Source organism: Bufo bufo, chromosome 4 (genome assembly GCF_905171765.1).
Source record: "Bufo bufo chromosome 4, aBufBuf1.1, whole genome shotgun sequence".
Taxonomy (NCBI): Eukaryota; Metazoa; Chordata; class Amphibia; order Anura; family Bufonidae; genus Bufo; species Bufo bufo.
Window position 1 is genome coordinate 496,658,267 of NC_053392.1, and position 144,179 is coordinate 496,802,445.

Sequence of the window (144,179 nt, forward strand, 5' to 3'; positions counted from 1 at the left end):
TTTTTATGTGAAATATCTCTGTAATTAAATGAGATCTAACGTTGAAACCACTTGATCTTACCGGATCTAACGAAGGCCTATAAGCCTGCATCAAATCTTACCTGAAAATTGCATTATGGGGGGCTAGCCCCCCCTAACGTAATACCAAATATCCATAATATCTCTGTATTTATATGAGATCTAACGTTGAAACCACTTAATCTTACCGGATCTAATGAAGGCCTATTAGCCTGCGTTAAATTTTACCAGAAAATTGCATGTGGGGGGGCTAGCCCTCCCTGACGTAATACCAAATATCCATAATATCTCTGTAATTATATGAGATCTAACGTTGTAACCACTTGATCTTACCGGATCTAACAAAGGCCTATTAGTCTGCATCAAATTTTACCAGAAAATGCTTTTTGTGGGAGGCTAGCCCCCCTATTTAATACTACCTAATATCTGTGTTTTTATGTGAATTATCTCTGTAATTAAATGAGATCTAACGTTGAAACCACTTGATCTTACCGGATCTAACGAAGGCCTATTAGTCTGCATCAAATTTTACCAGAAAATTGCATGTGGGGGGGCTAGCCCCCCTGACGTAATACCAAATATCCATAATATCTCTGTAATTATATGAGATCTAACGTTGAAACCACTTGATCTTACCGGATCTAACGAAGGCCTATTAGCCTGAATCAAATTTTACCAGAAAATTGCATGTGGGGGGGCTAACCCCCCTATTTAATACTACCTAATATCTGTGTTTTTATGTGAAATATCTCTGTAATTAAATGAGATCTAACGTTGAAACCACTTGATCTTACCGGATCTAACGAAGGCCTATTACTCTGCATCAAATTTTACCTGAAAATTGCATGTGGGGGGGCTAGCCCCCCCTCATTAATCACTTAATAAGTCTGTAATTATGTGAGCTCTAACAAAACAACTAGTTGATCATACCTGATCTAACAAATATCTTCCAAAATAGCTAATTTTTTGGTAAATTTTTTGATAAGGGGGGGCTGATGACGGGTTAGCCCCCCCTGCAAATAACTGTTAATATCTCTACTTCTGTATGAGATCTAACGCAAACAACAATTGATCTAACCTGATCTAACAAAGATCTAACCAATTGCATATGTTTTGTTGAAAAATTTTGATATGGGGGGGCTAACACGGCTGAGGTGTATTGTTTCACTACCACAGCAGACTCCCTATGCGTGTTACTGCAAGGCACAATATTCTACACCACTATAAAGGCTCTCTGAAGCCAGGAAATAGACGTTTTTTAACGCGATTCACCACAAATAAATTCGGATCAAACCGAATTTTTTCTGAAAATTCGGCAAACCGTCCGAAACAAATTTTTGGGAAATTCGCTCATATCTAATATCAAACATAAAAAAGCTTTAAAAACAGTGAATCAGAGAACTAAGGTCCAAGGAGAGTATTGAAAGTGCGTGTTTCAGGAACAGATTGCGGTGAAAGGTTAGTTGCGCCGCAATCTGCAACTTCACTCCGCTCACACCAGGTCTAAAAAAGTGGACGTGGCGTTGGCAGGGAAGTGGATGGGCCAGCATGCCCATCTCATTTACCATTTTCTATGCCTGTTTCAGGTGTAGAAAAAGGTCTAAATGTAAGACAGCCGTCTTACATTTAGGGCTCATTCAGACGGCCGTATGCTGTCCACAAAAATGCGGATTAGATGCTGTCCCATTCACTTCTATGGGGCCTTTTTCTTCCATTGCACGGCTCAGCAAAAAAAGTAACATGTCCTATACTTGTCAGTAAAAATCAGGACATGGCCCTATTGAAGTCTATGGATCAGCAAAAAAATGGATCTGCAAAAAAACGTATCCGCATTTTTGCGGACAGCATACGGGCCGTCTGAAAGAGCCCTTAGAAGCGGCGCTGGATATGCCAAAGTTATAAAGAGGCTGGGGCTTTATTAAGACCAGCCCCATTGTTTTTATTTTTCTTCTTTTTGTATATATTAATTACCTGGTTTATTATACACTACTCACAAAAAGTTAGGGATATTTGTCGTGTGGGTGAAATTTCAGGATGAACCTAAAATGCACTCTAACCTTTACAGATGAACTTAATGTGACCTTCTCTAAACTTTTGAATGTACATGTCCAACTGTTCAATGCTTCAGTACTTTTTGCACAACTTGCTATTCTCTAACAAGGAGAGGGCAAAATTCACAACAGGTGTTTGATCCATGGATCGCCCAATAAATTTCCTGATTCAATTAGAATTGGTATTTAAACAACCCTCCTCATGATGCTGTTCACATGTTGACATCATGAGACCAAGATGACATCTAACAATTGATCAGCGTGGTTTGCATACTAGACGACCTGCAAGGGTACCTGACCACACCACCAGACACAGGCTGGACGAGGGACCCGTGGGCCGCAGTGCTGTTCACTGATGAAAGTCAATTTACGCTGAGCAGAAATGATGGCCGCCAACAATGTTGGAGACATCAAGGAGAAAGCTATGCATCAGCCACTGTTGTCACTAGACGAGCCTTTGATGGTGGTGGTGTTACAGTGTCGGCAGGTGTGTCTAGTCAATACAGAACTGCCCTATATTTTGTGAATGGTACAGTGACAAGCCCATACTACTTGAATAACATAATTAATCCAGTCGTTGTGCCTCTGCATGAACAACACAGGACGACAATGTACCAGCACTTTGAGGTCGCATCATTAGAGAATGGCTGCCGGAGACAGGGGTACCTCAAATGGAGTGGCCTGCACTTTCTCCAGACCTGAATCTCATTGAAAACCTATGGGATCAGCTGAGTCGCCGTGTAGAGATGGATGCCACGCCTCAGCAGACAATAAGTCGACTTGTGAACAGCATGAAACATCATTGTCAAGTTGTAAGTGATGCTCAAGGCTACATGACAAGTTTTTGAGACATTGACATTTTTTGTGGGTATACCCACCACTGTTGTTGGCTTTTGTTTCAATAAAAATGTTTGAGATGAGGAAATCACCATTGCATGCTTTTACTTAAATGCCCTACTTTCATGATATAATATCACTGTAGCGTGAACTTTTTACATTTTGTATAAATTTCACCAAATATCCCTAACTTTTTATGAGTAGTGTATATCTATGGTACATTAATATATGTCTTAAACACTTTCCTTTCCTTTTCGAGAATAGGGCTACATGGCAACATGTGTTGCGCCAATGCTGAGTGACATTTTTTGTAATGATAGTCAATGGTGTCGCACTGCGACATTCGACATGCTGCGCCTGCAACGTTACAGTCGCCCAGAAATCCAACTTGGATGTATTTTTTGTGACTGTCGCATCGCAGTCGCAGCATATCACATGTCGCACTACGACACCATTGACTATCATTATAAAAAATGTTGCGCGACATTGGTGCGACATGAATGTCGTACGACACATGTGGCTGTGTAGACCTAGCCTAAATAAAGTACGAGAGTCAATGTAGTCATGCAGCTCTCTTAGAAGTCAAACATCCACCTATCATAAATGTTATCTGTCATAAATGTTGATTATCATGTATTTTTTGTATGTTTTGCTAATAGTGGGTTCCCCAAATTAGATTGTGCACTATTAACAAAGGCTTAGAATTAGTCTTTTAGTACTGGAGATTCAGATGACTATTTCCTTCCCCAAAAAAATAAAAAATCCCAAGGATCAAAGAACATATTGCTGAGCTTGCCTACAGGATTTAAAATCTGAACTAGGGTCTTCCCACATTCGATGTGATACATTTGTAAGTTTGTACGAAGACTGCTTTTCTATGTTTCTTATCTACAGAGAAAAAAATGGACATAAGTAAAGAATATGTAAATTAGACAACATTTTTAATTTAAAAAAATCAACATAAACTAAGTAAAACTCAGTTACATGAAGAAAATAGTCATTTAACCTTACTTTGCATTGGTATTTGTAAGCCAAAACCAGGATCGGCTCCAAAACATGCACAAGGAGCAGTATGGTTTTAACTGTTTAGGTTCCACTGCTTGGCTTTGGCTTAGAAATAATGATGCACAATACTGATACACAGGTGTGAAAAGTGGTTTTCCTTAAAGTCATTAGGCCTCTTTCACACTTGCGTTGTCCGGATCCGGCGTGTACTCCACTTGCCGGAATTACACTCCGGATCCGGAAAAACGCAAGTGTACTGAAAGCATTTGAAGACGGAACCGTCTTCCAAATGCTTTCAGTGTTACTATGGCACCCAGGACGCTATTAAAGTCCTGGTTGCCATAGTAGGAGCGGGGAGCGGGGGAGCGGTATACTTACAGTCCGTGCGGCTCCCGGGGCGCTCCAGAATGACGTCAGAGCGCCCCATGCGCATGGATGACGTGATCCATGCGATCACGTGATCCATGCGCTTGGGGCGCCCTGACGTCACTCTGGAGCGCCCGGGGAGCCGCACGGACGGTAAGTACACTGCTCCCCCGCTCCCCGCTACACTTACCATGGCTGTCAGGACTTTAGCGTCCCGGCAGCCATGGTAACCACTCTGAAAAAGCTAAATGTCGGCTCCGGCAATGCGCCGAAACGACGTTTAGCTTAAGGCCGGATCCGGATCAATGCCTTCCAATGGGCATTAATTCCGGATCCGGCCTTGCGGCAAGTGTTCCGGATTTTTGGCCGGAGCAAAAAGCGCAGCATGCTGCGGTATTTTCTCCGGCCAACAAACGTTCCGTACCGGAACTGAAGACATCCTGATGCATCCTGAACGGATTACTCTCCATTCAGAATGCATTAGGATAATCCTGATCAGGATTCTTCCGGCATAGAGCCCCGACGACGGAACTCTATGCCGGAAGACAATAACGCAGGTGTGAAAGAGCCCTTAATGTATTTAGAAAAAAGAAAAAAAGGACTGTACACAGATGTACCTATAGTCCACCAAAACCAGGCCAAGACCCAACTAAGCACACCCATATTCCGATTAAGACATGACCAAAGGCCATGTACTTTTGTGGTCTGTAATTCAGAAGAACATCTTGAACATCTTAAAGTGGCTTTCCAGGAGTTCACTACTAATGACCTATCCTCAGGATGGGTAATCAGTATCTGATTGGTGAGGTTTCAACTCCTGGCACCCCAGACAATCAGCTGTTTGAAGAGGCTTGGCACTCCAGTATGATCTGCAGCCTGTTCTAGGCTAGTGACATCACGTTCTTTGTTCACATGGCCTACTTGCAGCTCAGTCCCATTCAAATCAACAGAACTGGGCTGCAATACCAAGAACAGCCTTTATACAATGTACAGCGCTGTGCTTGGTATTCTTTGCGGAGGCTGTAGTGCTCATAGGAGCACCTCAACCTCTTCAAACAACTAATTGGCAGAGTGCCAGGAGTCAGACCCTCTATCGATCAAATATTGATGATCTATCCTGATGATAGGCCATCAATATTAAACTCCCGGGAAACCACTTTTAATATTATTAGCCTCTTGACTTACTACTACTATGTGATGAGCAAGACACGGGGCAACAGATTTGATCAGTTAAATGGGTTTTCTGAGATTTTTATACTGATAACCTATCCTCTGGGTAGGCCATCAGTATCTGATCGTGGGGATCTAATACTTGGGACCCCTGCCGATCAGCTGTTTGAGGAGGCAGGGGCCCTCCTGTGATTGTCACAGCCTTCTCTCTGTTTTCCCTAAGCTGAGTGACGACCCGTTCACTGTGACAACCATCACGTGGCCTAGAAGCAGCTCAGCCCCATTCATGTGAATGGGTCTGAGTGCGATACCAAGCACAACAGATATACAATGTAGGCAGATAGGATACGTCATCAGTTTAAAAAAATCTCAGAAAAACCTTTTAAGTCAGACATTTATCACAAGTGTTACTAGAGTTGGTATTCCTGTCTATAAGAATAAAAAAAAATTTGGTTTACAAAAACACTTTGAATATCAAAATGTCTGGGATTAGAAAACTGGCTCTTCTCTCTTTTCTCAGAAACAGTACCACTCTTTTCCATCGGATGCATCTGGCATAGCAGTCTCATTCCAGTGATCGGTGATGATGAGCTGCAATAGCAGTGACATCCCAGAAACAGTTTTCTAATTCCTGAAAACCCCTTAGGAAATGTATTTTCCCAAATCAAGTATTATTTTTAAAGGGCATACAAAAACAGAAATTTCACACCAAAGTACTGTATATTTACAAAAGTAATAGAAAAAAAACTTTCTAAAAGTAAGTACCATAATTATAAGTACTATAACAAGATGCCTCCAGTGAATCAAATGGCAGATGCAATTTTTAAAGTTAAAAGGGAGGCACATGCAAGCATTATTTTACCATTACTATACAGATATACATTCATTGACACACAAAAAAATAGCGCACCCAAATAGAAATGTTAGATTGCTGCAAAACTTTGCATGTTGTTATGTCTCAGACAGGCATGTAAATGATTACAGGTTTGGTGTGATCAGACACTGAGTCTTACCACAAAAGGGCAAAAAGGTGTTTCCCCTGCTGCTCTACAAAAGGCTCTCAGACGCTATTTTGGGGTAGCGTACTTCTTAGTGAGAGAATGTTGGCAGCTAGACATTCCTCTGGGATGCAGTCGAAGACATTTTGCCCAGTTGAAAAGCTTTGACAAGGGGAGCATCACTGGACTAAAAGAATCAAGTTGGTTGTTTCGACGAATTGCCCGCCATCTAGGGGGTTCTGAGCTAGTTGTTAGGAGCTGTTGGGAGCAGTGGTTATGTGAGGCATGTAAACTGGCTCCAGACAGCCCAGACAAACCACCACCAGAATTATTTGATCTCCCAACAAATATGGGCAGCTCCCACAGTTTTGTTATCCACCATCCAGACACAAGTGGCTCATTACACCCACATCCCCCCCCACCCCCCATCTCTGCCCAGGCTATTTCCAGGTGCTTACCAGAAGGAAATTTGGTGTCACGATGCCTATTACGTGTCCTGCCATTGATAGCCAGCAACCGCCATCCTCATTTACAGTGGTGATGAGAATGAAAAAACCTGGACTGGAACTATATCATCTTTGGCAATGAATCCAGGTTCTGTTTGGAAACCCGAAACGGTCAGGTTTGAGTATGGAGGTCCCGTGGTGAGTGCTTCAATCCACCTTCGCTCTGAAGTGACACACTGCCTCAACTGCTGGTGTGATGATCTGGGAAGCCATCGCATACCGCAGTTGGGCTCCTCTAGTAGTAATATGAAGGTCGATAACAATTTAGCGGTATTTGAAGAACATTCTGCAGCCACATGTGTTGCCCTCATGCCAGAGCTTCCAACTGGAATTGTTCAGCAGGATAATGCTCACCCACACAAAGCAGCAGCTTCCCAGGAATGTCTCGTCAGATTGTAACATTTCCTTGGATTACCAGATTTATTGCCAATTAAGCATTTACAGGACCAGCTAGGATGTGTGCAGGATCTACAGGCCCAACTGTAATCTGTGTGCAGAATTTATGAGTGTGCAGGATCTACAGGCTCAACTGTAATCTGTGTGCAGAATTTATGAGTGTGCAGGATCTACAGGCTCAAATATAACATCTGTGTGCAGAACCTATGAGTGTGCAGGATCTACAGGACCAACTGTAATCTGTGTGCAGAACCTATGAGTGTGCAGGATCTACAGGACCAACTGTAATCTGTGTGCAGAACCTATGAGTGTGCAGGATCTACAGGCCCAACTGTAATCTGTGTGCAGAACCTATTAGTGTGCAGGATCTACAGGCCCAACTGTAATCTGTGTGCAGAACCTACAAATGTGCAGGATCTACAGGCCCAGCTGTAACATCTGTGGGGAATCGTGCTGCAGGATACCACACAGAACCTGTATGCCTCCATGCCCAACCGCATCTCATCTTGTATCCAGGCTAGAGGCGGTCTAATAAACTTATCCTTTCACTCTAATATTGTATTTACTTACATATATCATCATTATCATCATTACATTCACATATATAAACTTTCATTTGATAACTTTTTGGTGCATTATTTTTTTTGTCAGTGAGTGTACAATTTGATTTTCTTTCTGTATACATTGTATTTGTTATCTTGTGCAGTTGTATTAGCACTGATAAGAATTAATGTAGTTTTTATTTTATTATTTAAGTATACTGTATATATCTTAACTGTAAAATGACAAACATGTTTTTATGTTACACCACTTTTTCATCTACACACCCTTAATCGGCATTTTACTTTGCTGCCCAAAGTATAGTTGTATATTGTTTTTGAAATTACAAAATTTCCTTCATGACTTTTCCTCTTAAAGGGATTCTGTCACCAGGTTTCACCCCCTCCAGATAAAGATATGGTTATGTTCAGGGAGCTTTCACGATTCCTAATGTGGTCTTATAAATGTAATCTGTAGGCTCATTTTGCTAAAAAAACGCTATTACTAACCTGTCATTCAACAAAATAAGGTGCCCAAGGGGATGTAAATGGATCCAAGCTGCCGCCCGCACACGCCGCCGTTCGTGCCCAGCTCCGCCTTTCCCGACCTCAGCGCCGCCTCATAATCCTGTGTGACGCCTCCGGCTCTCCCTCCCTCCCCCCTCCTTCTGCTCTAACATCTCGCGCGTGTGCACAGGGCTCTGCCTGATGCGCCCGTGCAGACTTCTCCGTTCGGCTTCATAGAGCGAAGTGCGCATGCGCCGGCACTTCGCTCAACCTCTCGATGACCTGCACACTGGCAGAGCCCTGTGCGCACGCGCGAGATGTTAGAGCAGAAGGAGGGGGAGGGAGAACCGGAGGCGTCACACAGGATTATGAGGCGGCGCTGAGGTGACAGAATCCCTTTAAGTATAATCATACATACAGAGCCAATAATTGTGCTGTGCAGAGGATGATAATGCGCTCTTCTGGTCATCACTGGTATTGCTTAGTAGTAATGTGTAACTCTACTGGTGATGTAAATGGTCCCCCAGAACCCTGTATCACAACTAGGTTCAAGTATATGGATGTGATCCCACTGAGTCTCTAGGGTGCGATTCGCTTATAGGTGTCCATCCTGGGAGCATGGTGCAGTCAGGTTCACCAATCCCTGTAGTCAGATTTCCCCTTTTAGAGCAGCAGATCTTATATTCCAAGGTACAGGAATGCTTGGGCAGCAGCCTAGACTATAACCAGAGCACTTGTACCTTTTTATTTTTATTTTTTTATAACGCTTATTGGCATAAAAAACATGCTTTTAGAAAAAAAAAACTCACATGCATATATTTATGGGTTTGGCATATGACAGTCATACATATAATTTTCAATGTAACATCTACACAACTATAAGCCTACTTTAGAGTCATCTAAAATGAAACTCCCACCTTAGCCCACAGGAAAAATAAGGACGGAGTTAAAACATTCAGTTTTGCACAGTTTTTTTTCTCATCTATAAATTGTTTTAATTCCTTTTATAGAACTGCCAAAGCTTCCCTGGCCAACAGAAACTACAATCAGGTCATGAATGATTTAGACATTCTGCAATGCAAAATTATGTCTCCAGTTCACAGCACTCGTCATCACACGCTGCTCCTGTATGTTTTATGGACCCTCATCGGCCAATCAACATTGACCCATTTTAGCAAGACTTTCTGAACATCAACTCTTTTATAGAGTTTACACAAGTCGATCAGCTGTTCCACAGTCCTCTCACTGTTCCGTAACAAGAAACCAATGGTTGGACTTTGCTGCCTCTGCTCCAGGAAACATAATTCATCGTAGCTCATTCCCCACTTACTGGCGAAGTTTCTCCAGTTTTTCACTGTAGGGTGACACGGATCCAATTTTATCTTCAGAGTGTACAGCAGATCCTCATCATCCAACAAGTCACTAATAGTTGGTGGCAAGCTGGTTTCACTGCTTTCTTTATAAGAATTAGTTAAATCTGTGAAGAACAATAACGAAAAAAAATAAGATATCTTGGCCAACTGTCTATGAGCATAACCATACTCTTCATATTCTAAAATCAATGAAGGTCATTTATCAAAGACCACTGTTTTATGTTGGTCTTTGATATCCTCTACTCCGTCAGAGAATGTGCTAAATTTATGCCGAGGTGCAGACCTCGTCATAAATTAGGCGCAATCTCCAGCTTTTAATGTGCCTAGACTGAAATCTACCCCAGCCCCTAGCTGGATTAGATTTCATGCGTCATTTACATCAGTAAACTACACGCCATGCCCCTGCTTCTCTTCTTTTTCAAAAAGTTGCAAGGGGAACATAGAAACGCCACTTGTGCCTAAATTTGCAACTTTTTTTACACCATTTTCTGGCATAGGGCCCCCCATATTCCCCCCCAATATGATTGGAGAGTTGGGCCCCCAGTGTGAGCAGGTGGTCAACAAATCCTTCAAACTTTATAGGGTCTACCACTCAGTGTTTCCTTCTGGTCAACATGGCAGCTCTTGCTGTTTTTACAACAAAGCAAATTCATCATGACAACTGCATCAGTTTGGAGACCACCTCCTTTTCTCCAAACCTATTGATCAAAATAATCTGTTAAAAAATAGCTTTTATGTCCCTCAAAGTTTAAGGGGATCCATAGAAGTCAAATTTAAAAGGCCCAGAGGATCTTCAGTAGTGATGAAGACTACAGGTCCTGGGTCACATGCCACCTGAGGGACACGTCACTGATGGGTGCCCTTGCAGTCAATGAATGGCCGCAAGACTCCCATCCACTCCAAAAGTTGACGTGCAGGGAACCGGAACTCAGCAATCCAAAGGACATAGAACCTAGTGATGGGGAGAAGTTAAGTATCCCTTCCACCACAGGTCCAGCAGGGAGAGGGGGTTGTGTGGAAAAAAAATGTTTTAAAGCTTGTAGTAACAAACAAGTAACAAACTGTTGATATATTATTTACATTACTTGTAATGTATTTTACACAATAAGACACTTTTCATTAGCCTGGACACACAATTAAATATAATGGGAAATACTTTTTCATTTCTTTTAGATAAAGAATGACACATACTATAGTACAAATTACCACAACTACATGCAGACAGGTAACATTTTCCTATATATATTTTTAAAATGCACATATCTACAAATTTAGGTCCAGGCAATATCCAGAATCCGCATATTACTTTAATGTATCTTTTGTCTACAAAATAACTTTTTTTCCCTAGAAAAAGCCCCACTCATTTAATTCATTTCATCTAACACATGCACCTGAAATGAATGTACTCCAGCAAATGGGCACAGAATGCAGTGGTGATTAATTTAATAAAATACACAGTCGAGTCTTATTATTATGACCACTTCCTACTTTCAACATTGGCAGTGCATAGCTCATGAGGGAAGTAACGTATCGTGAGCTGGTTTGGTGGGTATAAAAGATGTGTGATAGGCTGTCTGCACACATATCCCTTGTTGCTAACGGAAGTAAAAGGGGCCATTTACCAGAGTTGCAAAAAGGGATGATTACTGACTTTAATCTGAAACTTCGCAGTTTGTGCTGCTGTAGTGAAAGTGTGAGTGGATTAATGGCTCCAATGCAAATACATCAGCATAGAAACTGCGGAGCACCATGTACTGTTGATGTGAGAGGTGAACATTGGCTATGAAGGTGCCTAAGGGTGCGGTTTGAAACACCACAGTGAAGCAGTTCACTGCCAAAATGAAGCAGGAGGCTACCAGAACACTACTGCGTATTAAGCTCCAAAGAAGAGGCATGGTTACCTCACCTCTGCTAACAAAGAAAAGGCTTCAGTTTTTTCAGCAGTATTGGAAGTGGACCTCCACTCATTGTCAAAGAGTTGTCTTCTCCGATGAGTCATGTTTTCTGCTTCATTGAACCATTGCTGGAAGAATACAAGCTAGTGCTGGCAGCATTATGGTCTGAGGATTGTTTTTATGGCATTCTCTGGGCCCATTAATCCATGTGGAAGGCACTCTCAATCGATTTGGCTGAGATCTTTCAGCAAGACAATGCGACATGTCACACATCTAGAAATGTCCGACATTGGTTGGAAGAGCATGAAGACTTCCAAGTACTAACCTGACCCCTTAATTCCCAAGACTTGAACCCAATTCAGCATATGTGGGAGCACCTTGATTATCATGTTCCCTCTATGGATCCTCCCCAAAGCACCCTCCAGTAGCTGTGGGATGCACTACAGTCAGCATAGCTCCAGATACCTGTAACAACCTACCAGGACCTTATTGAATCACTCCCAACCTGTGTAGCTGCTCTGCGCGCTGCACACAGTGGCTAATCTGGATATTAGCTGGTGGTCATAATAATCTGACTTGAGTGTGTATCTTTATAGTGTCCTGCATTTAGATTAAAAGGCTTGTTGGTTTATATAATTTTTTAATAGGCTTGGAATAAGTTAGAAATTCTTACACACCTATACCACTTCCATTCCGACAATTCCCAGGCCCTTCCTCAGGTCCCTTTTTCTGGGTCCTTTTCGACAAATAGAAAATGACCATTCAGCAAATGAGTGACGCAGTGGTGAATTGCCCCAATGATTGGCTAAGTGGTCATTTCTCGTGGGTCAAGAGGAACCAAGACCCAGAGATCAGGAGGGAACCGGGAATCATCAGAACAGGCGAAGTGGGGAATTTGATGATGCCCACAATTTTAGACCTAGCATGATCAGGGCGAAATAGCAGATAGTGGCACAACAAACCGTTGCACCGCCATCTGCACCTGAAATACACCTAATTTAGGAGGTATTTCAACATAGTAAATGACCCCCAAAATGTTACTTCTATGTTGGTCTGTTTCGTTAAGTGATAATGGTTACTTCTCTAATAGTCTAGAATGTTTAAGGATTTAATGCTAACAACCTTGGTGGTCTAGGGCAGTGAAGGGGTTATTGTCACTATGCCTGGTAGTCTAGAGCTAAAAAGGGGTTACAAGTCATATTTAATGTGCAGTTGGTTACGTTCTACTGTAAGTTATTACATTGTTCCTGTGATGTAATGTTGATCAAGCTCAGCTTTCCCTTTGTGTCCTTCACTGATGATAGAGATCATGACAGAACACGGAATACAGCGTTATGTTATGGCTGAACCCCAGGGGCCTTTTGGGCAGACTCTCACAGCGTGGTCAGACCTGTGGAGGGAATCATATTTACCTGATCCCCACTGCTGGTCTCTGGCTCCTTCATTGCTTTACCACCTTCTTCAATCCCCCACCCTACCGTCAACATCTGGTTTGATGTGGGTCATATGGCCACTAAAGCCCAAAACTGGCCTCAGTAGTGATGTGTACCCCATCATGCATCATGTCACACATGGTGTACACAACCCTGCTGCAGCCAGTCATTGGCTACAGCGGGCAGGTGATCAGAGTCAAAATGGATGTTTATGGGGGAAGACTCAAGATCTGCAGTGGCAGCTGGGGCTTGAAGGACCCGGAACCCAGTGGCGGGGATCAGTTAAGCCTAATTACTTCTGAAGGGTTGAGCCACACTGGAGGGTCCGTCTGAAAAGCCCCAGGGAGTGAACAAACCCTTTAATTGGTATAGTGATTTTGAGTTCTGTAACAGAAAATGAGAGTGCCTTTATAAAGATATATTATCCAATGAATGGAAGCTATATACCATTATATTGCATATAGTATGACTACATAGATAAACATGTTGCTCTTATTTTGGATTTATTATTCACTAATATCTGCAAAGTTCTGCAAAGATAGAGAACTCATTTATCTTACCTGACAGAGCATTGATGGTTGTCACTGGACAGTCATTTTCTTCTGGCTGAAAATTAAAAGAAAAAAACTATTATATAGCGAATTTTGCCACAAAATGTACTTGTTTAATATGGTACATTAAATTGGACATCACATGTGCAGTGGCCCTCAGGAGAGGCAAGAGGATGTGACTGGTGGCGGCTAGGATGGTGGTTAGGGTCCTCTTGGGCACCCCCTGGGCCAAGGACAGAGTAAAGGCAGGGCACACAGTTTCTTCTCCCTGGGACACACCCTGGTTCAGGGTTTCCTGCTTGATGGTGTGGTTGGGGTGCTCTTGGTGTCGGTGAGACAGGGAGATGGAATCGGCGGAGGATGTAATGAGGTGAAACAAGTAACTAGTTCTATACTGAAAACGTTACAGGTGGCACATATACATACCAGCAGGAGTAGGCAGACTTCTACATGAGGGTCCTATTAGACTAATGAGTAGTCATACGAACACTAGTTAGCAATGATCTGCAGGATTATCTTCAGGTGTAATAGGGCCTTTATTGAACAGCTCCTGCGGCTGCGTATATGGGCTTTGAGGTCAAGGAGGCGGTCCTATCAGTGATTGACAGCCTTCCCTCTATGACTGTGTATACAGAGATAGCTGTCAGTCACTGATAGGACCGCCTCCTCGACTTCAAATGAGAATGAGATACAAGATTTACTTAATATTTTCCCATAAAACTATATATCAATCTGCTCAGCTCCTCCTGCTCTATAACGTGCTGCCTGAAGAGTACATTGCATTTTCATGGTGAAAGGTTCCCTTTAAAAGTTCATTATCTCTTTAGACTTATATAATGCACTGTCCCTCTATATAGCTTAACCAGAATACATGCAGTTCTCTTTTTCTCAGGGATTGGCACCTGGTCCCAGGGATCTAACTATAATTCATAGGGCCCCATAGCAAAATAAGATGAGTCCCTCAACACCTAGTGTAAGAAAATTAAAAACAGCAGCATAAGTGTCAATAACTAAAGGTATGTTTAATAGCACAATATATCAGAAAACTCTAATTATAGCAAAAAGCCGCCATTTTGTTATTCCCCACAAAAAGGTACAACATTCTCGCACCTGATTGGGCCGCCTCAACCTCTGGTCCCCATAGAAAGTGCTATGGCTATAGTTATGCCCATGCCTGGTCCTGTTGTTTGTTCCTTCTGCTGGCTGCTTGTATCCCACTCACTGACAAGCTAGAGCGGCAGCCCCCTCTAAAGAGGAGCAGCACCACCTAGCAACTGTTTCTATAGGGTGGTTATTAATCCTATATTCACAGCTCTAAGTGTGGAAAACATAAAAATACATAATCTTAGAGTTTTACCCCTTTCTGCAGTGACCACACATGGTTGGAACATCTTGAGAATAAATGCAACAGGATTCTTACCTGCTTTATTCTGTCAGAGTCAGGTATTGTGGCAGGAATGGGATGGGCTGGATTCTCCATTATGATATCTGTCAAAAAACAGTCCTCTGTAGGAGAATTGGTTGTAGCAGTCACTGTAATAAAGATACCAATCTATTAACAAAAATTGTTAAAGAATATTTTTAGATTATTATTCAAGATTACTTAAAGGGTTTCTGTCACCAGAATCAACCCTATTAAACTGGCTGAAATTAGCGATGTGCTAATGTCAGCAGCCCCTAACTCTCCTATTCTTATGCTTATGGATGTGCCCCTTACTGCACAATTTTAACTTTGATGATATGCAAATTAGCCTCTAGGAGCAGGAAGGGGGAGGGGGGGCGTTGCTCTTGCTCCTAGAGGCTCCGTTCTCCCACCACAAGTCACGCCATGCCGCCCTTGATTGACAGGGCCAGCGTTTGTCTTCCCCTGCCGGCCCTGTGTGTTGAATAAATCTCGCGCCAGCGCAGTGCCGTTTACCCAACACACAGGGCCGGCAGGACGAGATGAACGCTGCCTGGCCTGTCAATCAAGGATGGCAGGGCGTGACATGAGGTGGGAGAATGGAGCCTCTAGGAGCAGGAGCAACGCCCCTCCTGCTCCTAGAGGCTAATTTGCATATCATCAAAGTTAACATTGTGCAGTAAGGGGCGCATCCATAAGCCTAAGAATAGGAGAGTTAGGGTCTGCTGACATTAGCACATCGTTAATGTCAGCCAGTTTAATAGGGTTAATTCTGGTGACAGATAGCCTTTAAAAAAATGTGCCTCCAAGTGCGGTATTGATTCAATATAATACAATTTTACTGTTGTTTTATGCCCACTTTGCTTCTATTTAATTTATGAGAACCCTAAGATGACCTATGTGTAAGGCTAGTTTCACACTGCTGGCAGGAGTTTCAGGAGAGAACACCCTGCCTGAGCTCTCTGGATCCAGCATTGCCAGACGGTACCCGAATGCCAGACAGCCCCATTAACTATAAAGGGATCCGTCCGCGATCCGACTGGCACCCGGCAAATATGCCAGGATTTGGCTGGAAAATACTGCTGCATGAATAGGAAAGCGATTGTGGTGCATCAGAACTAACAGAGTACCCCTTCAACCAGTCTGAAAACCAGACCCAGTCCGACCCTTATATAGATCTGTTATGAATTTACAGTGATCATTTAAGATTAAAAATGTATATACTTGTCAGAGCTTTTAGTGGGGTGGGCACACTAAATTTTGTTGTGAGGGTCAATTATATCTCCTTCAGTTTCTTATGACTTGATTGTCAATTAGCCTATTTGACCTCATTTATATGTATAAGTTTAATAGGGTTGTGCAGACCTGCGAAGGGAAACCTACTTACCTGCTTCCAGCGCTGACTCTCTACAATTTTCTCCCCGGCCTTGGCTTCTCATCTGTGCTCCCAGGATGTCCACTTCCATTTTGATGCCGCAGCAGTAGATTACTGGCTGCAGTGGTGACCTGCTTCCCTTGCGTCACGAGACCAAGTCACTGTTGCACCAGCAATTAGCTGCAGTGACGGCAAAACAGACATCCCGGAAGTGCAGCGGAGCTGCTGAAGCTGCCAAGAGGCGTGGGGAACCATCTCCAGAAAGCAGGCACGTAGGCTTCCCTCCGCAGGTCTGCCCAAGAGGGGTTGTAGTGCCCTGGAGCAAGGGTACTTTGAAGTATAGACCATGTGGACAATTGCCCCTATTGCTACGTAAAGCCATCAACTCATTTCTATAGTGCACTTGGAAGGGTTAACTGGTACTATGATTTATGCTGCTGTTTTAAATTGTTGGACTGCATTTTACATGTTTATTGTAATATAGCCTGTTCTCTGCAGTGACCCCCTGAGGAGCTGGTGTAGAGGATAGGAGTGGTAGTGACCCTGATGAAGTGTTTTGTCATGGTGTACTCCCTCAGGCCGTTGCTCCCTGGGGATCGGTGCAGTGGAATTATAGTATAGTATACTTGGCACCATCAAGGATATACAGTCAGGTCCATAAATATTGGGATATCGGCACAATTTTATTTTTTTTGGCTCTATACACCACCACAATGGATTTGAAATGAAACGAACAAGATGTGCTTTAACTGCAGACTGTCAGCTTTAATTTGAGGGTATTTACATCCAAATCAGGTGAACGGTGTAGGAATTACAACAGTTTGCATATGTGCCTCCCACTTGTTAAGGGACCAAAAGTAATGGGACAGAATAATAATCATAAATCAAACGTTAACTTTTTAATACTTGGTTGCAAATCCTTTTCAGTCAATTACAACCTGAAGTCTGGAATGCATAGACATCACCAGACGCTGGGTTTCATCCCTGGTGATGCTCTGCCAGGTCTCTAGTGCAGCTGTCTTCAGTTCCTGCTTGTTCTTGGGGCATTTTCCCTTCAGTTTTGTCTTTAGCAAGTGAAATGCGTGCTCATCCAGATTCAGGTCAGGTGATTGACTTGGCCATTGCATAACATTCCACTTCTTTCCCTTAAAAAACTCTTTGGTTGCTTTTGCACTGTGAAGTGCCGTCCAATGAGTTCTGAAGCTTTTGGCTGAATATGAGCAGATAATATTGCCCGAAACACTTCAGAATTCATCCTGCTGCTTTTGTCAGCAGTCACATCATCAATAAATACAAGAGAACCAGTTCCATTGGCAGCCATACATGCCCACCCCATGACACTACCACCACCATGCTTCACTGATGAGGTGGTATGCTTAGGATCATGAGCAGTTCCTTTCTTTCTCCATACTCTTCTCTTCCCATCACTCTGGCACAAGTTGATCTTGGTCTCATCTGTCCATATGATGTTGTTCCAGAACTGTGAAGGCTTTTTTAGATGTCGTTTGGCAAACTCTAATCTGGCCTTCCTGTTTGTGAGGCTCCCCAATGGTTTACATCTTGTGGTGAACCCTCTGTATTCACTCTGGTGAAGTCTTCTCTTGATTGTTGACTTTGACACACATACATCTACCTCCTGGAGAGTGTTCTTGATCTGGCCAACTGTTGTGAAGGGTGTTTCCTTCACCAGGAAAGAATTCTTCGGTCATCCACCACAGTTGTTTTCCGTGGTCTTCCAGGTCTTTTCGTGTTGCTGAGATCACTGATGCGTTCCTTCTTTTTAGGAATGTTCCAAACAGTTGTTTTGGCCACGCCTAATATTTTTGCTATCTCTCTGATGGGTTTGTTTTGTTTTTTCAGCCTATTGATGGCTTGCTTCACTGATAGTGACAGCTCTTTGGATCTCATCTTTAGAGTTGACAGCAACAGATTCCAAATGCAAATATCACACTTGAAATGAACTCTGGACCTTTTATCTGCTCATTGTAATTGGGATAATGAGGGAATAACACACACCTGGCCATGGAACAGCTGAGAAGCCAATTGTCCCATTACTTTTGGTCCCTTAACAAGTGGGAGGCACATATGCAAACTGTTGTAATTCCTACACCGTTCACCTGATTTGGATGTAAATATCCTCAAATTAAAGCTGACAGTCTGCAGGTAAAGCACATCTTGTTCGTTTCATTTCAGATCCATTGTGGTGGTGTATAGAGCAAAAAATGTTAGAGTTTTGTCGATGTCCCAATATTTATGGACCTGACTGTAGATGCAGGTTGGTTGGTGGCAATTCAGCATTTAGGTGATACTGGCATAGTGGTTGTTTGGTGATGGGTGGCTTGGCTTTAGTCCCTCACCTTAGAGCAGTGTCTGTAGATGCAGATATTCACTCTGCTGTCTAGAATCTCAAGGTTTCACTTGAGGACAAAATAGAGTCGTAATCTCTGGAGAATTTGTTAACGGGAGCAGAAGCTTAGTGGGTTGCTTCCTCTCCACTCGGTGTCCACACAGGAATGCCCACTCCTGGCAGGAAGCAAGACCAGCCTACCAAGTGGGGAGGAAGAGAATGGTTAACCCTGTTCCTGCCAACCTTTCATTGCGGGTAGCTGCAGTCAGAAGCAAACAGTAAAATACATAATGCGTACTACACTTTCCTCTGTCTGTTGGGGGCTGGACTGGCCAATTATTATTTAACAGGGCTAGCAGAGTCTGCTGCTGCTGATTGACTAGCCTAGTGCAGCAGACAGACTGAACTGAGCAGGCAGGACTTCATTCCTGCTGCTGGCATGTATTGCCACTGGCTTTGACTTGACCGAGAATGAGGAGGGGACCACCCGGATCAGCCCTTTGGCTAGGGAGCCATCCTTCTGAGGGAAAGAGAAGGACAGCTAGCTCAGGCCTTTCCTCAACAGAAAACCTTCTTCTGCCAGGGAGGAGACTGGAGAAGTCAGCTCAGTGCCTTGCCTGTACTGTTTTGCACTTTAGTTCCTCCAGTAAAAAAGCACACTGGTTTACTGCAGACCCTGAATGTCTGAAGTTATTTCCCTTTGAAGTCATCTCCTCCAGAGAGCACCAATGCCCGGTGACACCTCAAAGGTATCTGGGGGACCCAGTGAAGACTTAGGATCAAACCAATCCAGGCCACTACTTTAAAAAAATTAAAAGTAGATGTATTCTGTATACATAGAAAGTGAGTCTTCATACTGGAGGCCAATTCCAGCATGGCATATCATCTTTCATTTTACAATAGCTGAAGGTTTTCTGATAAGTCTTGTCAATAAGGATGCCTGGTCTCCATGCATTGCTACAGGGAAAATGCATCTAATAGCCAGGAGTTAGAGAATCCAGAACTGAAGCAGTAAACTAATTGCTGCCCTCAATAACTCTGAAGCATTTTGTTCTTAGAATTCCAGATCTTACCAATCTTCTTTTATTCCACTAGGAAATTAACAAATGTGGAAATGTGCCCTTATTGAGGCTGATACTTTCAGCATTGATTGGACAGTATGATAGTATTTAAGAATATACCTCACTAACAAGAGGAATGATAACACCTAGCTGTCAATTTGTTTGTACATTTTTAGGAGGAATAACAGGGAGACAACACTATGAAGTGTTCTGTAAAGGCGTTGTCCCACAAAAAATATTCGACATTTTTCAAGCCAGCACCTGGACTTTTGTCATCGCAACTAATTAAAAACTTTGTATAGCCACTAAGTTATTCAATAAAATGCCTCTTGCTCTTTGTTCTTTTTCTTATTTCTTTGTCCTGCTCACTAAGATGGCCGCACATGCTCAGTTTCATCCTTCAACTGCCTCCTGAGCTGTGATAGGTAGAGCTGAGACACGCCCCCCCCCTGAGCTGCAGCAGAAAAGACACTCCTATTGAGCTGTCAGCTTGATATAAATCTAGCAGAGCAATGAATGGGGAGATCTCTGGATCCATGCGAGGTACAGGGCTGGTGCTAGCTTTGTTAGAAAGAGATTGTTATGTACTATATGATGTCTGATTTTTATTTTTTAAAGGAATCATGGGATAACCCCTTTAAAAAGTCGCTCCAACGTTGCTATTTCACAGGTATTTGCAAAAATAAATATGTGCTATCATAAACTGTAATACCCCTTTAAGTATATTATTTTAGACAACTAAGTACCAGAAGTACCTTCCCAAGAGTAGAGGAAAGTGATTCTACATTGACAGCTAACTATGTAACCACATTTTAACGTTAATATGTAAAAGTTCATGTAAGTCGAACTAACAGATGAAAGAACCCAGCTGTGTCTCTACAGGTCTCTGGCAGCTCCTCCCATCCATCCCTTGGGCGTAAAGCACAAAAATATGGCTTACCTCCAGACAGATGAAAGGGTTACAAGGTATTATCAAGCGCTATTACGAATTAAATTAGTTTATTCCAACTTGTCCCATTAGAACCTATGTGCAGGTAAAAATCCTTTAATCTTCCATGATATTAAGCTATTTGTACACAGTTCTAGGAGATCAGCTTAAATCAAATCTGACATTTTTAATGAAGAAAACTATTATAACTGGATTTCCTGCCAACATTAATAATTTCCAACTACCAGTAATTTATTAGAAATTTTTCATGGTATCAGATAACTGCAGATCTGCTGGCGTTTCCTAGAACTCTGTACGCACCTCCATAGCAGATGTCTTTACAGTATATATCATATTTTGGGGAAGGTTAATTTATCAAGTAATATATGTATAGGTACTGCGCGACTTGTACTCCCTATTACTTTCTCAATCAGGATGGCACCATGAAGATACGCAGTGGATATAACAGGAACTTACAGTTCAGTTGTGATGTCTTAATCCTAGATGTTCCTCTGTGGGCACTGTTCTTCTGCGTCTTTCCGGTTCTCTTCTTTTTTCTTTTTTCTTTTTTCTTTTGTTTTTGGTGCCGTCCGGGATGAGGGAAGGTTGAGGGAGCTGGGCCCTAATAGTAACAAATGTTTTAAATAGAATTGTTTCTTGAGCTTGCCCCGGCCGGTGGCACAGCTCGTGGTTTTAAAAAAGCCGCTTATTCGCGCTCGCTCGGAGCGCTGCGTGACGTCACGGCAGTGGCTACGGTGGACCAGGAGGACCAAAGTTTTCTCCAACGCGTTTCGATTAGTTCGCTAATCTTCGTCAGGGATCTCCCTGACGAAGATTAGCGAACTAATCGAAACGCGTTGGAGAAAACTTTGGTCCTCCTGGTCCACCGTAGCCACTGCCGTGACGTCACGCAGCGCTCCGAGCGAGCGCGAATAAGCGGCTTTTTTAAAACCACGAGCTGTGCCACCGGCCGGGGCAAGCTCAAGAAACAATTCTATTTAAAACATTTGTTACTATTAGGGCCCAGCTCCCTCAACCTTCCCTCATCCCGGACGGCACCAAAAACAAAAGAAAAAAGAAAAAAGAAAAAAGAAGAGAACCGGAAAGACGCAGAAGAACAGTGCCCACAGAGGAACATCTAGGATTAAGACATCACAACTGAACTGTAAGTTCCTGTTATATCCACTGCGTATCTTCATGGTGCCATCCTGATTGAGAAAGTAATAGGGAGTACAAGTCGCGCAGTACCTATACATATATTGCATACATCATTTATTTGATATCCAACGGTGGCGATACCGTTGCGGTACCGCTGCGTCAGCTTAACCAAGTGCAAGCGCCGGTGCATCACTACTGTTTTAATTTATCAAGTAGTCGCTATAAAACCCTTTAAAGGAGTTGTCCACTGCGCAATATTTTAAGTTTCCGCAATGTTTCTGTCACCTTCATTAACATCCATCCATATCCTTTTTCTTCTGCTGGTTTTTGACTTGGCAGCTGCTGGTGTAAACGGTTCCTGTGCATTGTTTTTTAAGCTCTGACACCTTTATATGACATCACTGAAAATGGCACCATTGCCACGCCCCCTCCTGCCAGTACTGTGCACTCCGGTCCTGTTTTCTACTGCGCAGACTCCTCAACAAGTGTTCGGCTCCTGCGCAGTAGAATCAGTTCCTGCCTCCAGTTACACCAGTTTTGATAAATTTCCCCTACTGGTCCTTACACAAATGAATTTGGCTCTGGCATTTTCGACTACTAAACAAATCAGAATATGCTCATGCTTTTTTTAAGCGTTTTTTAGTGCAGTTTTTGTGGCCTTTTTTTAAAGTGGTGTTTTTTTCTACAGGGATATCTGAAATATATTTTTATGGCTTTTTTCCCTATAGTGAAAGAGATTTTTTTTTTAAAGAAATGTCTTTGAAAAGAAGCCAGAAGGACAAAGGACACCACCTAATTAAGAAAATGCCAATGCTTATGTTTTATGCGTCTCATGTTTTCCATAGACCATAGCTGAAGAGCTAACATCTGGAGCTGACACACCAGATAAATGCCACTAAAAATACAAACCTGCAGAAACACACCACTAAAAACTATGGGGGTCATTTATCAAACTGGTGTAAAGTAGAACTGGCTTAGGCCCCTTGCAGACGAGCGTGTCCGGATTAGGTCCGGTGCAATGTGTTTTGCACGCGCGTGATAAAAAACCGACTGTGGTACCCAGACCCGAACTTCTTCACAGAAGTTCGGGCTTAGGATCGGTGTTCTGTAGATTGTATTATTTTCCCTTATAACATGGTTATAAGGGAAAATAATAGCATTCTAAATACAGAATGCATAGTACAATAGGGCTGGAGGGGTTAAAAAAATAATAATAATTTAACTCACCTTAATCCACTTGTTCGCGCAGCCGGCATCTCTTCTGTCTTCATCTGTGAGTAATAGGACCTTTGATGACGTCACTGCGTTCATCACATGGTCCATCACATGATCCATCACCATGGTGATGGATCATGTGATGAGCGTAGTGACGTCATCAAAGGTCCTATTGCTCACAGATGAAGACAGAAGAGATGCCGGCTGCGCGAACAAGTGGATTAAGGTGAGTTAAATTATTATTTATTTATTTTTAACCCCTCCAGCCCTATTGTACTATGCATTCTGTATTCAGAATGCTATTATTTTCCCTTATAACCATGTTATAAGGGGAAATAATAATGATCGGGTCCCCATCCCGATCGTCACCTAGCAACCGTGCGTGAAAATCGCACTGCATCCACACTTGCTTGCGGATGCTTGCGATTTCCACGCAACCCTATTCATTTCTATGGGGCCTGCGTTACGTGAAAAACGCACAAAGAGGAGCATGCTGCGATTTTCACGCAACACACAAGTGATGCGTGAAAATCACCGCTCATGTGCACAGCCCCATAGAAATGAATAGGTCCGGATTCAGTGCGGGTGCAATGCGTTCACATCACGCATTGCACCCGCGCGGAATACTCGCCAGTGTGAAAGGGGCCTTAGGGTACTTTCATCAAAACGCATGCAAACTGATGGCATTTGTCAGATGGATCAGGATCCTGATCTGTATGACAAATGCATTGAAATGCCGGATTCGTCTCTCCGGTGTCATCCGGAAAAACGGATCCAGCATTTATTTTTTTCACATTTTTTGCCGGATCCGTTATTAATGCATGTCAATGGCAAAAAATGCTAGATCCGGCATTCCGTCAAGTGTTCTGGAATTTTGGACAGAGATAAAAGCGTAGCATGCTGCAGTATTATCTCCGTCCTGAAAAGTCAAAAAGACTGAACTGAAGACATCCTGATGCATCCTGAACGGATTGCTCTCCATTCAGAATGCATTAGGATAAAACTGTTCAGTTCTTTTCCGGTATTGCCGAAAAGAATAACGCTAGTGTGAAAGTACCCTTAGTTGCCCATAGCAACCAATCAGATCCCACCTTTCATTTTTCACAGCTCCTTTGGAAAATGAAAGGTGGAATCTGATTGGTTGCTATGGGCAACTAAGCCAGTTCTACCTTACACCAGTTTGATAAATGAGCCTCTTTGTGTGAAAGCATCGTTAGGTATGTTCACACGATGGATTTTGATACTGTCAAAATCTATTGTGTATTCCGTGGCAGAGGTTGACGTGGTTTCTGCTGCAGTTTTTCACTTTGAATGCTCAAACCCGCTCACAGTTTAGCACCACAGAATGGAGAAAAACTGCAAGCGACCCCTGCCACAGCTTCCACTGACGTCTGTCCGGACACCGCACCAATAAGGGACATGTCTCTTCTTAGCTTAAACCACAAGCCATGAGAATGGCTCTCCTGCCTCCCTTTTCGCAAATTCCGCATCATGAACGGGCCATTTTTTATTTTATTTTTTGCTGCCTGTGCCTGGGGGATCTGACATTGATTACCTATCCTGAGGATAGGTCATCAGTATTTATTACTGGATAACCCCTTTAATAGGACAGGCCATCACTAGTAAAGGCTGGACAACCTCTTTAAATTAAACTATCAAACCTGAAACCAGGACTACAAATACAATGATGTAACTTGAAGTTCCTGTGTCCCAATGCAAAACTTGTAACAGGGCCCCTCTCCTAGCAGGTACCAGAGGGGCCTTTGGACAACCCTGGAAACCTTGGTTCGAGCGAGACAGCTACCTCAGTCTAAATATATACCGTAGTTTGGATGGATGTCTTACCTTTTGGAAGTGCTGTATCTTGCACTGGATATCTGTCTGTCTGTTGAAAGAGAAAGCACAAACATATTATGGCATCTGCAAATTCTGTTTCTTAGGCCTCTTTCACACTACGGTTTTTTGTTTCCGTTTTGCGGGACGTTTTTTTATATGGAACCATTCATTTCAATGGGTCCGCAAAAAAAACGGAATGTACTCAGTATGTATTCCGTTTCCGTGTTTCCGTATCTCCGTTCTGTGCAAAGATAGAACATGTCCTATATTTGGCCGCAAATCACATTCCGTGGCTCCAGTAAAGTCAATGGGTCGCAAAAAAAACGGAATGCATCCGGAAATGCATCCGTAGGTCTTCCGTATCCGTTCCGTTTTTTGCGGAACCATCTATTGAATATGTTATGCCCAGCCCAATTTGTTCTATGTAATTACTGTATACTGTATATGCCATACGGAAAAACGGAACGGAAAAACTGAACCGAAACGGAAACACAACGGAAACAAAAAACGGAACAACGGATCCGTGAAAAACGGACCGCAAAACGTTGAAATAGCCATACGGTAGTGTGATAGAGGCCTTAGTCTGTGCCCATAGTCTATGCCCATAGTACCTAGCTTTGTTGTGTTTTAGAAAAAAATATACAGCAACAAAATGGATGCAACTGTATACAAAGCATATATTTATTTTTGATGCATCCATAAAAATATACAGTTGTTATCGGGAAGGTGAAGGTTTTTTTCACCTTTTTATTCTTTATACTGTATGTTTGGATCTGTTATTACATATACTAGTACTTTTCTTGTGATTCTATGCCCTAAAAAGTATTCATATGCTAAATCAGGTTTACTGCACTGAAATTCTGCCATATAATAACTATGCCATGGATTTCAAAATCCACAGAATGCCTTAAAGGGGTTTTCCAGGACTTTCATATTGATGGCCTATGCTCAGGAAAGGTCATCGATATGAGATTGGCGGGGTCCCAACTAGCAGCACCCCGTCAGCTCTTTGAGGAAGCCGCATTGCGGAGGGCCTACCAAGCACAGCACTGTCCATTTGATAGCGGCTCTGCTTAGTATACCTATTATGTTGCAGATTATGTTGCAGAATATCAGTGTGGTAAATCCCGGAAAACCCCTTTAAAATCCACAATGGAAATACGTTTCCCCTACGTGTGAGGATTTTTTGCATTACTGAAGCTTGTGTATGGGGAAGTCAGCTAAACAAGCTGAGGGCTGCGTTTTTATGGAGCTCTATATTTTGCTTATATAGACAGTGGCGTAGTGTGGAGAGGGGGGGCAGTTTCCCCAGGTGCCAAATTGCAGGGGGTGCCTGGCAGCAGGGTCACTTCTTTGGCGGCCAGTTCAATGAGGGAAAACCTCCGTTCTGCCTCATAGGCCTCAGGCCACTAGGCCTGAAGCCTATGAGGCAGTAGAATGGCGCAGGAGATGACATCACCATGACCTTCTGCACCGGGTCTCGCGAGATGACCTGATGACGCAGCTCAGGAGGGTACAGTGATGTGTTCGTGACCACCGGAGCCAGGACACCTGAACTCAGTTTACAAGCGGCGACAGAGAATGCAACAGTTTTTTTTTGTTTGTTTTTTAAATGCATGTACGCTAATGCAGGCAATACTTTTATGTAGCGGAACTACAGGGGACATTATAACACAGGGTACACTATAGAGGGTCATTATAATTACATGGGGCACTGCAGCGGGTTCTTTATAAATACTGGGGCTACTACAGGGGGCTTTATAAATATTTGGACCACTATAGGAGGCATTATAACTACTTCAGACACTATAGGAGTCTTTATTACTACTCTAGGGTCTTAAAGGGGGGCCTTATAGAGAGGCCTTGTTACTGCTGAGGGCATTATAGGAGGCCTTATTTCTATTAGGGGCACCATGGGGGTATTATTAATATTGGGGGTGCTTTGGGGGCATTATTATTGAGCAGAATATGGAGGACATTACTACTAATGGGGTTGCTATTGGAGGTACTATAGAGAACACTATTACCATTAAGGACAGTTTGGGAGCATATTATTATGGGGGGCAATCTGTATGGCACTAGCACAGTATTGGGGGTAGCAGCAGAATGACAGTGTTGAGGCACCACGATGGGAAAGGATGACAGTGCAGTGAGAAATGTAAATGTTTATGTGATAAACTCTGCAGATACGAGACTCGGCTGAAAGAAGGGTTTAAGAATTTGGCCCACACCGCTGCAGCCCATCCCCAGACTTCAGTTCACACTCTGCGTCTTCTAAATTCCTGGGCCTCCCACCCATCTACTACATTATCTGTACTCAAAGAGCTCAGAGAGTTATCACTGTGTTATCTGTGGTGTTACATAGGACTGCAGATGACATGTACTACATTATCTGTAAAAAGGGGTGTGTCCACAGGTTGGGGGAGGACCAACTGCCTTATGGAGTACAACTCATCAGGGCCACTACCACTCCCATCCTCTGCACTGGCTCATCAGGATCTCACTGCACACCTATCTGTGTTGGCTTCACCTGCAGCCAGTTTAGGCCAACATATAATATGGGGCTGCTTTTAAAAAAAAATTCCAGGGCCACTTTAAGTTCCTCTTGCTTGCTAATCTATACTAGTCCATTTGCAAGATAAAAAAATATACTAAAACCAATAACTTGGAAACTAAACAACATGGAATGAAACACAGAAGGCTCATAGAGTGAATAAAATACATCTCAGCAAATAAGCAATCTTAGAACATGCAAGTACAGTGAGAGTACTGTTACTTACTGTTTCAAAGAGTAGTGTGCTAGGCTCAGTGTCCTCAACAGGTTGTTTGGCCTCATGATCTATTGAAAAAAACAATATCAGATGAAAAGCCAGAAAGGAAACAATGATAATATCTCCTATCCGCAGGACAGACTGACTGCTGGGGCCCACACCAATCACGAGAATGAGGAGCCTATGTTCCAACATTTGAGTAGAGCGATGGACACGCATGCACACTGCCGATTCACTCAACTCTGGGGCTGCCGGGCGGGTATAGTTGACTATCTTTGGCAGTCCCATAGAGCTGAATGGAGAGGCAGACACACGTACATGTCTGCCACTCCATTCAAACATGAAATTATGGCACCCATTCTCATGACTGGCGGGGACACCAGGGGTCAGACCCCTGCTGATCAGACACTTATCTTTTATCCTATAAATAGGGGATAAATTGTTGTAATGTGACAACCCCATAAAGAAAAACTTGGTCAATATTTCTCCAAGTCATTTCCTAAAACAAGATCAATCCTATAGCAATTTAAAAGAAGAATTCTGTAAAAATTTGTACTATATTCAGAATGTATAAGACTAAGCCAATACATGTACATAAGCAAGTAGCTTACTCAGCACCAGTCAACTGCTCAATTATGTATGGTCAAGTGTTAAAACGGATCTTATATCTTAGCACTTAGACAAAGTGACTCACAAGACATCTTAGAACTTGTATACAAGAATCTAGAGAAACTTTTAGGAAGTCAATCGATCTCTAGTTGTTCTCCAATAATTTTATATCTGTTGCAGCTTTGGATTCAGTGGACATGTTGGAAAAGTTGCTGTTACGGCTCAGCTCATTAAAGTGTGACAAAATTGTTCTCCAAAGTTTTCAATAAGGTGAAAAAGATTAAAGTAAAGCTGTGCCCACAGTAACATCAGGCTTCTGTGCTTAATGGATTTGAGTGAAAAGTAGAATAGATCCTAACAGAAGACAATAGATTCCGTTAGGGAGTGTTGATTCATCAAGGCATATTTCATCTAGATCAGGCATGCTCAACCTGCGGCCCTCAAGCTGTTGCAAAACTACAACTCCCATCATTCCCGGACAGCGTACAGCTATCAGCCTACAAAAGGGCATGGTGGGAGCAAACTTTTGGGCACCCCAGGTCAAAATGATTGTTACTAGAGATGAGCAAATTTCTTGAAAATTCGGCTGATTCACAGAATTTCACAAAAAAATTTACCTCATGAATAGCGCCGCCCCCGTCATTGTACCCCTCAGATGCCGCGTTATCTGAGTGTAAAATTAACAATAATTTTTTTTTTTTAATCAAACTTACCACCTCCATTTGTTTGGGCCGGCCGCCTCCATCTTGCTTGAAGATCTCGGCCGAAATCCTGTGCGGCGCGAGATTACGTCATCATGCCGGCTGGCGTGGTGACATATGACATCATCACGCCGGCCGGCTTGATGGTGTAATCTCGTGCAGCACGGGATTTCGGCCAAGATCTTCAAGCAAGATGGAGGTTGGCGGCTGGAGGTATTTTATGTTTTTTATTCTATTTCAGGTTAAATCGATTCGCTGACACACACGAAGAAATTCAGCTTCTAGGCGAATCAAATTTTTCCTGAAATTCGGATCGAATTCCACTTCGTGGGATTCGATTTGTTCATCTCTAATTGTTACTGTGAACAGTTAAGCAAGTTGAAGATGAAATGATATCCAAAAGGCATAAAGTTAAAGATGAAACGCACTTTTTAACTTTTTAAGCAATATCTTTATTATTTTGGTTTTGTACAATTTTAGAGTGAAAAAAAGTATGGGAACCCAAGGAGATTTCAGCACTCAGATAACTTTGACCGAGGTCTCAGACCCCAAAAAGCCTTATAGGGCTTGTGCACAATCGTCATTAGGAAAGCTCAGGTGATGCAAATTTCAAAGCTTTATAAATACCCTCTAAACTTCGAATGGTCATCAGAAGAAAACCTCTCCTGTGTTATCACTACAAAATTCAGCATCAGATGTTGGCAAAAGAACATCTAAACAAGCCTAATGCATTTTGGAAACAAGTCCTGTGGACTGATGAGGTCAAAATAGAACTCTTTGCCACAATAAGCAAAGGTACGTTTGCAAAAAAAAGATCATAAAATTTCATGAAAACAACACCTTTCCAACCATTCGGCATAGGGGAGGATCAATCATGCTTTGTGGTTGTGTTGCAGCCAATGGCACGGGAAACATTTCACAGGTAGAGGGAAGAATGGGTTCAATGAAATTCCAGCAAATTCTGGAAGCAAAGATAACACCAACTGTAAAAAAAAAAGCTAAAGAGGATGGCTTCTACAAATAGACTACCTCAAAAGGCGCAAGCTGAAGGTTTTACAATGGCCCTCACAGTCTCCTGATCTGCACATCACTGAGAATCTGTGGATAGACCTCAAAAGAGCAGTGCATGCAAGACGGCCTCATAATCTCACAGAATTCGAAGACTTTTGCAAGGAATAATGGATGAAAATCCCTCAAAAAAGAATTGAAAGACTCTTGGCTGTGATACTTACCGAAGGGGGTGCTATTAGTTACTAACCATGCAGAGTGCCAAAAGTTTTTCTTTAGGGCTTTTTTAATTTTTTGTTATTATGTAAATGTAAAAGATGAAAACAAAAAATTGTTTGCTTAAGAAACAAAGGGAAAGTGTCTTCTTTAACTTTATGCCTTTTGGGGATCCTTCATTTTCAACTTGCTTAACTGTTCTCAGTAATTTTGACCAGGCGTGCCCAAACTTTTGCACGCCACTATATTTGGTTGTAGTATGCAGACGCTAGGCAGGTTGGGACAATAAGACTATTATCACACTTTATATTTGGCAGCCCTTGCAGATTAGATAAAAAGGGTAATGCTGGCCATACACATTAGATGAATCTGTTTCAGCAGGGCTGGCCATCAAATGAGTGTAGTGGTGTTGCGACTCTATCCTGATGACAATTCTCAAAGAGAAGGGGTTGGATATGTTGGATCCATGCTCTTAAGGGAAATAAGAAGCTGTCAGAAGAGTACGGTAGCAACATATTCCCTTCTTCCTACGTATATATACAGTACAGACCAAAAGTTTGGACACACCTTCTCATTCAAAGAGTTTTCTTTATTTTCATGACTATGAAGGCATCAAAACTATGAATTAACACATGTGGAATTATATACATAACAAACAAGTGTGAAACAACTGAAAATATGTCATATTCTAGGTTCTTCAAAGTAGCCACCTTTTGCTTTGATTACTGCTTTGCACACTCTTGGCATTCTCTTGATGAGCTTCAAGAGGTAGTCACCTGAAATGGTCTTCCAACAGTCTTGAAGGAGTTCCCAGAGATGCTTAGCACTTGTTGGCCCTTTTGCCTTCACTCTGCGGTCCAGCTCACCCCAAACCATCTCGATTGGGTTCAGGTCCGGTGACTGTGGAGGCCAGGTAATCTGGCGCAGCACCCCATCACTCTCCTTCATGGTCAAATGGCCCTTACTTTCAACGTTTTCCCAATTTTTCGGCTGACTGACTGACCGTCATTTCTTAAAGTAATGATGGCCACTCGTTTTTCTTTACTTAGGTGCTTTTTTCTTGCCATAATACAAATTCTAACAGTCTATTCAGTAGGACTATCAGCTGTGTATCCACCTGACTTCTCCTCAACGCAACTGATGGTCCCAACCCCATTTATAAGGCAAGAAATCCCACTTATTAAACCTGACAGGGCACACCTGTGAAGTGAAAACCATTTCAGGGGACTACCTCTTGAAGCTCATCAAGAGAATGCCAAGAGTGTGCAAAGCAGTAATCAAAGCAAAAGGTGGACACTTTGAAGAACCTAGAATATGACATATTTTCAGTTGTTTCACACTTGTTTGTTATGTATATAATTCCACATGTGTGGATGCCATAGTTTTGATGCCTTCAGTGTGAATCTACAATTTTCATAGTCATGAAAATAAAGAAAACTCTTTGAATGAGAAGGTGTGTCCAAACTTTTGGTCTGTACTGTATGTTCAGTGGAAGAACTGGACATAGATATCCTAAACACAGATATTCTAAATAAAATTAAAATGTATTTTTACTGCTCATTAATACTTAGGCTACTTTCACACTTGCGGCAGTGTGATCCGGCGGGCAGTTCCGTCGTCGGAACTGGCCGCCGGATCCGCCGATCTGCCGCTGACTGAAAGCATTTGTGAGACGGATCCGGATGCGGATCCGTCTCACAAATGCATTGCAAGGACGGATCCGTCTCTCCGCTTGTCATGCGGACAGACGGATCCGTCTTGTACATTTTTTCACATTTTTACCGGTCTGTGCATGCGCAGGCCGGAAGGACAGATCCGGCATTCCGGTATTCTGAATGCCGGATCCGGCGCTAATACATTCCTGTGGGAAAAAATGCCGGATCTGGCATTCAGGCAAGTCTTCAGTTTTTTTCGCCGGAGAGAAAACCGTAGCATGCTGCGGTTTTCTCTTTTGCCTGATCAGTCAAAACGACTGAACTGAAGACATCCTGATGCAAACTGAACAGATTACTCTCCATTCAGAATGCATGGGGATAAAACTGATCAGTTATTTTCCGGTATAGAGCCCCTGTGACGGAACTCTATGGCCTCTTTCACACTTGCGTTGTCCGGATCCGGCGTGTACTCCACTTGCCGGAATTACACGCCGGATCCGGAAAAACGCAAGTGTACTGAAAGCATTTGAAGACAGAACCGTCTTCCAAATGCGTTCAGTGTTACTATGGCACCCAGGACGCTATTAAAGTCCTGGTTGCCATAGTAGGAGCGGGGAGCGGGGGAGCGGTATACTTACAGTCCGTGCGGCTCCCGGGGCGCTCCAGAATGACGTCAGAGCGCCCCATGCGCATGGATGACGTGATCCATGTGATCACATGATCCATGCGCTTGGGGCGCCCTGACGTCACTCTGGAGCGCCCGGGGAGCCGCACGGACGGTAAGTACACTGCTCCCCCGCTCCCCGCTACACTTTACCATGGCTGCCAGGACTTTAGCGTCCCGGCAGCCATGGTAACCACTCTGAAAAAGCTAAATGTCGGCTCCGGCAATGCGCCGAAACGACGTTTAGCTTAAGGCCGGATCCGGATCAATGCCTTTCAATGGGCATTAATTCCGGATCCGGCCTTGCGGCAAGTGTTCCGGATTTTTGGCCGGAGCAAAAAGCGCAGCATGCTGCGGTATTTTCTCCGGCCAAAAAACGTTCCGTTCCGGAACTGAAGACATCCTGATGCATCCTGAACGGATTTCTCTCCATTCAGAATGCATTAGGATAATCCTGATCAGGATTCTTCCGGCATAGAGCCCCGACGACGGAACTCTATGCCGGAAGACAAGAACGCAAGTGTGAAAGAGCCCTATGCCGGAAAAGAAAAACGCAAGTGTGAAAGTACCCTTAAAACAGTACAAATCAGTTTTCTTTAAAGCAATACCACAGATTTTGGGACAAATTAATTGTGAGACAACCCCTTTAACTGGTAGTATATTTCTGCACTGTGTGAAAAGACAACTATATTTGAAGCTACAACTACTGTCTACTTATAAATATTTAGATATGCTGATTTTTTTTTTGCTGCAGAATTGCGGGTGCAAAATTTGGAGCATTTACAGGAGCTGAAAGGTGGATGAGATTTTACAAAATCCCAGCAACACTTTGTGGAAAAAGATCTGCATGAAATACGAATGTGCCTTCGGCATGGGTTTGTCACGGACTTTGTCACAGATCATCAACAAATTCTTCTGCAGCAATTTACTTTAGGATGGAATATACAATTAGGACAACACACAGATTCATTGATTTTAATGTGTTTGTTTACACATCAGTGGTTTTCCATTTACCTTAAATCAGTGGAAAAACAACAGAGACCTGAGCTGCTTTGGTCTGTGATGCATACCAAACATGCCCATTGAAGACTGTGGGTCTGTGAAATCCACTGACAGAACACAGATGGCATATACAGTCAGGTCCATAAATATTGGGACATCAACACAATTGTAACATTTTTGGCTTTATACACCACCACAATGGATTTGAAATGAAACGAACAAGACGTGCTTTAACTGCAGACTGTCAGCTTTAATTTGAGGGTATTTACATCCAAATCAGGTGCCTCCCACTTGTTAAGGAACCAAAAGTAATGGAACAATTGGCTTCTCAGCTGTTCCATGGCCAGGTGTGTGTTATTCCCTCATTATCCCAATTACAATGAGCAGATAAAAGGTCCAGAGTTCATTTCAAGTGTGCTATTTGCATTTGGAATCTGTTGCTGTCAACTCTCAAGATGAGATCCAAAGAGCTGTCACAATCAGTGAAGCAAGCCATCATTAAGCTGAAAAAGCAAAACAATCCAATCAGAGAGATAGCAAAAACATTATTTGTGGCCAAAACAACTGTTTGAAACATTCTTAAAAAGAAGGAACGCACCGGTGAGCTCAGCAACACCAAAAGACCCGGAAGACCACGGAAAACAACTGTGGTGGATGACCGAAGAATTCTTTCCCTGGTGAAGAAAACACCCTTCACAACAGTTGACCAGATCAAGAACACTCTGCAGGAGGTAGGTGTATGTGTGTCAAAGTCAACAATCAAGAGAAGACTTCACCAGAGTGAATACAGAGGGTTCACCACAAGATGTAAACCATTGGTGAGCCTCAAAAGCAGGAAGGCCAGATTAGAGTTTGCCAAACGACATCTAAAAAAGCCTTCACAGTTCTGGAACAACATCCTATGGACAGATGAGACCAAGATCAACTTGTACCAGAGTGATGGGAAGAGAAGAGTATGGAGAAGGAAAGGAACTGCTCATGATCCTAAGCATACCACCTCATCAGTGAAGCATGGTGGTGGTAGTGTCATGGCGTGGGCATGTATGGCTGCCAATGGAACTGGTTCTCTTGTATTTATTGATGATGTGACTGCTGACAAAAGCAGCAGGATGAATTTTGAAGTGTTTTGAGCAATATTATCTGCTTATATTCAGCCAAATGCTTCAGAACTCATTGGATGGCGCTTCACAGTGCAGATGGACAATGACCCAAAGCATACTGCAAAAGCAACCAAAGAGTTTTTTAAGGGAAAGAAGTGGAATGTTATGCATTGGCCAAGTCAATCACCTGACCTGAATCCGATTGAGCATGCATTTCACTTGCTGAAGACAAAACTGAAGGGAAAGTGCCCCAAGAACAAGCAAGAACTGAAGGCAGTTGCAGTAGAGGCCTGGCAGAGCATCACCAGGGATGAAACCCAGCGTCTGGTGATGTCTATGCGTTCCAGACTTCAGGCTGTAATTGACTGCAAAGGATTTGCAACCAAGTATTAAAAAGTGAAAGTTTGATTTATGATTATTATTTTGTCCCATTACTTTTGGTTCCTTAACAAGTGGGAGGCACATATGCAAACTGGTGTAATTCTTACACCGTTCACCTGATGTAAATACCCTCAAATTAAAGCTGACAGTCTGCAGTTAAAGCACATCTTGTCCGTTTCATTTCAAATCCATTGTGGTGGTATATAGAGCCAAAAATGTTAGTATTGTGTCGATGTCCCAATATTTATGGACCTGGCTGTATGTTCTGTCAGTGGTTTTTCACTGACCATTGGTAGGAAATTCCCTGGAAACTAGTTTTCAGCCTAGCAGTGCAAGTGGAATATGATGACACACAAAGGCCAGAAAATGCACATGGACCCTTCACTGACATTTCCACAGATGAAACACTGACCATCTTGTCACGGATGCACATCATGGACATAGAAATGTGAACAAGGCCTTACAGCTTTGTCTCACTGCAGAAAAATTTCACCACACGACTTCACAATGTACAACACCACATATCTCTACCACACCTTGCAGGAGGATGAAAGATTGATTATGCTTTTACAGGTTATGTAGCATCAGTCTAAGTTTTATGGGTTTTATTTTGACTTTTATTGGTATGTTAGGTGCAATACTGAGTCATACAAATGTCATAACGGAAGATTGTATTTGTATTTTATATTGAATATATATTTAGCAGTAAAATGAATCATCTAATTTCTTTACATTGTACTTAGGAGAACATTCCACCCTTATGGCCAAAAGTGTGCATCTGATCAGTAAATCTATAGGTGCTTGTTGAACATCTCATCCGATAAACATAGTCAGTGGTAGACATACCACCTCTGCCGCAAGTGCAGCTGTACAGGAGCCACAAGAGGATGGAGGGACCCTTCTGTCACAGTAAGACTAGGGGGCAATGGCTAATTAGGCAAGAGACTATAGTTTTGAGATTATCTAGAAAGCTGCCTCTAACTTAACAATGTCAAAATGTGTCAATGTGGGAGTGGCCTATCTGGCCCAGGGTAGGACAAAGGGGTAGTGTACGGTATGTGTCCTGTGTGTGACATGTGTTCTATGTGTTTGTGGCTTCTGTCCATTGTGAGTCGTACATGAATGGTGCTTGTGCATTATGTGTACTATTGCAGTGACTCATTGGATCACTGCCAAAGGGTTAATGCTATAGTTCACTGCTAAAAGGTTAATTATATGGTTTATTGTTAGACTTGTCAAATGGTTCATTGGTCACACTATATACTTTGTGCACTCTGTACTCCAAAAGGCTGTACAGTTGCAAGAAAAAGTATGTGAACCCTTTGGAATTATATGGATTTCTGCACAAATTGGTCATAAAATGTGATCTGATCTTCATCTAAGTCACAACAATAGACAATCACAGTCTGCTTAAACTAATAACACACAAAGAATTAAATGTTGCCATGTTTTTATTGAACACACCATGTAAACATTCACAGTGTAGGTGGAAAAAGTATGTGAACCCCTAGACTAATGACATCTCCAAGGTGGTGTCAGCCAACTGGAGTCAAATCAATGAGATGAGATTGGAGGTGTTGGTTACAGCTGCCCTGCCCTATAAAAAACACACACCAGTTCTGGGTTTGCTTTTCACAAGAAGCATTGCCTGATGTGAATGATGCCTCGCACAAAAGAGCTCTCAGAAAACCTACGATTAAGAATTGTTGACTTGCATAAAGCTGGAAAGGGTTATAAAAGTATCTGCAAAAGCCTTGCTGTTCATCAGTCCATGGTAAGACAAATTGTCTATAAATGGAGAAAGTTCAGCACTGCTGCTACTCTCCCTAGGAGTGGCTGTCCTGTAAAGATGACTGCAAGAGCACAGCGCAGACTGCTCAATGAGGTGAAGAAGAATCCTAGAGTGTCAGCTAAAGACTTACAAAAGTCTCTGGCATATGCTAACATCCCTGTTAGCGAATCTACCATACGTAAAACACGAAACAAAAATGGATTTCATGGTAGGATACCACAGAGGAAGCCACTGCTCTCCAAAAAAACATTGCTACACGTTTACAATTTGCACAAAAGCACCTGGATGTACCACAGCAGTACTGGCTAAATATTCTGTGGACAGATGAAACCAAAGTTGAGTTGTTTGGAAGAAACACACAACACTATGTGTGGAGAAAAAGAGGCACAGCACACCAACATCAAAACCTCATCTCAACTGTGAAGTATGGTGGTGGGGGCATCATGGTTTGGGGCTGCTTTGCTGCGTCAGGGCCTGGACGGATTGCTATCATCGAAGGAAAAATTAATTCCCAAGTTTATCAAGACATTTTGCAGGAGAACTTAAGGCCATCTGTCCACCAGCTGAAGCTCAACAGAAGATGGGTGTTGCAACAGGACAACGACCGAAAGCATAGAAGTAAATCAATAACAGAATGGCTTAAACAGAAGAAAATACGCCTTCTGGAGTGGCCCAGTCAGAGTCCTGACCTCAACCCGATTGAGATGCTGTGGCATGACCTCAAGAAAGTGATTCACACCAGACATCCCTAGAATATTGCTGAACTGAAACAGTTCTGTAAAGAGGAATGGTCAAGAATTACTCCTGACTGTTGTGCATGTCTGATCTACAACTACAGGAAACGTTTGGTTGAAGTTATTGCTGCCAAAGGAGGTTCAACCAGTTATTAAATCCAAGGGTTCACATACTTTTTCCACCTGCACTGTGAATGTTTACATGGTGTGTTCAATAAAAACATGGTAACATTTAATTCTTTAGGTGTTATTAGTTTAAAGAGGACCTTTCACCTGTATAAACTATGTTAACTGAGTATGCTGCCATATAGAGCGGCGCCCGGGGATCTCACTGCACTTACTATTATCCCCGGGTGCTGCTCCATTCTCCCGTTATAGGCTCCGGTACCTTTGCTTCTTAAGTTATAGTAGGCGGGTCTTCTCTTGTCCTGTGGGCATCTCCTTCTCCTAGGCTGCAGCGCTGGCCAATCGCAGCGCACAGCTCACAGCCTGGGAGGTTTTTTTCTCCCAGGCTGTGAGCTGTGCGCTGCGATTGGCCAGCGCTGCAGCCTAGGAGAAGGAGACGCCCACAGGACAAGAGAAGACCCGCCTACTATAACTTAAGAAGCAAAGGTACCGGAGCCTATAACGGGAGAAAGGAGCGGCGCCCGGGGATAATATTAAGTGCAGTGAGATCCCTGTGCGCCGCTCTATATGGCAGCATACTCAGTTAACATCGTTTATACAGGTGAAAGGTCCTCTTTAAGCAGACTGTGATTGTCTATTGTTGTGACTTAGGTGAAGATCAGATCACAATTTATGACCAATTTGTGCAGAAATCCATATAATTCCAAAGGGTTCACATACTTTTTATTTCAACTGTATATGGGAGGAAATAGTTAATTAGCAGTCTTTGGTTACAGTTGCTGCTTTAACGCCAGCCACACTTCTGAGATGGACTGGCTATCTGATATGGGACTGTACCCACAGTTTGGGCATTGCAGATATATTGGAAACATACTTGCACTCCTGTTTAGGAAGATGTCTTGTGTATCTAGAGACTTAGAAGGGGTCTTATACTGCCTGCATCTACACACAGCCTTTGGGAAAAAGACTGCCTTGTGATATACCTCTGAACTGTGCCTTCTGCTGATATTTGTACTGTGCCACCCATAATCCTCAGTAAAAAGGATGTTTATCATAATCAAGCAGGCCTGGTTACTGTTTCCATCATCCGCCAGCTCCTGCACCTGTCCTCTTGTCTTGCATCCTACCAACCATCCACTATCAAGGTCACCCCAGCCACGGAGCCCCAATCCCAGGATGTGCCCCGAGGGGAACAAAGGGTGGACACCTCCATCTACTGCAGCTACAGACTTTGGGAGAGCCAGAGTGGGATCAGCCACTGTGAGCACTACTACCCCCTTCTTCACCACCGCAGCCATTCTTATCCTCTCTGCGTCCGTCAGTGCACTTCTCCCTGGCTGCACTCACTGCTCTATGTTTGGTATGTAACCCTCCTCGACTAGTGATTGGCTGTTCGGAGCCCAAGCCATTTCCTGGGTGTTGAGCCTGGCACCAGGGAATGGAGAGCAGCAAGGACTAGAGCAACTAGGGACAGCAGTGGCAAATGATAGGTGTGTTTGACACTATGCATAATTATCTCAGACATGTGGACAACTGCTCTGTTATGGAAACTCCATGTATGATGCTTTTAATAAACTGTCCTTTGGAACATGGAGACGCTTAACACCTAGTAGGGGAGATGCAACCAAGGACAGATGAGTTTTAGTTGCTGCATACGTCAGGTGTTGCACAGGCCATTCATATTGATTACCTATCGTCAGGATAGGTCATCAATATCTGATCGGTCGGGGGGCGACACCCCCATCAATAAGCTGTTTGAAGAGGAGGTGGAGCTCCATGGGAGTTTTGCTTCCTGTTCATTACACTGTCCTTCATCTCAGAAGTTTCGGCGATTCAGTGTCCATTCACTTGAATGGAGCAAGTACAGTATCTCACAAAAGTGAGTACACCCCTCGCATTTTTGTAAATATTTTCTTCCATCTTTTCCTGGGACAACACTGAAGATCTGACACGTTAATACAATGTAAAGTTGTCAGTGTATACAGCTTGTATAACAGTGTTTTCAGATCCTCAGAGAGTTCTATGACATCAGGTGCCATGTTAAACTTCCAGTGACCAGTATGAGAGAGTGTGAGAGTGATAACACCAAATTTAACACACCTGCTCCCCATTTACACCTGAGACCTTGTAACACTAATGAGTCACATGGCACCGGGGAGGGAAAATGGCTAATCTGGCACAATTTGCCCATTTTCACTTAGGGGTGTACTCATTTTTGTTGCCAGTGGTTGAGACATTAATGGCTGTGTGTTGAGTTATTTTGAGGGCACACCAAATTTGCACTGTTATACAAGCTGTACACTGACTACTTTACATTGTATCAAAGTGTCATATCTTCAGTGTTGTCCCATTAAAAGATCTAATAAAATATTTACAAAAATGTGAGGGATGTACTCACTTTTGTGAGATACTGTACTTGTAATTACACTACGCACGTAGTGTGATGAACAAGAAACTAGCATGCATGGAGCACCACCTCCTCTTCAAACAGCGAATAAGCGGGGGTGCCGAGTGTTGGCCCCCCACTGATCAGATATTGATGACCTATCATGACAATAGGTCATCAATATGTATGGCCTGCACAACCCCTTTAGCAATGCAATTCTGTGAGATGACTGCACACATTTCTCCATATACTTACAGGACTCCAGACAGCTGTGGCAGGGCAGATTTCAGACAAAGTGGAAAAGGCAGGATTAGATCTAAACAAAGGAAATGTGCGCCTTTCTTTCACACTTTCCTTCTTCATTGTATTTACTAATGGTCTTTAAAAAGTTGATCTAAAACAGCGCCAAACTGCTGTCAACAAGCCCTAAAAGCTTGTTTGTAAATGGTTAAGTGGTTGTCCGAGTGCTAAGAATTATTTAGAAAAGTCTCGGAATGGTGTAAAAATGTTTCTAAAAAAAAAATAAAACTCACTTTACTGATCCCTCGCCACTGCCATTCAGATGCTTCCCTGGTCCCCCTGATATCTATTGCCTCTGGACAAGCAGGAAATGGGAGTCTATGACCAAAAATAATTACTATTAAACCAGGCACAATTGGGAAGATTTATCCTCACCCTATGCCTTGCTTTTGATGTAAAAAAGTTGCAAATCCGGTTTTGCAACTTTTTAAACGCCATTGCAACTTAATCTACTCTCCTAATGGTGGCCCCCATAGCACATTTTATAAAAATAACAGCAAAATGAAGTGCAAATCTGCACCTCATAGGTTCAAAACAGCCATTTAAAGGGAACCTATCACATTGAACTTGCAGTCTGATCTGCCAACATGATATTAAAGGGGTTGGCTTGTCACAGACAATGGGGGCATATCGCTAGGATATGCCCCCATTGTCTTATAGGTGTGGGTCCCACTTGCACCTATATCGAGAACGGAGCCCCGAAAGTGGCGGAGATCACACTGTGCAGCCGCCCTCCATTCATTTTCTAGGGGCTGCCGAAAATAGCCGAGCTCTGGCTCAGCTATCTCCATCGGGCCCATAGAAGTGAATGGGAGCGGTGGCTGGTCATGCGTGGTGTGCTCCCATTCACTTCTATGGGGAGAGCGCTTGGTTGTTTCCAGACCGGAGTCCTCCAGGCAGGGTTGGACTGGGAACTTAAAGTGGCCCCATTTTGTAGGAAGATCCAAATTAACAAAAGGCGGGGCAACACAAGTGGGCGGGGTCAACAATACCATGGTGCAAAGTATTATCCTCGCAGAACCAAATAACACAGCACAATATACTTCGTCAAGAGCTGTCTCTCTCTCTGGTGGCCATCATTATCTTCCATCTGCTGTCCTCCTCCTTCAGTTGTCTATAGAGCAGGGGGCTTAGGAGATGAGGTGTGGGCCACAGTAGTTGAATTCGGGAGGGCATGTGCGGTCGCTGGCTGGGTAAATGAGTACCTGATTTTCACAGCGTTACTTACTGTTGAGAGCTCATTATGTACTCAGTCAGTGGCAGGGAGGAGAACTTGGCTGGCCCCCTGTGCATTGGTCCACCGGGAAATTTCCCTGTAGGGTCTATGGCCAATCCGCCCCTGCCTCCAGCCACCACTTTGTGGGGCTCCGTTCCCGATATAGGTGCGGCACCCACACCTATAAGACAATGGGGGCATAAGCTAGCGATATGCCCCCATTGTCTGAGATGAGACAACCCCTTTAATTTAAAGAGCAGTAGGAGCTAAGCTAATTAATACAGTATATAGTTTTCAGGAAAAACAGCATACAGTATTCAGTATAACTTGTATTTCTTTAATTTAAATCTGTGCTTATTCTGAGTCCAGTGTGCAGTCCTACTCAGTGATTGCCGGCAATCTATCTGTGTACACTTATACAGAGAAGGCTGTCAATCATTAATAAGACCACCCACGAGAGTCCTAAACCAGAATGAGCAGACATTACAAATTACACTGAATCTTTTCCCACAAAACTTTATTTCAATCTGTTCATTTAGTTCCTCCTGCTCGATAACATGTCATCTGCAGATGCCCAGCACGTTGACTACAATAGGTTCCCTTTAACACATATCTAGGGCATATGCATCTCACAACATTTAGAACTGGGCATCACTACCTAACAGGTCACTAAACACATAAGTATAGTGTTTGTAAGTGCCAATCTAATTATCCAATACAATTTATCTGGTAAACGGGGGTTTACATCAGATTGTGCACCTAACCAGACTTCCTTATATTCAGTAGAGCCATCCTGATCTGATTAACATAAGTATAGATGTATCAATACCACGTTCTCAATTTAGTACTATAAAAATCTCTGCCTGGTAGAACATTAAAACAAAAAATAACAAAGGATTTATTAAACAGAAAAATAATATGAAAGAGGGGCAACTCAGCCCTGGTATATCTGAACAGACAGGTAAGGTGCACCAAGTATATAGAGGGACAGAAATAATTATGCCTTACACAAGAGGTGCAACCACTAAGAAAGAGGGCACAGACTGTGCAATACTATGTCGGATAGGCTCACTATGACGCAGCCAGTGAGTAAATATCTTGCACAGCTGTGTCTAATACAACCCCTTGTATGTGCTAGGTCCAGAGCCCTATTTTATAGCATTCATAGACATCAGAAACAATCCTGCTCACTAGGGGCAATATCCATACAAGGCACACGTGCTTGGTAGCAAGGAGCAACCCCAAGCACCCACAATACTGAACCCTGCCTCAAGCTAGCCAGCAGCTCTAATCAGTTTAGATTAAGCCAACCAGCAGCTCTAGTCAATTATGCTCAACGCGTTTCCACGCGTTTGACCCTACGTTTCATCAGGAGTAGTGTTGAGCAAACTTCTGTTTTAAGTTCGGCGTCTAAAGTTCGGCTTCCGGTTAGCGAAGAATCCCGATATGGATTCCGAATTCCGCTGTGGTCCGTGGTAGCGGAAGCAATAATCGGCCATTATTGATTCCGCTACCACGGACCACAACGGAATTCGGAATCCATATCGGGATTCTTCACTAACTGGAAGCTGAACTTTAGACGCCGAACTTAAAACAGAAGTTCGCTCAACACTAATCAGGAGCAACAATAGTAAGTAGTGGCTACACACTTAGAAAAGCCCCGGCGCTGTGATGGCCGTGTGTGGCTGTACAGACGCCGAGCTGATATAATATTAGCCACGCCCCCCGGGGGCGCCGTGACTGCCAGCCAGTGGTAAGTTAGGGCGTGCACCCCGGCGGGGTGACAGATGATGCATTGCCAGCCCCTAGTAACCCACCACCTGCACAGGTGGCACATAACACAGTAGACTTACTGCACTCCATATAGATAGACAGTGTAGTACAGCGTCTCAACCAGCCATGTTCATATGAAAAACTGTGTAGATTATTTAACAAAGCAACCATTTTTTTTAAATTATAGACATAATGGGTGGCTGAGATAATTTCTGGCTACAGAGTCAGGCTAGCCATGTCCTCTTTCCCCAGGGACCTGCCCTCTCAAAGTCACTGCAGGGGCCCCCATAATCAATCATCTTGTACATGTAGCTTTAGAGTGGGCACTAGGCACCCCAGTCCGACTCTGCAGACAGTACATCGCAACCGCTGCATAGTTGTGTGGTCATTCCCTTGGAAGGTAGTGATCCAAAAGGTAAAATTTTGCTCTGGTCATAAAAGCTTAAAGCATTTGCCATGTTACTGAGAGGGCATTTGTGGCATGCTCTCAAATCAAATTCTCCAGCATAGAAAAGGGGGTCTAAATGTTCCACTGTTCCTATGACTTCCAGCCAGCAATCAGCTAAGGCAATTTTTTTTTTTAAAAAAGCATCTCTAAAAGCATGTCAAACTGGGAAATACAGCCGCGTAGCAGGTAGCAGCTGGAAAGTAATATTATGTGTGTTTGTTGCAGGTTTCACCCTATCTATTCATAAAAAAAAAAGAAATCTGCAGTGAAAATCCACAGTATAAACTGACAAGCTGCAAATTTAAAATCTCCACTGCAGGTCAATTAATGCTGTGGATCCCTTAGACGGCATATGTATGATAACTACCTCGCCCACCTTGCTGTTACTGTAATATGATGCAGATTGTTTGGACGTAAATTGCCCTATTAAAATTCTGCAGTATTTACACCTGCCTCGGCTATGGGGAGCATGCACCTGTACTTTATATCATATTGTTTGGAGGTGCTGGTCTAACTTTGCATTGCACATTTGGGGGAGTGACTGCCTCCATTTGGATGGTGCATTCCTGCCCATCTGCCCCAGAGCTTCTAATCAGAGTATAATATAGCTAGATTCTACATTGCCCTGAATTTTGTAGGCTTAGGCCCAGGATAGTTCCGATAGTGTAAGACCCATCTGTAAAGCCACCTTGTTCATAGTAGATGGACCCAACACACTTTTTATCAAAAATTTGCAAAAAGGGCTTCTAATTTTTTAATAGTAAGTATTGCAGTATTGCAATTCAGATTTATCTATGTTTCCGGCGTTTGCATGTGTCTATGTGCATGGAGCAGTATGCTGCTACATATAGTTAATGTTTGCTTCTGCTATGGGAAGAATAGTACTTACCTGCTCCCCATCACTCTGGTCCTGCACGCTAGCTCCTGCATGTCCATCTTCCTGACCACAGCTTATTTACTCCCTCATCTGCTCCACTGAAGCCAACCACTGGCTTCTTTGGTGACGCGTCTTTTGTAGACACGTCACTGCTGAAGTCAGCAGATGGACGCAAGAGACCCAGCGTGCAGGACTGGAGCAGCAGGGAGCAGGTAAGTGTGATTCTTTCCATAGTGGCAGCAGGCTGTGGGCATCACTGAAAAGTTATTTTTATTCCAAGGCAACCCCTTTAAAGGGAATCCCTTTAAAGACATAATTAAAAGTTTTCATAGGTGGGAGTCTGAACACTAAGGAGAGAAGTGCTCAATAAAAGTCTATGGACCCATTTCGATTCCATGTCCTGCAGCAAAGAGAGAGCGTCATATTTGAGCACTTCTCTCTCCTTATTCTCTCCACCGATCAAATTTTTTTATGTCTGTATGACATATCAAAAGTTTTATCAAAACCCTGTGACCCTTTAAACATTGTTTAGAATCTATATTTTTATATATATATACACTATTTCAAACAACAAAAGGACCTATTCCCTTCATTTCCAAGATCACAAATGGCATAAACTATATAAAGTTTTTCCAGAAAAACGATAGCCAATTATTTATATTATGATAGGCTTTTTTTTACAACTACGGTATATTTCTTTAATTAAAATTTTATCTTTAAAGTTAAATGGGGTGTAGGAAAGAAAATTGGAACGGTGAAGAACAGATCCATGACAGCATAAAGGTAAAAATATTGTATAGAAGAGCAATATACAAACATCACGTTTCACCTACAAATCCTATATAACTAATCTAAAAAAAAGACTGGAAAACTAGAAGTGCCTGCTGACATGTGACTTTCACATCAAATAAATATAGCGTGTAGAGACTTGAGCTCCATGCCAGACAGCTTCTTAATCCTGTATTTGTTGAAACATGAAATGAATTATGGTTTGAACTTGCTCTTTACATTTGGCAAGAAATGCGGCGTATAATGGGCCTGGGTGTTGCAAACTATAACCGGTACTAAAAGCTTGTCTGTAAATTCATTTGTAGTTATCTAAACAGGACTGGTGCAGCAGACAGCGTATAGCACTGATAACCAACATATTATCATTGCTGACAGTGTAAAACTTACACCAACACTCAGCTTGCCTCGGTTTAAAGCTCACCGCTGTGTAACCAGGGGCGGATTGGGAACTTAAAGTGGCCCTGGAAAAAAATACTAAAAGTAGCCCCGTTTTGTGATGGGATCCAAAATGATGGAAGGCAGGGCCAGCAATAACATATTGTGGCACATTATACCACCCCAACAGAGCCAAATACCACAGTCCGTCACAAAATACTGCCAGCAGCACAAAATACATCCCCAAAAACTTCCACTGGCCGGCCGTGAGGAGAGCCCAGGCGGCCCCCTGGGCCTCGGACCACTGGGAAATTTCCCTGTAAAGTCTTTGGCCAATCCGCCCCTGTGTGTAACGCTCAATCCTTATGTCCTCATACTGTATTTTACGGCATTTTATGTCAACTTTAATAATTGTGCTCACAAGGCCTTCACAATAAATCTTCTAAAAATGTTAGTAATTGTTGGGAGGGTGCTTTCCTAAATCTGGTTCGCTTAGATCATAAAAATAAATGCAAAATGTGTCCCAAAAGCAAAAAAGCCTAAATAAAATTTTAAATGAAATCAATAAAATTAAGATTACTGTGTATATGAAAACTTAACCACAGACACAAGTAATTTGTCAGTCCCAGTATATTCCCCATTCTCCCACATGTGATTACACCATATGGATTCTAATCTACATCCAATATAATATTACTTCACAATATGTTTGCTTGTATACATATACATATTACTATCCGTTCTAGTTTACCAAGAAAGCACATGTGTTGAAGCCTAACAGAGAGCAGCCTCTTATCAAGAATGACACATGTTCCATGTTGGAAGGGGAAACCCTCTGATAAACATGCAGCAGTAACTTAACCCTTTTCATGAACACATTAGCAATAAGGTATCTCTGGAAAACCCATGGAAATTAATGGAGCACATGTGCGACCAGTAGCTCCAGTCATTTCAGGAGAGCAGCAAGTGGCTTGCATGGGGTATGGGGCCCCCGTTCACCTGATCGGTGGGGGTCCCAGCAGTAGGACCCACAACGATCTGATAGTTATCCCCTATCCTGTGGAATACCCCTTTAAGGAATCTTCTACTAAGACCTTGAAACCAAGAACCAGAGGACACCTTCAGAGGACTTGTTGAGACCATGGCTTAATAAATCAGAGCTGTTTTGGTGGCATGAGGAGGCCATACACAATAGTAGGATTTAATGTTATAGTTGATTGGTGTATACTGCATATACAGTATATTTATAAAACAATATCATTGGACATCATAGAAAAGTATATATACAGTAAGGTTAGTTTCACACTAGCGGCAAGGAACTTCCGGCGGGTGAACAGCCTGTCGGATCCGTGCTGTCATAGTTTTATACCGGCCGCCTCTTGGCATGTTTCCCGTGCTGCCGCCGGAACTCCGGCCTGCCCCTATTATAGTCAAGGGCAGGCGTGGACTAGCGGCAGCACAGATCCGACAGGCTGTTCACCCACCGGAACAGCCTGCCGGAGTTCCTTGCTGCTAGTGTGAAAGTACCCTAAGCCTAAGTTAAAATGTTTACACAATTTTGCTAACTTTGGAAAGTTTTGGTAATAATATTTTTTTTTTTTTCAGAGAGATTTGGTTGTCTCCCAGTTTTCTACTTCCGATCACGTAAAAATTCACACTGTATTACAGTTCTGTGTTAGATTGTAAGACTTGGCCTGAATTATCAGAAACCACATTAAAGAAATGTAATCAAATATAACCAAACGTAGTATAAACATAAACTCTGCTTTAGCTACAGGGACAGCCCCAGATTAAGAGTTGTGAAAAATAAAAATGGGATTACACAGAAAAGGTACTGATGTTGACCAATCCTGCCATTAATTCATATCTCCCAGTTAACTGTCAGGGTGCGTCCACACAGGATGTAAATTGCTGCAGAAAAATGTACCAGAAAAAATCCAGATTTTCCACAGATTTTGATACAGATTTGCCACAAAATTCACTTTATACATCACACACATTGGCATGCTGTGGACTTTTGTAAATTTTTTCTGTAGCATGCAGCATGTCTACGTTGCTGATACTATAATGCCCCTTTCACACGGACGAGATTTCCGCGCGGATGCGATGCGTGAGGTGAACGCATTGCTCCCGCACTGAATCCGGACCCATTTATTTCTATGGGGCTGTGCACATGAGCGGTGATTTTCATGCATCACTTGTGCGTTGCGTGAAAATCGCAGCATGCTCTATTTTGTGCGTTTTTCACGCAACGCAGGCCCCATAGAAGTGAATGGGGCTGCGTGAAAATCGCAAGCATCCGCAAGCAAGTGTGGATGCGGTGCAATTTTCACGCACGGTTGCTAGGAGATGATCGGGATGGGGACCCGATCATTATTATTTTCCCTTATAACTTGGTTATAAGGGAAAATAATAGCATTCTTAATACAGAATTCATAGTACAATAAGGCTGGAGGGGTTAATAAAATAAACTAAAAATATTTAACTCACCTTAATCCATTTGCTCGCGCAGCCCGGCTTCTCTTCTGTCTTCATCTTTGCTGTGCACAGGTAAAGGACCAGTGGTGACGTAACTGCGGTCATCACATGGTCCGTCATATGATCCATCACCATGGTAAAAGATCATGTGATGGACCATGTGATGAGCGCAGTGACGTCATCAAAGGTCCTATTCCTGTGCACAGCAAAGATGAAGACAGAAGAGAAGCCGGGCTGCGCGAGCAAGTGGATTAAAGTGAGTTAAATTGTTTCTTATATTTTTGTTAACCCCTCCAGCCCTATTGTACTATGCATTCTGTATTAAGAATGCATATTATTTTCCCTTATAACCATGTTATAAGGGAAAATAATAAAATCTACACAACACCTAACCCAAACCCGAACTTCTGTGAAGAAGTCCGGGTTCGGGTCTGGGTACCAAAGATGCCGATTGCAAAACGCGTGCAAAACGCATTACAATGTTTTGCACTTGCGGAAAAATCTGCAAGTGCAAAACACGGAAAAATCGCGCACCCGCATCTTATCCGGACCAAAAACATGACGCCCATGTGAAAAAGGCCTAAAAGATGCCTTCACTCGTGGCAGGTTTTGTGGCAGAAAATTCTGCGACTGAAAATCAGTTCTATTCACCTTAATGGAGCTTGCAGAAGTCCAAGCACTTGCTGCTGCATTTAAATGAATGGAACTGATTTTCAGTTGCAGAATTTTCTGCCACAAAATCTGCCACGTGTGAAGACGCCCTAATATGGAACAGATTTTCTGCATGCAGTTCTGTAACAGATAATCCAATGCGTACATGCCACAGATGAATCATTCTGAGTTATTCAAATCAGATAACATTTTGTGCATGATAAGTCAATTTAGCAGTAAAATTTTTGGGCTAAGAAACCACTTTTAAAGGAAATACAGTAAGGTCCATAAATATTGGGACATCAACACAATTCTAACATTTTTGGCTCTATACACCATCACAATGGATTTGAAATTAAACAAACAAGATGTGCTTTACCTGCAGACTGTCAGCTTTACTTTGAGTGTATTTACATCAAAATCAGGTGACCGGTGAAGGAATTACAACAGTTTGCATATGTGCCTCCCACTTGTTAAGGGACCAAAAGTAATGGGACAGAATAATAATCATAAATCAAACTTTCACTTTTTAATACTTGGTTGCAAATCCTTTGCAGTCAATTACAGCCTGAAGTCTGGAACGCATAGACATCACCAGACGCTGGGTTTCATCCCTGGTGATGCTCTGCCAGGCCTCTACTGCAACTGTTTTCAGTTCCTGCTTGTTCTTGGGGCATTTTCCCTTCAGTTTTGTCTTCAGCAAGTGAAATACATGCTCCATCGGATTCAGGTCAGGTGATTGACTTGGCCATTGCATAACATTCCACTTCTTTCCCTTAGAAAACTCTTTGGTTGCTTTTGCAGTATGCTTTGGGTCATTGTCCATCTGCACTGTGAAGCGCCGTCCAATGAGTTCTGAAGCATTTGGCTGAATATGAGCAGATAATATTGCCTGAAACACTTCATAATTCATCCTGCTGCTTTTGTCAGCAGTCACATTATCAATAAATACAAGAGAACCAGTTCCATTTGCAGCCATACATGCCCACGCCATGACATTACCACCACCATGCTTCACTGATGAGGTGGTATGCTTAGGATCATGAACAGTTCCTTTCCATCTCCATACTCTTCTCTTCCCATCACTCTGGTACAAGTCGATCTTGGTCTCATCTGTCCATAGGATGTTGTTCCAGAACTGTGAAGGCTTTTTTAGATGTCGTTTGGCAAACTCTAATCTGGCCTTCCTGTTTTTGAGACTCACCAATGGTTTACATCTTGTGGTGAACCCTCTGTATTCACTCTGGTGAAGTCTTCTCTTGATTGTTGACTTTGACACACATACACCTACCTCCTGGAGAGTGTTCTTGATCTGGCCAACTGTTGTGAAGGGTGTTTTCTTCACCAGGAAAGAATTCTTCTGACATCCACCACAGTTGTTTTCTGGGGTCTTCCGGGTCTTTTGGTGTTGCTGAGCTCACCGGTGCGTTCCTTCTTTTTAAGAATGTTCCAAACAGTTGTTTTGGCCACGCCTAATGTTTTTGCTATTTCTCTGATGGGTTTGTTTTGTGTTTTCAGCCTAATGATGGCTTGCTTCACTGATAGTGACAGCTCTTTGGATCTCATCTTGAGAGTTGAAAGCAACAGATTCCAAATGCAAATAGTACACTTGAAATGAACTCTGGACCTTTTATCTGCTCATTGTAATTGGGATAATGAGGGAATAACACACACCTGGCCATGGAACAGCTGAGAAGCCAATTGTCCCATTACTTTTGGTCCCTTAACAAGTGAGAGGCACATATGCAAATTGTTGTAATTCCTACACCGTTCACCTGATTTGGATGTAAATACCCTCAAATTAAAGCTGACAGTCTGCAGTTAAAGCACATCTTGTTCGTTTCATTACAAATCCATTGTGGTGGTGTATAGAGCCAAAAATGTTAGAATTGTGTCGATGTCCCAATATTTATGGACCTGACTGTATTTTATTATAAAACCAGGAAAGTAAAAGTATTGTTTTTTCTAGTGAATATTTGATATACAGTGGTTCTTGACAGTTTTATAACGCTACAGAATTTTCCATATTTCTGCATAAATTTGACCAAAAACTACATCAGATTTTCACAATAGTTCTAAAAGTAGATAAAGATAACCAAATCAAACAAATGAGTCAAAAATATTAGACTTGGTTATTTATTTATTGAGGAAAAAACTATGCAATATCATGTGTCTGTGAGTGGCAAAAGTATGTGAACCTTTGCTTTCAGTATCTGACCCCCTTGTGCAGCAATAATTGTAACTAAACATTTCCAGTAATTGTTAATTAGTCCAGGAATTTTAGCCCATTCCACCATACAAAATACGGGTAGCTTCAACTCTGATATGTTGTTGGATTTCTTCCCATGAACTGCTCACTTCAGTTCCTTCCACAACAGTTTTATAGATTTTTTGTCAAGACTTTGACTTGACCATTCCAAAACTTTAACGTTAATCTTTTTTAACCATTCTTTGGGTAGAACGACTAGAATGCTTAGGATTGTTGTCTTGCCGCATGACCCACATTCTATTGAGTTTCTGCTCATGGACAGATGTCCTGCCATTTTCCTTTTACAATTTGCTGGTATAATTCAGTGATTCAATGATGGCAAGCCATCCTGGCCCAGATACAGCAAAACAGGCCCAAACCATGATACTACCACCACCATGTTTCACAGATGGGAATTAGATTTTTATGATGTAATGCAGTGTTTTCCTTTCTCCAAATATAATGCTTCTCATTTAAACTAAAAAATTCTATGTCAGTCTCATCTATCCACTAAACATTGTTCCAGTAACCTTCTGGCTTGTCCAGGTGATCTTTAGCAAACGGCAGACGGGCAGCAATGTTCTTTTTGGAGAACAGCGGCTTTCAGCTTGTAATCAGAGTTGTGAAGATCAGACTTTGATAGATCCCCGATCTTTAAAGAGGACCTTTCATAACTAGCAGGTTATGTAGGGCATAGTGCATGGATGTAATATCGCTAACTAGTTTGTCTGTGTGCCGCTCTGTTCGTCTGCTGTGCCCTCCAATCACTTTTCCTGGTATGCTAATGAATAGCATCGGTACAGGAAGGAGGAGACTGTCCTGTCTCTCAGTGGGCGTCTCCGTTTCCCTGGCTGTAGCGCAGTCCAATCACAGCAGAGAGCGTCACAGCCAGAGAGAAGCTGAGGTTTTTTTCTCCCTGGCTGTGATGCTCTCCGCTGTGATTGGACCGGGAGAAGGAGACGCCCACTGAGAAACAGGACAGTCTCCTCCTCCCTGTACCGATGCTATTCATTAGCATACCAGCCAGGAAAACTACAGGGGGGCACAGCGGGCGAACGGAGCGGCACCCAGACAAACTAGTCAGTGATATTACACCCCTGCACTATGCCCTATATAACCTGCTACTTATTTCATAATGTCTGGACCCATGAAAGGTCCACTTTAAGTAAAACAGGTCGCCCACTCACACCTGACTCAAATTTTACCTTCAAATTATCTGCTAATCCTAAAGGTTCACATACTTTTGCCACTCACTGACGTGTTATTTGATCATTTTCCTCAATAAATAAATGACCAAGTTTATTATTGTTGACTCATTTGTTGCTTTGGCTATCTTTATCTACTTTTAGTACTTGTGTGAAAATCTGATGCAGTTTTAGGTCAGGTTAACACAGAAATATAAAAAATCCTGAAGGGTTCACAAACTTTCAGTACCATTATATATATTTGTTGTATATTTTAATATAACAGTAAAGAGCCAGGTTAAGATTTGGTTCAAATGTGCCTGGTTATCGCATGGCCTGAGTTTTTATTCCTGCATGGATTCAACTGACCAGCTTTTTGTGAAGGCTTTATTTTAGATTTATTAGCGCATTATTTTAAATGTTACTCAAGTATCTCTAGCAGTACGCATGTATGTCCGCCGCTCAATTCTAGTGTAGGGGGCCACAGCGGTCGGACCCACACTGTTCAGACATTTACTTGTGGTTTGGGGATAGGTTGTTGTAATGGGACAACTAATGGCACAACTAGAGATGTGCAAAGGGTCTGAGACTCAAAGAGACCCTGGAGTGATATCCCGTAGGTGGCTGAAAATCACTTGGGAGTGAATACCCTTGGTGAGTAAGGCATTGTTGCACATACACCTCTCTTTCACACCACACTTTTAGACAGGGTCTTCTTTTTCTAAGCTTTAATATGGGGATCTCCTTATACTTCTGATAAGTGGTTTGGGCCGTTCTAGCACAGCACTCATTTTTTGCCACTAGGATTACACCTGTCCACTGCTCTTAATGCATGTCCTTACTAACCCACTTTACCAACCCGGGTTCTCATGTTCCTCCGTAGTAGGCAGAATTTTTATACTATTGACTTGTGCATTATCTGACAACCCTATGCAGTCCTGATGTGCAGAAGACTCCCACATTCCCTGCTTATGGAGCAGAATGATTACAGTATTGCTACATGCTACATGTTATCTGACAAACCTGTGCAGTCCAGCTGTACTCCGCTAGCCGCATTACCCCCTTCGTGTTCCTCACACCCTGCAATCCCTTGGCTCTCCTAGTTCTCAAACCCAGATCAGATGTTTGTGTTGCAGCCAGAAAGCAATGGAAGTGAGCAGTAGTGTACATAGAGAAGTAAGGGCCCATAGCAAGGATCAAACCAGGCCCCCCACACAGGACAGAAGGGTTTCCACCTAAACCCCTTTCACTCCCCCCATGGCAATTTTTTCCACTGCCTCATTTGCTAACAGTTGTTCCTTTAGAGGGTAGAGTCCTGACCCAGTTTTCACCCCCAGTAGAAGAGTTAATGATCCCAACTGAGCCCCCTCTTGCCCTGGGCCCCATAGCAGTCGCATGGTCTGCCGCTATGGTAGTTACGCCCCTGGAAGTGAGAATGCCTCCCTAAGCTTCTACAAGGGAAGGAAATTACTAGTCTCTGACCCTTGCAGGCCATCTAGCTTGGAGGGTCACACAATCTCAAGGAACGTTCTTCTTTTGGGTTGGGCCTATAATTGCTCACATTTTTGTACACTTTGGGGCACATTTATTAAGACCAGCGTTTTAGATGCCGATCTTTGGCCCTCCTGCTCTTGCGGTGGATCCACCAAAGTTATGTAGAGGCGCCGGACTCTACATAACTTCGGCGGATCCACTGCCGCTTCTAAATGTAAGCCAGAGTCCTTGCCGTCTTACATTTAAACAATTTTCTACGCCTAAAACAGGCAAAGAAAATGGTAAATGAGACCCATCCCCTTCCCTGTCAACTCTTTTAGATCTGGCATGAGTGTGGAAAAGTTGCAGATTGTGGCACAAAGGACCTTTGCACCACAATCTGCGCTAGAAATACTCCTAATGTAGGAGTATTTTTGTCTCATAAATTACCTCCTTCATTTTGCACTAAGGTGAATGAATTTTAATAAATAAATTCAATAATGTGATGTTATTTGTAATAATAGTTACTCTTTAATAGGCTGGTATAGACAAATCCAGAGGATGTATAATAAGTTGTCATATCGTTAATAGACTTTTCAGTATGCAGGGTGAAGGTATGGGTATAATACTAAAGCCATATTGAAATACAGTATAATTTTCAGTCTTTAACTACAGTACAAAAGATGCATAAATGACTAAATAAATTGTAGGTGTCAGGAATGAAAAATGGCAAAATCGTTCCTGACAAGTTTATAAACCCTGTATTTTATTGTGCAGAATAAATATGCCGCTTCAGGGTGTTATAAGTAAAAAGACATATAAAAAAAAAAAACACAATTCCTAGAAAAGTAGTAAAATAGAATTAGTTCATCTTGTCATCTGGAAGGAAATGTATTGAATGGCTACAAGGCAATGGGCTGCGTTCTCTATAAGAAGGAATATTTGTGACCTTAGTCACAGTCTGATAAGTTCATTTTTGTAATGTGCTTCTGGATATGGGAGCTCATAATTAAGTTGTCAAAATATGTCCATCCTCAGTAATTCTGTAGTCGGTGATCTTTGTGGAGTCAGAACACGTTGTATACTCTATATAAACCTTCCACATAGTTTTTATATATTATTCCTGTAAGTATGTAAATTATAGATACGCAGTAGCACAAACCACAATGTGGGCTGCTTTGTGGTTACATTAGCCTATTTTTGCAATATTCTTTAAGGTCTGTCCTATTTTGGGCCTTCAGAACGGAGCATTTTCGCAGGATAAGTTGTAGTTTTTGATTGGCACCATTTTGGAGTATGTTTAAAGGTAAAGTCCAATATCTAAAAAAAATATATGGCCACTCACCTGGCCGAAGCATCCCAGTTCCAGATTCCCCTGTTACCTGTACCCGTCTAATCAGAAGTGTGCCATCCACATGCACATCACGGCTGCCGGCCAATCTGTTAATAATTGTCACTAGAGTTGTCACGAAACCAGAATTTTGAGTTTGATTTGGATACCAAGAAAATATCACAATACTTGATACCAATTCAATAATACACAATAAAACACCAACACGTTAATATACAAGTATTTTAGTGGGAGTTTTTTTGCAAAGTATTGATTGCCTATTATGTGAAGGTACTTAATAGGGTCACTTACTTTTAGGGTGCATTCACACATCGTCAAGTGTTTTGCGGTCCGCACATGGCCGACACTTTAAATAGAAATGCCTTTTCCTGTCCATGTCTGCGGACAAGAATAGGACATGTTCTATTTTTTTGCGGAACGGACGTGCAGATGCGGCCAGTACACTGTGTGCTGTTCGCATCTTTTGCGGCCCCATTGAAAATGAATGGGTCCAGATCCGTTCCGCAACGTTGTGGAATGGATCCGGACCCATTTTGCGGACGTGTGAATGGACCCTTAATGTGAGGCACATGGAAGTCAAAATTTAAAAAAACATGTGCCTCATATTAGTAACCACATCAAGTATTTTCTCACTTAATGAACATGGGGTTAATGCCTGAGGTACATGAGAGAGTTACTTACTATTAATGTGAGGCCAGAGGTCACAATAACGCCTGTACAAGCGTCATAGACGCCTGTTCAGGCCATTTTACTCCCTGGAAAAAGTCTAAGGCGTACCAATACGCCTTAGACTTTTCCCTGCTTTTCATCAGCGTAGGGCGCGCTGTGAACGGCACAGGCAGCGCAGCGATGCTGCCTGTGCCTGCAATAACCAATAACAAGGCGCCTTACAGCAAGGAGCTTTGCTATTGGTTGGTTCGGGCGGGCATCAGAGCGATACAGCGCCCTGCAGCAGGGGAAGCTGGAAGGAGGAGGGGCTGGCTCCTGGGGGCGGCGGAAGCAAGCAGTGCCGGGCGGCAGAAGCAAGCAGTGCCGGGCGCGCTGCGCAAGGACCCCTAGAAGCATGGTGGCGGATGAGCGAGCTGAAGACTACAGCCAGGGAGCGATGACGAGTATGACAGCGCGGTCATAAAGCCACTTTTACTCTTCTTCCCCTACAACCTAAACCAGTAAGTTTTGTGACAAGACGCAGAGCGCTGGATTTCTATTAATAACCCCCTGGAAGCCAAATTCCATTAGTTCTGGATTTACCTGGGGGTTCAGTGGAGTTGACACTGCGCTATGCCTGGACCCGATAATCGTAGTCACACCTAGCAGTGGAGATGTGGGCAGTTGTCGAGGCAGGGAGACAGGAGGAGAGGCTCTTGCAGATCTGTGGTTGCGCAGGACGACAGGACTACAACCACCACAGAGCAGATTCTCTTCCTCATTCTCCATGATGCTGCAGCTCTTTAAATAATGGGCAAATATAGTAGAAGAGTCTCCAGCCTGGAGCAGTCACTGCACCAAGGCGTCACTTCCCAAGTCCAGGGCTTCTCTGCTCGGCCAGAGGGTCCATGCACAGACGCTACGCAAACGTATCCATCATCCCACTGAGTCAATGGTAAAAATTCACGCTGCCCCAACTGGTTACACCAACTCTCCCGTCACACAGAAGGGTCCTGAGCACACGGACCCGGGTCTTCTTGATGGGGCAGTACCTCTAGTTCTTACTATTAAAGCTGCAGGCCGGAACTGTCCTAGCAACAGATCCTGCCCTGTGCATTACTCACATACACCAGTCACCGAGCAAAGAAACACACCCAGTGCAGCACACGCCATGGCCACCGCATTATCACATGTAGCCAGGATCCAGCTCACATTCATGTCTGCAGCTCTGAAGGAATGATGGTGGTTGCAGTTCCCCTTCATAAATACCCACCTCTTAAGCCCCGTTCACATCACTGCTATTTATTTCTGTTGTTCTGCTCAACTAACGGAGCAGAACAACGAAAATAACGAAAGTGCTGGATCGGGTACATAAGGGTGAGTTTTTGTCATATGTTCAATGTACACAAAAAAACGTGTACATTAACGGACGGCTCAGACAGATGCCATACTGGGGCATTCGTCATTATGGAGTTCCATTGCAAAAAAAAATAAAAAATATGCTTAGTGTACCATGTTTTTCCATCCTGTAAAGTCCAGCAAAAAAACTTATAGGCTAAAGTATATATATATATATATATATTTTTTTTACACAGTGGAACTCTATGGTGACGGATGCCACAGTATGGCATCTGTTAACATATAATGTGCAACAGAGGCTCCAAACAGATGTGGGCAAGTGCAGGCCTACAGTACAGACTAAAAGTTTGGACACACCTTCTCATTCAAAGAGTTTTCTTTATTTTCATGACTATGAAAATTGTAGATTCACACTGAAGGCATCAAAACTATGAATTAACACATGTGGAATTATATACATAACAAACAAGTGTGAAACAACAGAAAATATGTCATATTCTAGGTTCTTCAAAGTAGCCACCTTTTGCTTTGATTGCTGCTTTGCACACTCTTGGCATTCTCTTGATGAGCTTCAAGAGGTAGTCCCCTGAAATGGTTTTCACTTCACAGGTGTGCCCTGTCAGGTTTAATAAGTGGGATTTCTTGCCTTATAAATGGGGTTTGGACCATCAGTTGCGTTGAGGAGAAGTCAGGTGGATACACAGCTGATAGCCCTAATGAATAGACTGTTAGAATTTGTATTATGGCAAGAAAAAAGCAGCTAAGTAAAGAAAAACGAGTGGCCATCATTACTTTAAGAAATGAAGGTCAGTCAGTCAGCCGAAAAATTGGGAAAACTTTGAAAGTAAGGGCTATTTGACCATGAAGGAGAGTGATGGGGTGCTGCGCCAGATGACCTGGCCTCCACAGTCACCGGACCTGAACCCAATCGAGATGGTTTGGGGTGAGCTGGACCGCAGAGTGAAGGCAAAAGGGCCAACAAGTGCTAAGCATCTCTGGGAACTCCTTCAAGACTGTTGGAAGACCATTTCAGGTGACTACCTCTTGAAGCTCATCAAGAGAATGCCAAGAGTGTGCAAAGCAGTAATCAAAGCAAAAGGTGGCTACTTTGAAGAACCTAGAATATGACATATTTTCAGTTGTTTCACACTTGTTTGTTATGTATATAATTCCACATGTGTTAATTCATAGTTTTGATGCCTTCATAGTCATGAAAATAAAGAAAACTCTTTGAATGAGAAGGTGTGTCCAAACTTTTGGTCTGTACTGTACGTATTATGTATTTGAATCACCGCAACTTTCATACTCCTCCTCGGGTAAAAATACTCCTCAAAAATGGTCAGAGGAGTATTTTTACTCTTACGGAAAAAATGTAGTGCGACCTCTGTGTGAGGCCATGTGTCTCATATAATACACTGCTCAAAAAAATAAAGGGAACACTTAAACAACACAATGTAACTCCTTTCACACTTCTGTGAAATCAAACTGTCCACTTAGGAAGCAACACTGAGTGACAATCAATTTCACATGCTGTTGTGCAAATGGGATAGACAACAGGTGGAAATTATAGGCAATTAGCAAGACACCCCCAATAAAGGAGTGGTTCTGCAGGTGGTGACCATAGACCACTTCTCAGTTCCTATGCTTCCTGGCTGATGTTTTGGTCACTTTTGAATGCTGGCGGTGCTTTCACTCTAGTGGTAGCATGAGACGGAGTCTACAATCCACACAAGTGGCTCAGGTAGTGCAGCTTATCCAGGATGGCACATCAATGCGAGCTGTGGCAAGAAGGTTTGCTGTGTCTGTCAGCGTAGTGTCCAGAGCATGGAGGCACTACCAGGAGACAGGCCAGTACATCAGGAGACGTGGAGGAGGCCGTAGGAGGGCAACAACCCAGCAGCAGGACCGCTACCTCCGCCTTTGTGCAAGGAGGAACAGGAGGAGCACTGCCAGAGCCCTGCAAAATGACCTCCAGCAAGCCACAAATGTGCATGTGTCTGCTCAAACGGTCAGAAACAGACTCCATGAGGGTGATATGAGGGCCCGACATCCACAGGTGGGGGTTGTGCTTACAGCCCAACACCGTGCAGGACGTTTGGCATTTGCCAGAGAACACCAAGATTGGCAAATTCGCCACTGGCGCCCTGTGCTCTTCACAGATGAAAGCAGGTTCACACTGAGCACATGTGACAGACGTGACAGAGTCTGGAGACGCCGTGGAGAACGTTCTGCTGCCTGCAACATCCTCCAGCATAACCGGTTTGGCATTGGGTCAGTAATGGTGTGGGGTGGCATTTCTTTGGAGGGCCGCACAGCCCTCCATGTGCTCGCCAGAGGTAGCTTGACTGCCATTAGGTACCGAGATGAGATCCTCAGACCCCTTGTGAGACCATATGCTGGTGCGGTTGGCCCTGGGTTTCTCCTAATGCAAGACAATGCTAGACCTCATGTGGCTGGAGTGTGTCAGCAGTTCCTGCAAGATGAAGGCATTGATGCTATGGACTGGCCCATCCGTTCCCCAACCTGAATCCAATTGAGCACATCTGGGACATCATGTCTCGCTCTATCCACCAACGTCTCGTTGCACCACAGACTGTCCAGGAGTTGGCAGATGCTTTAGTCCAGGTCTGGGAGGAGATCCCTCAGGAGACCGTCCGCCACCTCATGCACAGGCGTTGTAGGGAGGTCATACAGGCACGTGGAGGCCACACACGCTACTGAGCCTCATTTTGACTTGTTTTAAGGACATTACATCAAAGTTGGATCAGCCTGTAGTTTGTTTTTCCACTTTAATTTGGAGTGTGACTCCAAATCCAGACCTCCATGGGTTGAAAAATTTGATTTCCATTTTTTAATTTTTGTGTGATTTTGTTGTCAGCACATTCAACTATGTAAAGAACAAAGTATTTCAGAAGAATATTTAATTAACTCAGATCTAGGATGTGTTATTTTTGTGTTCCCTTAATTTTTTTGAGCAGTGTATTAAATAACCCCATGAGGACCTCCTCACATAATGGGTAAAGAGGGATTTATTTGAGGTACATGATAGGGATACTTGCTATTAATTTTGAACTTCCATGTACCTCACATTATTACTAAGTAACCTCATCATGTACCTCACACATTAACCCCATGTTGCCCATTATATTAGGAAGTACTTGCTGGGGTTACATTTACTATTAATGTGAGGCACATGGAGGTACTAAAGTAATAACACCATGTGCTTCAACTCTAATAATAAGTGACCTCATTGTTTAATTTAAAAGTAATAACACCATGTGCTTCAACTCTAATAATAAGTGACCTCATTGTTTAATTTACATAATGGCAACATTGGGGTTAACAAGTTACATTATCCTGATGCTATGAGCACTGATGGTACTCATTTTGTGGGACCCTCTATGATAGCCATTAGTCCTGACGTTACACACTTTGGGGCCCCTGTACAGCAACCATTGTGCCTGAAGTTATACGCTGTGGGGCCCCTGTGCTTGTGTAGCAGATGTTAGGGCAGGTGCTATTGCTGCAATGTATCACAGGTTGAGCAAGACATCTGCCCGAAAAAACAAACAGTTGCCCCCTCTCCTCCTGTCCCAGCCCCCAACACCCACAGCATCTGGATCATCAGCCGCTGAACCGACAGCCATGTGCCCCGTCTTGACATCCGCAAAGAGCGGTCCGGCAGGAGGGGCTGTCAGTCCACTCCCCAATGGCAATGTACTTCCCGCTGGCCATGGCACAGTGGGAAGGGAGGGACTTTCTCCTTCCTTCTCCATATGCAGTAGCTGATGAGAACATGGCATGCACTGCGTTGTGTGCGTCCTTTCCTGCTTATATTGACCCAGTGACCATTTTTACTGTAATTATTATTTTAATTATTGTAGTCCTTTAAGATTAACTAGGAGTGTAACTTTAGGATTAAGTAACCTCCTCTGTGCAAAACTGAGCAGTTTATCCATTAGCAGTAACAAATATATTTCATGTTATCTCATATCTATACATGGTCTCCACGGGGGAATTCCAGTTTTTTAAACTTCTGTCAAAATACAACTGTTATCACAAAAATACTCAGCACATTTTTCATTCTGTCCCTAATGATTGGCAAAAATGGCAAAGAAGCTGTTCAGGAAGCTGTGAGGGACAAGATATGGGCACCATCTGAACTTATTACTATGTGTGTTAGTGAATATATAGAAAATATCTCCATAAACAGCAAAAAAAGGGGGGTTTCTGCACTATACAAATCAGCAGGCATAAGATCTAAAAATACTGCTACACTAATATTACCATTTTAACCCTCTGGCTGCAGAAGGTTTTTCAGCTATTTTGCACCTAATTCTCCTATGGGTCATCAGATTTGGACTTGCTATAATTCTGATCCTAATGACCTGTCCGAATGTTGTGTCCACAATATGGGCACAAAAAAGGCACCTGTATTACACCCATCTCAAAAAGGAATTGAAAACTATCTTTTATTGTGACAGTCATACTGTAAATGTCAGAAATATATTACATATTTATTACTAGTGATAATCCCGTTATCGCTGTTAATTTAGCGTGTAATGAGATTCACTAGAGAACCAGCCAGCACATTTTATGCTAAAGATTGGGTATGGACAGGATAGAACCTGAGATACAGCCATTAAAAGCAAGGATGTATCTTATACATCCATGGCTACTGAACTGCCACCTAGCAGGAATTTGGGAGTCATTGGCAAGGAAAGGAAAAGGGCAAATTATTATAGAGACGATGCTATCTATGAACCAAAGCAGAAAGTAGCTCTGGCAGATAGCCCTGTCCATGCGTCACATGCAGTGGCGTACCTCCAATGGAGACAGACCACGCAGCTGCTATGGGGTTTGTGGAGCAAGGGGGCCGGGCCGTCAGTCCCACCCCCTAATTACACTTACATAACTAGCTGTGATGATGTCATCATGAAATCAGGGCAGGACTACAGAGCTCAGCAGTTTTGCAGGTGAAGGACCTGTAATGATGTCATCATCATGTGACCAGTGCAGGGAGCAGGAGCTCATCAGGGGAGAGGAAAAAGTTGTGAACTACATGCGGAGGAGAGGTTGTGGGATAGCCCATAGCATCCTAGAAATACTGAGAGTTGTAGTTCTGTCCTACTGTATACCTCTCCATGTAATGTTCAGTGATGCCCTACAATAACAGTCTGGACATGCTGGGATTTGTAGTTCTCTCCTCTTATAATGTCCACTGATGCTGTATAATAACAGTCTGGCAATCATGGTGGTTGTAGTTCTCTCCTTTTATACTCTCTCTTTGTAATGTCAACTTGTGTCCAATAATATCAGGTTGGACATGCTGGGAGTTGTAGTTCACTTCTTCTTTACCCCTCCATGTATTGCCCTCTAATTTCCAATAACAACCTGGTAATGATGAGACTTACAGATCTCTTGTATAATGATGTTCTGCAGCAGCTAAGGTGTGTATTAGGCTGTGTTGACATTTGCGCTAGTGACTTTTGCCATTCTGCTCTGTCATAGAAGCACTGCTCTGTCATAGGAGCACAACAACGGAAACCATGGCACATCACAGACAACAACACCTGATGGATACCACTAAATATGAAGAGATGTCATGGATTTCCACCATGGAGAATGGCAAGCTGTAAATATTGTCCAGCATTCACGACCTGATCTGTGATTGTAGCCCCAACACAGCCGTGATCATCAAAGACTTATATGTTCTTAAACATCAGATTATCATGTTGTGCAGCTGTTGAAGTGTGTATTATGAAGATCTGCAGCAGCTGAGGTGTGTGCTATGCTAATCTGCAGCACCTGAGGTGTGTATTATGAGGTTCTGCAGAAGCTGAGGTGTGTATTAAGATGTTCTGCAGCACCTGAGGTGGGTATTATGAGGTTCTGCAGAGGCTGAGGTGTGTATTAAGATGTTCTGCAGAACCTGAGGTGTGTATTATGATGTTCTGCAGAACCTGATGTGTATATTAATACACACCCCAGGTGCTGCAGAACATCTTAATACACACCTCAGGTTCTGCAGAACATCGTAATACACACCTCAGGTTCTGCAGAACATCGTAATACACACCTCTGCCTCTGCAGAACCTTATGATACCCACCTCAGGTGCTGCAGAACCTCATAATGCACACCTCAGCTGCTGCAGAATTTAATACCTCAGCTGCTATAGAACCTCATAACAGACACCTCAGCTGCTGCACAACATCATAATATGCACCGCAACTGCTGCAGAACCTCATAATACACACATCTAATGAGGTTCTGCAGCAGTTGAGGTGTGTATTATATTCTGCAGCATCTTAGGTGTGTATTATGAGGTTCTACAGCATCTGAGATGTGTATAATGAGGTTCTTCAGCATCTGAGGTGTGTATTATGATGTTCCATAGCAGCTGAGATGTATATTATGAGGTTCTGCACCAGCTGAAGTATGAGTTTTGATGTTCTACAGCAGCTGCGGTGTACATTATAATGTTCTGCAGCAGCTGAGGTGTGTATTATGATGTTCTGCAGCAGCTGAGGTGTGTATTATGAGATTCTGCAGCAGCTGAGGTGTGTATTATGATGTTCTGCAGCAGCTATTGTGTGTATTATGAGGTTCTGCAGCAGCTGAGGTGTGAGGAAATAAAAGCAGGCAGCAGTTCATGGGGGAGAGGTGGGGTATATAGCACATTATATAATATAATGTAGCAGGCACAATCCATAGGAGGATGGCACATTATATAAAAGGCAGCAGCAGTGGGCATACTTCATCGGGTAAGGGTAGGTGCACACTTGTGATCAGATTTTGTTATTCTGTTCCAGCATAGGAACAAAATACCAGAATTGCATTTGCACCTGCCATATCCTATTCACAATAATGGGGTCTGTCAGGATCCGGTGTGAGTACAAGTAGTTTACCGGATGAAATACCGCGGCATGCAGCGTTTTTTGCCCTTTATTTTTGCCGGAACCTCTGCAGCAGATGTGCATGTAGCCTGGGGTACTATGTGTGGCTCATGAGACTGCAGCTGCAGCACAGTTCATAGGCGGGCTGATAGGATTGCAGACACAGTTCATTGCGGAACATGATAAGACTGCAATAGTTCATGATGGTGGGTGAGGGAAGGGGGGGGGGTGTTGAGTTTGTAGCAGTCCATGAAGTTTCCCAATACAAATTTTTTTTTACATTTTTTTTTTTGCTATTGAAAAGTGGCAGGCAGGGAGAAGCCAGGCAGGTGGTGTGAAGGGCTACGGGTAAGTAGTGGAAGGGCTCAGGGGCAGTGTATGGGGCACAATTTAGATTTTTGCTATGGGGCCCAATGATTTTTATATACACCCCTGGTCACATTTAGGGCCCTTGCACACAACCGTATGCCCTCCGAGACATATGAGTGTGGGACAATAGTTCTGCTGGCGACCCGACGTGCACAGTATCATTGTAATCTATGATGTTGTGTGCTCCCGTGCCCATGATCAATGCCGCTCCAGGACATAAGGCCTGCTCACGGACCGTATGTCTCGGAGGGCATACGGTCGTGTGCAAGGGCCCTTAGTATAGAATATTTAATACTCCATGTCAGACTTTCCTCAGTCTTGAAGGGTTTCTGTCACCAGATTTAACCCTATTTAAGCTAGCTGACATTAGCGATTTAGCATTCGGCGCAGGCGCAGTGAGGAAGAGACGCTCGCAGGGTGCCAGCTTCCTCACTGCGCCTGCGCCGAATACTGAACGGCGCAAGATTTCACTAGAGCACAGGGCTGGCAGACAGATGCGTGCGCTGCCTGGCCTTGTCAATCAGGACTTGGAAGAAGGCGACAAAGGTGGGAGAACGGAGCCTCTAGGAGTAGGAACAACGCCCCCCCCCCCTCCTGCCCCTAGAGGCTAATTAGCATATTATAAAAGTTAGATTTCTGGCGTAACGGGGACATAGATAAAAGTAGGAATAGGCTAGTTAGGTTTAGCTGACATTAGCACATCCCTAATGTCAGCTAGCTTAGGCCTCTTTCACACTTGCGTTGTCCGGATCCGGCGTGTACTCCACTTGCCGGAATTACACGCCGGATCCGGAAAAACGCAAGTGTACTGAAAGCATTTGAAGACGGATCCGTCTTCAAAATGCTTTCAGTGTTACTATGGCAGCCAGGACGCTATTAAAGTCCTGGTTGCCATAGTAGGAGCGGGGAGCGGGGGAGCGGTATACTTACAGTCCGTGCGGCTCCCGGGGCGCTCCAGAATGACGTCAGAGCGCCCCATGCGCATGGATGACGTGCCATGTGATCACGTGATCCATGCGCTTGGGGCGCCCTGACGTCACTCTGGAGCGCCCCGGGAGCCGCACGGACGGTAAGTATGCTGCTCCCCCGCTCCCCGCTACACTTTACCATGGCTGCCAGGACTTTAGCGTCCCAGCAGCCATGGTAACCATTCAGAAAAAGCTAAACGTCGGATCCGGCAATGCGCCGAAACAACGTTTAGCTTAAGGCCGGATCCGGATCAATGCCTTTCAATGGGCATTAATTCCGGATCCGGCCTTGCGGCAAGTCTTCAGGATTTTTGGCCGGAGCAAAAAGCGCAGCATGCTGCGGTATTTTCTCCGGCCAAAAAACGTTCCGTTCCGGAACTGAAGACATCCTGATGCATCCTGAACGGATTTCACTCCATTCAGAATGCATTAGGATAAAACTGATCAGGATTCTTCCGGCATAGAGCCCCGACGACGGAACTCTATGCCGGAAGAAAAGAACGCAGGTGTGAAAGAGCCCTAAAAAGGGTTAAATCTGGTGACAGAATCCCTTTAACAGCTGATCACTAGGTGTTACATAAGCCAGAACCGCAAAGATCTGCTTATTGCCAAGCAAGCTTCATGAAATAATTCTTAACATTCTGCTAGATATAAGTCTGATTTAACCACTACTGAGAGACTGATGACAGAATGGTATTTTAGTTGTATTTTAAAGAATTACTATAATTGCTAGAATGAAAAGTGATTGTCAATCAAAGATCCTTATGGGCAGAGAACCTACCCATGGAAATGGCTCTTACTTAAAGATGTTCTGTACCTTTTTATTACTGATAATCTATCCTCTTTGAAACAGTTTTAGTGTCTCCATATTCTGAGAGCTATAGTTTTTTTAATTTTTTTTGGTGATTGTCTTATGTAGGGGCTCATTTTTTGCAGGATGATGTTTTATTGGTAACATTTTGGGGGTATACGCCTTTTTGATCGCTTGGTGTTGCACTTTTTGTGATGTAAGGTGACAAAAATGGCTTTTTTTTTTACACAGGTTTTATTCTTTTTTTTTTACAGTGTTTATCGGATAGGGTGGATTATGTGATATATTTATAGAGCCGGTCGTTACGGATGTGGCGATACCTAATATGTGTGTTTCTTATTTTTTTATTATAAAATCTGGGAAAAGGAGAGTTTTTTTTTCTTTTTTTACTTGAAACTTTTTTTTTTTTATTAAAAACACTTTTTTAATTTATTTTTTAAACTTTATTTCTGTCCCACTCTTTTGGGGGTCTGATCCCCTCCACAATGCATTACAATACATCTGTATTGTAATGCATTGCCTGTTAGTGTATTACACTGAGTAAGGCCTCCTGCACACGACCGTATGGCTTTTTCAGTGTTTTGCGGTCCGTTTTTTACTGATCCGTTGTTCCGTTTTTTGTTTCCGTTCCGTTTTTCCGTATGGCATATACAGTATACAGTAATTACATAGAAAAAATTGGGCTGGGCATAACATTTTCAATAGATGGTTCCGCAAAAAACGGAACGGATACAGAAGACATACGGATGCATTTCCGTATGTGTTCCGCTTTTTTGCGGACCCATTGACTTGAATGGAGCCACGGAACGTGATTTGCGGGCAATAATAGGACATGTTCTATCTTTCAACGGAACGGAAAAACGGAAATTCGGAAACGGAATGCATACTGAGTACATTCTGCTTTTTTTGCGGAACCATTGAAATGAATGGTTCCGTATACGGACCGTATACGGAACGCAAAAAACGACTTGTAAACGGAAAAAAGAAACGGCCGTGTGCAGGAGGCCTAATACACTAACAGGTTGCCTAGGAGACCCAGCATGGTGCTGGATCTCCTCGGCCCCCGTAGAAGGCAGGTCCCGATGCTGTGCAAGGCATTGGGAAGCCTCTGCACAGCATCAGGCTGCCTTGTCACCCATCGGGTACCTGCCACAGCAGTGTGGGGACCTGATGGGCTTCCTCACCCGCCGCCGTCATCGGCTTTTACAGCGATGCCGGCGGATACAGCATGGGCCCGGCTATCAATGACTGCCGGGCCCCTGCAGTGATCAGGTGCGCACCGCCCAGGTTCCCGCCCGATCACCTTGACATACAGTCAGGTCCATAAATATTGGGACATCAACACAATTCTAACATTTTTGGCTCTATACACCACCACAATGGATTTGAAATGAAATGAACAAGATGTGATTTAACTGCAGACTGTCAGCTTTAATTTGAGGGTATTTGGTGTTGATGAGCTCACCGGTGCGTTCCTTTTTTTTAGTTGTTTTGGCCACGCCTAATGTTTTTGCTATCTCTCTGATGGGTTTGTTGTGTTTTTTCAGCCTAATGATGGCTTGCTTCACTGATAGGTGAAGGAGTTGACAGCAACAGATTCCAAATGCAAATAGCACACTTGAAATGAACTCTGGACCTTTTATCTGCTCATTGTAATTGGGATAATGAGGGAATAACACACACCTGGCCATGGAACAGCTGAGAAGCCAATTGTCCCATTACTTTTGGCTCCTTAACAAGTGGGAGGCACATATGCAAACTGTTGTAATTCCTACACCGTTCACCTGATTTGGATGTAAATACCCTCAAATTAAAGCTGACAGTCTGCAGTTAAAGCACATCTTGTGCGTTTCATTTCAAATCCATTGTGGTGGTGTATAGAGCCAAAAATTTTAGAATTGTGTCCATGTCCCAATATTTATGGACCTGACTGTAATAGTACGTCCAAATATGGGAATTCACTTGCCGCCATGACCTACTATTACGTCATGTGTCGGGAAGGGGTTAATTTTGCTGCGGCCTATTTGTTTATTACACATTAGTCTTTATTAAGTGGGTTTTCCAGAGTAGACCATTGATGACCTATCCCCAGGAAGGTCATCAGTATCTGATTGGGGGGAAGTCAAACTCCCAGCACTCCTGCCCATCAGCTGTATGAACCAGAGCACCGCAGCGTCTTCCTAGGCCACTGACATCACATTCATCAGTCGCATGGCCTATGTGATGCTCAGTCCCATTCATATGAATGCTAAGAGACCCCCAGAGCATTTGCTCACGGGGACACATGGCAACACAGTTCCTGAAACCTTCCTATGAGGGTTTAATTTATATAGTTGTGGTGGTGGTTGCTTTTGAAGTCCCCCACCCCCCATTCCCCTTTTCTTCTCCTCTGTTCTCTCTCAGTTAGGACTTCCATTACAGGTCTATGGAGCCCTATCTATGTGGGGTTCATGTAAATGTCTGCTGTACAAGGAGTACAAGCCAGTTCTGTGATCTGCCCTGTTGTTGCTATGGGCAATAATTGGTTGTTGTGGGCAGCCGCCGGAAGAATTGCCAGCTATGATTTGCTTATGTAGGAAAAGAGGGAACACTACTCCCTTTATAAACTTGGTCCCGAGAAGCATTGTGGAAGTCTTTGAAAGGGCTATAGAAACCACGTCCTGCTCATCCTCCCTGTTTATATTGGCAAAGTTTATTCATAGGGGTGTTGTCACCCAGCTTCTGCTGGGTGAACTTGCATGCTTGCCAACGATCTTGAATTTGCTGGGACTGTTCCTTGAGTTTCAGAGACAATCCCGGCAAATTTGAGCTGTCCCGAGCCAAAAATAAGTGGGGCTGAGAAATCCTGCCCATAAATAGGTGTTTCTGGGCAGTTTTGGGGAGTTCCTGTATAAACAGAAGCCCCAGTAGGTGGACGGATAGTATGTGCGTGGTTATATGTCAATGTGGAGCACAGTCTATGCCTTCTCAACTAGTCTTTTATCTTAAAAACAAACAATCTCTACGACTCCCAAGTGAAGCCAAACAAAGAAGGTCTGTGAGCCTGAGGTGAGCAGAAGGGATGTAGAACAAATGATTAAGGAAAACAACTGCATTCCTGTTCCACACATTTCTCCTCCAGTCATCCTTTCCCAACTAAATAACAGCAAACCATAGACAATGCGGATCACGGCTTCCAACATTCCTTCAGCTATGTTATTACGCACTTCATACTTACTATAGATGGAAATCACTAGTGACTGAATCTACTTTGCTTCTACTGGCACTTAATGTGGAAGACGGGAGGAGATATTGTAAACAGCAGCAAATTCAAGGCTAGTTTCACACCACATTTTTTTTTTTTGTAAAGCAGAAGCCAATGGCAAATTTTTCACAAGTCAGAAAAAACTACCTTTTAACAGAATTGAAAAACGTGGCACGAAATAAAGAACACTGCGATGAAAAGTAAGGCAGCATCTCAGCACTTGGACATCGTTTCTGAGCTGCTGAGCTTACGAGAACAAGGTGACAAGGGAGGTTGCCAACTGGGCACTCCCTCCTCTGTATAGGCATGCTGGTCAGCTATAGGGAAGGAGTATGGGAGGTGGAAGAAATGACCATGGAGTGCACCTGAGAGACAGGAGAGGTGCTGATGCTTGGTAGGGACAGATAAGGGCCATAGAGAGTCTAGAAGCACTGAGACAATTTATTCAAACTGTTTGTGGAGATTCTAGGGAAGAAAGCTCCCCAAAACATACTGCTTAGCAAAGCTAACCACATTATGCAAATACATAGCTGACAGACCTGCTTGGAGTACAGTGTGTATGTGGCAAAGACCACGTATAAAGGCTAGGAAACCTGCTTCAGTGAGGATTTTAGGCCTCAGAGCCTAGAGTGGTGTGGAAGTCCCCTTCCTCACTGAGATACTCCGCCATAAAAGCGCTGGATAAGGGGGCAGCGAAAGAAAAGGTCCTAAGGAATAACCGTGGCTCATTTATTAGCACTGGTGCCTTGCAGCACTGGGGTCCTAGGTTTAAATCCAACCAAGGACAACATCTGCATGGAGTTTGTATGTTCTCCCTGTGTTTGCGTGGGTTTCCTCCAGGCACTCTGGTTTCCTCCCACACTCCAAAGACATGCTGATAGGGAACTTAGATTGTGAGCTCCACTGGGGACAGCTTGATGCGGATGTCTGTAAAGTGCTGTGAAACATAGCAGCACTATATGAGTGCATAAATTAAGAGTTTGGAATTGCCTGCTATAGGAAGGTGCCCAACTGCCACTGTGACCTCTACTGTACTCCATACCTGGAAAGTTAAGTGGATGAACTCCTGTTTCCTTTTTTTATTCTTCTCAGTTAATCTCGCATGCACAGTCTGCCAATGTGGTAGTGAATTCATTTGGGCATACTGCCATAAACTTACATAGAAGTCATTTTAAACATACTGAATGCCTTGTGTGGATGTTTTTTGCCCTGCTACCTGTACACTACAGACACACTACCCATGTAGATCTAATTTGTGCAACAGCTTTCTAACAGTAGATTCACGCACTTTGACATCCACCTTGGCAAAAGCTTCCTGTTGGTCCTGTTAATTTTGGCATTTTGTACACTACTCTGAACTTGCCGAGATAGCCTTGCTCAATTATTTAAAATTTTCTCTATATGTAGATGATTTTACAGTCAGTGGAATGAGTGATTACCAATTGTTTAGTGATCTTTTTTCAGTATTATTCCATAGATATCTATAACCTTCTTATGTCTAAAAGGCCTTGTGGACCTAGGCATAATGATACCACCAATTGCACAAAGAGCAGACCAATCTAAATGTCTTAAGTTTAAGGATGCCCATACAAATTTTCGGCTCAAAACCACATTACGTAAGCTTGGAAATCCACAATCAGGCTATGTTCACATCTGCGCCACTACTTTCATAGTATACTTTTTGAAGTATACCTAAATTTAGACATAAAATTTATTAAAACATAGTGTAAATCTCTTAAAATGATTTTTCTAATATACTTTATTTTTTTGTTTTCCATGCAATATAGGCACATGAAGAGCTTAGCGCAACTTCGGCAGCTGGGCCCGCTGGGAAGGGCCGGCATGTCCAGACTGCCAGACCAACAGAATGGAGGGGCCAGTGAGCAGAATGGAGGATGTGCCCTCTAGGAGGAAAGGAGCTGTGGAGGGCTCGGTCCGCTGCCAAAAATGTGGCACTGGTTTTGGAAGAAAGTATCCAATTCATCTTGCACAACCCCTTTGATTACTTTAAAAGGCATTTTAGATGTGTTATTGGAAAATAAAGTTTGGGCTTTGCAAAAGTATCCTCCCTGCTGTTTTTTGTGTTTTGTTGCATACCATGAAATTAAAATAGATTTTTGGGGGTTTTGTACTATTTAATTTACACAACATGCCTGTCAATTTAAAGGGGCAAAATATTTCCTTTGCATAAGTATTCACCCAAGTCAGTACTTTGTGGAGCAGCTTTTTGGTGAAATTACAGATGCAAATGTCTAGGGGTGCATCTCTATAGCTTAGCTCACTGATCTAGAGAATGGGCTTTTGCTCATTCTTCCTGGTAAAACTGCTCCAACTCCATCATATAAGGATACTTTCACATCTCCGGTGTGAATTCCAGCAGGCTGTTCTGACGGATCTGGCACTACCCTATACAGACAGAATATCCGCCAGCCCCATTAAGTATAATGGGGTCCGGCAGAGATCTGTATGCATTCCGGCTGCATGCTGCGGTTTGTGTCCATCCAATTCTCCGCCGAAACAGCCATGCTGGAGTTTCACACTGGAGGTGTGAAACTAGCCTTAAGAGGTGTTCGCATCAGCGTTCCGTTAATTAATTCCTTTATAGGCTTGTAATAGAATACAGTTGCAAGAAAAAGTATGTGAACCCTTTGGAATGATATGGATTTCTGCACAAATTGGTCATAAAATGTGATCTGATCTTTATCTAAGTCACAACAATAGACAATCACAGTCTGCTTAAACTAATAACACAAAGAATTAAATGTTACCATGTTTTTATTGAACACACCATGTAAACATTCACAGTGCAGGTGGAAAAAGTATGTGAACCCTTGGATTTAATAACTGGTTGAACCTCTTTTGGCAGCAATAACTTCAACCAAACGTTTCCTGACGTGCACAACGGTCAGGAGTAATTCTTGACCATTCCTCTTCACAGAACTGTTTCAGTTCAGCAATATTCTTGGGATATCTGGTGTGAATTGCTTTCTTGAGGTCATGCCACAGCATCTCAATCGGGTTGAGGTCAGTACTCTGACTGGGCCACTCCAGAAGGCGTATTTTCTTCTGTTGTTGTTGATTTACTTCTATGCTTTGGGTCGTTGTCCTGTTGCAACACCCATCTTCTGTTGAGCTCCAGCTGGTGGACAGATGGCCTTAAGTTCTCCTACAAAATGTCTTGATAAACTTGGGAATTCATTTTCCTTCCTTCCAGGCCCTGACGCAGCAAAGCAGCCCCAAACCATGATGCCCCCACCACCATACTTCACAGTTGGGATGAGGTTTTGATGTTGGTGTGATGTGCCTCTTTTTCTCCACACATAGTGTTGTGTGTTTCTTCCAAACAACTCAACTTTGGTTTCATCTGTCCACAGAATATTTTGCCAGTACTGCTGTGGAACATCCAGGTGCTCTTGTGCAAACAGTAAACGTGCAGCAATGTTTTTTTTTGGACAGCAGTGGCTTCCTCTGTGGTATCCTCCATGAAATCCATTCTTGTTTAGTATTTTACGTATCGTAGATTCGCTAACAGGGATGTTAGCATATGCCAGAGACTTTTGTAAGTCTTTAGCTGACACTCTAGGATTCTTCTTCACCTAATTGATCAGTCTGCACTGTGCTCTTGCAGTCATCTTTACAGGACGGCCACTGTAACGGCACCCCGGGCATAAAAGGGGTTAAAACCGTTTAGGCGATCTTCCCCTTCCAGAGCTACAGGCACAGCTACTTACAGAACACCAAACTCCCGAACAGCATACAAGGGAATACTCCAAACTCCCGAATGGAACCTCACGAATAGCTGCTAGCAGACGAATAGGAAACACACCCAAGCGGCTTACACTCCTAGCAATCAGTCTCTAACAGCATACAGTGAATCCCCCCAAGAACGAGACGAGGCTCTGTGTTGAGGGTCAAGCAGTGGTCAGACAGAGCTGTGTGTTTATTGTTCTTATATACACATTCTTACACATTAGTACCACCCACAGGGTTTTGTAAAACAACCAGTAAACACGTACAATACACTCAGACACTCCCACACAAAATCCTCCCCTCTGCCTGTGATACAATTACCTTACACAATGGGTTAATGTAATTATCACAGGCAGGAGAATACACCGTTTTTCTCAATGTCTTCTGTCCTGGAGACAATTGGTAAGTAATCCAATTTATCTCCAAGGGCAGAGGCAAAACTTCATTAGCCACATGGTAGCAAAATACAATAAAAGACATAAGAATATTTAACTGTGCAGCTATTGCATAAAACATAGACATTTAACATATCCCCAGATAGCTTTGATCTGAGTGCATTCAATTATTAGGTGAATGGCTCTCAGACTACACGAATACAGTTCAATTGCCATGGAGCCAAATTCTTTCACATAGTCTTTGCAGGGGAAAATCAAGCGTTTCAACATGGGGCCAGAGTCTAAAGGAAGCAGGCGGGCAACCAGTCTTCTCCAATGCAATGTGGCGAGATTGGTCTCGTCATATCTCTCCTCTTTTCCAAACAGACTAACAGGGTATCTGACTTCCTGCCAGTCAGTGCCCTTGTTAGTCCAGCAGCCCACCCACAAAACAGAAACAGCAGTACAGCCCACCCACAATAAATGGTTACTACACCTGAGCAAGGGAGAAACCTGTCCATGTCCATGTGCCTCACTACGGCTGTGTGGGGGACTGGTAGACTGCCTTGGTGGGTTTCTGAGTGGGCAGAGACCAGCGGTACTTTGCCCTGGTGCCAGCACTACCACGGAAGAAGCCTGGTTGTAGCCTGGTTGTTGGAGGGGGAGACCGACTGTCTCCCCTTTAGATAAACCACCATGCTGCTGTGGGGGGAGACCGACTGTCTCCCCTTTGGCTAAACAGCCCTGTTGCTGGGGGACAGGACCGACTGTCCCTACCCCCTGTGCTGTGAGTGCAGAGACCACGGTCCCATCTGCACGATTGTGGGGCTTACTGTCTCCCCCTGGTACGTTAAGCTGCCGCTGGGGAATGGAGACTGGGCTCCCAATTCCCAACAAATCCTTCTGTTGCTGTGGGATGGAGACTGGGCTCCCAATTCCCAACAACTCAATCTGCTGCTGGGGGACAGGACCGACTGTCTCTGCCCCCTGTAACTCAGCCTGCCACTGGGAGATGGAGACTGTGCTCCCAATTCCCTGCAAATCACACTGCCAATGGGGAGAGGGGGTAACAAGCTCCTCTCCCATACATACTTCCAGCCTCTGGGGAGGGAGACCGACTGTCTCCGCTCCCAATACAGTGTCATGTTGCTGGGGCAAGGAGACTGTGCTCTCTATTCCCTGTAGGACACTCTGCCACTGGGGGACAGGACCGACTGTCTCTGCCCCCTGTAACTCAGCCTGCCGCTGGGGAATGGAGACTGGGCTCCCAATTCCCTGCAGGACCGGTGTAGAGACCTCGGTCCCACCTCCACCGGCCACCTCAGGTTCTTCCCAGTAAACCTCCACAATATCCTCCCAGCTGAAGGGCTCTGGACCTGGGTCTGACACTCTGCTCTCTCGCTGAGCCCTCTCACTGGAGTGGAACAGCTGCTGGTAGTCCAGCTCCATCTCCCGGGTCACCAGGTGGACCAGGTCTTGCTCAATTTTTTGAGTGTCGTCCCAGTCATACCTGCTCTCCCGCCACTCAAAGAGGTCCCTGAACCGGGCTTGTGTAGGGCTCCCAAACTCCGGCTCTGAAAAAGTCTCCCATAACAAGCCAGGACCATCCAACTCCTCACCCTCTGGTTTGTCATGCTCGGCTGTCTAGGGCAGGTACTGTGCCCCATACCACCAGAGCGCCTGGTAGGCATCTTCCAGCCACATCTCCTGCCATACTAAGTGTTCCAGTTCCTTCACCCATTCCTCCAGGGGCTGCTCTTCCAGGAAGTGCATCCGCAGGGCTACTTGCTTCCGCAACCGCTGGTCTTCCTTGGGGAACCTCCCGACCTGCTGGTACTCCTCCATACCCAGTGCCTGGTACCAGATGCCTTTCCTTATTGCATCTCGGTCATCCATGACACCCTCATTATACTCGACTGCTGGTTCCATTCTGGTGCTGTCAGGGTCGCTGTACTAGGACATGCGTTGCCCTCAAATTGTAAAATCCATGGAATGGTGTCTCCTGTAGCTGTCCTTCTCGCTGTGGGAACGATCCCGCCGCTTGCCACCAATTGTTGATGTGACGAGACCAATCTCGCCACATTGCATTGGAGAAGACTGGTTGCCCGCCTGCTTCCTTTAGACTATGGCCCCATGTTGAAACGCTTGATTTTCCCCTGCAAAGACTATGTGAAAGAATTTGGCTCCATGGCAATTGAACTGTATTCGTGTAGTCTGAGTGCCATTTACCTAATAATTGAATGCGCTCAGATTCAAGCTATCTGGGGATATGTTAAATGTCTATGTTTTATGCAATAGCTGCACAGTTAAATATTCTTATGTCTTTTGATGTCTTTTCCTACCATGTGGCTAATGAAGTTTTGCCTCTGCCCTTGGAGATAAATTGGATTACTTCCCAATTGTCTCCAGGACAGAAGACATTGTGAAAAACTGTGTATTCTCCTGCCTTTGATAATTACATTAACCCATTGTGTAAGGTAATTGTATCACAGGCAGAGGGAAGGATTTTGTGTGGGAGTGTCTGAGTGTATTGTACGTGTTTACTGGTTGTTTTACAAATCCCTGTGGGTGGTACTAATGTGTAAGAATGTGTATATAAGAACAATAAATACACAGCTCTGGCTGACCACTGCTTGACCCTCAACACAGAGCCTCGTCTCGTTCTTGGGGGGGATTCACTGTATGCTGTTAGAGACTGATTGCTAGGAGTGTAAGCCGCTTGGGTGTGTTTCCTATTCGTCTGCTAGCAGCTATTCGTGAGGTTCCGTTCGGGAGTTTGGAGTATTCCCTTGTATGCCGTTCGGGAGTTTGGTGTTCTGTAAGTAGCTGTGCCTGTAGCTCTGGAAGGGGAAGATCGCCTAAACGGTTTTAACCCCTTTTATGCCTGGGGTGCCGTTACAGCCACTCCTAGGGAGAGTAGCAGCAGTGCTGAACTTTCTCCATTTATAGACAAATTGTCTTACCGTGGACTTAAGAACAGCAAGGCTTTTGGAGATACTTTTATAACCCTTTCCAGCTTTATGCAAGTCAACAATTCTTAATCATAGGTCTTCTGAGAGCTCTTTTGTGCGAGGCATCATTCACATCAGGCAATGCTGCTTGTGAAAATCAAACCCAGAACTGGTGTGTGTTTTTTAGAGGGCATGGCAGCTGTAACCAAAACCTCCAATCTCATCTCATTGATTAGACTCCAGGTAGCTGACACCTCACTCCAATTAGCTCTTGGAGATGTCATTAGTCTAGGGGTTTACATACTTTTTCCACCTGCAATGTGAATGTTTACATGGTGTGTTCAATAAAAGCATGGTAACATTTAATTCTTTGTGTGTTATTAGTTTAAGCAGACTGTGATTGTCTATTGTTGTAACTTAGATGAAGATCAGATCACATTTTATGACCAATTTGTGCAGAAATCCATATTATTCCAAAGGGTTCACATACTTTTTCTTGCAACTGTATAGTGGAGTTTTAGGACGGAATTCAAAACAGAACCCTTTAAGATGCATTCCATTTTGCTCTGTCCTATTGCATTTCTATAGGCACAAATAATGGTTCAGGTTTTTTTCCCATTTTTCTGTTCTATGCAAGTCCTGCCCATAGAAATGTATTAGGATGGAGCAAAATGGAATGCCTCTTAAAGGGTTCTCTTTTGAATTCCGTCCTGAAATTCCGTTATATTCCGTTATACAACAGAACACTATAACGGAATAACTTAACGCTGACGAGAACCAGCACTTATTAGACGGGTTGCACTGGTGTACAGCAGTCTTCAAGTCATGCCACAGATTCTCCATTGGATTGAACACTGGGCTTTAACTAGGCCATTCCAAGATATTTTAACCCCTTAATGACCAGGCTCATTTTCACCTTAAGGACCAGGCCATTTTTTGCAAATCTGACCAGTATCACTTTATGTGTGAATAACTTTAAAATGCTTTTACTTATCCAGGCCATTCTGAGATTGTTTTTTTGTCACATGTTGTACTTCATGACACTGGTAAAATGGAGTAAAAAAAAATCATTTTTATTTAAAAATTTAATTTAAAAAATTAGCAAATTTCCAAGTTTCAATTTCTCTACTTCTATAATACATAGTAATACCTACAAAAATAGTTATTAATTTACATTCCCCATATGTCTACTTCATGTTTGGATCATATTGGGAATGGCATTTTATTTTTGGGGGACGTTACAAGGCTTAGAAGTTTAGAAGCAAATCTTGAAATTTTTCAGATATTTTCCAAAACCCACTTTTTAAGGACTAGTTCATGTCTGAAGTCACTTTCTGAGGCTTACATAATAGAAACCACCCAAAAATAACTCCATTTTGGAAACTACACCCCTCAAGGTATTCAAAACTAATTTTACAAACGTTGTTTACCCTTTAGGTGTTCCACAAGAATTAATCGAAAATGGAGATGAAATTTCTGAATTCAACTTTTTGGGCAGATTTTCCATTTTAATAATTTTTTTGCGCGAACAAATCAAGGATTAACAGCCAAACTAAACACAATATTTATTGCCCTGATTCTGTAGTTTACAGAAACACCCTATATGTGGTCGTAAACTGCTGTACGGGCACACGGCAGGGCGCAAAAGGAAAGGAACACCATATGGTTTTTGGAGGGCAGATTTCACTGGGATAATTTTAATTTGCCATGTCACATTTGAAGACCCCCTGATGCACCCCTAGAGTAGAAACTCCAAAAAAGTTACCCCATTTTGGAAACTATAGGATTAGGTTGCAGTTCTGTTTAGGGTACAGATGATTTTTGGTTGCTCTATATTACACTTTTTGTGAGGCAAGGTAACAAAAAATAGCTGTTTTGGGACAGTTTTTATTTTTTGTTATTTATAACGTTCATCTGACAGGTTAGATCATGAGCTATTTTTTTAGAGCAGGTTGTTAAGGACGCGACAATACCAAATGTGACTTTTTTGTTGTTGTTTGTTTCAGTTTTATATAATAAAGCATTTATTTTTTATTTATTTATTAGTGTCTCCATATTTTGAAAGCCATAGTTTTTTTTATTTTTTAGGCGACTGTCTTATGAAGGTGCTCATTTTTTTCGGTATAAGATGACGGTTTGATTGGTACTATTTTAGGGTGCATATGACTTTTTGATCACTTGGTATTACACTTTTTGTGATGTAAGGTGACCAAAAAATTGCTTTTTTTACACCGTTTTATTTTTTACGGTGTTCACCTGAGGGGTTAGGTCATGTGATATTTTTATAGAGAAGGTTTTTACGGACGCGGCGATACCTAACATGTCTACTTTTTTTATTTACACTAATACCATTTTTGAAAAAATTTATAAATCATGTCTTAGTGTATCAATAGTCTGAGAGCCATATTTATTTTTATTTTTTGGGCGACTGTTTTATGTAGGGGCTAATTTTTTCTACATATGACTTTTTGATCGCTTGGTATTACACTTTTTGTGATGTAAGGTGACAAAAAAATTGCTTTTTTGACACCGTTTTTTTTTTTTTTTTAATTACGGTGTTCGCCTGAGGGGTTATGTCATGTGATATTTTTATAGAGAAGATTTTTATGGATGCGGTGATACCTAATATGTCAACTTTTCTTTATTTACAATAATATCATTTTTGAAACAAAATAAAATCATGTTTTAGTGTCTCAATAGTCTGAGAGCCAGAGTTTTTTTGTTTTTTTGAGTGATTGTCCCATGTAGGGGCTCATTTTTTGCGGGATGAGGTGATGGTTAGATTGGTACTATTTTGGGGGGCATACGCCTTTTTGATTGCTTAGTGAATTAGGGAAAGGGGCGTTTTATCTTTTTTTTAACTTGAAACGTTTTAGTTTTTTTTAAACACTTTTTTTTACTTTTCTTTTTTAAACTTCATCTCTGTCCCACTCTGGGACTTCAACTTTTGGGGGTCTGATCCCCTCTGCAATGCATTACAATACATCTGTATTGTAATGCATTGCCTGTTAGTGTATGACACTGAGTCATACACTAACAGGTTTCCTAGGAGACCCAGCATGGTGCTGGATCTCCTCGGCTCCCGTAGAAGGCAGGTCCCGATGCCGTGCAAGGCATTGGGCAGCCTCTGCATCGCAACGGGCTGCCTTCTCACCCATCGGGTGATTCGATGGGCTCCCTCAACCACAAACAACTTCTATGTCGCGGTCAGCGCAGACCGCGGCATAGAAGGGGTTAATCCGCAGCAATTTCCGATACAGGGGGGTCACAGGACCCCCTCTAGGCATTGTCACAGCAGGCACCCCGTTCCGATCACCGCTTGCCGCGCGGCGGTGATCGGAAATACACAGGGCGTACCTGTACGCCCTGTGTCCTTAAGGACTCGGACATCAGGGCGTACAGGAACGCCCTGTGTCCGTAAGAGGTTAAAGGGAACCTGTCATCAAATTTATGCTGAGCTCACTGAGGGCTGCATAAAATAGTGGCAAAAATTCTGATTTCAGCGGTGTGTCACTCATGAGCTACAAATAAGTGGTTGCTGAGAACCAGCATCATAATCATTGCAGCACAAGCCTTGAAAAGAGTCAAATCTACTTGAGAAGAGTCATGGTTATTCATAATCTCCTGCACTCCTGACTCCTATTTAACATGATTTTGAATGTGATTGTCTAATTCTGAACACAGCTGCATCCCCAGTTATAAGACACATTATGCAACCACATTATTTTATTTTTTTTTTTGTTTTCTTCTCTCCACCTAAAAGATTTCAGTTTTTTTTTCAATTGAGTGGTACAGTATATAGTCTTTTTTCAACGGACCCATTAACATATGTTGGGACACAATACTACAATTATTTACAATAGGTCACTAGGACCAAAATTGTCCCTGGGTTTACATATGTTACTAATATATTTAATATAAAATGTAACGTTTATTACTTGTCTCTAAAAACATTCTACCTATAACTGACACTAAAATTATCAGCTCCGTCTGCAATATTATTGTATATCGCTATTACCAGCTATGGTGCTATTAGCAGGGCTCACACTTATTCCTGCCTAGTATGCTCTTTATTAATCATGCATTCCACTCGTGCCGTATTGTAGCCGCACTGTTATCTCACAGTGCGCTCCTGCTGAGCAGGCTAGGGTAGGAGTCCCCTGCTTGCACCTAATCACTCAGTACTGTTCTATAGTGACTATCATGCCGACAGTAGCTGGTTAAAATACACAAAGATCACACGCTGCCCCCGACATGTTTCGCCAAGGCTGTTGGTGTCTTCAGGGGTTTGGGCAGTTTGCTGCCCCCCGACATGTTTCGCCAAGGCTGTTGGCGTCTTCAGGGGTTTGGGCAGTTTGCCCAAACCCCTGAAGACGCCAACAGCCTTGGCGAAACATGTCGGGGGGCAGTGTGTGATCTTTGTGTATTTTAACCAGCTACCGTCGGCATGATAGTCACTATAGAACAGTACTGAGTGATTAGGTGCAAGCAGGGGACTCCTACCCTAGCCTGCTCAGCAGGAGCGCACTGTGAGATAACAGTGCGGCTACAATACGGCACGAGTGGAATGCATGATTAATAAAGAGCATAGCTGGTAATAGCGATATACAATAATATTGCAGACGGAGCTGATAATTTTAGAGTGTCAGTTATAGGTAGAAAGTTTTTAGAGCCAAGTAATAAACGTTACATTTTATATTAAATATATTAGTAACATATGTAAACCCAGGGACAATTTTGGTCCTAGTGACCTATTGTAAATAATTGTACAGTATATAGGTCACATTAAAGGTGGAAAAAGTTCTGAAATGATTTATCTTTGTCTCATTTTTTTACAGCACAGAAACTTGACATTTTACCAGGGGTGTGTAGACTTTTTATATCCACTGTTGGTTCTCGGCAACCACTTACTTTTAACTTTAAGGCTACGTCTACACTACGACATTTGTCGTGCGACAATAAGTCGCGTGACAGATAGGGAACAACTACACTGCAACATTTGTAGCGCAACATTTTGTTGCACCAATGTCGCGCGTCAATTTTTATAATGGCAGTCTATGGTGTCGCGCTGCAACTGCGACTGTTGCGTCGCAGTTGCAGCATGTTGCAGTGCGACACCATAGACTGCCATTATAAAAATTGTCGCGTGACATTAGTGCAACAAAATGTCGCGCGACAAATGTCGTCGTGTAGACGTAGCCTTAAATGACAGATCACTGAAATCAACTCACCTGTCTCTACTTTAAGCTGCCGTTAGTATGGGCATCATAAAGTTGATGACAGGTCCCCTTTAGGCTGAGTTCACACGGGCGTGACGGATTTGTTCAGGATGCGTCCTGGGTGTACTGCGGCAAACCCACGCGAGTAGGTACCCAATTGCAGTCAGTTTTGACTGCAATTGCGTTCCGTTGTTCAGTTTTTATCGCGCGGGTGCAATGCGTTTTGCACGCGCGTGATAAAAAACTGACTGTGGTACCCAGACCCGAACTTCTTCACTGAAGTTCAGGTTTGGGTTCGGTGTTGTGTAGATGTTATTATTTTCCCTTATAACATAGTTATAAGGGAAAATAATAGCATTCTTTAATACAGAATGCTTAGTAGGTGGTCAATTGAGGGTTAAAAAATAGAAAATAATTAACTCACCTTCTCCTCTTTATCGCGTAGCTGCCGGTCTCTTCTTACTTCTTTAATCATGAGCTGCCGGCTAAAGGACCTGTGGTGATGTCAGATCACATGGTCCAATCACATGGTCCATCAACATGTGATGTTATGTCACCACAGGTCCTTTAGCCGGCAGCTCATGATTAAAGAAGTAAGAAGAGATATACGCACAATATAGAGCATGCTGCGATTTTCACGCAACGCATAAGTGATGCGTGAAAATCACAGCTCATGTGCACAGCCCCATAGAAATGAATGGGTCCGGATTCAGTGCGGGTGCAATGTGTTTACATCCCGCATTGCACCTGCGCGGAAATCTCGCCCGTGTGAACTCAGCCTTAATGTTTTCTCTCAAACTATTCCAGTGTGTAGCAGTATGTTAAGTGTCATTGTCTTGTTGAAAGGTGAACTTTTATCCCAGTCTCAGATCTCTGGCACTCTAAAACAGGTTTTACTCTAGAATTGCCTCTATTTATCTCCACCCATCTCTCCTTCAGTCCAGAACAGTTTTCCAGTCCCTGCAAATAAATACCATCCGAACAGCATGATGTTGCCACCACCATGCTTCACTGTAGGAATGTTGTTCTTGGGGTGAAAGTAAGTGCTGAGCTTGTGCCAGGGGCGTACATAGAAATCACTGGGCCCCATAGCAAGCATCTGAATTGGGCACCCTAACCCTGCCCACTACCCACCCCTGGCCCATCCCACCTCCTGTCCTGGCTCCTCCCATGCCACACCCCCATTAAATAATCCCTAATGCCCCCCAAAATGCCCAGGGGGGGGGGGAAAGGAGTAGGAGAGCACACTGTCCACTATGAGCCCCCCAAAATGCTCAGGACAGTGTGCTTTCCTTCTACTCCTCTCCCCCCTGGGCATTTTGGGGTGCATCAGGGGTTGGGGGGCTCATAGAGTACTCAGGAGGGGGGTTGGAGCCTCATAGAGGACAGTGTCCCCCACCCTGGACATTTTGGAGTAATGGGGGCATTAGGGGTTGGGAGGCTCATAGAGGACTCGGGGGGGAGACTCAGAACAGTGTGCTTTCCTCCTACTCCTCCCCCCTGGGCATTTTGGGGTAATGGGGGCATTAGGGGGGCTCATACAAGACAGAGTAGGAGGAAAGCAGAGTGTCCTCTATGAGCACCCCAAACCCTTAATGCCCCCCAAAATGCTCAGTACAGTGTGCTTTCCTTCTACTCCTCTCCCCACTGGCCCTGGGCATTTTGGGGGGCATTAGGGGTTGGGGGGCTCATAGAGGACTCAGGGGGGAAAGGCTAATACAGGACAGAGTAGGAGGAAAGCAGACTGTCCTCTATGAGCCCCCCTCCCTATGAGTTCTCTTGCTGCCTGGCAGTGGCAGGCAATGCTGCATTAATCTATCCCTTCCCGTTCCCATACACAACTACAAACCAACCACGGCACACCAACCAATCAATAGAAGGTGACCACCATCCGGGACTCCGTGTCCGGTCAGGAGCGGGCGGGCAGGCAGGCAGACCTTCAGTCTGGGGCTGGGCTCGGTGCAGGGTCAGGTCAGAGAATAAATGGGTTTAAGCGGCGCCCGCTCCTGCTGCCTGCAAACACTGGCCAATCAGCAGCTGCCTCTTTGTGCTGCTGACTTGTGCTGATTGGCCAGTGTGAAAAGAGAACACGCCTGCAGCCTGGCCGGGAGAATCAAGTTCATGCAGTGAGGCAGGTTAATACAAAACACGCGGGAGGAGGGGGGCGGGGCCGCCGATCAAAGACAAGTGCCGCGGGCCCGCTGCGCCTGCGCCACAGTGTGTGTAGTGTACTAGTACTGGCTAAAATAAGCGGAGGGGCGGGGCCTTCCCTGCGCTCCGGGCCCCCCTGTGCTGCGGGCCCCATAGCAACGGCGTGGTCTGCCTATATTGGCGGTACGCCACTGGCTTGTGCAACACACAGCATTTTCTATGATGACCAAAAAGTTGATTTTTAGTCTCATATGTATTTGGGGAGTCTGTGTTTTTTATGGCTTTCTGGAAGAAATGTCTTTTTTTCTGGACACTCTTCCATAAAGTCCCACTGCTGGGGATCTCTGGAGTTTCTTCAGTATTATCGTTGGTGTCTTCATTGAAGTTTTGGTGGAAGGACTTCTTTTGTCAGGTTTGCAGTTGTGCCATGGATGGTCTGTGGGATGTTCAAATTTTCAAACATTTTCTTTTTATAACACAAAGCTAATCTATACTTCAACATAACTTTATCTGTAGCCTGTTTTGGAGAGTTCCTTGGCCTTCATATTGCTTGCTTAGCAGTGTTTCAGACTCGGGGGCCATTCAGACCAGGTATAGTTATTACAGATGAGCGAATTAAAGCTGACGAAGTGGAATTCGATCCGAATTTCAGAAAAAATTTGATTCACAACGAATGCAAATTTCCTTGCACTTTGTGGTAACGAACCACAATTTTTCCTAAAATGGCAGCTACACATGTGAGGACAAAGGGCAAGGAACTCTGGTAAGGTGGGATGACCCATAATGTCATGCATGCAGCCAATCAGCAGCCAGCCAGCCCTGTGATGTCACAGCCCTATAAATACAGTGGCCATCTTAGATTCAGACATTTTTTAGCATTCTGAGTGCAGGGACAGATGTGAGAAGGCGCTAGGGACAGCAATAGGTAAAACCTCATTGTGAAAAAAAAATTATTAAAAATGATTTATAAGTGCAGGGAAAGGATAGGGAGAAATCATTTCACAGCATCTTAGTGCAGGAAGAGATGTCAGAAGGCGCTAGGGACAGTGCTAGAAAAGCGATTTACAACTGCAGGGAAAGGATAGGGAGGATAAATTTCACAGCATCTTAGTCCAGGGAGAGACGTCAGAAGGCGCTAGGGATAGTGATAGGAAAAACCTCATAGCAAAAAAAAAGCTATTTACAAGTGCAGGGAAAGATTATTTGGGGATCCAAATAGCCATTATACAGCTCTGTCATTCCAGCAATTTGTTTTTGGGGTGCAAGTGTTTTGTTTAAAAGCTTTTAGTGGCTTATATCTGTGGAAAAAGAAAAATATATACGCAGTTCACTTCTGCAGCTATATGTGGTGAAAGCATTTAGTAGCGTATTTCAGTACAAAAAGAAAAATATATGCGCAGTTTAATTCTGCAGCTATATGTGGTGAAAGCATTTAGTGGCGTATTTCAGTACAAAAAGAAAAATATATACGCAGTTCACTTCTGCAGCTATATCTGTTGAGAGCGTTTAGTGGCGTATTTCATTACAAAAAGAAAAATACATTTTCAGTTCACTTCTGCAGCAATATGTGGTGAAAGCGTTTAGTGGCGTATTTCAGCCGAAAAAGAAAAATATATACACCGTTCACTTCTGCAGCTATATGTGGTAAAAGCGTTTAATGGCGTATTTCATTACAAAAAGAAAAATATACATGCAGTTCACTTCTGCAGTTATATGTGGTGAAAGCGTTTAGTGAAATATTTCAGTACAAAAAGAAAAATATATACGCAGTTCACTGTTGCAGTTATATGTGTTGAAAGCATTTAGTGGCCTATTTCAGTACAGAAAGAAAAATATATACTCACTTCACTGTTGCAGTTATTTGTGTTGAAAGCATTTAGTGGCCTATTTCAGTACAGAAAGAAAAATATATACTCACTTCACTGTTGCAGTTATTTGTGGTGAAAGCGTTTAGTGGCCTATTTCAGTACAAAAAAAAAAAAATATATATATTCTCAGTTCACTTCTGCAGTTATATATGTTGAAAGCAGTTAGTGGCCTTTTTCAGTACAGAAAGAAAAATATATACGCAGTTCACTGTTGCAGTTATTTGTGGCGAAAGCGTTTAGTGGCCTATTTCAGTACAAAAAATATATATATTCTCAGTTCACTTCTGCATTTGAAAAATTTATACATACTTCTCTGTTGCAGTTATTTGTGGTGAAAATATATTAGTCGCTTTCAAGGGTGTTTTAATTTGCTTTAATTTATTTAGTTCTGCTAAAAGTATGTCAGACAGAGAAGTGCCAGGCCATGCACAGAGGAGTGGCAGAGGCCTAAATGTTTCTATTGCAGGCAGAGGTCGCAGCAGAGTAAGGGGGTGTGGCAGCAGGAGTTTCAAGCGAGAGGCCTGAGCTTCCGGCATCAGCTAGCAGTCGTGTCTTGACCAGCAACCCAGCGGTTCTTGATTGGTTAACTCGGTCATCCACTTCATCCCAAGTGACATCAGACACCCCCAGCCAACAGTCGGTGGGTTCCTCAGACACAACCCTTAGTTGTCATGGCCCAGGAGCAGGCCCTCTGCCCTCACCTGTCCTCAACCTGCCTCTGTCCTTTTCTGTTCCCTCACTGCGAGAAGTATTATATGCTGTAGGCTCTGCTCCACTTTTCAGCAAGGAAGCGGTACTAAAGGACACTCAGCAGCTACTGCCCAGCCGAAATCTGGAGGAGACATCCGCTGCTTCCTCCGCTAGGCGGGCAAGTAGTGATGAGGAGAGTGGCGTGGGAGCTGGTGGTTGCGAGCGGTCAGACTCCTGACACAGAAACCATTGAGGAGGAGATCAGTGACGTGCAGACACTACTCGATGATGATGAAGCCGATCGCACTTGGGAGCCAGGTGTAGAAGGGGTTTCATCATCATCAGGAGAAGAGGGTGGCAGCTTGCCCGTGAGGCAGCGGCTGAGTTAGCAGGGTTGGGAGTCAGCAGGGTGGCAGCAGTGGGAGGTCTGGAGCCAAACGTGCCAGGGGTAGACCACCTGCTTCCCAGCAGCCTACCTGCCTGGGAAGTAGTGGTGCAGGGGTTCACGGCGGCAGCGGCAGTAGCAGTCAGTCAGTGTGGAGTGTTGGGGGTAAAATCACCTACTCGGCGGTGTGGCAGTTTTTTGTTAAGCCGCCGGAGGAGGTTAACATGGCCATATGTATAATCTGTGGGCAGAAGGTGAAGCATGGCCAGGGTTATGCTTGGTCACCATAAAATGGCCTGGGAGAACCGTGGCTCCCATGTGGTGGTCCAGCCTGCCGCAGCAACCACTGCATCACCCAGTGGCATGCACCCGGTTTCAGCCAGTCAAGGCTCCACCACATCAACCAAAGGGAGCTGTCTGTCATTCCCATCTTCTGCTGGTCCAGATGCTCCTGCTCCTCTTCCTACTCCTCATCAGTCATTCCATCAACAATTGATCACCGAAGTGATTGCCAAGAGACAGCAGTATGCGTGCTATCATCCAATGGCGCAGAAGCTGAATGTGCTCCTGGCCAAGTTGCTGGTGCTGCAGTCCCTCCCTTTCCAAGTGGTGGACTCTGCACTTTTCAGAGAACTGATGGCTTGTGCCGAGCCAAGGTGGAGAGTCCCATGCCGTCATTTCTTTGCGAAAAAGGCAGTACCAGCCCTGCACAAATATGTAGAACAGAAGGTGGGCCAGTCCTTGAGCCAGTCGGTGTCTGCCAAAGTGCATGGCAGCGCCGAAGTGTGGAGCTGTAACTACGGTCAGGGACAGTACATGTCCTTTACAGCCCACTGGGTGAATGTGGTTCCTGCACAGCCACACAAGCAACTTGGCCAGGTCACGCCGCTTCTGCCTCCACGTTGTCACGCCATTGGTCCTGCGACAATGTCTGCCTCTGACTCCTCATCCTCCACCATGTCCTCAGCCTCCACTGCAGGGACAAGTCACAGTGCCCCTCCAGCATACCACAGGGGAGGAACTGCTCTGTGTCCTTCATCAAAAATCCTGGCTTTCTCCCTGACAACTCAAAATCATAACCATGGTGACCGACAACAGGGAGAACATTGTGTCGGCACAGCGTCAAGGAGGGCTGAGCCATGCTCTCTGCATGGCACACGTGTTCAATCTGGTTGTCAAGCAATTTCTGAAGTCTTCGACCCATCTGCAAGACATCCTAAAAATAGCCAGGAAACTTTGCATGCACTTCAGCCAGTCGTACACCGCAAAGCACACCCTCCTTGAGCTGCAGCGGCAGAACGGCATCCCCCAATATAGGCTGATATGTGACGTTTCCACCCGTTGGAATTCCACCCTCCATATGTTGGACCGACTGTACGAACAGAGAAAGGCCATCAACGATTTCTTGATGATCCAAGCAGATAGGAGTACTCCACTGTCTAATTTTGATGTCAGCCAGTGGCAGCTCATGCGTGACACTTGCCGTTTGCTCAGGCCCTTTGAGGACGCCACGTTATTTTTCAGTCACCAGAACTACGGGATGAACAATGTCATTCCACTGCTTCATGTCCTGGAACAGATGGTGGTAACAATGGCTGGTCAGGGGACAGAAGACGTGGCGCCTAGATCTCACGGCCACATGAGCCCTGTGGGGGTTGAACTGGAAGAGGAGAAAGAGAAGGAGATTGGAGCACAAGCAATGTGTAGCGAAATGGGTGAGGAGAGGAGGCGCAGGAGCAGCCAGAGGAGCTACAGAGCACTGAGGAACACGAGACAGAGGAACCAGACATACTGTGGCAGTACGCAGTGGAGATGGAGGCAGGGAGTCCCTCCGAGTCACTTGCACAAATGTCCCGATGCATGCTCACTTGCTTGCGTAGTGACAGCCGAATTGTCACCATTCCGCAGAGGGATGACTTTTGGCTCTCCACTTTGTTAGATCCTCGCTACCAGTCCAAAATAGGGGGCCTTTTTTGCACCCACTAAGAGGGAGGACAAACTGAACTACTACAGAGACATCCTATGTAGTCAGTTGGCATCTGCCTATCTGCGCCATCATCCATCCTCTCGCAGGTCTGACCGGGAGGGCCCTCTGCGCTCACATTCCACTGCCATGGCTGCTGGGGAGGGGTGGGGTGGCAGGAGCAGTACCAGCTCTATCAGCAGCAACCAACCTCAGAGTCTACAGTCGCTGATGAGTAGCTTTGTTCACCCACATAGTGAAGAAACTACTCACTGGCAGCAGCTGTTTTGTGGTCTCCTGATGCTGCTGCTGCTGCCATCTCCACACTATGTCACCTTCACACTCTGTGGTATCCTGATGCTGCTGCCATCTCCACACTATGTCTCCTTGCCACCACCTCCAGACTCTGTCATTGGGTCAATCTGTGATCTCCTCATGCTGCTTCCACCTCACCACTATGTCATAGTGGACTGTGGTCTGTGAACTTCTCATGCTGTTCCCACCTCCCCACTTCATGACTGGTCCACTATTTGGGCTTTCTGCCTGGCTGACATCATCATTTATTTGACCTTTCTTCTGATCTGTCAGAAGGAAGGAAAAATGAGACACACAACATATCCTGTCTGTGTAGCAGCTGTAAGGCCTGTATGGTCCCATCAGAATTGGCTTGTGATTTGGTAGCCAAAAGCAGGAGTGGGTACAGAACACAAAAGACATGCAACTATTCCGTTCACGTGTCATCTCTGTTTTGGATCCACTCCTGTTTTTTTTGGCATTAGCAATACTGATGGATTACTGACCAAATGCTGACCGAGTGAAGGCGGATGCTCCAAAGACCGGATACGTTTTTTGTGGTTTATTGTTCTGACAGATCAGAGGAAGGGCCAAATAATCAGTGACGTCCACACAAACTTACTGCTGACACCCTCTCCACTCTGTCGGGGGGCTCTACTTGTATAAGTGTTTAATAGAACAGGTTCTGTAGACATCTATGTGGAATCAGCTGACGACAGTGTAAAAGGACTGCAATCTTCTTGTCGCTAACATCGACCTGTAAGGCTGAGTTCATACTTGAGTTATTTGGTCAGTTTTGGCCCCGTGACTGCTCTAATAAGTGAAGTGTGCAGTGATTCTAAGAGCAACGCCTGTCATCTGCATGTCATACGGACTCACAGTATTATTTCACTACCACAGCAGACTCCCTGCGTGTTACTGCACGGCACAGTGTTCTACACCACTATAAAGGCTCTCTGCAGCCAGGAAATTGCTGTTTTTTCCCCCCAAAAAACGGCAAACCTGCAAATCGAATTTTTGAAAAATTCTCTCATCTCTAATAGTAATACTCAAATCACGTGACTGGTCATGTGATACTTTAATTTCACATAGGGGAATTTTAAGGCAAATTTATATGGTCCGAGCAAGTAGACAATTATCGGAAAGGAAGGGTTCGTTCCCGAAACCTGCCTGCTTTTTAGTGGAGGTTAAGAGCAGCACAATCTGCTGTCCAGAAACAATTTAATGTGCTGCATGCAAGATCACTTCACCTGATGAACAAGAGTTTTGCTCATTCATCTGGTGATCTGCAGCACATTTACACAGGCCTGTTATTGGGAACGAGCATTCCTAGTTAGGCCCCCTGCACCCCCTGTGCTTCCCGTTGCCGTATTGCGGACCGCATTTGCGGATCCGCAATACACAGGTGCCGTTCCGTGGGCATTCCGCATTACGGATGCGGACGCATTCACTTGAATGGGTCCGCAAATCCAGAGATGCGGAATGGTACGGAATGGAAGCACGGAACGGAACCCTACGGAAGCACTATGGAGTGCTTCCGTGGGGTTTCGTCCCGTACTTCCGTTCCGCAAAAAGATAGAATATGTCCTATCTTTTTGCGGAACGGCCGGATCGCGGGCCCATTCATGTGAATGGGTCAGCGATCCGCTGTGGCTGTCCCACGGACTGTGCAGTGGGCCTAACACTTCTTCTTGATAATCATCCCAAAAATTGGGCTGTGTAAACCTGCCATTAATCAATTGTGTGACTTTGAAATTGGTTGAATCAGATCATATTTAGAAGTTTCTTAGGAAAGAAGGTGAACACATATGTACTCACAAATTTTTATTTTTTATCAATTTAATTTTTAAAACAATGTATTTTTTCATTCCACTGTAACAGTTTAGACTATTTTGTTAAGTCCAGTACATAAAATCTAAATGAATATCCATTTTAATTCCTGGTTGTAATGCAACAAAATACCAAGGGGGTGAATACTTTTTCAAGGCACTGTAACATTTTAAAGTTACCATCTGATGTAGATTGATTGAGATGAACTGTTGATTCAAGATCAAATGTCATTACTGTACTGGAGTTTGGAAATTGCCTCATAGGAGTTATTTGTGCCTTAATCAGGACATTCCACATATGTCTAATTGGTAGGGTTCTCATATATTGGGAGAATAGGCGTTCCCAGGACAGCACTGTCCCCTTGTTCACTACTTCAGAAAGGCACTTGGACCACATAGCTTGCTCAGCTATTTTCAAAACTCCCAAAGTAAACTGAGAGAACCGTGCATGCATGACCACCTCAAGATGGAGCCCTGGTCTCAATGTAGGTGCAGGTCTCAAAGGTGACCATCTATTGGACATTTATGGCATATCCTGTGGACCTGTGGATAAATATCCAAGATAGGAATACTTATAGATACTTAGAGGAACATTTGTAAATGATTTTCCAGACAGTGAAATGATTGGTGACCAGCTGTTTTCTGAACTTTTTTCAGTGCCTTTTCATATACATCTACAGCCTTCTAGAACCATCCATTTGATGGCAGATTTAGGGTTGGTAGAATGAAGGAACTGATGTGTTGGATTTAAACATGCCCAATCCTTTCTTGTGCCACTGTCAGAATCTTATCCTCCTCTCCTGACTGTAATAGGGAGGTTAAAGTGTTTTTCCAGACTTTTTAGCTTTTGATCTTTTGATCTATCCTCTGGATAGGTCATCAGTATCTAATTAGTGAGGTCAGACACCCCTGCTGATCAGCTGATTGAGAAGGTCCTGATGCTTCTGTAAGTGCTGCAACCTTCCTGCAGCTTAGCCTAGGCCAGTGACGTCACGTTCATTGGTCACATGGCCTAGGCAGCTCTGCCCCATTCAAATGAATGGGGTTGAGCTGCGATACCAAGCACAGTTACTATACTATGTACGGCGCTGTGCTTGGTAAGCTGAGATAAGGCTGCAGGGCTTACAGGAGCGCTGGTGCCTCCTAAAACAGCAGTTCAGTGGGGGTCCGGCATGTTGGAACCCTACCGGTCAGATACTGATGATCTATCCAGAGGATGGGCTATAAGTTAAAATGTCTTGGAAAAACCCTTACATGCATGTCTAGGGGATAGCCAGCAGAGATCGCTGTCACTTTGATTGACAGCTATCAAATGTGTATGGCCAAGATTAAGGAATCCACACATCTTCAACAAGTTAAAAAAGACCAGTCATCTAGCAAAAACTTCTCCATGAAATAACAATAATAATGCATCTTCTTTAAGAGCTCTACACTGCCTAATTCCTATGTTCTTCCTAATGGTACTTTCACACTTGCGGCAGAGAATCCGGCAAAACGTATGCAAACTGATAGCATTTGTCAGACAGATCCGGATGCGGATCCGTCTGACAAATGCATTGAAATACCGGATCCGTCTCTCCGGTGTCCTCCGTAAAAATGGATCCGGTATAAAATGCGCATGAGCCGGATCCTTTTTGCCGGAACACTTGATACACTTCAATGTTAATTAATGCCGGCAAGTGTTCAGTCTTTTTGGACGGAGATAAAACCGCAGCATGCTGCAGTATTTTCTCCGTCCTGAAATGGCAAAAAGACTGAACTGAAGACATCCTGAACGGATTGCTCTCCATTCAGAATGCATTAGGATAAAACTGATCAGTTCTTTTCCGGTATTGAGCCCCTAGGACGGAACTCAATGCCAGAAAAGAATAACGCTAGTGTGAAAGTACTGATGTATGTACGAACATGTTAGCAACTAAGAGTTACAATTCCTGTTGTTAGTGGGGGAGTGTACCGTCATACTGTGACACTGTCCAATTAATACACAGAGTCACACATTACTGAATGTCCAGTTTAATCATTCATACATTTACAGGCGTTCTAATAGAGGATTGGCACAACACAGATGCAAGATATTGTTATTTCATGGGGCTGTTTTATCTACAACTGACATGTCAGGAGAGAACATGTCCATCAGTTATGCTAATTGAGCTAAAGCCTAAGGGTATGGCCACATTTTCTGGTTTTTTTATGCAGTTTTTGAAGCCAAAATCAAGCGTAAAATACACTGCTCAAAAAAATAAAGGGAACACAAAAATAACACATCCTAGATCTGAATTAATTAAATATTCTTCTGAAATACTTTGTTCTTTACATAGTTGAATGTGCTGACAACAAAATCACACAAAAATGTAAAAATAGAAATCAAATTTTTAAACCCATGGAGGTCTGGATTTGGAGTCACACTCCAAATTAAAGTGGAAAAACACACTACAGGCTGATCCAACTTTGATGTAATGTCCTTAAAACAAGTCAAAATGAGGCTCAGTAGTGTGTGTGGCCTCCACGTGCCTGTATGACCTCCCTACAACGCCTGTGCATGCTCCTGATGAGGTGGCGGACGGTCTCCTGAGGGATCTCCTCCCAGACCTGGACTAAAGCATCTGCCAACTCCTGGACAGTCTGTGGTGCAACGTGACGTTGGTGGATAGAGCGAGACACGATGTCCCAGATGTGCTCAATTGGATTCAGGTCTGGGGAACGGACGGGCCAGTCCATAGCATCAATGCCTTCGTCTTGCAGGAACTGCTGACACACTCCAGCCACATGAGGTCCAGCATTGTCTTGCATTAGGAGGAACCCAGGGCCAACCGCACCAGCATATGGTCTCACAAGGGGTCTGAGGATCTCATCTCGGTACCTAATGGCAGTCAGGCTACCTCTGGCGAGCACATGGAGGGCTGTGCGGCCCTCCAAAGAAATGCCACCCCACACCATTACTGACCCAATGCCAAACCGGTCATGCTGGAGAATGTTGCAGGCAGCAGAACGTTCTCCATGGCGTCTCAAGACTCTGTCACGTCTGTCACATGTGCTCAGTGTGAACCTGCTTTCATCTGTGAAGAGCACAGGGAGCCAGTGGCGAATTTGCCAATCTTGGTGTTCTCTGGCAAATGCCAAACGTCCTGCACGGTGTTGGGCTGTAAGCACAACCCCCACCTGTGGACGTCGGGCCCTCATATCACCCTCATGGAGTCTGTTTCTGACCGTTTGAGCAGACACATGCACATTTCTGGCCTGCTGGAGGTCATTTTGCAGGGCTGTGGCAGTGCTCCTCCTGTTCCTCCTTGCACAAAGGCAGAGGTAGCGGTCCTGCTGCTGGGTTGTTGCCCTCCTACGGCCTCCTCCACGTCTCCTGATGTACTGGCCTGTCTCCTGGTAGCGCCTCCATGCTCTGACAGACACAGCAAACCTTCTTGCCACAGCTCGCATTGATGTGCCATCCTGGATAAGCTGCACTACCTGAGCCACTTGTGTGGGTTATAGACTCCGTCTCATGCTACCACTAGAGTGAAAGCCCCGCCAGCATTCAAAAGTGACAAAAACATCAGCCAGGAAGCATAGGAACTGAGAAGTGGTCACCACCTGCAGAACCACTCCTTTATTGGGGGTGTCTATCCCATTTGCACAACAGCATGTGAAATTGATTGTCACTCAGTGTTGCTTCCTAAGTGGACAGTTTGATTTCACAGAAGTGTGATTGACTTGGAGTTACATTGTGTTGAAGTGTTCCCTTTATTTTTTTGAGCAGTGTATATAAGGAGAGAAAGTATTGAGGACAGATACAGCTTCTCTTTTTTTGAATTCCCTCCTGGTTTTACATTTCAAAACTGCTCAAATCCCTTTAACTATAGCTCCACATAGCCAATTTTTTACCAATGAAAATTCAGTGGTTTGAAAAAGTTCCTCATGGACATTTCCATTACTATAATCCTTGTTAACAATAATGCTAAAAGAGCAGCACTTACATTTATAGATGTATTCACAATCCATTTAGAAAATGATAATTTCCCCACCAGTGCCCTTCCCTTTTAGGCTACATACACACGACAGTTGTGTGTTTTGCGGTCCGCAAATTGCGGATCCGCAAAACATGGATGGCGTCTGTGTGCATTTCGCAATTTGCAGAACGGCACGGACAGCCATTGATATAACTGCCTATTCTTGTTCGCAAAACGGACAAGAATAGGACAGGTTATATTTTTTTCGTGGTCCACGGAACAGAGCAACGGATGCGGACAGCACACGGAGTGCTGTCCGCATCTTTTGCCGCCCCATTGAATTGAATGGGTCCGCACCCGAGCCGCCAAAACTGCGGCTCGAATGCGGACCAAAACAATCAATGGCCGTGTGCATGTAGCCTTATTGAAATGCTCCTGCTTGTAAGGGAAGCAATTCCAAAAACGGAAGAATAATAGGGGATTGTTGTACGTGCAATTTTCCAATATGCAAACAAAACAATTGTCACGATTCTGCTTACAATAAAAGTGTTATAGTAGTTAACATAGAGACCAGTTCTATGTAGAATATGATACATAAAACATCTCAAACACCAAATCAACCAAAAGATACCTACAAACATAGGCTAAATGGTGTAAAAGATAAATGCTCTCAATCCCGCCTGGATCCTGCAAACACCCCCAAAACGTCTTTTCCACCTCAGTGTCAATCAATAACAATGTTCTATCCAAAAACTTTGTTTCAAATGTTCGTCGTAACTTTGCAAAGACGAGTGACATTACATTGTCAGCTATGCGACTCGCAGCTAAGTAACTTTTCTTCTTAAAGAGAGCGATTGTAGCTAGTAAAAGAAATTAAAGAAGCAATAACAGCACACATAAGGAAATAAAACATCCTTACCTTCAGAGTGCGGCTCCTCAGAAGCCATGTGTCTGTATTGTCCCAGGATTTCTTGTCTGTATCTCACAACAAGTAAGGTTATGCTCTGAACTAAGCTCCTTACTTCCTGCTTCTACAATAACCATCTTCTATTTTTTTTTTTAAGAAAAAGTGACGTTTCAGAAGCATATTCACACCACCTACTGGATATGGTGTTTATCTGAATGTAACACCTCTCCTCCTCCTTTCAACCTCCCCACCCTGTTCATAAAGAGGCCCATTCAGACATACCTTTATTGTATGCCTGCAGCAGATTGTCGAGCGAGAACAGACGCCTCCGGCTATTATCCACACCACAGCCATCACCCTCTTTTCAGGAGTCTTCTAATGCTTTCTGCATTTCCCCAGATATCTGTCATTCTTTAACCTGGAGCAGTGCAAGGATGTATGGAAAACACAGAAATACTACACTAGTCGCAGACAATGTTCTCCATGAACTAAATGATTCATTGTAAAGTGAATTGTCGTTCACATCTCCCCATACTGCTAAATATATAAAATTACAATTAAAGGGGTTGTACTTCAGTAAGTTTTGTGCACAAACTTGAAGAATGAATTTTGACCAACTTCCACCATCCTTCATGATATATTGATATAGCACCAACATTTACCAAAGTGCTGCAGAGATTATTGCCCTTCACATCCGTCCCTATCTGCAATGGGGCTTATAATGCAACGTTCCTAACTCAGACAGACACACATCAAACCATCAGTATGTGTTTGGAGTTTGGGAGGAAACTGGTATACCTGGAGGAAAACACAAGAACTCCATGCAGATGTTTTCATTGGTTGGCTTCAAACTCAGGACCGTGGCGCTAACCACTGAGCCACCATATGGCCCCCATTTGTATCTTAAAGTAAATCTCCAGCCCCCCCAACCCAATTGAATCTCATTTGCCTCAGTATATCAGTGGAAGTTCCCTAATAAGTCAAATAGCTATCGATGACGTCTGATTAACTATCGGCAACTGCAATTAATACATAATTATCATATGAGGAGGGGTAACAGGGCAGGGCACAATATATACATGTGTACATGGATGTAGTAATTGAGGGAGTCATTTATGAAATTAGAAATGTGAGTTTTGTGGCGTAAAAAAAGTCGCAAGTCATGGCAACAGCAACATTTACCTAGCAACATTTTGTAATCCTCGCCGCTTTTGACAGTGGTCTATGTATGAAATTAGACCTAAATTATGGCTCATTTACTATGTGTAACTTTGGCAAAAGTCGCAACCCACGGCAAGCAAGACCATGGTCTACATTTACACTTAAGGGTACATTCACACGACCGTGCTGTGTCTTGCAGTCCAGAAATTGCAGATCCGCAAAACACGGATGCTGTCCATGTGCATTCCGCAATTTACGGAACGGAAGGCCCAATATAGAAATTCCCCACCTTGTTTAATAGGTAAGCAATTCCATTGGGCCCCGATTCTCAAATTGTGGTGAATAAGCTGTCTAATACTACTGTTATTGGGGTGTCCACATTGACATTGAATACATTTAAATTATTTTACATATACAGTTACAGTACAGTGGGTCCAACAAAGAGGTGCCAGGTCCCTCCAAAGGAACGAGCAGTGACAAAAGTGTTGCTGGAACCCACAGAAGGGGTGGTGGTAGCAGTAGCCGCATTCAGCGGTCGCGTTTTGTCTACTAATCTCACTGTTCTAGAATGGTTGACTCGGTCTTCAACATCATCTCAGCAGCCAGGAATCTGTTGGTTTTCCTGACACCACACTTAGTTGGCATGGCCCAGGAACAAGCTCTGTGCCCTCAGCTGTCTTAAACCTGGCTCTTTCCTTTACTGCTCCTTCTGCCAGACAAATGATGTATGACGCCGGCTGTGCTCCATTTTTTGGTGCGGAAGATATTATTGAGGTTTGCAAATTGCGGATCAGCAAAACATGGATGCTGCCCGATATAGAAATGCCTATTGTTTTCCTGCTCTATATTTTTTGCAGGCCGCGGAACAGAACAACGGATGTGGACGGTGTGCTGTCCGCATCATTTGCGGCACCATTTAAATAAATGGGTCCTCACCCGTTCCTCAAAATTTCAGAACGGATGCGGACCCATTCATACAGTCATGTGAATGTACCCTTAAGGTGTAAACCGCAATACACTCACGCCAGATATATTATTAAAGTGCACCAAAAATGTAGTGCAGGCACACAATGCAAAGCCAGACACAAAAGCAACCTGAAATGATAGATGACCCCATGAGTGTGTAGATATGCGTAGTGAGTGTGTACATGTCTTTCTACCTACTGAGTGAGGTGTTTGCAGATTTATGTACTGAGAACGCATGCACAGGTATCTGTATTTACTGAGTGTACATACTGTATGTATATGAGAATGCATGCAGTGAGCATCTACTGTATATGTTTGTGCATATGTCTTATCTGTGTGCTTGCATATATTGAGTTTGCAATGACTTAGAATAGGCATGTGTGCTTACATATAACGACTGTGGGGGGCATTTATCAAACTACGGTAGATACATCAGGTTTTTCATGTAAACATGTTGCACGACATGCCAATTGTGAGTTTTTCACAACATTTCTGCAACATTCAGTGATCTATGTTTAAAGGGAACCTGTCATCACCTTTATGCTGCCCATACTAAAGGCAGAATAAACTACACACAGGTGAGTTGATTTCAGCAGTCTTTCATTTATAAGTTAAAAGTTAAAAGTAAGTGGTTGCCGAGAACCAACATCACAATCATTGTAGACTGGGCCTGGAAAAGGTTATGGCCACCTGAGAAGAGTCATGGTTTTTCATAAATTCCTACTCTCCCTGCCCACCTGCAGTTGACTGACAGTCTTCTACCTAGTTTTCTCCCTTTCTCTCTAGGAGAGAACTGCTAATCTTCAGCAGATGGACGGGAGAGCAGGAGATTATAAATAACCAGGACTCTTCTCGGGTAGATCTGACTCTTTTCAAGGCCTGTGCTGTAATGATTATAATGCTGGTTCTCGGCAGCCACTTACTTTTAGCTCATGAGTGACACACCGCTGAAATCAGCATTTCTGTCACAAATTTTTGCTACCCTCAGTGAGTTCAGCATAAAGTTGATGACAGGTTCCCTTTAAGGCAAAAAAGTGAGATTAGACCTGGATTACAGCATTGCTATCTGCGGCACCGGAAATGTACAAAAGTCGCAACCTACTCCAGGCAGCCACCTCATGTATTTTTAAAGACTAACTGATACAGCATAATTTAGTTGCATGAAATAAATGAAAACTGTGCACCATTTCATAAATTTGGTGCAAGCACACAATGAAAAACCTGACTTAAAAGTGACATGAAAACATTTTGAAATGAAGATTACTCTTACCGGTAATTGGATTTTCCTGAACCCACGACAGCAACACAAGAGAAGATCCACCCCCAAAGACAGGAAACCTGAAGTAAAAAAAGGCAGCTCTCCTCCCACTTCAGTATGTCTTTCCAAGGATGAGAGGAACTCCGCCCAAAATTATTAGCATCAAAACCTCCAATCAAGATATGTTTTCATACATATATATATATATATATATATATAATTATTTTTTTTGCGACACCCGTGATAAATGTGCACCAACCACCAACACAAACAGGGAAGGGAAATAAGGGTGCTGTCGTGGGTTCAGGAAAATCCAATTACCGGTAAGATAATTCTTCATTTTTCACATCACCCATGACAGCAACACGAGAGTCAATAACCAAGGAGATCCTTAGGATGGGTTGACAGCCGAAAGCACCTTAGTAGCAAAGGTTAAATCAGAAGAAGAGTCTAACTGTAACCGGTAATGTCTGAAAAAAGTGATCGGAGAAGACCAGACTGACGCTTTACAGATATCCTCAATAGAGACAGAAGCCATCTCAGCCCAAGAGGTAGAAATAGCTCTTGTAAAATGGGCCCTAAGGCTTTCTGGAGGAGACTTTCCTGAAGGTGAATAAGCCAAAGATACTGCTAACCTACTCCATCTAGCCAAAGTATTTTTAGATGCGACATGACCTTTACTTTTTCCCTGAAAAACAACAAACATCGAGGAAGATTTCCTCCAGTCTTTAGTTTTGGACAAGTACTGTATCAACCATCTCCTAACATCAAGACAATGAAAAGACTCTTCCTCCTCCATAGTTGGTGTATCATAAAAGGTTAGAGGAGTAATCACCTGAGACCTGTGAAACTTAGAAGCTACCTTAAGAAGGAATGTTGGATCAGGCCAGATGATTACTCCTATCTTCCTATAAGGAGGATTAATAGAAATGCACTTTCACTAATCCTACGGGTCGATGTTAAAGCTACTAAGAGGCATAACTTAAATGACAAACATCTGATAGAAATCTCTTCAATAGGTACAAAGGGTTCAATAGGTTCCCCCTAACTTTACCGCTACTCTGAGAAACTTTTGATAATCCTGATGAATAGGGAGATGAAAATAGGCGTATTTTAAGTCCTGTTGAAATAGGCATATTTAAGGCAGTTACTGCCATGAAGCAATTGGGAAAGAGCAGATTTATAGCTGATCTTATAGTCTCCATTTGGATTTTTTTTTACGAGCAAAAAACCATTTAGCTTTTTTAAATTTATAATTGTTCTGTAAGAATCGTCTTGTTTTCTCACCAGAAAGAAAAGAGAATAAAAACCTTCTCCCTCCTGACCACTCGGAACTGGTATCAGAACTTTCTTTTTTATCAACTCTAGAACCTCTCGTTCTATAGAGTCATTTCCCACTCCAGCAGTCTTTGTGACCACAAACCATACCGGAGGAGGAGAACGAAACTCCAGCTTTAACCCCTGACCTATGCTGTCTAAGATCCAAGAACTGCTGGAAACTTGTTGACATGCAGGAAGAAAATTTGGTAACCTTCCTCCTACATGGAATATGGAGTCATTGCTGGTCGGACTTTTTCTTTTCACCCAAGGATTGACTGAAGAATAAACCTCTTCCGCCTCTCCTTTGTGACCTAAACTTAAATTCCTTGTCTTTTTTAATCTCCTTCTCTACTACCTCGAAAGGGACGAAAGGAACGGTCAAATCTTCCCCTAGAAGAAAAAGCCTGAACCGGAAATTTTTTCTTTGTATCTGCTGCTTTCTCTAAAAGCTCATCTAACCCAAAACCGAAAAGATCCTCCCCCTCACAGGGAACAGCACATAACTTCTTTTTTTTAAGTAAATATACACCCCAGCCCTTTAGCCATAAATCCCTACAGGCAGAAGGGCGAAATATCTAGCTGCTCACCTAATAGAATCAGCCGAGGCATCCGCAAAAAAATCTGCTGCTTTTTTAATGGTGGGAAACCCTGCTAAGATTTCTTCCCTAGGGCATTTGTTTTTAAATCTGGTCCTCTAATTCTGAAAGCCAAACAATTAAGGAACGGGCCATACAAGTGGACGCAATAGAGGGTCTAAAGGAAAATGTAGAAGCTTCCCAAGCCCCTTTTAAGAGTCCATCCGCTTTTTTATCTAAGGGGTCTCTAAGAGAACCCATGTCTTCAAAGGGAAAACACGACCTCTTAGTCACTTTAGAAATAGCTACGTCTATATTAGGCGCTTTATTCCAAGAGGCACAATCCTCTTCCGAAAAGGGGTATTTCCTTTTAATATTTTTAGAAATATAAACCCTTTTATTGGGCCTATTCCATTCCCCTTTAATTAAAGTTGTTACATTTTTATGGACTGGAAAACATCTTTGATGCCTAATTTCAAGACCACCGAACATCATATCCTGCACAGATTTAGGCTCTTTTGAATCTTCGATACCTATAGTTGATTTCACTGCTTTCAATAAACTATCAATATCCTCTACTGGAAAAAAGGTTCTTCCCATTTCTCTTTTATCTTCTCCAGAAGAATAAGATGAGACCTCAAAACAGGTATTTTCAAAGGAAGAACAAAGAACATCTGCATAGGGCACACTCTTTATTCCTCCTTTTGGCTAAAGCCTTTTTGGGTTCTCCCTGTAACATATATATATATATATATATATATATATATATATATATATTATACACCACTAATGCAGGCTTTTTAAGAAAATAATGGCTAGAAGCCACTCAACCCCCTTTGGATGGTCAGTACGTCTCATTGAGGATGTATTCCTCAGTGATATAATTCCCGGGAAGTAGTACACCAGTAACATTAGGTTGCTGGGAGGTTTTGATTAAAGAGGACCTTTCACCCATTATGACATTGTGAACTAAGTATACAGACATGGAGAGCGGCGCTCGGGGATCTCACTGCACTTGCTATTATCCCTGGGTGCCGCTCCGTTCTCCCGGTATGCCCTCCGGTATTTTCGCTCAGTAAGTTATAGTAGGCGGAGATTTCAGTCACTAAGTTATGGTAGGCGGAGTCTGCCCTTGTTCTGCTGTAGCGCTGACCAATCGCAGCACAGAGCTCACAGCCTGGGAGGTTCTTTTCTCCCAGGCTGTGAGCTCTGCACTGCAATTGGCCAGTGCTACAGCAGAACAAGGGCAGACTCCACCTACCATAACTTAGTGACTGAAATCTCCGCCTACCATAACTTTGTGACCGAAGATACTGGAGGGCATAGCAGGAGAACGGAGCGGCGCCAAGGGATAATAGTAAGTGCAGTGAGATCCCCGGGCGCCGCTCTCCATGTCTGTATACTTAGTTCACAATGTCAGGATCGGTGAAAGGTCCTCTTTAAAGTGGATTTTGGGTCAGGGTTTTAGGAGTGACCAGAGAGTTTGGGTGGGACAGGTCACTCCCGTACTCCATCCAGGATTTTTTCTTAAAGGTGCGGTTAAAGAGGATGGGGAGATCTCATCTAGGGAGATCAAGTATGGATGGGCTATCTGAAAGCTGAACAAGCTGGGCTGGGAGTTGGTCTCAGAAAGATCCCAAAGAGTGGTGAGATTCTACTGTTTTGTTACCCTGCTTGGACTGAACCCAGAGTGTGGGACTTTATGTTATCAAATATGTGTGGGCTGAAGAAAGCTTTAGCTAAAGCTTTGACATGTTTATTATTGTTTGCTGGAATAAACTCTGCCTGTGGTGAAGACTAAATTGACGCCTGTGTGTTTGAACAGTGACGAAGTTAAAACCCCCACAGTATATATGTACTTCGTTTATGTTTTGGGTAACTATACAGCAGTATCATTTGAGTTCTACGGGGGTCATTTATCATTTGCGATTCTTTTTATGTCACTTTAAAATCTGATTTTGCATTGTGTGGTTGTACCAAATTTATGAAATGGTGCACGTGTTTTCATGCATTTGGTGCAACTGCATTGTGTTGCTTGACTTACGACATTTTTCAGACTATAAGACAAACTTTTTTCCCCAAAAGTGAGGGAAAAGTGGCAATGCGTCTTATAATCCGAATGCAAATGACCGATTCCATGCAGAAGGCGCGGGGGGCAGTGAGAGAAGCACTGCGCAGCCCAATACTCACCCTCCCTGGTCTTCTTCTGGGCTCCACTCTGCCCTGTGCCCTGATGGCGTACAGTGTCAGGACGTAGTGCACATAGGCATGCACTATGACCTGACGCTGTGTGATGTCAGGTCACAGCGCAGGCCGGAAGAAGGCCAGGGAGCAGCAAGTGGCAATGTCGCCTGTAGCAAGCGAGGTAAGTTTATCTTATTTTTCTTTTTTTTTTACGTCTGATTTGAGGTCTGATGGGGGTCTGTTCTGAGGCTGATGGGAGTCTGATCTGAGGCTGATGGGGGATGATCTGAGGCTAATGGAGGTTGGGAGTCTGATCTGAGGCTGATGGAGCTTGGGGGTCTTATTTTGGGGTCTGATCTGACGTCTGATGAAGAATGGGGTTCTGATCTGACGTCTGATGAAAAAAAAAATCCTTATTTTCCTCCTACAAATTCTAGGTATGTCTTATATTCCAGTGCGTCTTATAGTCTGAAAAATACGGTATTCCTAAAAAAAGAATACACCAGGTGGCTGCCTGGTATAGGATGCAACTTTTTTGTGACATTTGAAGTGCCACAGACAGTGAATGTGCAATAATCCAATTCTAATCTCACTTTTCTGCCTTTGAAAAGTGGTGTGTCTCCAAAATATTGCAGAAACATTGCAAAAAAAGTTGAAATTGGCATGTTGTGCAACATTTTTAGAACAAAAACCTCATGTATCTGGTTTGATAAATGACCCCCTATGTGCCCATAATCAATGATAGCAGAAAGGCTCCCATGATTTCAGCCAGTAGCTAAAGAGATTAACAAGACAGAGTGCCACTGAAGTCAGTGACTGAGTGATCCATACTGTCAGACAGTGCTCACCTATTAGCAGTTACAGTTTTCCCTACAGACAATACAGTCACGTTAAGGTATGTGTGCCTTTAATTGATGATTATATTACAGTATTTATAACTGCTTGAAATATATATGTGTGTATAACTTTGGTACGATGTGACTTGATAAATAGGACCCTGTTCTCTGTGTATTCATTTATATGGAAGAAGACGGTCCATGTGATTGTACTGGAAATGACCTATGAGTGTAATCTGTTATAATACAACTGCTACATGTATGGTTTGGTTCTTAAGTACTATGGCTTTGGAGTACTTTATTGTAAGACAGTGGTTTATCATGATGCACTAGGTGTGGATGACTGGTACAGGCAGTTACTGGTACAGACGTTGCTAGGGTCTCAAAAGATCCGGGGCCAAAGCCCCAATAAATATGGCCCAGTTCTCTAAGTTGACCCCCCACACACCACATTTTGCAGTACTTGCTATACAGCACCACGTACCTCTCACATCCAGTGCCTCCAGGTGACGTCTCTTCCGCTGTAGATCTTCTCTGTCATCATCTTCTCCATTTGGTCCGTACAACTTCTCTCAGTCGCATCGTCTCTGGAGAGTGTGACACGCAGGCATCTTAGCTTCCTCACATTTCTATCATCATCCCCCAACCTGGAGCCCCCACAGTGTTATCCTGCTGCTTGCTGTGCTCCCCAATACCCCCAAATACTATCCTGAAGAAATAATCGTGCCCCAATAAGTAATAGTGCTCCTCATAGTCCCATCAATAATAATTCCCTTCGAGAATGCCCTCATTAGTAATACTGCTGCCTACAGTACCCCCAACAGTGATAATGCTCCCCAAGAGTGCCCCATTAGTAGAAGAGCCCTCGAGTATTAATAATGCCCTCACAGAGCCCCCAGTAGAAATAAGGCCCCCTATTGTTCCCCCAGTGGTAATAAAGCTCTCTGCAGACCCCTTAGTAGTAATAAGGCCCCCCCCATTATGCTCTTAGTAGAAATAAGGTGGATATATAAGTCCCTCCCAGAGAGCCCCCAGTAGTAATAAGAACGCCTAATGTCCCCTGGATTTATAATACCCGTACAGTGCCCCCAGTATTTATACTGCTCCCTGCAGTGCCCCCTGTAGTTATACTCCTCCCTCCATCATACAGTCCCATGTAAATAACATCACACCATCTCTCCTGGCCCCTCCAACATACAGTCCCATGTAAATAACACTATTTCCCTCCCTCCGCCATAGACTCCCATGTAAATAACATCACACTATCTCTCCAGCCCACTCCAATATACAGTCCCATGTAAATAACATACCTCTCTATCTACAGCCCCCTCCAAAATACAGTCCCATGTAAATAACATCACCTCCTCCCCAGCCACCTTCAACATACAGTCCCATGTAAATAACATTACCCCCTTAACATTCAGTCCCATGTAAATAACATCACTCCCTCCCTCAGACCCCTGTAACATTCAGTCCCATGTAAATAACATTACTCCCTCCGACAGCCGCCATCAACATACAGTCCCATATAAATAACATCACTGCCTTCCCCAGCCCCCTCCAAAATACAGTCCCATGTAATTAACATCACTCCCTCCAACAGTCGCCTCCAACATACAGTCCCATGTAAATAACATAATCCCCTCCCACAGCCGCCTTCAACATACAGTCCCATGTTAATGACATCACCCTGCCCCAGCCCCCTCCAACATTCAGTCCCATGTAAATAACATCACTCCCTCCGACAGCGGCCATCAACATACAGTCCCATGTAAATAACATCACTCTCTCCCCCGTCCCCTCCAACATTCAGTCCCATGTAAATAACATGACCCCCTCCCCAGCCACCTCTAACACACAGTTCCATGTTAATAACATCCCTCCCTTCAGCCCTAACATACAGTCCCAGTTAAATTACTACAACTCCCAGCATTGCTCTGCCTCTCACTTCACTTACCTCTCCTGATGTACAAACATCACCACAGCTTCTTCCCCCAGGACTTCTCATCTTCACTGCCGTTCTGTCCTGCACTGGTCACATGATGGTGACATCATCGCAGGTCCTTCTCATCCACTGCCTGTTTTGCTGGTCACATGACCTGTGATGTCACCACAGGTCCTTCAGCTCTTCCACTGCATTAGATTCAATTGTATTGCCATCTTCGGCAATACAGTGGTATCTAGCTGGCAGGCAGGACATTCGGGGCCTGGGACAAAACATGAGGGTCCCAGGCCCCAAATGTTTTAACCCAGCAATGCCCCTGGGTACAGGCCTACATAAAGGTGCAATTAGGCAATAGCACTGTTGTTGTTGTTGTAGTGAGTTGCTGGTCACAGCTAGTAGTAACGCCAGGTTTTGTATGCAAAGAGCTGCAAATAAACCTCCAACATTAGGCAGGTCTTAACCTGTTAACACTTAACGATGTACTATTACATCTCTGAGCGAAGGTACTTAACGTTTAGTGCCGTAATAGTATGTTGTGGCAATGGTGCGGTCTCAGGAGCTGGGCCTGCGCCGTTGCTTGTGGACACCACCTGTATTATACAGGACTCTCACTGCCTAGATCGAAGATAATTCCAATCCCGACAGTTAAAACCCTCAGATGCTGATGTCAATAGTGTCCACAGAATCTTATTGGTTAGACAGAAGGGGGAAGCTGCCTCCTTTCAGTTGTACTGTTTTCCCCAAAAAATGTATCCTTTTGCTCTACTATTGTAATCATTTATATATAGTATCATTACAGTCACACACATAAAATTTCATTCAATTCTAACTACTGTCAGTGGCAAGCTCCAGATGTGAAGCTGATTGAGTGATGGCTGACATCACCAACAATCCAATGTACCAGAGCTTGCCATCAGCTAAGGCAGTTCCATGATCATGGTCTAAGCATCTTCTAAGGACTGCATCTCTTCAGGATGCCAGAGACCATCCAGCATCGTCACTGCAAGGGCTAGAACTTTCAGCCTGGTAGGCAGGCACATTAATGCAGGCTTCAGTTGGGTGTATGGAAACACGGCAATAGGAGGCCAAAGGAGCACATTAATGCAGACTTCAGTTCAGGTGTACAGGAAAGTGGCAGTAGGAGGCAGAGGGAGCACATTGATGTAGGCTTCATTTGGGGTGTATAGGAGTCCGGCAATAGGAGGCAGAGGGAGCGCACTGATGTAGGCTTCATTTGGGGTGTATAGTAGTGCGGCAGTAGGAGGCAGAGGGAGCGCATAATGCAGGCTTCAGTTCAGGTGTAAAGGGCCGTGGCAGTAGGAGGCAGAGGCAGTGCATTTATGCAAGCTTTAGGTTAGGTGTATGGGAGCGCAGTAGTAGGAGGCCAGTGTAAATGTGAGGACAAAATCTGCAGCACTCCAAAAAGGTAATAAAGTGCAAAAATTGATTTACTGACCAACAAGAAGGAGCAACATTTCAGTCCTGTCACAGCATCACAGGACCTTTTTCAGGCTTAAAGAAGGTCCTGTGACAGGACTGAAATGCTACTGCTACTTTCTGACAAGGGCATGTAAATGCAGAGCTTCACCTCCACTGAACAAGCAGCAGACTGTCAGAAAGAATTGCTTTCTTCCCGACAATCTGCTGCTTGTCGGTACCTCTAAATGCACCTTATGACTAGACTGAACATTACAAACCTTCAACTGTATGCATATGACAAATCACCACTTCTATTTCAAAGACAATAAATCAGATGTACTTTTGGCAAAACGGCTCCAGTCCCTTGTCCAAAAATCTAGAATACAGAGTATACATTCATTTTCTAAATATATATATATATATATATATATATATATATATATATATATAAACAGATACACAGTATGTAGAAAAGAAGGCGAAGGGGCAGCACTCCTAAATTTAGAAAAAATGGATCCCTTTATTTCACCAAATGCAATGTTTCAACTGCTCCATGCAGATTTTGTCAAGCAGTGAAAATAAGTGCTTGTCACGTTTAAATAGTATACACACATGTGAACAAACTGATTATATCATAATTAATCAAATACTGAAAAAGACATGATTCATAAATATATCTCATCCAAATTGATCGGAGGATAGATGATTATGTGCAGTGGCGTCACCAGGGGGGGCCAGAGGGGGCCACGGCCCCCCCCCCTACATCACGCTGTGCCCCCCCATGTGCCCCCCCCCAACTAAAATGCCCCCCCAAGTGAGCCGCCGCAGTCGGGAACAGGGAGATGAGCGCTTCCATTGCGCTCATCTCCATAGTCATCTGCCTGTGCTGCGGCGGGGCAGGGGAGGGAGAGGCGTGTCCCTTCCCCTTCCTCTGATAGGCTGCAGGCACTAGGCCGGCAGCCTATCAGAGGCCGGCGCAGGCGGCGCGATGACGTCATCGCGCCGCCTGAGCCATACAGCGCGGGACACAGGCCGGAAGAGGCCTGCATTGCATCGCTGACATGGAGGTAAGTATAAGTGTTTTTTTGTTTTTTTTACAATAGTTTTACAGGCACATTAGGGGGGCTCTTGTTACTGGCACATTGGGGGGGCTTATTACTGGCACATTGGGGGGGTTTATTACTGGCACATGATGGGGGGGATTATTACTGGCACATGATGGGGGGCTTATTACTGGCACATTGGGAGGCTTATTACTGGCACATTGGGGGGCTTATTACTGGCACGTGATGGGGGGCTTATTACTGGCATGTGATGGGGGGCTTATTACTGGCACATGATGGGGGGCCTATTACTGGCACATTGGGGGGGCTTATTACTGGCACATTGGGGGGGCTTATTACTGGCACATTGGGGGAGCTTATTACTGGCACTTGATGGGGGGCTTATTACTGGCACGTGATGGGGGGGCTTATTACTGGCACATTGGGGGGCTTATTACTGGCACATTGGGGGGGCTTATTACTGGCACGTGATGGGGGGCTTATTACTGGCACGTGATGGGGGGCTTATTACTGGCACGTGATGGGGGGTTTATTACTGGCACATGATGGGGGGGATTATTACTGGCACATGATGGGGGGCTTATTACTGGCACATTGGGAGGCTTATTACTGGCACATTGGGGGGCTTATTACTGGCACGTGATGGGGGGCTTATTACTGGCATGTGATGGGGGGCTTATTACTGGCACATGATGGGGGGCCTATTACTGGCACATTGGGGGGGCTTATTACTGGCACATTGGGGGGGCTTATTACTGGCACATTGGGGGAGCTTATTACTGGCACTTGATGGGGGGCTTATTACTGGCACGTGATGGGGGGGCTTATTACTGGCACATTGGGGGGCTTATTACTGGCACATTGGGGGGGCTTATTACTGGCACGTGATGGGGGGCTTATTACTGGCACGTGATGGGGGGCTTATTACTGGCACGTGATGGGGGGCTTATTACTGGCACGTGATGGGGGGCTTATTACTGGCACGTGATGGGGGGCTTATTATTGGCATGTGATGGGGGGCTTATTACTGGCACGTGATGGGGGCTTATTACTGGCACGTGATGGGGGGCTTATTACTGGCATGTGATGGGGGGCTTATTACTGGCACGTGATGGGGGGCTTATTACTGGCACGTGATGGGGGCTTATTACTGGCACGTGATGGGGGGCTTATTACTGGCATGTGATGGGGGGCTTATTACTGGCACGTGATGGGGGGCTTATTACTCGCACGTGATGGGGGGCTTATTACTGGCATGTGATGGGGGCTTATTACTGGCACATGATGGGGGGGCTTATTACTGGCATGTGATGGGGGGGCTTATTACTGGCACGTGATGGGGGCTTATTACTGGCACGTGATGGGGGGATTATTACTGGCACGTGATGGGGGATTATTACTGGCACGTGATGGGGGGGCTTATTACTGGCACATGATGGGGGGGCTTATTACTGGCACATGATGGGGGGGCTTATTACTGGCACATGATGGGGGGGCTTATTACTGGAACATGATGGGGGGCTTATTACTGCCACATGATGGGGGGCTCTTGTTACTGCCACGTGATGGGGGCTCTTGTTACTGCCACGTGATGGGGGGCACTTATTACTGGCATGTTATTGGGGGCACTTATTACTGGCACATTATTGGGGGCACTTATTACTGGCACATTATTGGTGGGCACTATATTTTATATAGGGGGGCTCTGTACAGTAGCATTTTATACTGGGACACATTATGGTGGGTACTATGGGGAAGGGGAGAGGAGTACTAAGGAGTCATCTACGGGGGCACTAAGAAGGGGTATTTTATACTTGCAAATTATGGGGGACACTGAGGGCATCTACTGGGGCACCATATATGGGGCATTTTATACTGGTACATTATGGGGGGCACTAGGAGGAAGGGGGAGAGGAGCACTATGGGGGCATTTACTGGGGGCACTATATAGGGGTATTTTATACTAGCACATTATGGGGGACATTAACTCAACTGGGGGCATTACAAGGGGGTATTTTTTGCATTATCACATTATAAGGCCGAATGCACACGGCCGTGTTCCGTGGCCGACAGCGGTCTGTGGTATGCCGGGCTGGATTCCTGTTCAGAGCAGAAGCGCACGGCGTCATAGCAACCAATGACGCCGTGCGCTCCTGCTCTGAACAGGAATCCAGCCCGGCATACCACGGACCGCTCTCGGCCACGGAACACGGCCGTGTGCATTCGGCCTAAGGAGAATTATTTCTACTGGGGGGGCATTATGGTGGGCTTTATTACTCCCCCATGGTATGACCCCCTAGTAGCAGCACCAGCCTCCTGCTATCCCTCTGCCCCTTCTCCAAATCCTTATTATGAAATCTTTCTCATTAGGATAAAACACATCAGCTCCGCCGAGCCCCCCGGCCAAAGTGGTGAAGTGGCGTCCGAGATCCCCAAGGGCTAAGCCAAGTAATTGTAAGTTTTCATGTGAAATATGTTTATGTTATACACATATAGCATACACTGTGCCACACAATGTACAGTATACCTCTACACTGTGCCACACAATATACAGTATACCTCTACACTGTGTAGTCTGTTCTATAAGCACCCTTGTTCTGTGGCGGCGGACAGAAAATAATCTGGAAGTGCCCCTCCCGAGACCAGGCTCTGGATCCGCCACTGGTCTGGACCGCTCACAGGAGTGTACATTTCTTCTAAACTGTAATCCGTAACCTCTGACCTGCAGAAATCAGCGCTCGCTCGGCAACAACTAACAGGCAGTGCCTGTAGGCTGTAGCCTGGCCCTGTTACCGAAGCAAGCCGAGTGGTGTAAGGTTAAGGTACTAGCAGAGATGAGCAGCCGCTGAATCCTGATTTACAGTTAAAGTTACTGCAGGATATGGATTACAGTTTAGGATAGTCAAATGTACACTCCTGTGAGTGGCGGGGAGGGGGATCTGTGGATGACACTGTTATAGGGAGGGGGATCTGTGGATGACACTGTTATAGGGAGGGGGATCTGTGGATGACACTGTTATAGGGAGGGGGATCTGTGGATGACACTGTTATAGGGAGGGGGATCTGTGGATGACACTGTTATAGGGAGGGGGATCTGTGGATGACACTGTTATAGGGAGGGGGATCTGTGGATGACACTGTTATAGGGAGGGGGATCTGTGGATGACACTGTTATAGGGAGGGGGATCTGTGGATGACACTGTTATAGGGAGGGGGATCTGTGGATGACACTGTTATGGAGGGGGAAATGGGGATGACACTGTCATGGGGTGGATCTGTGGATGACATATATAGCATAAGATTCTATATACGGTATGTGTCATCCACAGATCCTCCCCATAGCAGTGTCATCCACAGATCCCACTCCCTATAAAAGTGTCATCCACAGGCAACTAAGACATGTTGAAATCTGAGTGATTATTTTTTTTTTTTAAACCATAGACAGCAGGACTTTACCCAATACCTAAAACCGCAACAGGGAAGAAAAGTCCTGCTGTCTATGGTTTTAAAAAAAAAATAATCACTCAGATTTCAACATGTCTTAGTTGCCTGTGGATGACACTTTTATAGGGAGTGGGATCTGTGGATGACACTGCTATGGGGAGGATCTGTGGATGACACATACCGTATATAGCATCTTATGCTATATGTGTCATACACAGATCCACCCCATGACAGTGTCATCCCCATTTCCCCCTCCATAACAGTGGCATCCACAGATCCCCCTCCCTATAAAAGTGTCATCCACAGGCAACTAAGACATGTTGAAATCTGAGTGATTATTATTTTTTTTTAAACCATAGACAGCAGGACTTTTCTTCCCTGTTGCGGTTTTAGGTATTGGGTAAAGTATCGCAGCATTTCTAAGCGTACTTGTGTAAATGTATCGTTGTTATAGCTGCCCCCCCCTACTTTTTTCCTGGCCCCCAGTGTGCCCCCCCAAAATTTGAAAGCTAGAGACGCCACTGGATATGTGTGAATGCACCAAATCAACTATATATACAGTAACGTGATAATATTATTAATTGTGACAATAATAAAAGATGGTGTACACCTGCGTGATTCATTTAAAATCAATAGTTTGACATGACGTGGGTAAACTCACCATTATTCAGAACATGGTAAAACATCGTTCCAAAGACCACAGTGCACCTGCGTCGGCGCTTAGTGGTGATAGGATGCTCAGAGAAATCCCAAGTGTGGCATCAAAACACCATAGTGCGCATACGCCCATGCGTAACCTGTACCTCACACGCGCGTGCGTCACTATGCCCACACTTACTAAGGGTGCATCCATGCATATGGAGTGAGGTGCGCATGCGTAAAATGCATTGCTAAGAAACCATATGAATACAAAAAACTTATTGTTATTACTAGGGGTAGAGATGGTGAAGAGGGTAAATACAAAAAGATAAAATAAAAGCATAAATATTCATGGACTTCAATTGGAGTGCTACTATCTACAATTTGTAATATATATAGTGGGGATTCGCTCTGGTAGTTAGGACTAGTGGATGCAGTATAGAGGCAAAGTACACAGTTCTTGAATCAAACAGCGGTGTTTATTCACACATTGGTGTATAACAAAATGCAGATAAGGTGTATCACAAAACGCAGGTGGCTTGGTGTTTGCTCACACACAAGGAAAGTCCATAAACAATAAAAGTCACCTTTTCTCCTGGGTGTTAATTCACACCCTGTTAACAGTTCAGCCTCATCAAGTCTATAGGCGGCCTGTTCGCCTTTAGAGGAGACTGAGTCCTCCAGCCCGGCTCAAACCTCAAATCCCAGCACAGCCCTCAGTTCACAGCACACAGACGCCTGAACTCCACTGTCAGAGGGAGGTAAATCCACCACACCAGGCAATACTGGCTGGTTTTTATGCCTGGCAAAACCCGGCCTGGAACATGAGGAGTAGTCACCCACCCAGCACTTTGACTACTCCCAGTAAGAGCCGTCCCGGATCAGCTATGACAGCCATGCTAAATCTCACGGTGACAATTAGCAATAGCTGCTGCTGACACATAAAATACAGTAGGTGTTTGTGAGATTGTGCTTTTAGCACGACAGCGTCGCGCTGATACTCGGCAACATGGTGCCGAGATCTCGCACTCACTGGAATAGTGACAGCACATCCCAGCAAGCGCGTCATAGAAGCGACGGGAGATCCGACTTGGATTCCCGCCAATTCTACACGTGTGCGGCGTTTGTTATGAATCCTGAGGGGGAAGTCCCCGCCGGATTTTAAATAAAAATCCGGCCTGGGTCCCCCCCTCAGGAGCATACCGGGCCCTTAGGTCTGTTATGGGTTGTAAGGAGAGCCCCCCCTACGCCGAAAAAAACGGCGTAGGGGGTCCCCCTACAATCCATACCAGACCCGTATCCAAAGCACGCTACCCGGCCAGCCAGGAAGGGAGTGGGGACGAGCGAGCGCCCCCCCCCCCCCCCCTCCTGAGCCGTACCAGGCTGCATGCCCTCAACATGGGGGGGTTGGGTGCTCTGGGGCAGGGGGCGCACTGCGGCCCCCCCACCTCAGAGCACCCTGTCCCCATGTTGATGAGGACAGGGCCCCTTCCCGACAACCCTGGCCGTTGGTTGTCGGGGTATGCGGGCGGGAGGCTTATCGGAATCTGGGAGCCCCCTTTAATAAGGGGGCCCCCAGATACCGGCCCCCCACCCTAAGTGAATGAGTATGGGGTACATCGTACCCCTACCCATTCACCTGCAAGAAAAGTGGTAAAAACACAAATAAACCACACAGTGTATTAAAATATTTTATTTTTCTGCTCCGGAGGCCGCCCCCTGTCTTCTTTATTAGCTCTTTTACCAGGGGGGGCTCTTCTTCTTCCGCTATCCCGACGGGTCTTCTCCGCTATCCGGGGGGTCTTCTCAACTCTCCGGGGTTCTCCTTCTGTCTTCTCCGCTATCCGGGGGGGTCTTCTCAACTCTCCGGGGTTCTCCTTCTGTCTTCTCCTTCTGTCTTGTTGACTCGGCGCACCCCGGTTCTTCGTCTCGCGAGACGAAGAACCGGGGTGCGCCGAGTCTCGCGAGACGAAGAACCGGGGTGCGCCGAGTCAACAAGACAGAAGGAGAAGACAGAAGGAGAACCCCGGAGAGTTGAGAAGACCCCCCCGGATAGCGGAGAAGACAGAAGGAGAACCCCGGAGAGTTGAGAAGACCCCCCGGATAGCGGAGAAGACAGAAGGAGAACCCCGGAGAGTTGAGAAGACCCCCCGGATAGCGGAGAAGACCCGTCGGGATAGCGGAAGAAGAAGAGCCCCCCCCTGGTAAAAGAGCTAATAAAGAAGACAGGGGGCGGCCTCCGGAGCAGAAAAATAAAATATTTTAATACACTGTGTGGTTTATTTGTGTTTTTACCACTTTTCTTGCAGGTGAATGGGTAGGGGTACGATGTACCCCATACTCATTCACTTAGGGTGGGGGGCCGGTATCTGGGGGCCCCCTTATTAAAGGGGGCTCCCAGATTCCGATAAGCCTCCCGCCCGCATACCCCGACAACCAACGGCCAGGGTTGTCGGGAAGGGGCCCTGTCCTCATCAACATGGGGACAGGGTGCTCTGAGGTGGGGGGGCCGCAGTGCGCCCCCTGCCCCAGAGCACCCAACCCCCCCATGTTGAGGGCATGCAGCCTGGTACGGCTCAGGAGGGGGGGGGGGCGCTCGCTCGTCCCCACTCCCTTTCTGGCTGGCCGGGTAGCGTGCTTTGGATACGGGTCTGGTATGGATTGTAGGGGGACCCCCTACGCCGTTTTTTTCGGCGTAGGGGGGGCTCTCCTTACAACCCATAACAGACCTAAGGGCCCGGTATGCTCCTGAGGGGGGGACCCAGGCCGGATTTTTATTTAAAATCCGGCGGGGACTTCCCCCTCAGGATTCATAACAAACGCCGCACACGTGTAGAATTGGCGGGAATCCAAGTCGGATCTCCCGTCGCTTCTATGACGGCTCTGTCTCCATCGCGGCAAGCCAGCTCGGCGCTGGCTCCCGCGATGGGGCTCGTAGGTGCTCAATCTCGCCGAGAAAGAGAGCGAGATTGACACAAAATCGGGTTCACCTACTGTACTTGACCGAGGCCAGGAACCTCGGTGACACATACCTTCCATCCACAATGATTCCAGGACCTTCTTACAATATATATATTTATATATATACACACAGTACAGACCAAAAGTTTGGACACACCTTCTCATTCAGAGTTTTCTTTATTTTCATGACTATGAAAATTGTAGATTCACACTGAAGGCATCAAAACTATGAATTAACACATGTGGAATTATATACATAACAAACATGTGGAATTATATACATAACAAACATGAAGCAACTGAAAATATGTCATATTCTAGGTTCTTCAAAGTAGCCACCTTTTGCTTTGATTACTGCTTTGCACACTCTTGGCATTCTCTTGATGAGCTTCAAGAGGTAATCCCCTGAAATGATTTTCACTTCACAGGTGTGCCCTGTCAGGTTTATTAAGTGGGATTTCTTGCCTTATAAGTGGGGTTGGGACCATCAGTTGCGTTGAGGAGAAGTCAGGTGGATACACAGCTGATAGTCCTACTGAATAGACTGTTAGAATTTGTATTATGGCAAGAAAAAAGCAGCTAAGTAAAGAAAAACGAGTGGCCATCATTACTTTAAGAAATGAAGGTCAGTCAGTCAGCCGAAAAATTGGGAAAACTTTGAAAGTAGGGGCTATTTGACCATGAAGGAGAGTGATGGGGTGCTGCACCAGATGACCTGGCCTCCACAGTCACCGGACCTGAACCCAATCGAGATGGTTTGGGGTGAGCTGGACCGCAGAGTGAAGGCAAAAGGGCCAACAAGTGCTAAGCATCTCTGGGAACTCCTTCAAGACTGTTGGAAGACCATTTCAGGGGACTACCTCTTGAAGCTCATCAAGAGAATGCCAAGAGTGTGCAAAGCAGTAATCAAAGCAAAAGGTGGCTACTTTGAAGAACCTAGAATATGACATATTTTCAGTTGTTTCACACTTGCTTGTTATGTATATAATTCCACATGTGTTAATTCATAGTTTTGATGCCTTCATAGTCATGAAAATAAAGAAAACTCTTTGAATGAGAAGGTGTGTCCAAACTTTTGGTCTGTACTGTATATATAGATATATATACTCTGAGAGATTCATTTAGGGACTATTACTTTCAACTATACAATCTCAAAGATAATGCTAATACTCCTCAGCCTATTCAAGAACAAATGAATAGCTTTCTAGATACAATTAGTTTCCCATGTTATCACTGGAACAGCTTTTGTCCTTGAACAAACCTATTTTAATAGCTGAAATTTCCCAGGTTATTAGAGCTCTCCTCCTTCACTCCCTGACGGATTCTCTAGCAACTATTATAAAGAAATTTAGCCATATACTGTCTACTCACATATCTTCTGTTTATTCAACAGCAATTAACTCTGGCTCTCTTCCAGAAGAGATGTTGTCCGCATAAATTGTAATAATCACTATGCCAGCAAATATCCCTTACAATCCAGCTATCGTCTGATTTCACATATTAAGTAGCGACGTAAACATATATGCTTAGATAATAGCAAATAAGCTGATGAATATCATGCCTCATTTAATTAAAAAAGACCAGTCTGGTTTAACTTTAGGAAGGCAAGCACCCAAGAAAACAAAGAGACTTTTTCACTTTTCCAGCTAGAAGAGGCATCAAACTCGCCAGTCACTTTCCTTACCCTAGATGCCAAGAAGGTATTTGATCGAGTCATTTGGAGTTATGTCTTTTTAGTGTTAGAGAAATTTAGCTCCTCTGTCCCTATTTTCTCTGCCATTTCTGCCCTTTATTCTTACCCCTGCACTATAGTTTTTACTAACGGTTCCCTCTCAAAAGAGTTTGCCTTGACCAATGGCAGTAGGCAGAGCTGCCCGCTTTGTCACCTATTATTTTATCAGTAGAACCTTTGTCAGAACTGATTTGTAATGACTCTGATCTCTGGGCAACAAACTGGCTCCTACGACCATAAACTCGCCTTGTTTGCAGACGACATAAACACTAATCTCACAGAATCTGTAGCTGAAACTTTTAGAACTATTACTCCTTTTAGAAACGTATTGTACTATAAATTAAATGTTCACAAACCCAGATTCTCCCCATCAACCTCGCATCCCTTTCCCTCCTAGAATCACGACTAAAAGAGTTATATCCACTGGACTGGCAATCCTTAGTTAGGGGTCTAGCTGACATTCCCAGCAACAAAAGCCTACAAACTAAATTTCCTCCCCATGTAAGACACATTCAAGAAAGATATTCCACCCATAGCATCTTATTTGACATCTTAGTATGGTAGAGTAGCAGAATACAAGATGCTTCTGCTCTTAAAGCTATTATACCTATTTAGGATCCTACCAATATCCCTAGCAAATGACTTTTTTCAAATCCTATAACCAGATTATAGATTTTATATAGAACAATAAACACCATTGCATTGCTTCCTCTACCCTGATTGCTCAAACAAAGCAATAGCTGATCTTAGGGAGACCAACTACAAAAAACACCGTAGAGCCTCATCTAAGAGTCTCAACACCTTGAAACAGCTGTCTGTGGATGGATAACTGGCTTAGGTCTTCCCCTGTCACATCCTTTAGACTTGTAATAGAACTGGATCTTGATATAGGGACCACTTAATATGGTGGATATTGTGATCTCTATAATAGGGATACCCCTTTGCTTGATTTTCCTTCCCTGGAGGGGTATCTGGCTTTCACTGTGTTGAAGACTCATAACTGGGGCTCCACGGTTATTTTGCATGTTACACCATGCTGAATGGTCATAGATCATTGGGTGGGACTGGCATTCCAAACTTGAAGAACTACCACCGAGCCTGTATTTTGGACCAACTGATTAACCAACTGATTAACCCCTTCACTACAACACTTTTCAACTTAAATCCCAGGCCGATTTTTGCAAATCTGACATGTGTCACTTAATGTGGTAATAACTTTGGAACGCTTTTACTTATCCAAGCCATTCTAACACTGTTTTCGCATGACACATTGTACTACATGACAGTGGTATTTTCAGTCGATATAGTTCACCTTTTTTTTTATAAAAAATCCCCCAAATTTTCTAAATATGAATTTCTCTGCTTTTATGGCAGACAGTGATACCTCACAAAATAGTTATTACTTTACATTTTTCCTATGCCTACTTTATGTTGGCTTCATTTTGTAAATGTAATTTCATTTATTTAGGACGTTAGAAGGCTTATAATTTTAGATGTAATTTATTAAAATTTCAACAACCATTTTTTAAGCACCAATTCAGTGATAAAGTGATTTTCAGGGGCTTATGAAATGGAAACCACCCATAAATGACCTCATTTTAGAAGCTACACTCCTGAAATTATTCAAAACTGATGTTACAAACTTTGTTAATCCTTGAGGTGTTCCACCAGAATTAACGAGAAATTGAGGTAAAATTTTTTCTGATTTTCCATCTTCTTCTATTTTTTTCCGTAACATAGCAAGGGTTAAAAGGAAAATAAACCTCATTATTTATTACCCTGATTCTCCAGTTTACAAACCCCCCCAAAAATGTGCTCAAAAACTGTCGTATGGGCGCATGGCAAGGTTCAAAAGGGAAGTAGCGCCATAGGGCTTTTGAAAATGAAAAATAAATTTTTTTCCAGAAAAAGTTGCTTTACACCCATATTTTTCACTTTCACAAGGGATAACAGGACAAATCGCACCCCACATTTTGTTACCCATTTTCCCATTAATACGGCAACACCCCACATCTGCTAAAAAACTGATACATGAGCGCATGGCAGGGTTCAAAAGGGAAGGAGTGCCATAGGGCTTTTGAAGGACAGATTTTGCACGATTGGCTTTTGGGAGCTATGTCGCATATGAAGACACCCTGAGGTACCCCTACAGTGGAAACCCCAAAAAGTGACCCCATAACAGAAACTAGATCCCTCAAGGAGTATTTCAAGGTGTGTGTAGTGAGCTCTTTCACCCATCAGGCATTTCACAGAATTAGGAAACACTTGGCTGTGAAAAGTGGTAGGCAATTAAGAGTGCCGCATTTGTGTGAGGGGAGGCGGGGCGTTCACTATTTAAACCTGGCCCTCCTCCCCCCACTTGTCGGTTCGAACGATTTCGAATCGGCTTGTGGGTTGGTGCCAGAGAAGGGCATGCGTCACTGGAGGATCGGGGGATCGGCTGCGTCGAGCTCATCGCTACGGTGATTAGGTAGGCAGGGTGGCTTGCACACCCGTCTCGCTATGTATAACATGTGGGGCTGCCGAGCATGCCGCCGGTCCCCAGCTGCGCTGGAGACTGCCCGCACTCCCGATCGCTTCCGGCACCCCGAGACAGGCACCCCGATCCGCTCCAGGCCCTGCGCTAAGCACCCCCGCTCCCACATGCAGCGTCCCCCAGGCAGGCACCCCTCACCTGTGGCTCAGCAGCGACGGGTCACGACGTCCGCTCGCATACCCTGAGCATCGGTCACGCCGGCCGTCGGCTCCACGACGCAGCGTTATATATCACTCACTACCGTATCAGAACGTTCCGCCGTAGAGGAAAACGCCGTCCGCTCACACAGGGATCCATTCATTAGCTGCAATCAGTAAGCGGAGGTCCAGCTGCAGGATCAGGGGACGGAAGCCGAAACCTATAGGCGATTAATACGCCGCGGCTTTCCCTGTACAAATAGTCAATAGCGGTGGGCACGGGATGCAATGTTCCACATGGCGGAGCGCAAATCCCTCGCAGCCGATCCTGATGCACGTTCTCCTGGTAATTACAATTAGCGAGGCTGTGAAGGTGGACATGCTTATGTGACTTTCAGTCATGTCTAGGAATCCGCTGCAGAATAAACTCGTCTTCTTTACTGCGCCAAACTCAGGCAAGACGAGATAAGCAGATACTCAGACATGTGCACTGTATAACAAGTTATGATTTCAATGGTTAATTCTAACCTAGAAGGGAATCACTGGCTTGCTGCGCTCCAGCAGGTCCTGGCTTGAGAGAGGGCGGGGGATGGTCGACACCTACAGGCCCATACTGGTACTGCAGTCCAGGTGCAGGGCTCCTCTGCTCAGGCACAGTGGCTAGGTACTAAGGCAGGAGTAAAAAAAAAAAAAAAAAAAATTTTAATAAAATTTGGAATATGTTCAAGGTTCAAATATAAAGAGGGCTTCAAGGAGGGGGGCTGGCCACGTCACTTTGCGCACGCAGCCGGGCCGCCCGTAAGCCCATACGGTCAGTCAGGGGGTTGGTTCGGGTGCAGTCACAATAATCCGGTGGTTAGCTAGGGAGCGGTGGCATGAGTGAAGTGTCGCCCAGCTGGCGTGCGCTCACTTACACGTCTGTTCTTGGTTGTTCAGGTCCACAGGTGGTGGGCTAACTTACGATACTGTGGGGTTCGTGGCTGTCATGGCCGCCAGGTGAGTCAGGGGTGGTGCATGCGGGGGCCAACCCCCTCTTTTCTCCTGCATAGGCTTGGGGGACGGGGGATGGTGGACTATTATGTCCAGGCCTCTGGCGCATCTCTTACAGGGTGGCGCCTACAGTCGTGGCCTTTGGTGGGGGGGGAAAGAAAAAAAAAATAAAATAATAATAATAATGGTATAGATAGGAATGTTGCTTTGCCAGGTCTGTCACGACTACAGACTCCTTATAAAGCCCTGCCACGACTGCAGGCATCAGTCTGTCACGACTACAGACCCGCTCTAAAGCCCTGCCACGACTGCAGGCAACAGTCTGTCACGACTACAGACCCGTTATAAAGTCCTGCCACGACTGCAGGCATCAGTCTGTCACGACTACAGACCCGTTATAAAGCCCTGCCACGACTGCAGGCATCAGTCTGTCACGACTACAGACCCGTTATAAAGCCCTGCCACGACTGCAGGCATCAGTCTGTCACGACTACAGACTCGTTATAAAGTCCTGCCACGACTGCAGGCATCAGTCTGTCACGACTACAGACCCGCTCTAAAGCCCTGCCACGACTGCAGGCACAAATCCGTTACGACTACAGACTCATTATTAAGACCGGCCACGACTGCAGGCATTAGTCTCATGTCAACAGACTCATGAGGTAATACTACCACGTCTACAGGCGATGGTCCGTTACCGCTACTCTCGATGTAGGGTCCCCTCACGACTACAGGGGCTAGTCGGTCACATCCACAGACTCGGTCGCACTCCCGTTAACTACAGGCACTGGGTGGGCATCTACGACTACGCAAGTGGGTCAGCCACGGCCTGGGAGGTCAGCCTTCACGGTCACAGGTAGGTCCAGTTAGGCTTCAGTCTCCCAGCGGGTTCCAGTCACAATAACCAGCCCCTAGGTGAGGGGGGGCACTCCCGCACCGGCGCACAATGCCAGGGAGCTGTGCGGCTCCTTACGCGGCACACGGTTCAAACCAGCAGGGGCCGGGGCCCACGGTAAAGGAGGGGCTCCCTCTGATCCGGTGCACATTGCCAGGGAGTGGCGCTGCTCCCCACGCGGTACGAGTGTCCAGCCGGCGGTGGGTCGGCCCTAGCTGAGGAGGGGGGCTCCCCCGCACTGGTGCATTCTGCCAGGGAGCAGCGTGAGCTCCCCACGCGGCTGGGGGTAAGGCTCCTCATCTTCAATAAAGTCTGGCACGGGCCGCCGTGCCGTTAGGTAGGCAGGGATCAGGGGAAGGAGTACTAGGCTCGGTCAGGGGGAGCAGATCATAGGCGGTGGCTGGCTTCCTGCTGCCGGCCGTACATTAGGTTCCAAGGGGGTTATTTAGGCACAGGATGTTAGTTAGTCCGTGCAGGTGATCTGCGTTATACCATGCTCTTCATGCTCCTACTCAGAGCTGTGCCCATACGGGAGCTGCTTAAGTGGTTGATAGTGGGAAAAAAAAAAAATAATACATTTTTGAGTCTCTCACGCATGGCTTCTCCGTTTTAGGTTTACACATACGGATCCGCCATTAGAGTCTCTCACGCATGGCTTCTCCGTTTTAGGTTTACACTTATGACTCCGCCATCTGAGTCTCTCACGCATGGCTTCTCCGTGTTAGTTTTACACATACGGATCCGCCATTAGAGTCTCTCACGCATGGCTTCTCCGTTTTAGGGTTACACTTAGGACTCCGCCATTAGAGTCTCTCACGCATGGCTTCTCCGTTTTAGGTTTACACTTATGACTCCGCCATTAGAGTCTCCCACGCATGGCTTCTCCGTTTTAGGTTTACACATATGACTCCGCCATTAGAGTCTCTCACGCATGGCTTCTCCGTGTTAGTTTTACACATACGGATCCGCCATTAGAGTCTCTCACGCATGGCTTCTCCGTTTTAGGGTTACACTTATGACTCCGCCATTAGAGTCTCTCACGCCTGGCTTCTCAGTTTTAGGTTTACACTTATGACTCTGCCATTAGAGTCTCCCACGCATGGCTTCTCCGTTTTAGGTTACACATATGACTCCGCCATTAGAGTCTCTCACGCATGGCTTCTCCATGTGAGTTTTACACATACGACTCCGCCATTAGTCTCTCACGCCTGGCTTCTCCGTTTTAGGTTGGCACATATGACTCCGCCATTAGAATCTCTCACGCATGGCTGCTCCGTTTTAGGTTTACACATATGACTCCGCCATTAGAGTCTCTCACGCATGGCTTCTCCGTTTAGGTTCACACATATGACTCCGCCATCTGAGTCTCACGCATGGCTTCTCCGTTTTAGGTTTCCACATATGACTCCGCCATTAGAGTCTCTCACGCATGGCTTCTCCGTTTTAGGTTACACATATGACTCCGCCATTAGAGTCTCTCACGCATGGCTTCTCAATGTGAGTTTTACACATACGAGTCCGTCATTAGTCTCTCACGCCTGGCTTCTCCTTTTTAGGTTGGCACATGTGACTCCGTCATTAGAATCTCTCACGCATGGCTGCTCCGTTTTAGGTTACACATATGACTCCGCCATTAGAGTCTCTCACGCATGGCTTCTCAATGTGAGTTTTACACATACGAGTCCGTCATTAGTCTCTCACGCCTGGCTTCTCCGTTTTAGGTTTCCACATATGACTCCGCCATTAGAGTCTCTCACGCATGGCTTCTCCGTTTTAGGTTACACATATGACTCCGCCATTAGAGTCTCTCACGCATGGCTTCTCAATGTGAGTTTTACACATACGAGTCCGCCATTAGTCTCTCACGCCTGGCTTCTCCGTTTTAGGTTGGCACATGTGACTCCGTCATTAGAATCTCTCACGCATGGCTGCTCTGTTTTAGGTTTACACATATGACTCCGCCATTAGAGTCTCTCATGCATGGCTTCTCCGTTTTAGGTTACACAAATGACTCCGCCATCTGAGTCTCTCACGCATGGCTTCTCCGTTTTAGTTTTACACATATGACTCCGCCATTAGAGTCCCTCACGCAGAGCTTCTCCGTTTTAGTTTTACACATATGACTCCGCCATTAGTCTCTCACGCATGGCTTCTCCGCTTTAGGTTTACACACAGGACTCCGCCATTAGAGTCTCTCACGCATGGAGATTAAAAAAAAGAAAAAAAAAAGGGGGCCTATCACTCACCTATTGGGCTTTGTCAGGGTTTTTGCCACTCTCAATTAAACCTGTCCTATAGCATTGTTAACTATACATGGCAGGTATTCAGCACCATTGGTACAGTGGACCTACCGTCACTCTTCTCCGCCCACCCGATCAAAGCGGCGTTGAAGGGTTTGCGCAAGATGTCTGTTGTGAAACGACATGGGCGTCAGCCATTTACCGGTAGCTTGTTCAGGCCGTGACAGGCAAACTGCAGGGGCAAACCGTTCGGGCCACAGGTTAGCGCTCTGGTAGAAACAGCCTTGTACCTGGCCTTCCATGGATTCCTCAGGTCAGGCGAGCTCATGGGCACCAATACGCTGGCTGGGTGCCTGCGGAAAGGTCAGCTCATCCGGCGCGGGTCCATCTATGTCCTCACCTTGGCCTCGTCCAAGACGTCACGGCCGGGGCAACCAGTGGCGGTCAGATACTTTCCCACGGACAGCAGATGGTGTCCGGTGCAGGCCTTGGAGGCTTGGCTGCGTAGTATTTAGTCCAAGCGGCATGTTCTCCCATACTCGAACTAGGCAATGCCCGGCTAACCACCGCGGCCTTTCTTACGTACATTCAGGTTAGTTGACAGGTTCAGGGGTCGGTCCTCGCTGGATCACAGGACATTCCTTCCGCATGGGCGCGGCAGCAATGGCGTCCATGCATTAGGTGCCAGTACATGTCATCAAACGGTTGGGTCGTCGCAGTTCCGCGTGTTCCATGCGTAATATCCCGGATCCTTATACGAAATATCATTGGCTTTCGAGTTTTGGTCTGTAGTTTCTGTTATCAAGTTTTCTAACTCCTATGCATGGTTCTTTTGGCCCCTTTAGGCTACCCTTCGATAAGCAGTTCCGGCATAACTCTGCTGCTTCTAGGTTGGGGGGGTGGAGTATAGGCTTAGGTAGGGTACCCTCTCAGCATGAGCCGATCCGAGCACAAGTGGTAGGCAATTAAGAGTGCCGCATTTGTGTGAGGGGAGGCGGGGCGTTCACTATTTAAACCTGGCCCTCCTCCCCCCACTTGTCGGTTCGAACGATTTCAACCCACCCAGGAGCCCTCCCTTCTTTCAGGTCTCATCATTGGGGTAGCCCCCTTTAGGCTACCCTTCGATAAGCAGTTCCGGCATAACTCTGCTGCTTCTAGGTTGGGGGGGGTGGAGTATAGGCTTAGGTAGGGTACCCTCTCAGCATGAGCCGATCCGAGCACAATTTAAAATTAAAAAAAAAATCTGAAAAAGTTGCTTTACACCCACATTTTTCACTTTCACAAGGGGTAACAGGACAAAATGCACCCCACATTTTGTTACCCATTTCCCCCTGAATACAGAAACACCCCATATGTGTTTGTAGCCTGCTTTATGGGCGCACAGCAGGGCTCTAGAGGCAAAGAGCAAAATATGCTTTTTGCAGGCTTGAATAAACAGACATGGATTTTAGGTGCCATGTCGCATGTTAAAAAATTTCTGAGGTCCCCAGAAATTAAAAACCCCAAGAAGTGACCCCCATTTTGGAAAGAGCACCCCCGTACGAACATTTTAAGTGGTGGAAAGGGTACTTTTCGGCAAACAGGTGTCTCACAGAAGGCAGAAACACTTGTTAAAGGATTTCAAAGCACACATTTGTGAAAATGAAAAATTACTAGCAGACCCCAATTTATCACTTTCACAAGGGGTTAAATGAGAAAATGCACCCCTGTATTTGTTCCCCATTTTCTCCCGATTCAGGAAACACCCCATATGTGCTTGTAGCCTGCTGTATGGGGGCACAGCAGGGCTCTAGAGGCAAAGTGCAAAATATGTTTTTTGCAGGCTTGAATAAACAGACATGGATTTAAGGTGCCATGTCGCATGTTAAAAAATTCCTGAGGTCCCCAGAAATTAAAAACCCCAAGAAGTGACCCCATTTTGGAAAAAGCAACCCTGTACTAACATTTTAAGGGGTGGAAAAGGCACTTTTGACCTAACAGGTGTTTTACAGAAATTAATATATGTAGTGGTTGGTGAAAAGTGGATCTGTAAGCTATGCGGACTAAATCAGAGATGTAAGGTGGTAAAACCACAGGGTACATCGAAATTAAATTAATACTCCATGGATGAGTGGTAGATTCTGAAACAATCCTTGATGCACAGGCCAGGTTTTTCAGGGCAGGTTTCGCAAATGGTAAATAGTGTCTTTCCTTATCCCCCATTTGGAACACACCCTGCATCTTTTTTGGGTCCTTCCCTTCCTCGCTGTTTGGGGGACTTCACCAGGGAAATGTTGTCCTGGTACAACTCGGGCACCGTAACTTGCAGAAGTACTGGGGCCCTCGATTGCTTCATTTTGAATAATTAGGGCCTTTATTACCACCTCTTGAAATTGTAAGAATGTTCTTGTCTGGCCTATAGATCTAAATAGCACGTACGCATTGTACAGCACCATCTGTACAATGTGCACGGCCAGCACCACACTTTTGTTTTTCATGTGGCACTGTAGGGCTTCAGAACTTGATCTGAAAGATCAACCCCGCCCATGTGCCTGTTGTAGTCCAGAATGCAGTCTGGTTTGGGGACAGTGGTAGTGGTACCATGTACAGGGGCAGGGAAGCTGGTGTTACTGTGAATGGTGGTCAGCAAAAGGACCTCCCTCTTGTCCTTGTACTTAACCACCTACATGTTCTCATTGAGGAGAGCACGTCTGTCTCCTTTTCTTAGTGGTTGCCCTACCAGGGATCTAGGGAGGCCTCTCTGATTTTTGCGTACTGTGCCGCACACCACAGTACCTCTGGAACTTAGTGACCGGAACAGTGGTAGACTCGTGTACTAATTATCGACGTATAGATGGTAACCCTTATCCAGCAGTGGGTGCAGTAAGTCCCACACTATCTTCCCACTAACTCCTAAGACAGGGGGGCATTCCCTTCATAAACCTGGAACTTGTGAGTGTACCCAGAGCTACTCTCACAGATTTTATACAGTTTTATGCCATACCTTGCCCGCTTGCTGGGCAGGTACTGGCAGAATCTTACCCTCCCTTTGAAAAGTAATAGGGATTCGTCTATGCAGACATTTTGTTCTGGGGTGTACACTTCTGAAAACTTTGCATTGAAGTGGTCAAGGACGGGCCTAATTTTGAACAGATCAAATGCGAGGTCATTCTGGGGTGGGCACTGTGCATTATCGTTGTAATGCAAAAACGTAAGTATTGATTGGAATCAATTACTGGCCATGGTATTACTGTAAATTGGAGTGTGGTACAAGACATCCGCACTCCAATACTGAATAATCTTTGTTTTTTTTATAACGCCCATATGCAGCAAGAACCCCCAAAAGGTCATCATCTCTGCTGCATTTACTCGGGTCCAATCTTGGGGTTTAGCGGATGGCGTTGTGGGGTTCTGGGAAATAAATTGCTGGGCGTATAAATTCGTTTGGGTTACCATCAAATTTATAAAATCTTTAGAGAAAAAGATTTAAAAAAATAAAAAATTATTCTGTGAAGCCCGTACAATCTACAAACCGGATTCCAAAAAAGTTGGGACACTAAAGAAATTGTGAATAAAAACTGAATGCAATGATGTGGAGATGGCAAATGTCAATATTTTATTTGTAATAGAACGTAGATGACAGATCAAACGTTTAATCCGAGTAAATGTATAATTTTAAAGGAAAAATACGTTGATTCCAATTTTCACGGTGTCAACAAATCCCCAAAAAGTTGGGACAAGTAGCAATAAGAGGCTGGAAAAAGTAAATTTGAGCATAACGAAGAGCTGGAAGACCAATTAACACTAATTAGGTCAATTGGCAACATGATTGGGTATAAAAAGAGCTTCTCAGAGTGGCAGTGTCTCTCAGAAGCCAAGATGGGTAGAGGACCACCAATTCCCACAATGTTGCGCAGAAAGATAGTGGAGCAATATCAGAAAGGTGTTACCCAGCGAAAAATTGCAAAGACTTTGCATCTATCATCATCAACTGTGCATAACATCATCCGAAGATTCAGAGAATCTGGAACAATCTCTGTGCGTAAGGGTCAAGGCCGTAAAACCATACTGGATGCCCGTGATCTCCGGGACCTTAAACGACACTGCACCACAAACAGGAATGCTACTGTAAAGGAAATCACAGAATGGGCTCAGGAATACTTCCAGAAACCATTGTCAGTGAACACAATCCACCGTGCCATCCGCCATTGCCAGCTGAAACTGTACAGTGCAAAGAAGAAGCCATTTCTAAGCAAGATCCACAAGCTCAGGCGTTTTTACTGGGCCAGGGATCATTTAAAATGGAGTGTGGCAAAATGGAAGACTGTTCTGTGGTCAGACGAGTCACGATTCGAAGTTCTTTTTGGAAATCTGGGACGCCATGTCATCCGGACCAAAGAGGACAAGGACAACCCAAGTTGTTATCAATGCTCAGTTCAGAAGCCTGCATCTCTGATGGTATGGGGTTGCATGAGTGCGTGTGGCATGGGCAGCTTGCATGTCTGGAAAGGCACCATCAATGCAGAAAAATATATTCAGGTTCTAGAACAACATATGCTCCCATCCAGATGTCATCTCTTTGTCACGGCTGTATGTGGGCAACAATAGTAATACACAGTACAGAGCTACTGACTGGACCCAGAACTAGGGAGGATAACGGGTGACCCCTGTCCGACCCTCAACGCTCTCCCTATTCTGCTAAAGCACATGCCCGGATCCAAATGGCGGAAAGAGGCATGCCCACGTGCCTAAGACTAATGACCACTGTAACCCCTACAATAGTGGAAGGGGCACGGCCACCAGTGCCCTACTCAGTATATGGAGGGAACCGTGGCCACCTCAGATCCAGTCAGAAAATAAACAGGAACACAACAATGTCTGCACACTTAGCTGACGGTGTTGCAGCCGCAGAGAAGACGGATCCAAGGACAGGCTGGCAATATCCGGAGTGCTAGCTGCAGCAGAACACAGGTCCAGTGAACTGATAGCTACAAGTGAAGAAACTAAAGCCAGAGCTACAACTGAAGTGAGAACTATAATCCACATCCTATCATAGGAGGAGGGGTGATATAAAGAGAGGAAAATCAAACACATGAAGGACAGCTGTGGTGAAAGAAACCAAAAGTAAACAGAGTAGTGAGAACTCCTCCCAGCTCTAGTAGTGACATCATCACAGGGGTGGAGAAACAGAGCTGTGAGAACGTCCCAAAGCTCTGGTAGTGACAGTACCCCCCCCTCTACGGGTGGACTCCGGACACCCAGGACCCACCTTCTCAGGATGAGCCCTATGAAATGCCCTGATGAGGCGAGTGGCTTTAATGTCCGACACCGGAACCCACATCCTCTCCTCAGGACCATAACCCTTCCAATGAACGAGGTACTGAAGAGAACCGCGGACCATGCGAGAGTCCACAATTCTGGAAACCTCAAACTCCAGATTGCCATCAACCAAAATCGGAGGAGGAGGCAAAGAGGAGGGTACCGTGGGCTGGACATATGGTTTTAAGAGAGATCTGTGAAATACATTATGTATCTTCCAAACCCGTGGAAGATCAAGACGGAAGGCAACAGGATTGATGACTGACAAGATTTTATAAGGCCCAATAAACTTGGGACCCAATTTCCAGGAGGGAACCTTCAACTTAATGTTTCTAGTAGACAACCACACCAGATCACCCACATTCAGGTCCGGACCAGGCACACGTCTCTTATCAGCCACACGCTTATACCTCTCACTCATCTTTTTAAGATTACCCTGAATCTTTTGCCAAATGGTAGACAAAGACGAGGAAAATCTCTCCTCCTCAGGTAAACCAGAAAGAGCCCCTCCCGAGAATGTCCCAAACTGTGGATGGAACCCATATGCACCAAAGAATGGTGACTTATCAGAAGATTCCTGACGACGGTTGTTCAGAGCAAACTCAGCAAGAGGGAGAAATGAACACCAATCCTCCTGGTTCTCTGAAACAAAACAGCGCAAATATGTCTCCAGATTCTGATTGAGGCGCTCAGTCTGACCATTCGACTGCGGATGAAAAGCAGAAGAGAAGGACAGCCGAACCCCCAGGCGAGAACAGAAAGCCTTCCAGAACCTGGACACAAACTGCGTGCCTCTATCAGAAACAATATCAGAGGGAATGCCGTGCAATTTAACAATATGGTCGACAAAAGCTTGCGCCAACGTTTTAGCATTAGGTAAACCAGGGAAAGGTACGAAATGAGCCATCTTGCTAAAACGGTCCACCACCACCAGGATCACCGACTTCCCCGAGGAACGAGGAAGATCCGTGATAAAGTCCATGGACAGGTGTGTCCAAGGACGGGAAGGAATGGGTAACGGGAGAAGGGAACCTGAAGGCCGTGAACGAGGGACCTTAGCGCGAGCGCACGTCTCACAAGCAGCCACAAAACCCTCCACCGACTTACGAAGAGCCGGCCACCAAAATCTCCGAGCAATGAGATCCACCGTGGCTCTACTCCCGGGGTGACCAGCAAGAACCGTATCATGATGCTCCTTAAAGAGTTTGTGACGTAGCTCAGGAGGCACGAACAACTTCCCAGAAGGACAACGGGCAGGTGTCTCAGTCTGGGCAGCCTGGACCTCGGCCTCCAAATCGGAATATAGAGCAGAAACAACTACCCCCTCCGCCAAAATGGGACCCGGGTCCTCGGAGTTTCCTCCTCCCGGAAAACAGCGAGAGAGAGCATCAGCCTTCACATTTTTTATCCCAGGTCGGAATGTAACAACAAAATTGAATCTGGAGAAGAACAGAGACCATCTGGCCTGTCTCGGATTCATACGCCTGGCCGACTCCAAGTATGCCAGATTCTTATGGTCGGTAAAAACGGTGATAGGGTGCCTGGCCCCCTCCAACCAATGGCGCCATTCCTCGAAAGCCAACTTGATGGCCAACAACTCCCTATCGCCCACATCATAGTTTCTCTCTGCCGGGGAGAGTTTTTTAGAGAAAAAGGCACAGGGTCGCCACTTGGCAGGGGAAGGGCCCTGGGACAAAACCGCACCCACACCCACCTCGGAAGCATCCACCTCAACAATAAAAGGTAAGGAAACATCGGGATGCACCAAGACGGGAGCAGACGCAAAACTCTCTTTAATCTTAGAAAAGGCTGCAAGCGCCTCCTCCGACCAAGAGGAAAAATCCGCCCCCTTTTTTGTCATGTCAGTGAGGGGTTTGACAATAGAGGAATAATTCAAAATGAACTTTCTGTAATAGTTCGCAAAACCCAGAAAGCGCATCAATGCCTTCTGATTCTCAGGAAGCTCCCACTCAAGTACAGCACGGACCTTCTCGGGATCCATGCGAAAACCAGAAGCAGAGAGGAGAAAACCCAGAAATTGAATCTCCGATACCATAAAAAGACATTTCTCCAGCTTGGCGTACAATTTATTTTCCCGCAGAATTTGCAGAACCTGAAAAAGATGATCCTGATGGGTCTGAACATCAGGGGAAAAAATCAAAATATCATCAAGATACACCAATACAAATTTCCCCATTAAATGATAGAAAATACTATTAACAAAATGCTGAAAGACGGCCGGAGCATTCATCAGGCCGAAAGGCATAACGAGATTCTCGAAATGCCCGTCAGGGGTATTAAAGGCCGTTTTCCATTCATCCCCCTCTCTGACCCTGACCAGGTTGTACGCGCCTCTCAAATCCAATTTGGAAAACACCTTGGCCCCAACAATTTGATTGAAGAGGTCCGGGATCAGAGGAAGGGGATAGGGATCGCGAATCGTGATACGGTTCAGCTCCCTAAAATCTAGGCAAGGTCTCAGAGAGCCATCTTTCTTTTTAACAAAAAAAAAACCCGCGGCCACAGGTGACTTTGAGGGACGAATATGCCCCTTTTCGAGACTCTCGGAGATGTAAGTTCGCATAGCGATTCTTTCCGGTTGTGAGAGATTGTAGAGGCGTGCTTTTGGCAGCTTGGCGCCGGGAATGAGGTTAATGGGACAGTCAAACTCCCGGTGAGGAGGTAGCTCCTGAACACCGCTCTCGGAAAACACGTCCGAGAAATCAGAGAGAAATGATGGCACCGTTTTAGTAGACACCTCTGCAAAAGTCGCTGTGAGACAATTCTCTCTACAAAAGTCACTCCACTCATTTATTTGCCTTCCTTGCCAATCAATAGTGGGGTTATGTCTAGTGAGCCAGGGTAACCCCAAAACTAGAGGAGACGGCAATCCGTTAAGGACAAAACAAGATATATCCTCCACATGATTGTCACCTACAGCTAGCCGGATATTGTGAACAATGCCTTTCAGAGATCTCTGTGAGAGTGGAGCAGAGTCAATAGCAAAAACAGGTATATCTTTATCTAATGTGCAAACCTGAAAACCATGCATGGCTACAAATTGAGTGTCAATAAGATTGACGGCCGCTCCACTATCGACAAAAATCTCACAAGAAATGACTTTGCTCTCTAGCGCCACCCTGGCAGACAGGAGAAAACGGGAACTGCAGGTCAGAGGAAAAGCATCAAATCCTACATCAACTTTGCCCAAAGTAGCAGATGAAGCAGAACCTGATGATTTACCTTTTGAGATTTTTCTCTTATTATCGCTCTTAGTACGGTTCAAGAATCTCCTAGATGGACAAACATTTGCCAAATGACCTATGCCCCCACAACAAAAACAGACCATACTCTGAGGACTAAATCCTCTTTTATCAGGGGCAAGTCGAGCTAGCTGCATGGGCTCCTCCTCAGAGGGGAGCGAGACAGGATGAGGCCCCTGCACACTGAATGAGTCCGCACCACTTCCCCTAGACTGACAATGGCTGGACAGAGAGGTCTCGTTTCTTTCTCTTAGACGCCTGTCAAGGCGTACCGCCAATGACATGGCAGACTCTAAGGACGTTGGTCTCTCATGGAAAGCAAACGCATCTTTTAATCTCTCCGAGAGACCATGACAGAACTGACTCCGGAGTGCAGCATCATTCCAACCCGAATCAGCTGCCCATCTCCGAAATTCAGAACAATAAAGCTCCGCAGACCGTTTGTTCTGGCATAAAACACGTAGGTTAGATTCGGCCAGAGCAACACGATCCGGGTCATCATAAATCTGCCCCAGGGCCACAAAAAATCCCTCCACGGATCGAAGGGAGGGATCCCCTGATGGCAGCGAAAAAGCCCAAGTCTGAGCATTACCCCTGAGCAGGGAGATGACAATCCTCACCCTCTGCTCTTGATTACCAGAAGAGTGAGGACACAAGCAAAAATGGAGTTTGCATGCCTCTCTGAAACGAACAAAATTCTCACTGCCCCCGGAGAACGTCTCCGGAAGTGAGACCTTTGGCTCGCAACAGACTCCATGAGCCGGAGCAGGGCCCAATGCTTGAAGCTGAGTCATAGATTGACGGAGATCCGCTACTTCCAAAGAAAGACCCTGCATGCGGTCAACCAGGCCAGAAAGCGGATCCATGTCAAAAAAGGACGGTTTTGGTGGATTATAATGTCACGGCTGTATGTGGGCAACAATAGTAATACACAGTACAGAGCTACTGACTGGACCCAGAACTAGGGAGGATAACGGGTGACCCCTGTCCGACCCTCAACGCTCTCCCTATTCTGCTAAAGCACATGCCCGGATCCAAATGGCGGAAAGAGGCATGCCCACGTGCCTAAGACTAATGACCACTGTAACCCCTACAATAGTGGAAGGGGCACGGCCACCAGTGCCCTACTCAGTATATGGAGGGAACCGTGGCCACCTCAGATCCAGTCAGAAAATAAACAGGAACACAACAATGTCTGCACACTTAGCTGACGGTGTTGCAGCCGCAGAGAAGACGGATCCAAGGACAGGCTGGCAATATCCGGAGTGCTAGCTGCAGCAGAACACAGGTCCAGTGAACTGATAGCTACAAGTGAAGAAACTAAAGCCAGAGCTACAACTGAAGTGAGAACTATAATCCACATCCTATCATAGGAGGAGGGGTGATATAAAGAGAGGAAAATCAAACACATGAAGGACAGCTGTGGTGAAAGAAACCAAAAGTAAACAGAGTAGTGAGAACTCCTCCCAGCTCTAGTAGTGACATCATCACAGGGGTGGAGAAACAGAGCTGTGAGAACGTCCCAAAGCTCTGGTAGTGACACTCTTTCAGGGAAGACCCTGCATTTTTCAACAAGATAATGCCAGACCACATTCTGCATCAATCACAACATCATGGCTGCGTAGGAGAAGGATCCGGGTACTGAAATGGCCAGTCTGCAGTCCAGATCTTTCACCTATAGAGAACATTTGGCGCATCATAAAGAGGAAGGTGCAACAAAGAAGGCCCAAGACGATTGAACAGTTAGAGGCCTGTATTAGACAAGAATGGGAGAGCATTCCTATTTCTAAACTTGAGAAACTGGTATCCTCGGTCCCCAGACGTCTGTTGAGTGTTGTAAGAAGAAGGGGAGATGCCACACAGTGGTGAAAATGGCCTTGTCCCAACTTTTTGGGGATTTGTTGACAGCATGAAATTCTGATTCAACATATTTTTCCCTTAAAATGGTACATTTTCTCAGTTTAAACTTTTGTTCCGTGATTTATGTTCTATTCTGAATAAAATATTAGAAGTTGGCAACTCCACATCATTGCATTCAGTTTTTATTCACGATTTGTATAGTGTCCCAACTTTTTTGGAATCCGGTTTGTATCTGAATTCCTGAGTTTCCCACAAATTAAGGAATTTGGGGCTGATAATTCTCAGGGGGTCGGGTCCATGTGGGCTCACTCTGGGGGACTGCCTCAGCTGTTGTTCTGGGGCGCCTTCTAGAGGGTCCCTCATCAGCGGATGATGATGATAATGAGGGGGTAGAGGAGTAGAGGAAAGTGGCAGACTCAGTATCGGAGGAAAGCATGGCGTATGCCTCTTCAGCTGAGTATACTCGTTGAAATGGAAGGGCCATATTTATTGTGACGTGTAAAATGTGTAAACCTTTATTTAGTGTGAGGGTGTGTATGTTGTGTTTTTACACGTGAAGGGGCTTGTTATAAATTTGAAATTAAATTTAGGGAAAAAAAAAAAAAAAAAAAGTATGTTCTATACAGAAAAAAGTCTTTTCTGCACAAAAAAAAACTTGCAGTGCAAACTGAGCAGACGCAATCAGTAATGGACACTACTGATCGATGCTCAGTGGTTGCAAATCGCACGCACGCACACAGATGGTGCATTCGTGCAAAATTCTAAACTGACGCTAACTGAAATTTATATATATACAGTATATTGTAGGAAAGCGCAAGGGGCCGTCATTGATGCACATGCACATAGAGCAGTTTACAACCACATATGGGGTATTTCTGTAAACTGCAGAATCAGAGTAATGCATATTGAGTATTGAGGTTTATTTTGCTGTTAACCCTTGCTGTGTTGCAAGAAAAAATTGATTAACATGACAAACCTGCAAAAAAATAAAAATTTTTAATTTTGCCTAGAATTTTTTTTAATTCTTGTGGAATACCTAAAAGGTTAGGAAACTTTGTAACATCGTCTTTGAAAAATTTGAGCGGTATAATCTCTAAAATGGGGTCATTTATGGGTGGTTTCCATTATGTAAGCCCCTCAAAATAAAAAAAAATGGTTTTGGAAATTTACTTGAAAATTTTAAAAATGGCTTCTAAGCCTTCTAACGTCCTAAAAAAATAAAATTACATTTACAAAATGATGCTTGATAACTATTTTATGAGGCATAACAATCTGTCTTAAAGTAGAGAAATTCAAATTTAGATTTCCTTTATAAATAAAGGAAAAATATATTGACTCAAATTTACCACTGTCATGAAGTACAATGTGTCACGAGAAAACAATCTCAGAATGGCTTGGATAAGTAAAAGTGTTCCAAAGTTATTACCACATAAAGTGACACATGCCAGATTTGCAAAAAATGGCCTGGGCAGAAAGGTGAAAACTCGCCCGGGGTAGAAAGGGTTAAAGAATTACTCAAGGCAAACTGCTTTTTAATAAACAATTTAGACGTGTGTTATTCCAAAAAGCCATATTCAAAACATTCCTCAAATGGTATTTTGCCACCCTCTTATTTCTGCCTTCTCCAATCAGAGAGCTTTTATTCCGGCCCTCCCAAAAGGACATCAAGATATTGTGGCAATGTGTACAGTATAGTGCTGGAGGGTATGTATATCCCACCCAGATACCTCAGCTGGGTGAGATAACTGAAATCCAGAAAGCTGCAGTGGTTTCAGCAAAGTGTAGTTTACTGAGACAGCTCAGTCCTTTGAATCCACAGGGGAAAAAAAGCAGTCTGGTTTGAGAGCTGCACTTATACAAGCTGACAAACAACGCGATTTTGTGAGCGTTCGCGTGTTTGATTTCCAGTGTGTGTTTATATTAAATGTGTGACTTTAGATTACGTGACTTGAGATTCAGGCACTTTTGGAGGGGACTACAGTAAGTTAGATTCTTATCACTGCACTATATTATATTTTTTCTCTTTTCTTGCATAATCCCCATTTAGTATGTGTTCTATTATTGACAACGCAGTACAGTGCACATCTTGTCTAATGTATGCAGTCCTGGAACAGCCGTTTGAGGGTGCATATCTTTGTTCAAAGTGTCAGCAAATTACCCGTTTGGAATCGCACATCGTGTATCTATCCAGGCGAGTTTCAACACTGAGAAGCGTTGACAATTTGGAAAAGAGTTTGCTGCTCACTGAGCAAGCACTCTATGGGGTAGATGAGGGGGAGGGTGACAGAGAGGAGGCTGAGGAAAGTGAGGTAGCTAGCTGGATAACAGATAGCGGGGTAGAGGGAATAGTGCCAGGGAGGCTAGCCCTGATCTGACACACCCCAACATGTTTGCAAGGTTGGCAGATGAGGGGGATGTCAGTTCAGGGAGAGCACTGCTGCAGCTGGAGACTTCCTCTGCCAGTCAGGGGAATGTCAGCTCCAGTAAGCAGGAGAGCAGGGCAGGCCAGAGAGATGCTGGTAGTGGGAGACTCAATTATTAGGGGTACCGATAGGGCAATCTGTCACAAAGACCAGGATCGTCGAACGGTGTGTTGTCTTCCTGGCGCTCGATTTCGACACATCGCGGATCGATTTGACAGAATACTGGGACGGTCTGGAGAGGATCCAGCAGTCATGGTCCATATCGGAACCAATGACAAAGAGGTAGGTGGAGCGTCCTTAAAAATTATTTTAGGGATTTAGGTCAAAAGCTTAGGGCAAGGACCTCAAATGTAGTGTTTTCCGAAATACTGCCTGTACCACGAGCCACACAAGAAAGGCAGCGGGAGATTAGGGAGGTAAGCAAGTGGCTCAAGAACTGGTGTAGGAAGGAGGGGTTTGGGTTCCTGGAGAACTGGGCTGACTTCTCTGTCGGCTACAGGCTCTATCCTAGGGATGGTCTGCACCTCAATTTAGCCAACTAAGAGAGGCCATAAGCCTAACTAACTGGGACAAAGTCCTTAAATATAAAAAAATACTGCCATAAAATGGGATATTTTTAAAAGCATCTTAAAATCTAATTGTGAGCGGTACATACCTTATGGGAATAAAAGGTTAAGAAACAAGAAAAAAACTATGTGGATAAAAAGAACTGTAAAGAAAGCAATAAATGACAAAAAGAAAGCATTTCAATCACTAAAACAGGAGAATAGCGAGGAAGCACTGAAAAACTATAAGGAAAAAAATTGAATATGTAAAAAACAAATAAAAGCAGCCAAACTAGAAACCAGGAGATTAAATGCCAAAGAGAGCAAAACTAACCCTAAAATGTATAAATCTGAAGGTGTCGTCCTTTACAGAGTATTGAGGGGGGAGTTGCAGAGAGCGATGAGGAGAAAGCAAAGCTATTAAATATTAAAGGAAAATAAACTGTCAGATGAAATGCAGAATGTAAAAAAAAATTCCCCATTAAAAGGGCCCTGTCTGACCCAGACAGCGGCATCCAGGGGCGGACTGAACGGTCGGGCACTTCGGGCATGGTCCGAGGGCCCGGGCGGGATGGGGGCCCGCCGCAGAATAATATTTATTATCAGCAGCGCAGTGGAAGAGTCTCTCCCTCCCCCTGTGCTGCTGCTGCCGCGGCCAATAAGAAGAGGGACAGGGGGAGGGGCTGTGGCCAATGAAGATAACTGAGCTGTTAATACAAATACAGGAGGCGGGTGCCGGAATCAAATAGCGGCACCCGACCTCTATGACAGGGAGCTGCACCGGAGGGGTTAACTGCCGCTGATCGCAGCTCCCTGTCATAGAGGTCGGGTGCCGGCTATTTGATTCCGGCACCCGCCTCCTGCATTTGTATTCCGGCACCCCCAGTATAATAAACATTGTGTGCGGCGCCTCCCCCCCCAGTATAATCAACATTGAGTGCGGCGTCCCCCCCAGTATAATCAACATTGAGTGCGGCGTTCCCCCCCCCGTCCCCCCAGTATAATCAACATTGAGTGCGGCGCCTCCCCCCCCCCCCCCAGTATAATTAACATTGGTGGCGCAGTGGGAAGTGCCAATGAGGGTTAAAATAAATAAATAAAAATTAACTCACCTCCTCCAATTGATCGCGTAGCTGCTGCCGGTCTCATGTTCTTTCTTCAGGACCTGTGGTGACGTCACTGAGCTCCATCACATGGCCCATTACCATGGTGATGGATCATGTGATGAGCACAGTGATGTCACCACAGGTCCTGCGTCCTGAAGAAAGTACAGAAGACCGGCTGCTACGCGATCAATTGGTGGAGGTGAGTTAATTTTTATTTATTTTTTTAACCCTCATTGGCACTGCCCACTGCGCCACCAATGTTTATATATTTATTATACTAGGGAGAGGGGGGGCGCACTGCCCACCAATGTTTATATATTTATTATACTAGGGAGGGTGGGGGGGCGCACTGCCCACCAATGTTTATATATTTATTATACTGGGGAGGGGGGGGGCGCACTGCCCACCAATGTTTATATATTTATTATACTAGGGAGGGTGGGGGGGCGCACTGCCCACCAATGTTTATATATTTATTATACTGGGGAGGGGGGGGGGCGCACTGCCCACCAATGTTTATATATTTATTATACTAGGGAGGGGGGGGCGCACTGCCCACCAATGTTTATATATTTATTATACTAGGGAGGGGGGGGCGCACTGCCCACCAATGTTTATATGTTTATTATACTGGGGTGTTGGGGGGGGCGCACTGCGCCACCAATGTTTATATGTTTATTATACTAGGGAGGGGGGGCGCACTGCGCCACCAATGTGTATTATGTTGGGGGGGCGCACTGCGCCACCAATGTTTATATTTTTATTATACAAGGGAGGGGGGGGCGCACTGCGCCACCAATGTTTATTATATTGACCTTCTACTACACATTCTGCATTAAAGAATGCTATTATTTTCCCTTATAACCATGTTGTTATAAGGGAAAGTAATAAAGTGAATAGACTTTCATCCTAGCAACCATGCGTGAAAATCGCACGGTTCAACCGGAAGGATGGATCCGGCATTCAGGCAAATCTTCCGTTTTTTTCGCCAGAGATAAAACCGTAGCATGCTGCGGTTTTATCTTTTGCCTGATCAGTCAAAAAGACTGACCTGAAGACATCTTTTCCGGTATAGAGCCCCTGTGACGGAACTCTATGCCGGAAATGAAAACGCTAATGTGAAAGTACCCTAAAATATTAAGTTTAAATCCCCCCCTTTCCCAATTTTACATATAAAATATATAAACAATAAATAAACATATTACATAGCGCTGCGTCCGAAAAGTCCAAACTATTAAATTATTAAAAAATATTTCCTATGCGGTGAGCATTCGCCATTTTTAGTCACCTTGTCACCCCAAAAAATAGGATAGGACTGTTCTATTATGGGCCGAACGTTTCATAAAATGCGAAATGCACACAGCTTTTTTTGGTGTTTTTTTTTTTTGCACGGTATTGAGTATCGCAATACTTTTTTATGGTGACGAAAGCGAATCAAAACTTTGGTATCGAAACAACCCTACGCCATTCTGATCGGTGTAGCGTTGTCACGATACCAAAATTTTGATTCAGTTTTGATTTGGCGACTAAAAATGTAATTTGGCTCCTAAATTTTTCAGTTCAGGAGCCAATGGCTACTAGGTATTTTTTTTAGTCTGGAGCCCTGTGCCCAGCACCCCGATTCCGAATGTTATGCTGGCCTGGTAATGGCAGCGGGGCCCGGTGCAGTCACTGTATTCTATTACACCGGGCCCCGCTCACTGTAATACTAATATTCATATGTGAACAACTTGAAATCCTCTGCGATCCTCTCCCTCTCTGTACTCACAAACTCAGTAGCAGGCCGGGCGGCAGCGCAACTCACTGACGTCACGCGCCTGCTCCTCCCACTGTATGAATGAAGCAGGGGGAGCAGGCGCGTGACGTCAGTGAGTTGCGCTGCCGCCCGGCCTGCTACTGAGTTTGTGAGTACAGAGAGCTCAGAGGAAGAGGATCGCAGAGGATTTCAAGTTGTTCACATATGAATATTAGTATTACAGTGAGCGGGGCCCGGTGTAATAGAATACAGTGACTGCACTGGGCCCCGCTGCCAATACAGCACCAGATGCTGGCCCCCAGACCCTGTATTGGGGATCATTCACTCACAGGGACACTGTTATGGGGGGATCTGTGGATGACACATATATAGCATAAGGTGCTATATATGTGTCACCCACAGATCCCCCCCCACAACAGTGCCACCCACAGAGCCCCCACAACAGTGCCACCCACAGAGCCCCCACAACAGTGCCATCCACAGAGCCCCCATAACACACTGTACCCATACCACATCAATGAGCTGAAGGGGTCTGGGTGCCTTTTGTGTCGCTTTAACTTTGAAATCTTATTAAAGATTGTGTAGGGTGTGGCTGGAGGCGGGGCATGGAGGCGGGACAAGGGTGGGGCTTGCGGCAGAACATGGGTGGGGCCTGTAAGGGGGGCCCTTGATTTATTTTGCCCGGGGGCCCTGAGGGTTCTCAGTCCGCCCCTGGCGGCATCTTAAAAAGATTAAAATAGACAAATCACCCCCGTATCCTAAGAGAATTAATGTCATAGACAGACCCTTATTTTTGATATTTGAGGACTCTATACTCTATACTGACAGAGTATGTCCCACAGGATTGGCGCATAGCAAATGTGGTGCCAATATTCAAAAAGGGTCCAAAAACAGAGCCCGGATACGATAGGCCGGTAAGTTTAACATCTGTCGTGGGTAAACTGTTTGAAGGTTTTCTAAGAGATGCTATCTTGGAGTATGTCAATGAAAATAAGCAAATAACTCCATATCAGCATGGCCTTATGAGGGATCGGTCATGTCAAACTAATTTAATCAGTTTCTATGAGGAGGTAAGTTCTAGACTCGACAGTCAATGGATGTCGTATATCTGGACTTCACCAAAGCATTTGACACTGTACCGCATAAAAGGTTAGTATATAAAATGAGAATGCTTGGACTGGCAGAAAATGTCTGTGGGTAAGTAACTGGCTCAATGATAGAAAACAGAGAGTGGTTATTAACGGTACACACTCAGATTGGGTCACTGTCACCAGTGGGGTACCTCAGGGGTCAGTATTGGGCCCTATTCTCTTCAACATATTTATTAAGGATCTTGTAGAAGGCTTGCACAGTAAAATACCAATTTTTGCAGATGACACTAAACCGTGTAAAGTAATTAACACTGAAGAGGACAGTATACTGCTACAGATGGATCTGGATACATTGGAGGCTTGGGCATAGAGGTAGCAGAAAAGGTTTAACACTGACAAATGTAAGGTTATGCACATGGGAAGGAATAATGCCAGTCACCCGTACATACTAAATGGTAAAACACTGGGTAACACTGACATGGAAAAGGATCTAGGAATTTTAGTGAACAGCAAACTAAGCTGTAGAAACCCTTGTCAGGCAGCTGCTGCTAAGGCCAATTAGATAATGGGTTGAATAAAAAGGGGCATAGATGCCCGTGATGAGCACATTGTCCTACCACTTTACAAATCACTAGTCAGACCACACATGGAGTACAGTGTACTGTTCTGGGCTCCTGTGAACAAGGCAGACATAGCAGGGCTGGAGAGGGTTCAGAGGAGGGCAACTAAAGTAATAACTGGAATGGGTGGACTACAGTACCCTGAAAGATTATCAAAATTAGGGTTATTCACTTTAGAAAACAGATGACTGAAGGGAGATCTAATAACTATGCATAAATATATCAGGTGTCAGTACAGAGATCTCACCCATCATCTATTTATCCCCAGGACTGTGACAAGGGGACATCCTCTGCGTCTGGAGGAAAGAAGGTTTGTACACAAACATAGAAGAGGATTCTTTACGGTAAGAGCAGTGAGACTGTGGAACTCTCTGCCTGAGGAGGTGGTGATGGTGAGTTCAAGAGGGGACTGGATGTATTTCTGGAGTGTAGTAATATTACAGGCTATAGCTACTAGAGAGGGGTCGTTGATCCAGGGAGTTATTCTGATTGCCTGATTGGAGTCGGGAAGGATTTTTTTCCCCCTTAAGTGGGGAAAATTGGCTTCTACCTCACAGTTGTTGTTTTTTTGCCTTCCTCTGGATCAACTTGCAGGATAACAGGCCGAACTGGATGGACTGGACAGATTTATTTTTTCGGCCTTATAAACTATGTTACTATGTTACTTAGGTTTGTCTAGATTCTGTTCTGGGTGGGTAGGTTTGGTAGTGGGACCTGCCAGTCCACACCCTTGCAGTACAAGTATTCCCTTTAACCCGAGGTGATCGAAGGTTTGGTGGGCTGTGATATCAATCAGGGATAAAACAACCCTCTGTGTATAAGTCTGGGGGAAGAGGAAGTGACCCTAGAGACGGGCAAGCCTGACAGGCTTGTGTGGTCACAGCCAGGAGGGCTGTTAGACCATACAGCTGAGTGAAGCCGGATCTCTCCCCTGGTGTGGGACTTACGCCTGGTGAAGCTGACCTGCTGAGTGTCGGAGCCAGATACCCTGTGTGTGAACAGCGCTTTAGAAGCGAGATAGGTAGACCTATGTATTAGGTAGAGCCCAGACGGGCAGGTGTTTATTTTGCTGTGTTTGTGTTTTGGGGTGCTGGAACCTCACTTCACCCAGTGATGATATAACTGGATGATCATCTGTATTACTGAAGTGCCAAAATAAAGCACCATTTGGACTTTAACCCCATTGTCTCAGGAGGAATCTGTCATTGCCACCCTGCTTGAGAGAGTGATCCCTTACACTATGTTGAACACACCCTACTTCCCAGTCTCCCCAGGATCGAGCAGAGCCTTTTTGGTACTACTGTAGGTAAGGACAGACAAGGACAGTGAGCCCTAAGGCTAGAACTCTGCCCGCTTTCCCTACCTACGTGCAGTAGAAGCCCTAAATAGCTAGATCGCAATCGGTTAATGGTCCCTACGCCATTTAAGTACATAGATGGACAAACTACTTCGACAGACAAACACAATACCAGAGTCATACGTAAATAGGTCAAAGAGTTGTTAGAAGACAAGACAAGATCATAACCAAACGGGCCACGCAGTACCAAACGAGAGACAGAAAGTGGTCAGAAGTCAAGCCAAGGTGAGCAATCTAATAAGCACAGAAACAAGGAACCAGGAAAACAGATAGTGAGTCAAAGACCATCACTGACACTGGAGAATGGCCAGGATAGGTCCATGGCTCTCTGCTCCATTATTCAGAAACACTAGTACACAATAATAGAGCAGCTGAGCAATCAGTCCCCTGTTAATCTCCCCCAGCACACATCCTCAGCAGGGAGAAACAGAGCATTGCATCCTGTTGCTATGTCACCAGGGGGCGAGGCTCAGCAGGGCATCTCTCCTGGCGGAGCTGTGCCGAGGCTGAGGATTGCGCCGCTGGAGCACAGACAGGTAAGTTTCTTACACTTTTAAGTCAAGTAAGTAATATTGTTCCGTAGATGACAATGTAACCCACCTGTAATTTTTCATTAAAAAAATATATTGCAGGATACTACCTCCTGTGCGCCATGTTGTCTAAGT

General features: G+C 44.5%; 1 protein-coding gene and 1 long non-coding RNA gene across 2 annotated transcripts; one reads left to right on the forward strand and one right to left on the reverse strand.

Annotated features, from left to right (window-relative positions):
- Positions 1-8,771: 8,771 nt before the first annotated feature.
- EDARADD (EDAR associated death domain) lies at positions 8,772-96,055 on the reverse strand. The gene is made up of 6 exons (XM_040429594.1): positions 95,906-96,055; positions 27,748-27,806; positions 24,977-25,016; positions 15,066-15,178; positions 13,655-13,700; positions 8,772-9,870 (listed from the first exon to the last, which is right to left on the reverse strand). The coding sequence occupies exons 1-6, from the start codon at positions 95,931-95,933 to the stop codon at positions 9,506-9,508; spliced, it is 651 nt and encodes a 216-aa protein (XP_040285528.1). The 5' UTR covers positions 95,934-96,055; the 3' UTR covers positions 8,772-9,505.
- Positions 64,485-71,635, forward strand: LOC120998774. The gene is made up of 2 exons (XR_005778479.1): positions 64,485-64,527; positions 71,359-71,635. It is a non-coding gene; the product is annotated as an uncharacterized LOC120998774 (long non-coding RNA).
- Positions 96,056-144,179: the final 48,124 nt, after the last annotated feature.

Excerpts from the sequence above, each read along its gene's own strand:
- EDARADD (XM_040429594.1), bottom strand. The coding sequence starts at position 95,933 with ATGGCTTCTGAGGAGCCGCACTCTGAAG. Across the intron at positions 15,179-24,976 it reads AGATACAGCACTTCCAAAAG|TGACTGCTACAACCAATTCT; the intron begins GTAAGACATCCA and ends TCTTTATTACAG. Across the intron at positions 13,701-15,065 it reads ACTCTGACAGAATAAAGCAG|CCAGAAGAAAATGACTGTCC; the intron begins GTAAGAATCCTG and ends TTTAATTTTCAG.